Consider the following 144,179-nt stretch of genomic DNA (forward strand, 5'->3'; position numbering starts at 1 on the left):
ACCCGGCTGTGTCCAAGAGAAGCGAATATACATAATGAAAAATACCTGGGGTATTGGTAATCATTTTGGCCAAAAGGACGCAAGCTCGCAATCCACGACAAGGATCCCCAGACTTGCGAGTCCCTAAATCCTAAACTGGAACAGAACGTTCCTGATGCACAAACAGAACCGATAAAAACACAGGGACATATACAGAAACACCGAAAAAGGCCATACTTGCAAATGGACACAGCCAGGCCAGAAATGCTGATGAAAGGGCGAGCAGGTGCTTTAAATAATAATAGCCACTCCCACTAGTCTTGAGGGGAGTGGTGTGTGGTGCATGGGATGTGTAGTAAGAAATAATAAATGAATAGTGTGTGTGCAAGTGTAATACTATAAGTGAAATATAGGGGGCAGTAATAAATGAAGTGCCTCAATAGAAATAAATGGATAATGGGGTGCAAGTGAGTGAAACATGGAGGGATAGTGTGTGTGTCATGAGGCACAACGTGTATAGCCAGGTAGAAGCCGGGTCTTTGATGCTGGGAGAGCATGGTGTGTTGTTGTTTGGCATAGCAAGCAGGGTAGCCCGCTCTATGAATTATCAAGGCGTCACAAATAGGCTTCTACCTGGCTATACACGTTGTGCCTCATGACATACACACTATCCCTCCATGTTTCACTCACTTGCACCCCATTATCCATTTATTTCTATTGAGGCACTTCATTTATTACTGCCCCCTATATTTCACTTATAGTATTACACTTGCACACACACTATTCATTTATTATTTCTTACTACACATCCCATGCACCACACACCACTCCCCTCAAGACTAGTGGGAGTGGCTATTATTATTTAAAGCACCTGCTCGCCCTTTCATCAGCATTTCTGGCCTGGCTGTGTCCATTTGCAAGTATGGCCTTTTTCGGTGTTTCTGTATATGTCCCTGTGTTTTTATCGGTTCTGTTTGTAACATGTAACTTGGCCTGTTACGTTTTTTTTTTATTGAAAGCGCTTTTGATTTCTGTAAATATGACCTCCTGATGCTGCAAATTCAACAAATTACCATTTTAGTTCTCTTTACAACCTTTAAAATGTTTTGATCTCTGTTGTGCATAATAATTTGAAACAGTGCATTTTGAGTTTTTTACTTCTAAAAAAAAATCTGTTATCATTAGATTTGTTCAATAAAATTTGCATTATACTCCAACGGTTGATGGCTTGAAGATTATACTGACTGTCATTTGCATCGACTATTTAGGAAAATCAGCGAAAAATAACATTTGCATAATAATTTGGAACGCGGTGTACACTGCCTAGAGAACGGCATAAATTTAAACCACAAAAAAACAATGCTGGAATAGCTGTTTTTTTTTAAATCCCCCCCCCCCCCCAGAAAAAAAGCTTAATAAAAGTTAATCAATATATATTATATGTACCCAAAAATGGTGCCATTGAAAAATCAGGTTCTGCAAAAAACAATCCCTTATACAGCTATGTCAACGGGAAAAGAAAAAACGTATGACTCTTGGAATGCGAAGATGAAAATAACGAAAAACAATGCTTAGCAAAATGGACCTGGTCGTCAAGGGGTTTAAAATCTATAGTATACATAAAATATGATAAAATATACATACATAGGGCAGACTTACTAAGGCCTTCTTCACACGGCAGTGATAAATGGCCGTTTTTAGAACTATGATGTTCTATAGGTGTACTCACCCGGCCGTTTTTTTAACGGCCTGACGGCCCCCATAAAAGTCAGTGGATCCGTTTTTAATGGCTGTCAATACATGTAACAACCGTTAAAAATGGATCTGTGAGATGAGGATTTGCGAGGGAACTACTAGTTCCCTTGCTGGCTATCGACGACACATACTCACCAATGCAGCGCCAACTTCTTCTGGTCTGGTCGCTAGTCTCACGGGTTCTGCGAAGGCGACGCGATGACGTCATTGCGCCGCCTTTGCAGATCCCGTGAGACTAGCGATCAGACCAGTAGACAGTGCTGCATCGGTGAGTATGTGTCATGGCGTTGCCGCCGATCCCGTAAAGACGAGGGACCTTACCTGAAGAAGACAGCGCTGCATCGGTGAGTATGTAGGGCATTCATGTCGGGCTGTGTGGCATCATATACAGGGAGGCTGTGTGCCATCATATACAGGGAGGCTGTGTGCCATCATACACAGGGAGGTGTGTGGCATTATATACAGGGAGGTATGTGGCGTCATATACAGGAGGTGTGTGGCATCATATACAGGTAGGTGTGCGGCATATACAGGGAGGTGTGTGGCATATACAGGGAGGTGTGTGGCATCATATACAGGAAGGGGTGTAGCATATACAGGGAGGTGTGTGGCATATACAGGGAGGTGTGTGGCATATACAGGGAGGTGTGTGGCATAAACAGGGAGGTGTGTGGCATCATATACAGGGAGGCTGTGTGGCATCATATACAGGAAGGTGTGTGGGATCATATACAGGGAGGTGCATGGCATCATATACAGGAGGGTGCGTGGCATCATATACAGGAGGTGTGCGGCATCATATACAGGAGGTGTGTGGCATATACAGAAGGTGTGTGGCATCATATACAGGGAGGAGTGTGGCATCATATACAGGGAGGTGTGTGGCATCATATACAGGGAGGCGTGTGGCATCATATACAGGGAGGTGTGTGGCATCATATACAGGGATGTGTGTGGCATTGTATACAGGGAGGTGTGTGGCATCATATACAGGAGGTGTGTGGCATCATATACAGGGAGGTGTGCAACATATACAGGAGGTGTGTGGCATATATAGGGGTGTGTGGCATATACAGGTAGGTGTGTGGCATATACAGGGAGGTGTGTGGCAACATATACAGGGAGGGGTGTAGCATATACAGGGGGTGTGTGGCATGTACAGGGAGGTGTGTGGCATCATATACAGGGAGGTGTGTGGCATCATATACAGGGAGGTGTGTGGCATCATATACAGGGAGGTGTGTGGCATCATATACAGGGAGGTGTGTGGCATCATATACAGGGACGTGCGTGGCATCATATACAGGAGGTGTGTGGCATATACAGGAGGTGTGTGGCATCATATACTGGGAGGAGTGTGGCATCATATACAGGGAGGTGTGTGGCATCATATACAGGGAGGTGTGTGGCATCATATACAGGGATGTGCGAGGCATTATATACAGGAGGGTGTGTGGCATCATATACAGGAGGTGTGCGGCATCATATACAGGGAGGTGTGCGGCATCATATACAGGGACGTGCGTGGCATCATATACAGGAGGTGTGTGGCATATACAGGAGGTGTGTGGCATCATATACAGGGAGGAGTGTGGCATCATATACAGGGAGGAGTGTGGCATCATATACAGGGAGGTGTGTGGCATCATATACAGGGAGGTGTGTGGCATCATATACAGGGACGTGCGAGGCATCATATACAGGACGTGTGTGGCATATACAGGGAGGTGTGTGGCATCATATACAGGGAGGTGTGTGGCATCATATACAGGGAGGTGTGTGGCATCATATACAGGGACATGCGAGGCATCATAAACAGGAGGTGTGCGGCATCATATACAGGAGGGTGTGTGGCATCATATATATGAGGGTGTGTGGCATCATATACAGGGGGTGTGTGGCACATACAGGGAGGTGTGTGGCATCATATACAGGGAGGTGTGGGGCATCATATACAGGAGGGTGTGTGGCATCATATACAGGAGGGTGTGTGGCATATACAGGTAGGTGTGTGGCATATACAGGGAGGTGTGTGGCATCATATACAGGGAGGTGTGTGGCATCATATACAGGGAGGCTGTGTGGCATCATATACAGGGAGGTGTGTGGCATCATATACAGGGAGGCTGTGTGGCATCATATACAGGGAGGTGTGTGGCATCATATACAGGGAGGTGTGTGGCATCATATACAGGGACGTGCGTGGCATCATATACAGGAGGTGTGTGGCATATACAGGAGGTGTGGCATCATATACAGGGAGGAGTGTGGCATCATATACAGGGAGGTGTGTGGCATCATATACAGGGAGGTGTGTGGCATCATATACAGGGAGGTGTGTGGCATCATATACAGGGAGGTGTGTGGCATCATATACAGGGAGGTGTGTGGCATCATATACAGGGACGTGCGAGGCATCATATACAGGAGGTGTGCGGCATTATATACAGGAGGTGTGCGGCATCATATACAGGGAGGCTGTGTGGCATATACAGGGGGTGTGCGGCATCATATACAGGAGGTGTGCGGCATCATATACAGGGAGGTGAGTAGCATCATATACAGGGAGGCTGTAAATAGTGTCTAAGTGAACATCTGACCTTCCTTTGGGTGTTTTCAGGGGGTTGGGACAAAAAAAGCCTGATGCAAAACGGATGTCAAACGGCCATTAAAAACGGACAGATGGACTGGAAATGGATGAAAATTTGGAGACACACTGCAGAGGCGTAGCTAGGTTCTCCAGCACCCGGGGCAAAGATTCAGTTTGGCGCCCCCCCCCCCCCCAACCTCTTTCCCGACATCTCCTTCCCCCTCACCGTGTTTGTTTTCTCTACCAATCGACGTGTCATTTCTTTTTATGTAACGCGAGCATAAAATTATTTGTACATTTCTCAAGCAATATGGTTCTATACACAATACCAGAACCAAGCTCAGTACATAAATACAGCCCCAGAACAAATACAGCTCAATTTAGTGCAACCCCTGCCGTATAGGTGTGTACGGCGTAAAACTACAGCTCCCAGCATGGGCCGAACAATGGTAAGGATATGCTGGGAGATGCCGTTTCACAAAAAATAAATCCTATCATAATCATATCACCCATCATCTCGCTGCAGATCATACAGTGACTACAGTGCTGATTAGAGGCAGAGTGAACATTTACATTAAGTGACTCACCGGTGACGTCTCAGATTCTGTATATAGAGCTCTACAGATAGCCCAACCATGTATGTAGCCCCCCTGTAGATATAGCCCACCCCTGTATATAGTGCTCCACATATAGTCCACCCCTGTATATAGTGCTCCACAGATAGCCCACCCCTGTATATACTATATACAAGGGTGGGCTATCTGTGGAGCACTATATACAGGGGTGGACTATATGTACAAGGGGGCTATATACAGGGGTGGGCTTTCTGTGGAGCACTATATGGGGAGCTATTTGTGGGATACTATATACAGGGGTGGGCTATATCTACAGGGGGACTATATACAGGGGTGGGCTATATCTACAGGGGGACTATATCTACAGGGGTGGGCTATCTACAGGGGGACCATATCTACAGGGGGACCATATCTACAGGGGGACCATATCTACAAGGCTGGGCTATATCTACAGGGCTGGGCTATATCTACAGGGCTGGGCTATATCTACAGGGGGACCATATCTACAGGGGGACCATATCTACAGGGCTGGGCTATATCTACAAGGCTGGGCTATATCTACAGGGCTGGGCTATATCTACAGGGCTGGGATATACACAGGGGGGCTATATCTACAGGGGTGGGCTATACAAAGGGGGGCTATATCTACAGAGGGGCTATACACAGGGGGGCTATATTTACAGGGATGGGCTATATACAGGGGTGGGCTATATACAGGGGGAATATATCTACAGGGGGCTATATCTACAGGGCTGGGCTATATCTACAGGGCTGGGCTATATACAGGGCGACTATATCTACAGGGGGGCTATATACTGGGGTGGGCTATCTATGGAGCACCATATACAGGGGTGGGCTATATCTACAGGGGGCTATATACTATATAGCCCACCCCTGTATATGGTGCTCTATAGACAGCCCACTCCAGTATATAGCCCCCTGTAGATATAGTCCCCCTGTATATAGCCCCCTTGTAGATATAGTCCCCCTGTAGATATAGCCCCCCTGTATATAGCCCAGCAGATATAGTCCCCCTGTATATAGCCCAGCCCTGTAGATATAGTCCCCCTGTATATAGCCCCCCTGTATATAGCCCTGTAGATATAGTCCCCCTGTAGATAGACACCCCCCATAGATAAAGTCCCCCGTGTAGACAAAGTCCCCCCCCCCCCCGCAGATACAGCCACACGTCTATTACAATTAAAAAAAAAAAAAAAATCAAACTCACCTTATTCCCGCTCCCACGCCGTCCGGCAGCCATGGAGACCTCCTCTCTTCTGCGCAGGTCTCCAGGGGGTTGAACACAGCGTCTATGAAAGGCGCTGATTGGCAGGGCAGGATGACTTTCCCTGTCAGTCAGTCAGCGCCTTTCATTGACGGAAGTGTCACTGGTACAAAAGGTACCAGTCGCTTAATTCGTGGAAAGTCGCTGAATGGCCGGGCACGGAACGTGCCCGGTCATTCATTGCTTCTAATTGTACCTGTGTCCTTGCGACACAGGTACAATTATAGTGCAGGAGGAGGTGGCGCTGGCGCCCCCCTCTGAACTGCGCCCGGGGCACATGCCCCGCTTGCCCCCCTAGCTACGCCCCTGCACACTGATGCAAAACGGCCATGAAAAACTGATAGTTGAGTATAGCCCATCTTTTGCTGTTTATTCGCCAGATTGTGGAATCTTCGCCAGCTACAGCACTTCCTGGCATAAATTATAGTGAATTCAATTGGTGGCCCCGCCATTTATGCTAAGCCCCACCCAGTTAAAAAAAGTGATGTGGATGGCATGAATCGGGAAAAAGTTGCAAATTATTGCACAAATATGACGTGCGCCATCATTTTCTGCTATTTAATGTCATAATACTGGCGTATAGCCGTTCTTAAATTCCTCCTATAGCGTTTTGGTGTGTGGCGTTTTTGTAGTATTTTTGGAGTGAGTGGAGTTATTTTTTTTCCAAAATGCAGCATGTCCTTGGTATGGCTTCTCTATAGAACTTCAAAAACATCATGAAAAATGCCTGTACAAAATGACACTAAACAAAAAACTCCATAAAAAATGCACGAAAAAAAAGCGTATGTGAAGGACGCCCTATAGTCCAGGGCATGAGCGTAACTTTAGCCGCTACGGCAGCTGCTATGTGGCCCAGAGGTTGGGGGAGGGTCACTCAGATGTAAAAACAGGTTGGTGCCTTTCAGCTATCTAGCACTACTATGTGGGTTCTCTGATATATGGCGATTTTATCCATACCTGCCATTATTGCTACTTATGCTTCTGTTTTAGTCTCATCTCACTAGGTGGTGCGGTCCATCTTGTTTTGCTCTGGGGCGCTATGAATTCAAGTTACGCCCCTGGTCCGGACCTGTAGTTTAAATTTTGCAGGCTTCAGAGCTGAAATCACCCAGTTCCCCAGTTCTGGGGTACAAAGAACTGCAACTGTAGCTGAAAAATGCACAATGCACCTTGTGAATGACATTTCATACTACAGCATAGTTATATATGTAATGTACAGTGTGGCATAATATGTTGGCGCCATATAAATGCTAACAACAACAATAATAATGTAATATCTATTTTTTTTTGGTATATAAGTTGTCAAACCCCAGTGTGCGTATCATTCGGTGTTTCTGGCTCTTAGTATACATATTACTGCTGTTTAATCCTATTATTGCATTGGCAGACGGTAGACTGTGGGCAAAGATTGTTCTAAACTACAGGACAGCGTTTTCAAACTATGCGCAAAGAAAGACGGGAAATGTAGTCGTTAACCTATTTGGCGCTACAGCGCGTGCGTACAAAGTAACTGCCGCTCGTAGCAGCTGGTCGCTGTTGCCTGGAAACCATTGGGGACTCTGAGGGGATCTGGGCGGGATTTTGGAGACTCCCTTAGCCAATCATCGTGAAATCCGGCAAGCGCCGCTTGACTTCCCTTTCTTTTAGCGCAGGCGCAGTTCTCCGCTTTTACAGCGTCCCAGGCTCAGTTTGCGGTGCTGTGTTCTGATTGGCTTTGGTGGAGGGGTTTTCTGTACCTTCTTCCCGTTAACGCGGAGGGTTATGGGGCAGGCCCCGGGAAGTACGGAGCGGTGTGAGGCGCTGGGCAGTGGTGTGTCCCAGGGGTGAGTGTGTTTCCGTTCAGTAAGTCCTTCCTGCACTCACCACTTCCCAGACAGGCCCTCACACCAGTACCCGATCCCTGCACCCACTACTCTGCAACAATGGCCAGCTGTGTCCCCTATACCCAGCACCTAGTGCCCAATACCTGCCATGCCCGTGTCTCTCAGCTGCCTTCTCGGACGTCCATCACTACAGGGTGGATATAGTGCTGTCATGTCTGCCTGTGCTGCTACACCTTTATAAATACTGTATCATCGCTGGGTCCATTGTATGTGCCCAACATCTGCAGACAATACCTCTGCTTTCTGCTCATATCGTCTCTACAACACACCATTATTATCTCTTGAATTCCTTTTCCTGCCAAATATCTGGGTTTCCCATCTCCTTGTCCATGAAAGGTGTGTAGTATTGTCAGCCTGGCACTTCTTACACACCAGGTTTCAGTGTTAGTACAAATGTCATTTCCTTTATTTCTATCATTTGAGCACCCCCTGTCCCTCACTGACGTAGGGGTGATCGCTGATATGTGTACCCCTGTCTTAGCTTTGTGTACATGTGGTGACGTATATTGAGTCTTATTTTTATACTGCATTTTCTTAAGTTGATCAATGGTTAATTAAATCACTCAGCTGTTTTAGGCCGGGTTCCCACAGTGCAGAATTGGATTCAGAAGAGCAGACCTATAAGGCATGTCTTTATATATTTCTTCTGTTTCGGTTCCATTCCCGGATTTGGCCTAAAAAAAATACATGCAAAATCTGCGCTGTGGGAACCCAGCCTAAAGGTCCTCTTAAACCGGCTCGTCACATGGAGCTATGGATGGGGACAAGCAGTTGTTACTCCGGTCGCTCGTCTTCATACATTATTATCATGTCGGCAGCGCGTCTCCCTGTTTACACATGTGCTGCCGACAACGTTAATATTTTACGTTTTTTAAAGCTATACGACCGGCGGATCAACGAGCGTTTGTTCGTTCATCTGATGATCGCTGCCCTGTCTACACAGGGCAATTATCGGCAACAAGCATTCTATGTATGATCGTTGGCCTGTGTAAAAGGGGCTTTAGGCTGGACTGTAGTTGAGACTGCTCCTAAGGCCCGGATTACACACATCGGTATGTGGCAGTTTTTTGCTCAGTTGCTTTTTAGCCAAAGCCAGAGCTGGATATAAAAGGAAGGACATGTATGAAGAAAAGACGGATGCATCTCCTTTCTTTTGAGTTCTCTCCTGTGTTTGGCTCAATAAACTGAGCCAAAAACGTAATCAAAGCTATGTGTGTGATCGTGGCCTTATAGTTAGATGGAAAGCCGTGCTACAGAAATAGGCCTTAACCAATGACTCTGATTTACGCTCCAGCTCTGCCAGCTGCAAGTTCTGCAGGAAGGATTTTGTGTGTTCCCATCTGCCTAGATGTTGGCGATGGTGCAATATAAGGCCTAATTTACACGAGCGTGTGCGTTTTCCGCACGCAAAAAACGCGGCGTTTTGCGTGCGCAAAATGCACTTAATAGCCCCGTGTGTCATCAGTGTATGATGCGCGGCTGCGAGATTTTCTCGCAGCCGCCATCATTTTGACACTCCGTTTGGATGTTTGTAAACAGAAAAGCACGTGGTGCTTTTCTGTTTACATTCAGAGTCTGACAGCTGATGCGCGAACCACGCAGTTCGCACGGAAGTGCTTCCGTGCGACCTGCGTGCTTTTCACGCACCCATTGACTTCAATGGGTGCGTGATGCGCGAAAAACGGGGAAATATAGAACATGTCATGAGTTTTACGCAGCGCACTCACGCTGCGCCAAACTCACGGACTGTCTGCGCGGCCCCATAGGGTAATATAGGTGCGTACGACACGCGTGAAAAGCACACGCGTATATTACGCATGTCTAAATGATGCCTAAAGCTGTGTATATCTATTAGTGGTATTCTGTACGGTAAGAAAATTGGTATAGGACATAGGTTGTCACTAGACTATATGCCATTCCTGTATAGGGTAGGGGTGCTATCAATATTAGTAAATGGAAACAGTATTTGGCCTTGTTTACTTGGCCATCCGTATCTGATGTTTGTATTCCCTTCCATGTATTTTTTTTCCTTTAAGAATAGGAATGGAGGCCAAAGGTAAACCTTTCTTTGGAGTTTTTCCTTTTTTCACCACGTGGTACTTAAAGAGAACCTTTCACCTCCCCATACATGTTCAGCATGTAATGGGCCGGGCTGCACAAACCCTGGGGCACTTTACTTTTTTTTTTCTAGCTCCCTCTGTTATTTAGATATCGTTGCCATTATATTTGGCGCCCGATATTTAAATAACCCCCTGAACTGTCAACGGGGCGTGTACTGGTAAGGGGGCGTGTTACTATTGCTGTGACACTGTCCAATCAGATATGGACAGTGTTACAGCAAGAGCGAGGATGAGAGAGGAGAGTGTGCGCGCGCTCTCACTCTTCAGCTTTCAAGATCAGTCTTTTCTCCCGAACTGGCAAGGGGGCCTGTCACTGCTGGAGACAGTGTAAGTGCTGGGGAATGGAGATTGCGCATGTGCGCTCTCCTCTCTTCAGCTCTTGCCAGAGATCCGTTTTGTACTGTCTGCCGAACTGGCAAGGGGGCGTCTCTGCTACGGACAGCGCAAGCCCTGAAGCGGCGAGCGCTCTCTCTCTCCAGCTCTTACACTGTCTGTAGCAGTGACAGGACCCCTTGCCAGTTCGGCAGAAGACTGATCTTGAAAGCTGAAGAGTGAGAGCGTACGCACACTCTCCTCTATCCTCGCTCTTGCTGTAACACTGTCCGTATCTGATTGGACAGTGTCACAGCCATAGTAACACGCCCCATTGACAGTTTAGGGGGTTATTTAAATATCGGGCGCCAAATATAACGCCACCGATATCTAAATAACAGAGGAGGGTAGGAAAAAAATGTAAAGTGCCCCAGAGTTTGTGCAGCCCTGACCATTACATGCTGCACTCAACTGTACATGTATGGGGAGGTGGAAGCTTCTCTTTAATGTTATGGGAATTACGGAGAAAAGCTGTGCAAGTGAATATGGACCTCAAATACAGCTACAGTATGTAAACGTGCCTGCTCGACAAGGATTACCATGTGTAATAACGAATCTATGTACTCCCTACAGGAGTGAGCAATACTTTGCTGAACTTGGGAGCCAGTGTGACCACTCCGGGAGTCAGTATGATTTTTTTTTTTTTGTGTGGCCATAAAACTCAGACATTAATAGAAAACATCCCAAAGAGGCACCATGAGCTGGTTTTCTAGGCACATGGCTACTGGGATTTTTACAACTTGCTCCACCAGCCTGCTTCTTAGTGCCCCTCTTTGGGCAGGGTTCCGACAGTGCAGATTTTTCATGTCGTTTTTAAGCAAAAACCAGGAACGGAAGCTAAGCACAAGAAATCTATAAAGGAAGGCCTTATAGGTCTGCTCTCCTTGATCCATTTCTGGTTTTGGCATACAAAATGCATGCAAAATCTGCACTGTGGGATCCCAGCTTTAGGGTATGTTTCCACACAGAGGATACGCTGCAGATTTTCTGCAACAGAGAATCGGCAGCGGAATCTAAAGAAAAACAAAACACTGCGTAAACGCAGTAAAAATCCTAAGAAAATAAATCTGTTGCGGAATTTCTGCTCCCCATTGAATTCTATGGGCCAAACACGCAGCATAAATTGACATGCGGAATTTAAAGTTTCACTGCAGAACACTTTCCGCACGTTTTTTCTGGGGGTTTTTTCCGCAGCGTAGGCATGAGGTTTTCTAACACAAACTTCTGTTGCGGAAATTCTGCAGCATTTACGCTACTTGGGAACCAGGGCCATAAAATGTATTATCAGCATTCTGAAACATTGGCACCTATTCCACATCTAACCATATACTGTGTATAAGGGATTTGATGCTATTAGTAGATAATTATCTTCAATTTGAGTGATGCCCACCCATACGTTCTCAGGCAAAAGAGTAGTAGTTAGAAGTCTTTCCTTTCTATTGAAGGTTTTAGGCTCTACTCTTGGCATTGGCTAAAGAAGAAAAACATACAAATATCTGCGGCTAACTGCTCTGAGTGAATCTGGCCTTTTGATGGTTTAGATCTTTGTTGTTGTGGTTGTATACCATATACTGTATTCAGCCATTTAATCTTCTATGGCTCTGTTCACGTGGTTGTCATGGGTTCCCTTTGTACAGGATCCATAATGGCTCCGTTTTGATCCATTTTTAAAACTGATCCTACTGGATCCCATTTCCTCATAATAGGGCTGTGAGGCTTCGGTTAATCAGTTTTTTTTTTTTTACTGGGCAGAATAGAGCTGCAGACTACACTATTCTACTGGTCAGGGGCAAAGTAACCATAACACCAGCTTAAACGCAAAGGGACACGTTTCTTCACATGTTATACCATCAAATAATGATGCTCTTATGTTCATGATGTTTTCTGCTTGTATTAAATGAGCTGGGTATATAGGTGTTTGGATGTATGTGTGTGTGTGTGTGTATATATATATATATTATACATAATTATACTTATATCTTACACTTTGGAAATTAGATGTTTTGATTTGGTTATTTAAAAGCTCCTTTATACTCATTATGTTCCTTATTTTTGCACTATATTATAGGTTTGCTGTTAGTGAGTTTGTGGAACTAAAAGGAAAGGACCAGAGGTAAGAAGATTTTTTACAACGTATTTTTTTAAAAAAATTTTGTTTATCATAAAAAGTTTACACCACGAAAATGATTTCCAAAATTTTCGGATCTTGTTGTACATTAAAGAGAACCTTTCACCTACCCATTAGTGTGCAGCATGTAATAGGCGGGGCTGTACAAACCCTGTCTCACTATAAAAATAAATTCCTATCTCTTGCCGTTATTTAGATATCAGTGCCATTGTATTTGGCGCCTGATATTTAAAGGGAATGTGTCGCTAGAAAATTTTTTTTTTTTAAGTTAAGCTGTTAGTATATAAATGATTACACATTGATCAAATTTTTTTCACAAGTCAGGAAATATTATAAATTAGATTCTAATTTATAACATATCCATGTGCTGGTCACTAGAGGGAGCAATTCCCAAAATTGCGGCATTGGCATGTGGTAAAGCAACCTCATTGCTTTATGCTGCAAAATTGGAGAAGACTCACTCGCTCTAGTGTGCTCAAACAATCCCCCGTCCTTTATCCTGTCTAGTGCCAGGAGAAAGCACGGGGTTGATTGTGCAAACCTCCTACACTGTGTGCCGCATGCGCCGTTCACACACAGACGGCGTACGCTATAGTGAATGGAACGGCTCCCGTTCGCATTCTCTATGGGGATGTATGTGCCGTATTCCATCTCTGTATGTGTCGTTAAAATGGCAGCCCCCATAGAGAAGTAAAAGAAAAAAGTACAACACAAAAACACAAATAAATAAAAATTCTTTTAATGACCTACTAAAAGCAATAACATATAAAAAATTTTTTTTACGTGACACCTTCCCTTTAGATAACTCTTTGAACTGTCAATGGGGCGTGTAATTTGCAAGGTGGTGTGTAACATCGCTGTGACACTGTCCAATCGGACTGTGTCACAGCAACAGCTGGAGAAGACAGCGTGTGCGTGCGCACGTGCAGTTCCGCCGCCACCACGGAACAGAAGAGTAGAAGAAGAAGAATGTGAATTCTTCTGTTCCATGGCGGTGGGAGTATCTTTGGCATTGGAACTGGGCGCATGCTCTCACTCACTCTTCAGCTCTCGGCAGACAAGGACAAGACTGTGTGATCTCTCGCGTGAGATCACACAGTCTTGTTTGGCTTGCCTGCCGAGAGCTAAAGAGTGAGAGCCTGCACGCGCATGCTCGCACAGCTCCGAGCTTCGCGTGCGCACACCCTCTCCTCCAGCTCCTGCTGTGACACTGTTCGTAGCTAATTGGACAGTGTCACAGCTATGTTACACGCCCCCTTGCCAATTACACGCCCCACTGACGGTTCAGGGGGTTATTTAAATCATATCTAAATGGAGGAAGATAGGAAAAAAATGTGAAGTGCCCCAGGGTTTGTACAGCCCTGCCCATTACATGCTGCACATTTATGGGCAGGTGAAAGGTATTCTTTAAAGAAGGACTACAGCAGGAAGCCACAAAGTCTCTTATCAACCCCCTCCATACACCCTTGTATTAAAGAAAATAAATTCCTAGTCCTCGTATAATCAATAATCCAGCTGCCCCCGTGCTCTCCTGGGCAGGGCTAGAGGTGCTAGTGGCACTTCTGACTATAGATACTAGCACCTGTACTCAGGGTGATCATGCTGAATCTGTGGTAATCCTTTGTCCTCCAGGGCCACATTTTCTGTTACTATGCAGCATACTTGAACATATTGTCCCGCTTAGCAAACCGCTAAGCTAGGAAATTATTCATTATGGATTCTGAAAAACTTCTTATGTATTTGGGTATTCTCATCTTAACAATCCCTTTTCAGTTTGAAGCCGACCTGGCAATCAGCTGATCGCCACAGGTCCGCCCTTCTGAATCCATTGTGTATCATCACTGTCCATATGTTTATGTTCTAGGTGCCAAGTAAATGAATGGCTGACTATTTTCTACATGGGCGGGCCGCTTTCTGTTAGGGCTTGTCCACACGTAACAGAATTGCTGCAGAAAATTTCGATAGCATTTCTGTTGAAAGTAGTAGATTTTCCAATGCAGAAAATGGTGCGTATTTTGTTGCGTTTTTCTCAATGCAGGGAGATGGTGACATCCCTGAAAAACGCAGCAATTCAGTCTACTTTCCGAAGCAGGAATTGACATGCTGCGGTCCAAATAATACACACCTCAGGTCATTTTCCGCTCTGAATATATACGCAGCATATGGATGAGATTTGTTAAATCTCACCTACTTTGCTGGTACTATATTCTGCTGCGTATTATATCGCTATGTGCAGCTACATACACACACTATAACATCACTGTAGTGTCCTGATAATAAATATACATCACTACCAGCCTGGACGTGATGTTTATTCAGAATCCTGAGACGTCTGTGAGATTTACAGCAAGGCAAACGTAATCTCGCGAGATTACGATGTAACCTGTCATTTCAAACGAGATTACGTTTGCCTTGCTGGAAATCTCACAGAAAAGATTCAGAAGTGTCAGGATTCTGAATAAACATCACGTCCTGGCTGGAGGTAATGTATATTCATTTTCAGGACACTGCAGTAATGTTAGTGTTTGTGTATGTAGCTGCACCTAGCGATATAACTATCGCTAGTGCCGTGTAAATGAATGGAGAGAAGTGTATGACGCTGATTGGTCAGAGTAATACACTCCTCTAGACCAAGTGGGCGTTGTACAAAGTAAAAACACGCCCACTTCGGCATTAAGAAACTCATTAGCATAAAGCTAAAAATCGCTCGTTTTTCTAAATAAAAAGCATTACTGTCACCTACATTATAGCGCAGATCTCCTTATATAGGAGACAGAGCACTTATAATGTGGTGACAGAGCCTCTTTAATAACTACAAAGAGAGACTCCTGTTATTACCCATTAACCCCTTCCCGACATTTGACGTACATGTACGTCATGGAAAGTACTGACTTCCCGCATCTTGCCGTACATGTACGTCAAACGTTTGGCACCGGCTCAGAAGCTGAGCCGGTCCCATCATCACCGGATCTCAGCTGTATCTTACAGCTGACATCCGACTGTAACGGCGGGGACCGAAATTAGCTTCGATCCCCGCCATTAACCCCTTAAGTGCAGCGCTCAAACGCGATCGCTGCACTTAAGGTGTTTGCAGCTCATCGGAACCCCAGTAATGAAATTGCCGGGGTTCCGGTGGCTGCAATGGCAACCGGAGGCCTAATACTGGCCTCCCGGTCTGCCTAGCACCGAAGCCGGTCAAGATCCGCCCGGCGGCGGAGCCTGATCGGCTTCCGTAGCTGCCGGCAAGATGGCGCCGGGTCAGGAGCTGATCCGGCGTCATCAGCGGTGGAAGTCAGCTGTACTGTACAGCTGACATCCACCTGTAACGGCAGGAACCGGAGCTAGCTCCGATCCCTGCCATTAACCCCTTCGATGCAGCAATCGAAAGCGATTGCTGCATCGTAGCGGTTACAAGCAGATCGCCAGCCCTGACAGGCAATCGGGACTGGCGACTGCTGTTATGGCAACAGGAGACACAATGGTCTCCTGCTCTGCCATTACGGAAGCCGATTTAGGCCCCGCCGGGAGGCGAAGCCTAAACGGCTTGCTGTCAGTGAATGACTGACAGATCTAATACATTGCACTACATAGGTAGTGCAATGTATTAGAAAAAAAAAAATCTGACCGTTGGACCTTCAAGTCCCCTAGTGGGACTTGAGAAAAAGTGTAAAAAAAGTATAAAAAAGTGTAAAAAAAGTGCAAAAAATAAAAGTTTGAAAACAATAAAAGTTTCAAGTAATCAAATAACACACAATCCCCCTTTTACTCTTATCAAGTCCTTTATTATTGAAAAAGAATAATAAACCATATGTATTTGGTATCGCCACGACCGTAACGACCGGAGGTATCAAAATATTATATTATTTATTGCACGCGGTGAACAGCGTAAAAAAAACCCGTAAAAAACGTTACCAGAGTTTCTGTTTTTTAGTCACTTTGCCCTACAAATATTACAATAAAAAGTGATCAAAAAGTCGCACGTATCCAAAAATGGTACCTATAAAAACTATAGCTCGTCCCGCAAAAAACAAGCCCTCATACAACTCCGTCGACAAAAAAATTAAAACGTTATGGTTCTCACAACTTGGCGACAGAAAAAATACATTCTTTTTACAAAAGTAATTTTATTGTGCAAAAAGTTGTAAAACATAAAAAAGTTCTATAAATTAGGTATCGCCGGAATCGTACTGACCCGCAGAATAAAGGTAACATGTAGTTTATAATGCGTGGTGAACTCTGTATAAAAAAAAACCAAAAAAAGCTGTGCCAGAATTGCGTTTTTTGGTTTACCTGGCATCCCAAAAAATAGGATAAAAGGTGATCAAAAAGTCACATGTACCCCAAAATGGTACCAATAATAACTACAGCTCGTCCCGCAACAAACCAGCCCTCATACCGCTACGTCTATGAAAAATAAAATTAGTTATGGCTCCAATAAGTCAGGAAATAAAAAAATATGCAGTTGTGCCCGAGGAGAACATTTCTTCTGTTTCAAGAGGCGATTTATCAAGGACCTAAAATTAGGGAACCAGGAAGGGAGGGCCCAATCATATCCGATGGAAGCGACGGTGCCCGTATTATACCAGGATAATACTTTCCCAGCAAAATTCCCCAAACTACAAAGGCGCGGAGTGTGGACCAAAAGGGGGATAAGAAATGACACCATTTATCAGTGCGACACCGGCCTGTGCAGAAAGGATTGCTTCACAGCGTAACACACATCTATGGATTATTTTTATTTTTTTATACCACCTGACTATGCCCCTTATATACTCCGCCCCGCTTACATGTACCCCCACATTATAAAACACCAGCAATACTCAAACAAATATAGTACCAAGCAAAATCCGCTCTCCAAAAGCCAAATGGTGCTCCCTCGGCCCTGAACCCTACAGCGTGCCCAAACAGCAGTTTCCTTCAACATATATGGCACCGTCATACCCGTGAGAACCCTTTTAACAATTTTTGTGGTGTGTGTCTCCAGCGTCATAAGCTGGGCATGACATATTTGCCACTGAATGGCATATCTAGGGAAAAATATAAATTTTTAATTTGCACCATCCGCAGCGCATTCATTTATGGAAAAGACCTGTGGGGTGAAAATGCTCACTACACCCCTTAATAAATGCCTTGAGGGGTGCAGTTCCATAATGGGGTCACTTATCAGGGGTTTCTTTTTATTATTTCACATCTGAGCCTCTGCAGTTGTGAACCAATACTTTGTAAATCGCCAAATTAGGCCTCCACTCCGCATGGTACTCTTCACTTCTGAGCCCTGTCATATGTCCAGACAAAAGATTAGGGCCACATGTAGGGTGTTTCTAAAACCGGGAAACACCGCATAATAATTAGAGAGCTGTCTTGTTATGGTGGCACAAGCCGGGCACCACATATTGGCATATCTATGGAAAAAAATCCCATTTTCACTCTGCAACATTGAGCGCACACTAATTTCTACAAAACACCTGCAGGGTTAAAATGCTTACTACACCCCTTGGTAAATGCATTGAGGGGTGTAGTTTACAAAATGGGGTCACTTCTGGGGGGTTTCCACTGTTTTGGGCCCACAGGTGCCCAGAAACCAATCCAGCAACATCTGCACTCCAAATGGCGGTCCTTCCCTTCTGAGCCCTGCCGTTTGCCCAAACAGCAGTTTATGACCACATATGGGGTATTGCCGTACTCGGGAGAAATAGCTTTACAAATGTTGGGTTCTTTTTTTCCTTTATTTGTTGAGAAAATGAAAAAATTTGCGCTAAAGCTACGTCTTATTGAAGAAAAAGGACTGTTTTTATTTTCACTGCCTAATTCTAATAAATTCTATGAAACATCTGTGGGGTCAAAATGCTCACTACACCCCTAGATGCATTCTTCAAGAGGTGTAGTTTCCTAAATGGAGTCCCTTTTTGGGCGTTTTCATTGTTTTGTCCCCTCAGGGGCTTTGCAAATGTGACCTGGCCTCCGCAAATCATTCCTGCTAAATGTGATCTCAAAAAGTCAAATAGTGCTCTTTCCCTTCTAAGCCCTGCCGTGTGTCCAAACAGCCGTTTATTACCACATGTGGGGTATTGTTTTACTCGGGAGAAATTGCTTTACAAATTTTGTGGTGCTTTTTCTCCTTTAGTCCTTCTGGAAATGAGAAAAAATTAGCTAAACCTACATTTTCTTTGAAAAAATGTAGATTATTATTTTCAGGGCCTACTTCCAATAATTTCTGCAAAAAAACTGTGGTGTCAAATCGCTCACTATACCCCTAGATAATTTCCTCAATGGGTGTTGTTTCCAAAATGGGGTCACTTGTGGGGGGTTTCCACTGTTTTGTCCCCTCAGGGGCTTTGTAAATGTAACATGGCCTCCGCAAACCATTCCTGCTAAATTTGAGTTCCAAAAGCCAAATGGCGCTCTTTCCCTTCTCAGCCTCGCCGTGTGTCCAAACAGCCGTTTATTACCACATGTGGGGTACTGTTTTACTCGGGAGAAATTTCTTTACAAATTTTATGGTGATTTTTCTCCTTTAGTCCTTGTGGAAATGAAAAAAAATTAGCTAAACCTACATTTTATTTGAAAAAATGTAGATTTTCATTTTCACAGCCTACTTGCAAAAATTTCTGCAAAAAACCTGTGGGGTCAAAATGCTCACTATACCCCTAGATAATTTCCTCAAGGGGTATAGTTTCCAAAATGGGGTCACTTGTTTGGGGTTTTCACTGTTTTGTCCCCTCAGGGGCTTTGTAAATGTGACATGGCCTCCGCAAACCATTCCTGCTAAATGTGAACTCCAAAAGCCAAATGGCGCTCTTTCCCTTCTCAGCCACGCCGTGTCTCCAAACAACCGTTTATTACCACATGTGAGGTATTGTTTTACTCGGGAGAAATTGCTTTACAAATTTTGCGGTGCTTTTTCTCCTTTAGTCCTTGTGGAAATGAGAAAAAAAATCGCTAAACCTACATTTTCTTTGAAGAAATGTTGATTTTAATTTTCACGGCCTACTTCCAATAATTTCTGTAAAAAACCTGTGCGGTGAAAATGCTCACTACACCCCTAGATAATTTCCTTGAGGTGTCTAGTTTCCCAGATGGGGTCACTTTTGGGGGATTTTGACTGTTTTGGCACCGCAAGAGCCCTTCAAACCTGACATGGTGCCTAAAATATATTCTAACAAAAATAAGGCCCCAAAATCCACTAGGTGCTCCTTTGCTTCTGAGGCCGGTGTTTCAGTCCAGTAGCACGCTACGGCCACATGTGGGATATTTCCTAAAACTGCAAAAACTGGGCAACAAATATTGAGTTGCATTTCTCTGGTAAAACCTTCTGTGTTATAAAAAAAATTGTATTAAAAATGTATTTCTGCAGAAAAATATGAAATTTGTAAATTTCACCTCTACTTTGCTTTAATTCCTGTGAAATGTTTAAAGGGTTAAGACATTTTCTAAATGCTGTTTTGAATACTTTGAGGGGTGAAGTTTTTAAAATGGGGTGACTTTTTTGGGGTTTCTAATATATAAGGCCCTCAAAACCACTTCACAACTGAACTGGCCCCTGTAAAAATAGCCTTTTGAAATTTTCTTGAAAATGTGAGAAATTGCTGCTAAAGTTCTAAGCCTTGTGAGGTCATAGAAAAATAAAAGGATGTTCAAAAAACGATGCCAATCTAAAGTAGACATATGGGGGATGTTAATTAGCAACAATTTTGTGTATTATAACTGCCTGTCTTACAAGCAGATACATTTAAATTGAGAAAAATGCTAATTTTTGCAATTTTTCGCTAAATTTTGGTGTTTTTCACAATTAAATACTGAACATATCGAGCAAATTTTGCCAGTAACATAAAGTCCAATGTGTCACGAGAAAACAATCTCAGAATCGCTTGGATAGGTGAAAGCATTCCGGAGTTATTACCACATAAAGTGACACATGTCAGATTTGAAAAATGAGGCTCTGTCAGGAAGGTCAAAAGTGGCTAAAGAGGGAAGGGGTTAAAGAGAACATCAGCTTGTTTGTTTTTTTTTTGTTTGTTTTTTTAAACAAATTTTTTCATTGATATTTCAACAAAATCTATTATAATATAAGTGTTTACATATTGAACAAGTCCTGAACAGCATGACATCCAAAAAATATACATCTGTTCAAATGACAAATAAAAGTACAGAACTACATGCAAGAAGGCAAAAAGGCTAAGGAAAGAAAGGAAAATTAAGCTGTTGTAGGTACTTGATCTCTACAGTCAACAAAACGATGTATCCATGGGTTCCAAATATTAGAAAAGAAAACCTATCTATTACTCCTGAGGTGAAATAGACGTTCATAACCACAATGGTTAGATACTCTCCCTATCACCTCATTACAAGATGGAGACGTGGAGGATTTCCAAGCTTTGGCAATCAGAAGTTTAGTGGTAAGAAACACATGGCTCACCAGACATCTAAAGTTAGTGGGGAGATCTTCTATTCCCAAAGATAGCAGAGCCAAAGCTAGATCTTTAGTTACAGCAATACCCAAAAGTGATGAGAGGAGTTCAAACACATCATCCCACATTGTCAATATAAGAGGGCATTTTCAAAAAATATGGTAAAGCTGACGTGTGGGGATAAATTCTAGCTAACTAGGGAAGGTGTATAGTACAATCTCATCAGCAATTTATGGTACACTTCCAATAGATTCATGCATAAAGAGGACTTCATAGTCCACTTAATTGCCGCAGTCCATTTCTCAATGGTAAAAATCCTGTCTAGATCTCGCTCCCAACTTAGAAAATGGGCCCGCTTAACAATCTCCACGTCTCGGTTGAGGCAGTCATATACACACTTAGTAAAGTTTAAAGAGGCTCTGTCACCAGATTATAAATGCCCTATCCCCTACATAATCTGATCGGTGCTGTAATCTAGATAAGTGTTTTTTATTTTAAAAAACAATAATTTTTGAGCAATTTTAGATTTATGCTAATTCGTTTCTTAATAGACAACTGGGCGTGTTTTTACTTTTTACCAACTGGGCGTTGTATAGAGGAGTGTATGACGCTGATCAGCAAAGCGTAATCCTGTGAGATTACGCAGTAAATGACAGGTTACAGCGAGATTACGCTTTGCTCTGCTGTAACTACCATACAAACAGTAACGAAGTGCAGAGATTGTGAATAGACATCCCATGGAATGTCTATTCACTGTCTAAACACTTCAGTATCGTTAATGTGTAAGTATAAGATAGCACATAAGGATCTAAAAGGATCCCTATGCGCTGCCTAAATGAATGGAGAGGAGTGCAGGACGCTGATTGGTCAGCGCCATACACTCCTCTGTACAACGCCCACTTGGTCTAAAGTAAAAACACGCCCACTTGGGCATTAAGTAACTCATTAGCATAAATCTAAAATCGCTCATAACGTGGTGAAAACAGATCGTTTTATTAAATAAAAAGCACTGCTGTCACCTACATTATAGCGCCAATCTACTTCTATAGGAGATACGGCACTTATAATGTGGTGAGAGAGCCTATTTAAGTTTACGCCGTAAAGACATGAGATCTTCGTGAATGGATGAGGATTTAGTCTGTTGCAATTGTACTTCTAGAGTTCGGATCTGAGCCATCAGGGAGGTGAAGGTAGCTAATTTCAGTTTTTTGTAGGGAGCTCCCTGCTGGATTAGAATACCTCTTAGGCCCCATGCACGCGACAGCAAAAAACCTCCGTTTTTGCGGACCGCAATTGCGGTCCGCAAAAATGGAGCCATTCACTTTCATTGAACACTGACACCTTTCCGTAGCACTACGGAAGGGTGTCAGTGCCGTGGAAATGTTCCGGGAATTATGGAACATGTCCGTTCTTTCGCATTTTTCGGGCCGTGCTCCCATACTTTGTATGGGAGCACGGCCCGAAAATGCGGCTGTCAGTCAGCGGTCGGCCGTGCCCGCAATCGCGGGCCGTGATTGCGGGCACGGTCGTGTGCATGGGGCCTTAACTGCCTTGTGAGCATTCCATAATGAGTAAGGATTAATATCAGATGAATTATTAAGGTGGAAATATTCCTGAAGTTGAGACGTAAAGTTATCTCTGTAACTAGGGAGTTTGAGAAGAAAGTTCTTAATTCGCCAGGAAGTAATAGGACGGGAAGAGTGCAACAAGGCTATTTGTAAGAAAATGGGAGCGTGGTCGGACCAGGTTGTATCACCAATCTCTGACGACCTAACATTTTGTACGGTATTCCTATCCACCAAGAACAGATCTATTCTGGAAAAGGTCTGATGTCTCGGTGAATAGAAGGTATACTCCCTAGAGGAGGAGTTTAAACATCTGAATGTATCATACAATTCTGCATTGTGTAGCCAATGCGATAGTGTAGAAGAAGATGTCCTGTCTCTGTATGTAGTGTCCCACTGAACATCAGGAATAACGTTCAAGTCCCCATATAGTATAAGCTGCCCTTTAGCTATCTTACAAATCCTTCTTAAAAAAAAAAGAATCTGAGAAGAATTAGGGGCATAAATGTTAGACAAAAAAACATGAGATCATGTGAGAGCCGTGAATCAGGACAATAAACTCTGTACATGGATTTATGAATCTAGTCACTTCTGTTATAGCATGTTGTCGAATAGGAAAAAAAGGAAGGGTTAGTCAGAAACTAAATCATAAAAAACAATAATAACATTATGTGAACCAACATAACTTCACCAATAGAATTGGCTAATTATTACCAAAGAAGCGGGGGTTAGAAAGTCTACCTGAAGACCCCTGTGACCTCAACTGAAGAGGTATGTACTGAGCGTCAACGGTGGGTAGGACTTGACTGCCAATCCAGCAAGATCGTGTCGGAGAAGACTTGCTATTCCTAGAAGAGGAGACCAATGGTGAAATGTTCCAGCCCGCAATCAAAGCCTCTCCTTCGTCCACTGTAGCAACGACATGTAGGGATCTGTTCCTGTGGATAAGCAATGTGGTCGGAAAGCCCCATTTGTAGGCTATACTATTTATCCGCAGAACCGTGGTAAGAGGTATAAACCTCCTTCTTTCTTGAAGTGTCATTTGGGACAAGTCCGCATAAAGATAAATTTTTTCATATGGAGCAGGTAAGGTATGAGACCGTGTAGACTCCGACATGAGAGACTCCTTTAGTTTGAAAAAAATGGATGCATGCAATTATATCCTGAGGAATTTCAGGTGGAAGCGGTTTAGGGAGCCTGTGGGCTCTGTCAATTGTTGAGAAGATGGTAAAACGGTCTTAATAAGGTGTTGGAGATAGGAAGTCAAAGCAGCTGCTTGAACTGATTCAGGAATGCCTCTGAATTTCGCATTATTCCTCCTATTTCGATCCTCCAGGTCTGCGAGTTTCGACTTAAGAGTTTCAACCTCCCCATCCAGGGTGTGATGTGCGTCCACCATATAATTGTGAGCTGTTGTGGCTAGGGATGTCACGATACCAGAATTTGGACTTCGATACCGATACTTCGTTTAGTATTGCGATTTCGATACCAAAACGATATTTTGCCAACAGTAATAAATTAAAAAAAAATTCTTCCATTTTGTGATGAGGCACGTGGTGTGATGATGAATTTAATCTCCACGTGCCTGACATTAATAGTAATTAACCCCATCATGTTTCTCAGTCACAATGGGTTAATGTGTGAGGTACATAATGGGGTTAATTACTATTAATGTGAGACACATGGAGGTTAATATATGGTATGGCCCTCGAATTTCCTGTGGCGCGATCCAGGGGCATCCCCCCCCCCCCCCTTCTCATTTTCTTCTGAATGCTGCAGGCAGCTATGATCGCAGCATTCAGGGGAATAGCGACGGAGATGAGAGGTTTCTCTGATCTTCACAGTTATAGAGCGGGGCTGCGGCTGTGTAATAGTCATTGCCCCGCTCCTGACAATAAGGGTATGTTCACACGGCCTGTTTTCGTCCGTTTTTCAGGCCGTAAACGGACGAAAAATCTGAAGCAGAACGCCTCCAAACATCTGCCCATTGATTTCAATAAGAAAACGGCGTTCTGATCCAACGTAGTGTTTTTCGCAGCATTTTTTTACGCGTAAAAAAACGGCCACGAAAAAGAAGTACAAGACACTTCTTGGGACGTTTTTGGAGCCGTTTTCCATAGATTCTATTGCGAAAAAGCTCCAAAAAACGGCCATAAAAAACGCGAGTGGCACAAAAAAACGTCTGAAAATCAAGAGCTGTTTTCTCTTGAAAACAGCTCTGTATTTTGAGACGTTTTTGACTCTGCGTGTGAACATACCCTTAGTGCTCGCGCAGTCAGCCTGAGGTGATGTGGCCGGCGCTGCACTAATGAGCACAGGCTCTGAAGACAGAACATGGGGGTGTTTCGCAGTGCGCCCGCCGTGTTCTGTCTTCAGTGCCGCCGCTCATTAGTGCAGCGCTGGCCGCATCGCATCATCCTGAAGGCGTGCACTTGTCAGGACTCCGGAGCAGGGCAATGGCTGTATTACACACCCGCAGCCCCGCTCTCATACATTCATGTATTACGATACTGAGCTGTGAGGCCGCACAGCTTAGTATAGAAATACATGAAATAATGGTATCGAACCGTTTGGGGGTGCACAGTATCGAAACAGTATCGAAGTTTCAATGCATCGTGCATTCCTAGTTGGGAGTTCTCCCATCTTATTTTCCAGGTGATCAACTCTATTACCCAAGTCCATTCACCGTGACAGCCATTTTTGTAGAGAATCTCGCCAAATCTCTCTGAAATGAGCCTCTCTGAGTTAACATCATAGATTTAATAAAATGTTCTGAAGCCACTTCATCAGTGGAGGGAATCGCCTCTATGGGATCCGGTATTGTAGAAGAATGTGAACAATCCTCAGCAGGGGATATTATCTCCAGATCTAAACTGGGTGTCTGCCTCCTCCGGGCTTGCAGGAGGAGATGAGCTAGTGAGCGCATCCAGGTCAGGCGCCGTTATGTCAGAGCGGGAAATACAGTGCAGATGATCCGATAATGGGATCTTTCCCATCGGTTCCAAAGGGCAGGGACACTCCATTGCATTGCTCAGAAGAGCGGACTCCCCCCGCACCGGCTGTCGTAGAAGGCTCTAACACCATCCCCCCTCGGAGAGGAAGCAGGAAAGGTACTGCCCGAGGACGACGAGCCTGCGCCATGTTTGTTGCCTCGTGAGGAAAAGAAGTCGGTAAGGCATTTAGGACCCGTCGTAAGAGCCTTCTTCCGAGTCCTCATTATATGGTGTTCTGAGGATGGGTACAGGTCGGTAAGAAGACACAGGTAAGTGCAATTAGTCGCTTAAATTAGTTGCTGAGAGGTCAAAGTATGAAACTCGCAGAAATGCGACCGCAACGTTTGGCATCCAGGCCACGCCCCCCTTTGTTGTTTTTTTGTTTTTGTTTTTTTTAATGAAATCAATGTTTAGGTGCTTATGAACATTTTTTTAAATTGACTTTTACTAATAATTTTGCAAGGTTTTTCTGATACAGCTTTTATGTATTTATGTATAGAGCATACATAGAAGTTGTATCGTTCACTATGAGCTGATTCTGTCAGTTTGGCTGAGTGCAGGTCTTGTGTGTGTCTAGCACACAGGACAACCATAATAGCGATCTTAAGTTTGAGGGACAGTTTAGAGAAGTAGTTGAAGGCTGCTAGTTAGGTAAAATTCAGTCATTCGCTAATACAGTGAAGGAAATAAGTATTTGATCCCTTGCTGATTTTGTAAGTTTGCCCACTGTCAAAGACATGAACAGTCTAGAATTTTTAGGCTAGGTTAATTTTACCAGTGAGAGATAGATTATATATAAAAAAAACAAACCAGAAAATCACATAGTCAAAATTATATATATTTATTTGCATTGTGCACAGAGAAATAAGTATTTGATCCCCTACCAACCATTAAGAGTTCAGCCTCCTCCAGACCAGTTACACGCTCCAAATCAACTTGGTGCCTGCATTAAAGACAGCTGTCTTACATGGTCACCTGTATAAAAGACTCCTGTCCACAGACTCAATTAATCAGTCTGACTCTAACCTCTACAACATGGGCAAGACCAAAGAGCTTTCTAAGGATGTCAGGGACAAGATCATAGACCTGCACAAGGCTGGAATGGGCTACAAAATCATAAGTAAGACGCTGGGTGAGAACGAGACAACTGTTGGTGCAATAGTAAGAAAATGGAAGACATACAAAATTACTGTCAATCGACATCGATCTGGGGCTCCATGCAAAATCTCACCTCGTGGGGTATCCTTGATCCTGAGGAAGGTGAGAGCTCAGCCGAAAACTACACGGGGGGAACTTGTTAATGATCTTAAGGCAGCTGGGACCACAGTCCCCAAGAAAACCATTGGTAACACATTACGCCGTAATCGATTAAAATCCTGCAGTGCCCGCAAGGTCCCCCTGCTCAAGAAGGCACATGTACAGGCCCGTCTGAAGTTTGCAAATGAACATCTGGATGATTCTGGGAGTGATTGGGAGTAGGTGCTGTGGTCAGATGAGACTAAAATTGAGCTCTTTGGCATTAACTCAACTCGCCGTGTTTGGAGGAAGAGAAATGCTGCATATGACCCAAAGAACACCGTCCCCACTGTCAAGCATGGAGGTGGAAACCTTATGGTTTGGGGGTATTTCTCTGCTAAGGGCACAGGACTACTTCACCGCATCAATGGGAGAATGGATGGAGCCATGTACCGTCAAATCCTGAGTGACAACCTCCTTCCCTCCACCAGGAGATTAAAAATGGCTCGTGACTGGGTCTTCCAGCACGACAATGACCCGAAACATACAGCCAAGGCAACAAAGGAGTGGCTCAAAAAGAAGCACATTAAGGTCATGGAGTGGCCTAGCCGGTCTCCAGACCTTAATCCCATCGAAAACTTATGGAGGGAGCTGAAGATCCGAGTTGCCAAGCGACAGCCTCGAAATCTTAATGATTTACAGATGATCTGCCAAGAGGAGTGGGCCAAAATTCCATCTAACATGTGTGCAAACCTCATCATCAACTACAAAAAACGTCTGACTGCTGTGCTTGCCAACAAGGGTTTTGCCACCAAGTATTAAGTCTTGTTTGCCAACGGGATCAAACACTTATTTCTCTGTGCACAATGCAAATAAATATATATAATTTTGACAATGTGATTTTCAGTTTTTTTTATTTTTTTATATAATCTATCTCTCACTGGTAAAATTAACCTAGCCTAAAAATTCTAGACTGTTCATGTCTTTGACAGTGGGCAAACTTACAAAATCAGCAAGGGATCAAATACTTATTTCCTTCACTGTATATTGTTATTGGAAGAATTGCTCCCAGCCAGGGCAAGCTTAGCAACCTGGGGGAGTGAGGGTTTACGCAGATGGACGGACTGTTCCCCCTCCCACCCACATATCCTGCCAATAGACCACAGGCTATTAAGTCCTAAAACAACTTGTAGTCTGTTGACAGCTGCCAGAGAACCTGCAAGGAATTAGAAATCTCCCTAGTTGCTAGGGCTGGACAATTATGTCCTAAAGCAAAAAAATCTATAGCTGCTCCATATAATGCCCTCAATAGTGCCGGATAAAAAGAATAATATACATACTCCCCCCAACCCCATTTCAATGACGAGTGGAGGAGATCCCTCTGTTCTGTGCGGCACGGCACAGACAGGCGCGATGACGTCACTGCCTCGCGTCCAATGGTACATAGTGAATGGTAGAGCAGGGACCCTGCTCTACGACTGGTTTCAACTGTATATGCGTCCAGAAGATGCAGATACAGTTTAAAAAATAATTGATAAAACCAAACTTCGCGAGATGACGTCTATTAATTGCGCTGAATTTTGATTATTTTTCGATTTCATTGCCCAGCCCTACTAGTTGCCCAACTTTACTTTATTGTTCTGTAACTATTTTCTAATGAAATTGCAAATAATTCACGTCTCTGCATATCACTTTTATGTAAACTCCATGCTGTAGGTTTACCTGTTAGTATTGTTTATTTATTACTTACGCTTTTCTTTAGAAGGGCCTGTCCACACCTGCGTCTGTGTTTCCGTTGTTGTTTTCCATCAAAGGAGCAGAACTAAAATACCATAAGGGTATGTTCACACGGCTTATTTTCGGCCGTCTTTCAGGCCAAAAATGGTAGAAAAATCTGAAGCAGAACGCCTCCAAACATCTGCCAATTTATTTCAATGGGGAAAACGGCGTTCTTTTCTGCCGGGCCTTTTTTTTACGTGGCCATTTTTCAAAACGGCCAGGTAAAAAAAACGACCCCGAAAAAGTGCATGTCACTTCTTGAGCCGTTTTTCATTGACTATAGAAAACCAGCTCCAAAAACGCAGCGAAAAACGCATGTTGATTAAAAAATGGCTGAAAATCAGGAGCGGTTTTCCCTTGAAAACCGCTCTGTATTTTCAGTAGTTTTTATTAAGCGTGTTAACATCGCCTTAGCGTCGGTTCCTTTGCATGACGGACACCATCGGCGCCCGACAAAACCCGTTGACTTTAATGTGGTCCGTCGGGTTTCCGTCATGGTGTTTTTTTTATTTTCTAGATAACTTATTTTTTTTATTAGGTTGTATAAAGCGCATCAACATGAATAGTGTTAAGTATGTATACACTTCTCCAAAAACAGTAAATGTCCATTAATTCGAGTGACAAATTATAATTATTTATTGTGGTCACGTTTTTCCTTGCAATACACATTTTTGATGGAGTGTGAGCTTCAGCTCAGTCGCTTATTGAATTACATAGCTACTTAGTTGAGGTGTGTACTACATTGCCTGCCATACAGTTCCAGCCCCGCTAAATACAATAAATATTTTGTCCCACGTGTCCGCTGGTGCTGTTCTCTTTACCTGTACTAGTTACATATGAGCGGCACATCTGCAGGTGCTCATGTGTCTCTTCCACAAAAGAGATCTGTAAGACGTGGTGCGTATCTTCCGTTGTGGATTTTGCTCCAAATTTTAATAGGTTCAATCTGCAATGAAAATGCACGACATTTCCGCACTATATTGGTCACACAGATGTTTTCCACTTCATGTGGATGGGGTTTTTAAAATATATTCTGTAAATTGCTATGGATTTTCAGTGTGTGATTTGTACTGTAAATTTGCGTCAATTCCACCAGGTTTTAGCTGAACCTCACAATTTTGTTTATGCCAAGGCTGAAGAGTGGCAATGCCTACGCGTCCGAGTTTTTTGTTCTTTCTTTTGTTATATTCCCTATAGTCCTGTGCTTCGGAGTACTGATCAGTTCTGCTAAAAAATTTCTGGCGGTCCAGTTCATGTACAGTCGTGTGTGGGCCCCTGTGGTCAAAAGATGCCATGTACAACTGTAAAAAGATAAGCGCATTTAGGGCTACTAAGAATTTAGTAAGATTTGTGCGCTCTAAGGTAAAGGTACACCGCATATCCACCCCAGTGGCCGCGGGGAATGTCCGCTGCGGAAAACTGCAGCATTAGCTGGCCTGCTAGCATGACGTTTCATCCCAGGAGACCACTGCAGCTTGTGATTGGCTATTTGCTATAACGGTGGTCACATGGGAAGAAATGTCTTCCCAGGAGGCAGTCCCGTCTGACGTCATCCAGGCCGGCCTCCTGGGATGACGTTTTAATCCCATGTGACCGCTACAGAGGGTTATTGGCAGCAGCGGTCACATGGGATGACACGTCATTCAAGGAGGCAGACCTGTAGAACGTCTGAGGTAAGTATATGTTTTTTTTTTTAAGTTTTGATTTTTGCGGCGAAATCACTGTGATTCCGCCGCAAAAATTGCAACACTTGACTATTGCGGGTTTTAGATGAATTCAATGGGGAAAAGCTGCAACAAACGGCCGGCGATTTCCACAACCACAATTTACATGCTGCGGCTTAAAAAACGGCACTGTTTGTGTGCGCAGTCTCCACATATCACGTACATAGCGTGTGTCTGAGATTTCTTGAAATCTCATCCACTCCTCTGATACTGTATTATGCTGTGGATTTTCCGCAATGAAATATGTTGCGGAAACTTCGGAGTATTTATGCCACGTGTGGACTAGCCCTAAAGACTTGTTTGTGCTGTCACTTTGTCAGGATTCTCTAATTTCTGAGCTTTCATAATTGGATAGTGTGACTGCAAAAATAGATGTAAAGAAATCCATTTTATTTATTTTTGCTTTTCTTGCTGTTGTAAGAGCTTATTCACACGGACAAGCGAAAAAAAGGCAGAGTTGCACCCGTGCGGGACCCGTTTTCACGGATCCCTCATGGACTTGAGAGATCTGTGAAAACTGAAGAAAATAGGACATGTTCTATTCTTCCACGGACCCTTCACATGGTCCGTTATAACAAGACGTGTGAGCGGCCCCATTGAAATACATGAATTTTTCTAGGCGATGCGATTGGTAAGTGCTGCTCATATCAACGTTTACACAGGGCATTGCTGCTTGGCACACGGATCTCATGGGAGGTTCATCCTTTTGGAAATGTCCATCAGATCAGTTTTGCCCGGAGAGTTCCTATAACATCAGTATTCATTATAATTTTTTTTCCCCTGTCTTTCTTTCCTGCATCAGGTGAAAACATTTACTCCTCGGACATGAAGTGGTTCAGTACCTCCGGCCAGGAGAGACGCCACCACTGCTCAAAGAAGAAATAGTCACGGTGCTCTGAGAGAGGTATTTCCATTCCCAGTAATGGTTACTTGTCTTTCTCCAGACAGGCTTCATAGCCCTTATTATTGTCAAAGATGATTTGATTGTTACTTACACTTTACATGTCACCAAAATGATCATTCTATCTAATTTTTTTTGTCGAATATAAAGACTTTTCATCTTGATCTGTGCGGTAAGATGTCCTATGGGGCAAGGTAGAAATGTGCTGCCCTTTTAATCAGTTGTTTAGGTAACACTTGTACATTGAATTCAGACTACATTCTAGACATTTAAAGGGTACCTTCACTTTGCAGTAACTTTTATTACGGTCAGGACTTATGCACATTGTAGAGTTGTTGTGTCTTCTGCTTGGTCAAAATGGAATCGTTTGCTGCTGATGAACATCAGAAAACTTCTGTTGCTGAATGCGCATGTCTCTCACGGCCTCCAAGTTCATTCTCTGTATGCAGTAGTATATAGCCTATAGTAGGACCTATAGTAGTGCATATAAATGACTGGGAAAACCTTCTCTCTTTTCCCCATTGCGTTGTGTTTAGGATTACACTTTCAGGCATACTGTTTCTGCACCTTGTGAGTAGCAGTCTTCTATAAGTCTCCCATTCATAGCATAAAAAACTTTAGGAAAGAAGGGGGGAGGAAACCACCAGCTCGGCGTCCTCCACTCAGATCTCGCCCGGATCTCCGCGACGGCACACGGCAGACAACATAGAAGAAGTAAAGGTAAGATCCAGCAAAGTGAGGTCGGTTAAAGGAAATCCCGTTTGGCGGATATCCGCCATGATTAAGAATACTGTTTGTATTCGAAACGCGTAGGCTTCTATATTTTGCCTTTTGAGACCATCTACACTGCGTTCTCCCTCCCGTGTTGTATATTTTATATCCGATTGTTCAATAAAGTGGAAACCGGGATTTCCTTTTACCGACCTCACTTCGCTGGATCTTACCTTTTTACTTCTCCCATTCATAGTCTTCATCTTATAAATTGCTGGAAGTAACCCATTAATTTACCTTCCGCATTTTGCAAGCATCCATAGTAATCAGTAGATTGTAAAGAAAATGGAGAGTAAATGTCACGTGTAGCTTTTTGAATACATAGGAGCCGAATTTCAGGCCCACTCAATATTTTAGTTTGGCCCGACTGTCAAAAGCGAACCACAGAACTGGTTGTGATTAAATCCGTCATACCCTCTGCAGACGTAAATGTTATTTTTGTGATTTCAGGTGACTTGACTTGAATCTATGTGGAGGAAGAGCAGAGCGTGGAGGATGTTACATCATCACTGCCGCAGGAATCCTGAACTACAGGAGGAACTGCGGATTCAGGGGGCAGTAGCTGTAGGCGATGTCCACACTGTCCGCACAATGCTGGAACAGGGTTACTCACCTAATGGCCGTGACACCAATGGATGGACACTCCTGCACTTCTCAGCAGCCAGAGGAAAAGAAAGATGTGTGAGAGTATTCCTGGAACATGGAGGTGAGACGCATTTTGTTTCATGTGGAGCATGCCACAGTTCCTCTATAGAGGCTCTGACAGAAGTCATATTTTACATGCAAAACCATTTCTGTTAAAATATTGACTGCTTCGGACAACCCTTCTCCATCTGAATTCTCATCCAACAATGTGCTGATCCTGTGGGATCTTTGAAGGAAGTGGCTAGCTAGTCTTCTTTATCAATTGATAGCCCATGTAATGCACGTAAGCATGACCATTTAGAGGCAGAGAACTGATCGTTAATAAAATAAATTATGATTTACAAACAGGACTTTGAAGAGAACCTTTCACTATGACCGATCTATTCAAATAAGGACACCATTATGGTAACTTAACAGAGTTAGGGCTCCTTCACACTTGCGTGTGAAAATATGTAATACGGATGAGCAATATATTTTTGTTTCCATATTTGGGCTCATCCACAGGCTCCAGAATTGCCGTGTTTTTCCGGGCCGGAGTTTCGGCCGGAAAAAATGCAGCAGAATACAGTAGCAGAGTAGTGGATGAGATTTAACAAATCTCATCCACACGCTGCGTAAAATTTCCGAGCCGAAACTGACCTGCAGTGCGTAATTTTTGGACAGGAGCGTGTCTATTCCTGCTATGGAAAGTGCAGAATTGCTTCCTTTTTAACCCCTCAATGACCGGGCCATTTTGCACGTTAATGACCAAGGATTATTTTTAGTTTTTTCACGGTCGCATTCCAAGAGTCGTAACTCTTTTTTTATTCCGTCGACATAGCCGTATAAGGGCTTGTTTTTTGCGGGACGAGTTGTATTTTGTAACTGTACCATTTTTAGATGCTTATAATATATTGATTAACTTTTATTAACTTTATTTTAGGAGAGAATTGAAAATAAGCAGCTATTCCAGCATTAATTTTCACGTTATAAATTTACGCCGTTTACTAAGCAGCATAAATAACATGTTAACTTTATTCTATGGGTCGGCACGATTACGGGGATACCAAATATGTAGAGGTTTTATGTTTTTTCTATGTTTGCACAATAAAAACCCTTTTAGAAAAAAATTACTTGTTTTTGCATCGCCGCATTCCAAGAGGCGTAACGTTTTTATTTTTCCGTCGACGTGGCCGTATGTGGGCTTGATTTTTGCGGGACAATGTGTAGTTTTCATTAGTACTATTTTGGGGTACATAAGACTTATAGATTAACTTTTATTTTATTTTTTATGGGGGGAATGGGAGAAAAGAGAATTTTGACGTTGTTTTTTGCGTTTTCTTTGGACGCCGTTCATCCGGCGGTTTAATTAACATGTTCATTTTATTGGTCAAGTTGTTACGATCGCGGGGATACCATATATGTGTATGTGTGATTTGTTTTGACCGTTTTACTAAATAAAACCACTTTTTGGGCCAAAAAAGTAGTTTTATTTGACTTTGACTGTCATTATTATTATTTTTTTTTTCACAAACTTTATTTAACTGTTTTACATTTTTTTTTTTAGTCCCACCAGGGGACTTCACTATGCGATGTGCCGATCGCATATATAATGCTTTGGTATACTTCGTATACCAAAGCATTATTGCCTGTCAGTGTAAAACTGACAGGCAACCTGTTAGGTCATGCCTCCGGCATCGCCTAACAGGCAGATGCTGAAGGCAGACCTGGGGGTCTTTGTTAGACCCCCGGCTGTCATGGAAACCCGACGGCGACCCGCGATTTGTTTGCGAGCGCGCCGATCGGGTGACAGAGGGAGCTCCCCCCTCTGTCAAACACATTAAATGCCGCTGTCACTATTGACAGCGGCATTTAATGGGTTAAACTGCCGGAATCGGCGCGCGCTTCGATTCCGGCAGTTGCAGCAGGAGCCAGGCTGTGTATAACCGCCGTGCTCCTGCCGCTGATCGCGTGGGTACAGTCTCAGTACCCGCGCCATCACAGGACGGATATACCCGTCCTCCTGCGCGAACTAGCAGCTGCTGAGGACGGATATATCCGTCCTTCGGCGTTAAGGAGTTAATAGATGTCTCCATCTCCTAACATTGGGAAAAACGCAGCAATTTACGCACCATTTTCTGCCGCAAAAATGCAGGAAATGGTGCGTTTTTGCAGCAGCGGAAAGCCTTTGACTCAATGGAATTGCTGCAGCTATTCCGTTGCGTGTGGACAAGCCCTTATATCCGTTTCTGCTCAGTATTTTGTTGTGAGTTGTCAGTTTTTCGTATGTATCTGGTCTGGTTTTTTTTGTTAAAGGATTAACTGCCTTTATACTGTTATTGTAATGTTGCTGAAATACGGATGTACAAACCAGAGCAATTTGAACTATGCAAAAATGTAAGTTGCATTTTTAAATTCAAACAATTGCCTTCTATGATTGGGCTACATGCACACGTTGCGTAATTTGGTGCAGAAAATCCTCATCAAAACGGCAGGTAAAATCCGCACCCAATCGTGCATTTGTTAGGTGCGTTTTTTACATTTTGATGCGGACATAGGTGCGGTTTTATTCTGCGGATTTTGCTGCGTTTTTTTTAAAATAAGTCAGATACAACTCGCAAGGGGAAACGCAAGATTAATTGACATGCTGTGGATTTTAAAATATGAACCGCAGATCAATTTATGTGCAAAAAAAATCTGCAACATGTAGATGAGATTACTTGAAATCTCATTGACTTTTCTGGTACTGTATTGGGCCTTATTCACACGAACGTGTTTCATGTCCGTGATACGTGCGTGAAAATCACGCGCGTCGCGCGGACCTATGTAACTCAATGGGGCCGTTCAGACAGTCCGTGATTTTCACGCAGCGTAAAACTCACGACATGTCCTATACTTCGCCGGTTTTTGTGCATCCATTGAAGTCAATGGGTACATGAAAATCACGCGCAGCACACGGAAGCATTTCCGTGTGTCGCGCGTGATTAGCGTAACAGTAGATCAAGAAATGAAGGGAAAAATAAAAACACTTCCTTCATTTATTTTTCTAAACATCAAAACCGCGTGTCATAAGGATGGCATATGCGTGAATATCACTCAGCCACGCAGCAAACACTTATGACATACGGAACTGCAACGCGCAAAACGCACACGTTCGTGTGAATAAGGCCTTGCCCTGTAGATTTACCGCAAGAAAATGCACCCGGCAAATCCGGACATGATACGCATCGTGTGCGTTTGGCCTAAGGGTACGTTCACACATTGTGGTGTGCTTCAGAACCGCATTCAAACTGCGTTCAAAACCATATGCGGTAATTGGCCGTGCAGTCAAGGTGAAACATGTAAGAAAAAAAAAATTTCATTTGAAAAACCATGCATTTTAAACCTGCAGTAAAATACATGCGGCTTTCGCTGTGTGACACACTATTGCAATGTGTGAGTGGACCCAGGGCCGGCCCTAGGATAGATGGCGCCCTGTGCAAAATGATCTTTCGGCGCCCCACCCATCATTAAAAAAAAAAAAGCCCCATAAAAAAATTTAAATGCCCCGTAAGTGCCCCCATACAATATAATAATAATATTTAATAATAGATTACAACCCCTTCAAGGACACAGTATTTTGTCCTCTAATTGTGCCCACAGTATTATGCCCCTGTAGTACCCCTACACAGTATAAAGTCCGCTTAGTGGCCCCCACACAGTATAGTGCCCCCCTGTAGATTTTGCCATACAGCCTCCCTGTAGACCGTGCCATAATCCCCCACCTCCCACTTGTAGACAGTGCCATACAGTACCCCTCCTCCCCCTTGTACACAGTGCCATACAGTCTCCCACCTCCCCCTTGTAGACAGTGCCCCCAAACAAAAACCAAAATTGTACTCACCTAGGCCCCGTTCCCATGACGAACTGAGCTGCTCCATGACGGGATCCTGTAGCCTAGTACAGAGTTTCCCAACCTTTTCAGACTCGAGGAAGCACTGGAAAAATAAAATTTGCTCAGGGAACCCCTACCAAAAATTGTTTAGAGAAAGACAGAAAACGGCTAACTTTTTTAGCCGCAGGTATTTACTGCCCCCTATTAATTTCAATTGGAGGTCAGAGGCGGAAACCACTTGAAGACTAAATGACCATCAGCCCACCACTCAAATTCCCCCTGGTGGGTAGCGCCCCCACAGCCCCCTGGTGGGTAGCGCCCCCACAGCCCCCTGGTGGGTAGCGCGAACTACGAAATGACCCTGATAGCTGGCGGGCAATAGACTGGCAGATTCCCCCTTGTGGGTAGCGCCCCGCAGCCCCCTGGTGGGGCGGACGGCCCCGCAGCCCCCTGGTGGGGCGGACGGCCCCGCAGCCCCCTGGTGGGGCGGACGGCCCCCGCAGCCCCCTGGTGGGGCGGACGGCCCCCGCAGCCCCCTGGTGGGGCGGACGGCCCCCGCAGCCCCCTGGTGGGGCGGACGGCCCCCGCAGCCCCCTGGTGGGGCGGACGGCCCCCGCAGCCCCCTGGTGGGGCGGACGGCCCCCGCAGCCCCCTGGTGGGGCGGACGGCCCCCGCAGCCCCCTGGTGGGGCGGACGGCCCCCGCAGCCCCCTGGTGGGGCGGACGGCCCCCGCAGCCCCCTGGTGGGGCGGACGGCCCCCGCAGCCCCCTGGTGGGGCGGACGGCCCCCGCAGCCCCCTGGTGGGGCGGACGGCCCCCGCAGCCCCCTGGTGGGGCGGACGGCCCCCGCAGCCCCCTGGTGGGGCGGACGGCCCCCGCAGCCCCCTGGTGGGGCGGACGGCCCCCGCAGCCCCCTGGTGGGGCGGACGGCCCCCGCAGCCCCCTGGTGGGGCGGACGGCCCCCGCAGCCCCCTGGTGGGGCGGACGGCCCCCGCAGCCCCCTGGTGGGGCGGACGGCCCCCGCAGCCCCCTGGTGGGGCGGACGGCCCCCGCAGCCCCCTGGTGGGGCGGACGGCCCCCGCAGCCCCCTGGTGGGGCGGACGGCCCCCGCAGCCCCCTGGTGGGGCGGACGGCCCCCGCAGCCCCCTGGTGGGGCGGACGGCCCCCGCAGCCCCCTGGTGGGGCGGACGGCCCCCGCAGCCCCCTGGTGGGGCGGACGGCCCCCGCAGCCCCCTGGTGGGGCGGACGGCCCCCGCAGCCCCCTGGTGGGGCGGACGGCCCCCGCAGCCCCCTGGTGGGGCGGACGGCCCCCGCAGCCCCCTGGTGGGGCGGACGGCCCCCGCAGCCCCCTGGTGGGGCGGACGGCCCCCGCAGCCCCCTGGTGGGGCGGACGGCCCCCGCAGCCCCCTGGTGGGGCGGACGGCCCCCGCAGCCCCCTGGTGGGGCGGACGGCCCCCGCAGCCCCCTGGTGGGGCGGACGGCCCCCGCAGCCCCCTGGTGGGGCGGACGGCCCCCGCAGCCCCCTGGTGGGGCGGACGGCCCCCGCAGCCCCCTGGTGGGGCGGACGGCCCCCGCAGCCCCCTGGTGGGGCGGACGGCCCCCGCAGCCCCCTGGTGGGGCGGACGGCCCCCGCAGCCCCCTGGTGGGGCGGACGGCCCCCGCAGCCCCCTGGTGGGGCGGACGGCCCCCGCAGCCCCCTGGTGGGGCGGACGGCCCCCGCAGCCCCCTGGTGGGGCGGACGGCCCCGCAGCCCCCTTGTAGTGCAAGGACTACGAAATAACCCTGATAGATGGCGGGCAATAGACATTCAAAAAAGGACAACTGTGCAGGAGCACACAAAATAGCCAGCTTTCCCAGCTATCAAATAAATGTGTGGAAATAAACTAAGATATAACTTTTATTTAGTCTAGCTAAAGGATTAATCCTTTTAGCTAGATTCAATAAAAGTTATATCTTAGTTTATTTCCGCACATTTATTTGATAGCTGGGAAAGCTGGCTATTTTGTGTGCTCCTGCACAGTTGTCCTTTTTTGTAGGTAGTGCCACACAGCCCACAACTCCCTTGTAAATAGAACCTCCCCCAACCCCTTCCAGTATAGATAGCGCCACTGTAGCTCCCTGAAGGAGCGGAATTCCCATGGGGCCGCTGCTTGAAGTTTCTGTCCATAAATGGACCGTGACATCAGGGGAAACTCCTGAAGCGGAATCCCCGTCCACAGCGTTGCTGACGCTATGACCGTCGATTCCACTCCAGGAGAAGCTCCTGTCGACTGTGTCCATGACGTCATTGGCTTCTCCTGGGGTAGAATCCCCCGGTCATAGCATCTGAAACGCTGCGATCGGGGATTCCGCTTCAGGAGTTTCCCCATATGTCACTGTCTATATATGGACAGAGACATCAAGCAGCGCTCCAGGAGCGGAATCCCCGGCCACATGGGGATTCCGCTCCTTCAGGGTGCTGCAGTGGCGCTAGTAGATAGCAGAGCAGGGAGATACCTCCCTGCTCTGCTATAGTGCCGTCGCTACCGCTCTAGCAGCCGCTATGGCTTCTACAGCGGTAGCGATGGCCACTAAGTTAAGACGCGCCGGGGTGGAAAGGCGACTGCAGTTAGTGTGTGTATCCCCGCTGGCAGTTGCAACAGTGCGAGGATAGACACACCCGCTGGCGCCCCCTCTTGCAGTGTGGCGGCTGGCGCCCTGTGCGACCGCACTGGTCGAACGTATCCAAGGCCGACCATGAGTGTACCCTTACTTTAGCAGTTTTTTACTACTAGATTCTGCGACACAGCACAAAACAATATAAGGGTCTGTTCACGAGTTGCAATCGTATCCAGGTTGTTTACGTAGTTTTCGCTAAACCGCTGCGTTTTGCCATTGATTTCATGAGCATCGTGGCAAAATAATCGCTATGTCCGCAATGTGTGACTAGATCCTAAGCCTTTTCATGGGGCTTACCACTACTTGTCTGCTTTAGGCCCTGTTTGCGCACACTTTTTTTAGCACTGATTTTGACGCTTAAACCGCGTCCGAATCGGCATCAAAAACCGCCTTAAACCGCCTCCCATTGGAAAGCGTCATGCTCTTTCTTCCCGTGGTTCCATCTCTGACCTTCCATTGAAATCAATGGGTGGCAGAGAAAGTGTGTTTCGCTGCGGTTTTTTGCCCGAGGCGCTCAATGGTCGTGCATGAAAAACGCAGTGAAAACCGAGGCAAGAATGTCAGGCAGGTCAAAATCTGCCTCAAAAATCCTGAAAGAATTTTACAGCAGATTTTTTCTACCTGCAAAATACTGTGTGAACAGGGCCTTAGACCGCTTGCTATTCAGACTATAAGTTCCTATGTTAAAGAGGTAACTTTTCGCCTGCTCAATAATCTGGGGGATGGAATGGGGGTTAGGGACACATCCAGCTCTTCCACAACCCAGGCCCCAGCTCCCTCTCCAGCTTTTAATGTTTTACGGTAATTAAGTGGGATTTGACTGAACGTCTCAATATAACCTTAGGCTATGTTCACACAGAGTTTTTTGACGCGGAAACCGCGCCGCAAAACTCGTCAAAAACGGGCCAAAAATTGAGGCGTCTTTGGAGGGACATGCCCTATCTTCGGGCGTTTACGCCTCTGACCTCCCATTGACATCAATGGGAGGCAGAGAAAGCGTATTTCGCTGCGTTTACATGTCCTATCTTTCCTCAGATCGGAGACTCTGACCATTTTTCACGGACCCGATTCACCCGCTAAAGTGAATGGGTCCGTGAAGACTATCGGGTGCCACTCAGATGCCGTCAAAAGCGGCCCGAGTGGCACAACGGTTGTGTGCAAGAGACCTTAGGCTGGGTTCACATAGTGCATTTTGGTTATGTTTTTAGCATGCGTTTTCTTTGTGGATAAGCTCACATATATCTCCATGGTCGTTTATCAACCAAAACAAAAAAACGTGTGTCAAAAATGCAAGGTCTGAACTAACGCAACCTTAGGCAAGCACACGGCTTTCCTGGACTTAGCATTTCTTGGAGCCTTGACAAATAAATTGTTCTGGGGAAACCCCCCTCCAATCACCCCACTAGTCACTATCTCCCTGTACACTTTAACCCCTTCACTGGCCTAAAATACTACAGATAATACCACGATCCCTTTCACCATTTTAAACCACCAGGAATATTGGATGTTAAACTATGATCTACTCTAGAATTCTTCACCACCCCAGACAATTAAAGATAATTGGTATTTACGCCTAACCCCCCCCCCCCCCACAAATGAAAAAAAAATTATGTAGAAAGCTGACGAATATAATGTGCCCCTCCATCTTCCTGTCCCATGGGCACCAATGCATTTGGAATCTCCCTTTGCAGAGAGCGAGGAGAAGAGGTTTTACTTTGACCTTTTTACAGTGTGCGGAAGATTATTTATTTGGTAGTCTTGCTACTTTCAAAACTTAAGACAAAGTGGACAAAATAATTACGAAAATAAAAGTTTTTTCCTTTATTTCCATTCAAGTAAATTCCCCCAAAATAAAGCCCCTTAAAGTCATGTGCATAAAAGTGGCCACCGCTCCTGGTTCTTTCCAGAGTTCTGGAGTGTCGCGTGTGCTGAGGGCTTTATGAATGCCTATAGAGAACTGTGCTGTCAATAGCCGGGATCATACATTACATGTGCATATTATACCGTCACATCTACAATTTATCCATTAATAAATCTCATCAACTTACCTATTTATTGTTGGTATTAGGAGTCTGCTTTTCTCCAATGCTAAAGAATGATTCAGGCTAGGGCTACACGACCACTTTGACTGCGACACCGCTCGCTGTGTTCCCCTGTATGCATCACAGGTAATTAAAGGGAATGTGACTGCGTTGCGACACGCAAGTTTCTGCGACCTGACGGTCATAAGAAATCCAAACATGCTCTGGTTGCGATTTGTGTGCAATTTTGATGCAGTTTGCCATTTTGTTTGTTGCCAGGAGATGGCAGCACGTCACATAAAATGTATTTGAAGGGAACTTTAGAGACCTCTGTAAATTACAGCGTCCTTCGGCTGTTATAATAAACTAAAGTGTGCAATGGCACCCACAAAATACCCACTGAACTCTGAGGGAGAATGTCACCTGACTGGCTCCATGCCAACTTTTTTCTACTGGAGCCATATTTGGTTTTCTCTATCCCTCTCCATGGGGACCCACGCTCTTACATACAGTATGTCTCTTAAGAGCATTACAGGTGCCGCATTTGAGGTTGGAATTGGAGTTCTATAGACCGATATAAATGGACATTGTTACATTGAAGACATTAGTGACATATAGCTAGGATGATCACCAACGTCTGATCCGCCAGGGGTCCAACAGCTGTGAAAAGGAGACATGTGGCATGGCACTTTCCTAGCGATAACTTTCCTGTTCAAATAACTATACACATAGCTGTACACTTGTATCTGCTCGACTTTAATGGGAACCTGTCAGCAGGCTTGAGTGCAGTGCTCTGCGCAGCGTTAGCATACCTATGTTGTCGGTAAGGTAAGTTGCATGATTGAGAAATATCTATTTTGATGTCCCCGACACTGCAAGTGCCACATAGGTGGCCTTTTCATGTTCCGTCCTACGGCTCTCTGGACTAAATGTTTTCATCCCTGCCCCTCTGCTCTGAATCACGGAGATCAGGAGAACACTAGAGGTGGCACCTGAAACAGAGGCGTCTGCTAATTCAAAACGGAGACTTCTCAGTCATGCAACATGCGTGACCGACAAAACTGCTGACAGGTTGACTTTAAAGGGGTTCCAATCTTTGAACAATTTGCACCACTTTGTCTTGTATGTATTTTGCACAAGAATGTGCATATAGCGCGCTCTATTAACCTGATGCTTAAAGGGGTTTTCCCATAATGAATATATTTCTCCTATCTACAGAATAGGTGATAAATATTTGATCAGTGGGGGTAAGACCGCTGGGACCCCCACTGATCCCGAGAACTGGTTTACCTGGCCGTTCCTGTGGGCCCCATATAAATTAGAGTGGTACTGTGCATGCTCCGGTACTTCTCCATTCACTTTCTATGGGGCTGCCGGATATGGGGAAATTTATGGGAAAATCCCTTTTAACGCTTTTTCCGCATTTGGATGTAAGATTACGTCCTAATTACGATGTTCTGACCGCAATGGGCCATAGAAGTATGTCAGTGGGTGGAGCTGTGGTTGTGCCATTAGCAGCGTATGCCGGCAGTAATATGTAGTTATCTCATCCTGGCTGTATAACCGCTTAGATGCTGCGGTCAATAGCAACATAATCATTTATTACTGACCGGTATTAATTCTTTGGGAAACGGAGTATACCAAAGTGTTATAGAAGCAATAGATCATATTGTGAAGTCCCCTGGTGGGACTAAAAAGAAATACATTATTTTCAGAAAGTTTTTTTTGGTTTTTGTTTTGCTTTTTAAAAAATACTACTTAAAAATAATACTAAAAAAAACATACCACATACAGCTATGTCGATGAAAAAAATCGAAAATATATGGATCATTTCAATGCAGCAACGCATAAGTAAAATAATTCCTGCTGTGCTTAGCACCAATATTGGCTCAGTCATTAAGGGGTTAAGCTGGGCCACGCACATGAAATTTGGCGATTTCATCCAACTTTTATCGAATGTCTATGATGAGTCTATTGCAGAGTTCTTCCTGTTGCTTATTTAACACCTAAATATTGAGCTCATTCCCCGTCCCCAGAGGGGCTCACAATCTATAGTTATAAAATGTTAGTACCCCTTTTATCATGCACGATTTGTAACCACCCTATTAATACATTCCATATCATTTGTTTAAAATTACCAGAAAGATTACAGTGAGCAAATCCATATGTTGAGCAAGTCTAACGTCACCGTGATGTCAATACGTCGATGTCTCCCCTTCTCTGATTTAGTTGCCAAAGCTCTTGTTTTTCCAATTTGTGGTTTCTAGTGTGAAAGTGATGTTCTCTTGTATTTTAATTTCATCTGTAATTGGAAACATTCAAAGGGCTATGGACATAAACCTGGAAGATTTATCTTAATAATGCTTTGTAAAATTCCATACCAAGACTCTAGGACTGTCCAACGCAGAAAATCCTCTTGACGTTTTATGACCTCGCAATGAAACCTGCCATAAAACTGTGATGATTGGGAGTCTGACTTCAAGTCCCCCACCAATTCCGAGTGTATATACAGGCTTAGGTCCCCATTGTTGGCTGAGAGTACTGGACAGGTGAAATCTTCTGAAAGTGCCGCATTGAAAGACCCAGAGCTCAGTATTACACCGTTTACTGCTTTGTTTGTCTATGAGGAATGCATGGCTTTATGCTTATTTGTGTGAATCTGCTAGCATAGTGTCAGGAGAATGGTCCACCTCATTCATTTAAAGTATACTTGTACTTTCAGAACTTTTGACGTGACATATTAGAAGTTTTAATTGGTGGAGATCTGATCACTGGGACCCCCCACCGATCACTAAAACAAAGTGGCTCAGAGAAGCGGCTTCATAGAAGCGATCAGATGTGCACTGTGCCGCTTAGTTTCTGATGGGTTTGCTCGGCTTTCCTCATAGACTTTCTATTGCGCCTGGACACTGTTCGTTCAGCTTTACGATGAAAGCTAAGCAGATCCGAAACGAAGCGGCACAGCGCTTACCTGAGTGTCGCTTCGTTTTAGTAATTGGTGGAGGTCTCCGTGCTCGGCTATCAAAACTTCTAACCTATCACTATAACGTAAAAAGTTTTATGGAAGTATAGGTACCCTTTAAGGGGTGTCCATTTTGCCCATGTAGAGTATATGTTCCATTTCTAAAGAGTGAATTGTAACATTTCATTCGGTCAACATTTTTTATACATTTTCTTAAAAACAGGCATATAATGGCCCAATTTTATTATGCGGTTTACGCCAAAAGTCGCAAATGGTGACGTGTGACTATTTACCATAAAACATTTGACTACTTCCTCCTTGCCAAATTCGGAGAGTGATGTGAAAAGCAGACGTGGTCTCCAAGGAGACTAGTTTAGGCCACATTTCTTAAAAATAATAGAAAATTGCGCAAATTTTGGCACAAATTTACGCCTACTCATAGCAAACGTTAATTTTACTTTATGGCTGGCAACTCAAAATGTGTCAAATTTCTTAAGGTGTATGTGCCTTTTTTTAAACATTTGGCACAAATTGCTCCAACTATCTCCTTTACTTAGAATTGCGTAAGATATGTCAGTCTTCGGAAATGGGATCCATTGACTCATCCAGTAGGGAAGAATGGGGTCCTGCCTTTTTATAATACAGTTTACATGAATGCAGCATGTCTTGGTTGCTATTGGTTTCCACACTTCTCACTGAGGGGCAGTTTAATAAATTGTTTGGGGAGACCCCCTGGTCCTTGGTTTCACATTGTGCCAGGTGGAATCGACATCCTATTTCTGCGCTCCCTGGTTTGTCTTATGTGCCCCCATTCTGTTTTGTGTCACTACTGCTTTGATTTTGTGACATTTGCCTTAGTAAACAGGTAGGTGATGAATGTGTTCCAGAAATATGGTCTCTTCAAACAGCCCAATATTCCAACTAAAGTCAGAGGAAGAGAGATTTCCATTACACTCTTCCTGTCCCTTCACTTTCATTTAAATAAACTACAGGGGCAAGTTCTCTGCACACTGAACGTAGTGTACCAGAAGAGCCTTAAATAATGTATGTTGTATTGCTTGGAAAGGCGACAAGCCACAGAGGGAGCATGTTACCTAAGTTCCTTACGCCACTCATGCCAGACCACAGGAAATCCACAGATCGGCAGATGTTCTGACACATGCTTTCTCTTAACAAAGACTATGAACGCAGAAGACGGGATGTAGAGGCAACAGAGGACACAGCAGGGTTGGAAGTCCTCGTATGGGAATTTGTGTAATTGGACGTTTCATACTGCTACTAGCAGCCTGAAGGATATTTCCTCTCTCAGTGGTACCCCAGTATACAATCGACAGGAAAAAAATGACTCTTAGACCATGTTCACACCACAGTTTGTCACTACGTCATACATATAGATGAATATAGCAAAAAACTTCTACAAATGTAACATATCCAAATGCTTCTGTTGTGCAGACATATAGGCATATGTGTTAAAAAAACAAAAAAAAAAAAACGTAATTTCTCCTTAAAAAAAATAAATATGGATCTGTCTAACGGATAGCAAATGTATGCAAAAATTATACAATTAATTTTGTGTTTTTTTGCACTCTACATACACTTTCATATGTCTGTAGGGCAAAAGCATTACGTGAACTTGGGTATATAGTTCATGCGCTCTTGTTAAAGATGCAGGGTTTTTACAGACTTTCTTTCTGGCAAAGTGGATACGTTTTTAAGGGTTAACTAAACTTTAAAAAAAAAACAACTTTTTTCATGTCATAGGGACATGTCAGAAGTTTTGATCAGAGGGGGTCCGAGCACTGAGACCCCCACTGATCCATAAAAAAAGCAGCAGAAGGGTGCAGGTTTCCTGTTTCTGCAATCCTGTATAAGTCAGAAGATCTGTTACAAAATTAACAAAAAAAACAAACAATCGGTTTTGGTTTGTAATGGGGTTGAAGGTAGCAGTATTATAATGGGGTTATTCTAATGCTGCGTTTCGGTACAAGGCAGCAGCAAGACCTGTCACTTTTTACAGTAGGCATGGCAAACTGATTTCAGCCTGTTCAAAGATGCTTGACACAACCTCTAAATCAACACTTTTCATCTAGATTATTGTCCAAGGCAATAATTCTAGATTGCTTTAGCTTCCCCTACACAAAGCTTATTTGAGGGAGGTTTGGGAGTAGGATTCCCTGGGAGTATTCAGGGATTTTATATTGGCGTCCTTAGAATGGCCCCTCTCCTGGACCTCCAATGGTTCTACTGAATCACTGAGCTTGGGTGTGCTGGTAAGATTTCATTGTACTATACAGTTTTTAGATGTTTAGGTGACCGCTACCTATGTAATTGTTCTTCTTAATTAGGAATTTTATTTTAGGCTGTGACATGATCTTAACATTTAATGTCTGTGGTTTCACAATATAATTACTGTTGTGTAAAAATTCACTGGTTGACATATTGGGTATATTCTGTAACTTTTTTTTTTATTGTTTTCTTCAACAGCGGACCCTACAGTGAAAGATCTGATTGGTGGTTTCACAGCATTGCACTATGCAGCCATGCACGGGCGCGCTAGGATTGCACGCCTTCTGCTGGAGTCCGAGCACCGCAGTGACATCATTAACGCCAAGAGCAATGATGGCTGGACGCCCCTGCATGTGGCTGCCCACTATGGCAGAGACTCCTTTGTCACACTGCTTTTGGAATTTAAGGCTGAGGTTGACCCTTTAAGTGACAAGGGCACAACTCCCTTGCAGCTTGCTATTATTCGGGAAAGATCCAGTTGTGTGAAGATTCTACTGGACCACAATGCCAATATTGATATTCAAAACGGGTTCTTACTACGCTATGCCGTTCTCAAAAGTAACCATTCTTACTGTCGCATGTTTCTCCAAAGAGGTGCTGATACGAACTTAGGGCGACTTGAGGATGGACAGACCCCTCTTCACATTTCAGCACTCCGGGATGACGTCCTGTGTGCCCGGATGTTGTACAATTATGGTGCAGACACGAACACTAGGAACTATGAGGGTCAGACCCCATTAGATGTATCACTCAGCATCTCTGAAACTAGCCGGCCCTGTCTGGATTTCCTACAGGAAGTACGAAGTAAGTCATCCTATTTTCTAGATTCTGCAAGTGTAACTTTTTTTTTTTTCTTTTTCTTTTCTTTGACGTTTTACAAATGTTATTTTCAGAAAATAATTCCAAAACACAACCTCCTTCAAAACATTCTGCCATCACCCATCCGCCTTTCCTAACAAAAATGATTGATTCACAGAGAATAATCCTAAGTTCTTCGAGCTTCATATGGGAGATGCAGGAAAGTCCACGTTGTCATCGGGACTAGTACCCAATCTCATTGCAGCTCCATATGAGAGATAGTGAATTAATGTCCTGTGAAATGTTTTCAGAAAAAAAAATCAGATAAATTTCGAATGTAGTGAAAACCGGGCTCTGTCACCAGAGTACAAGTGCCCTATCCCCTACATAATGTGATCGGCGCTGTAATGTAGATAACAGTGGTTTTTATTTTGAAAAACGATAATTTTTGAGCAAGTTATGAGCAATTTTAGATTTATTCTAATTAGTTCCTTAATAGACAATTGGGCGTGTTTTACCTTTTTACCAACTGGGTGTTGTACAGAGGAGTGTATGACGCTGACCAATCAGTGACCAATCAGCGTCCTACACTTCTCATTGTTCCAGCCCATTGTTACAGTGTGATTGTGCAGTGAAGCTGGTCGGGAACAATGAGAAGTGTAGGACGCTGATTGGTCACTGATTGGTCAGCGTCATACACTCCTCTGTACAACACCCAGTTGGTAAAAAGTAAAAACACGCCCAATTGTCTATTAAGGAACTAATTAGAATAAATCTAAACTAGCTCATAACTTGCTCAAAAATTATCGTTTTTTCAAAATAAAAACCACTGCTGTTCTCACATTACAGCGCCGATCCGATTATGTAGGAGATAGGGCACTTATAATCTGGTGACAGAGCCTTTTTAACCATATCCGTAGAATGTGAGATATGCAAGTGTAACTTTACATGATGTAACTTTACATCAATTATAGTTTCATTGAAGACATGGTCTCTCACTTTTCAATCAGTGCTGGCAGTGTCAGAGTGGGTAGGGATACAACCTATTGACAAAATTAAATAGTTACGCTCGTTGGCAATTTATTCGTGCATTTCCAGGAGGAATAACGGAGGAATGGCATAACGCAGAGTTACAAGAAAAGATGCTCCAGAACAGGTTTTTCTTTTCTTTTTAGGTAATACAAATATTTACCAAAACATAGATATCAGGAGAGCTTACTGGTCTAGCTTCTCTACTCCCTGCGCCAAGGGACATTAAAGGGAACCTGTCACCAGCATTTCACCTATTAAACCAGAACTACCTGCTGGTAGTGGGTAAATAATCATTTCTATATAACCTATAATTGTCTTCTTAGTCGGCTGTATAGCTTTAGTATTCAGCTTTTTAGTGTTCCCACACCGTATGCTAATGACCATAAAAGAGTCAGATCTTCGTTTGAAAGAGTCAGATCTTCATTCCTCAAGTCTTTCTGAGTTTCTCCTGCCTCCTTACTCTTGATTGACAGCTCCACGCCTTCCCCCAGCACACACAATCCTGCGCTTGTGCATTGATGTCCTTTTCTGGTGTGTGCGCACAAAGGGACACCGGATTATTACGATAAAAGGCGCAAAATGTTTGCAGACCGTTATTTACAGTCGGAGGAGGAGTTTAGTAGAGGGGAGAACGGCAATAAACTATTTATAGCAGCGGCCAGTGAGGGATAAGTTCAATAGGTGAAATGCTGGTGACGGGTTCCCCTTAAAAGCTTGTGCAATTTATTTGAATTTTTTTTTTTTTTTTTTTACATATAGATTTTTTTTTAAATAAAAATGTCTATCAGTGTGTTTGGTTCAACTTTCTAAATAGTTTTTAGTAATAATCCGCCTGTTATCGATCACATCTAAGTTATGAACATAGACTTTAAAGAGGCTCTGTCACCACATTATAAGTGCCCTATTTTCTACATAATGAGATCGGTGCAGTAATGTAGATTACAGCATTGGTTTTTATTTAGAAAAACAGTTATGACCTATTTTAGATTTATGCTAATGACTTTCTTAATGCCCAACTGGGCGTGTTTTTAGCTTTTGACAAAGTGGGCGTTGTGGAGGGAAGTGTATGACGCTGACCAATCAGTGTCATACACTTCTCTCCATTCATGTACTCGGCACATAGTGATCTTGCGAGATCACCATGTGCTGTCACATACACCCACATTAACTTTACTGAGAGTGAATAGACATTCCTTCCAGCCAGTACGCAATGTCTATTCATAATCCCGACACTTCGGTAACGTTTGTGTGGGACTTAATGATAGCACAACGTGATCTCGATGTGCTGTAATTCCCACACAAACGTTTTGTTTTTCCATGCCAAAACTACAGTAAAACAGTTTGAAATAACCCTCATTTGACGTCTGTGTAATACATGGATGCACCATGTTGTACCAGAGCAGAGCTGCTGTCCATTCTGGCACATAGAGAGGGTCATATGCACAAGGGTTGTCATGGTAAGAAAGCTTTAATGCCAGTGTGAACAGAGCCTTAAACCTGTGACGGAAACCGGAGAAGCAGTTCTAGGAACAAGTCATAAAACTGTTAAAAGAAACTTTTAAAATCCATGTAGTCCCATCCATGATGCATTTATATGGGGCACTTCTCTTAAGTCTACTTGGTGCAGGGAAATAAGTACATTTCCTTTTAGGAATATATATGTCCACCAGATGTCCTTGTATTCACCGTATCTATATATACAAATGTCACATATTATATTGTGTTTACCATTTAATCTATTGTATTAGGCAGTTGTAGGACACCTGTATCTCTCCAGCAATGTGTAAGATAGCGTATCTTCTATAGATGTACTTATATGTCTATGATCTGCTTTACATGGTCCGTTCTGTTTTACGTGTCCGCTGACCGGCACAGGGAACGTGTTCTCCGTAGCTACCAGCGATCAGTATTCAGACCTGTTCTTATGGGCTGCATTTGATTTGCAGGGCACTAACCACAGATCTGTGTATTACTAGGAGACCAAACGTGCATGTCGAACTGCTAAGAGGAAAGGGATTAAGAGCTTATACTTGTGAGGTTCTCTGGTTGTGCAAGCCATTAAATGAGGCACGTCACTTAGCTTGCAGCATGCCAGGACCGTTCAAAGGAGCGGGCCTTTTTAGCATTAAATCTTCATAAGTTTCTTTAATGGTGGAATATAAATCTTCCCGAAAGAGACTGACCGCTCCAATGAGAATAGAGCGCTGACCGTCTGAATTAAATTTCTTTGAAGAACAGAGGAGCAAAACAAGAAGAAAAAAAGGGACTTCTAAAGAAGCCTCAAGATGATGAACATCTTGGATAAGATCAGAGAGTGTTGGGAATAGCATAGGATATGGAGCCTGAGGTAATTTACTCTACAAAAAGATACGATTATTAGTGTATTTCTACACACTCAGCAGCTTTCTATAGCGGGAGTACCAAGGATTTAACCCTGTCCTACAGCATATCTCAGGACGATATAAATCACTAAGAAATATAGTACTAATCCATTCATCTAGGTGGAATTATTTAATATTCTTGATTATTGGACATTTATAGACATGTAAGGTTAGAGGCTTTCCAGGAGAACAGCCAAAAAATTGCTGACACAAACTATACTATTACTGTGCTCCCTCACGTTACAATATTTGTTCCGGCACAACCATTGTAGCCTTAAAAAATTGTAACTTCAGATCATTAAAACTAGTAATTTGGTCTGAAGCCCCCCAAATATCAATACCAAATAAGAAAAATGAAGGCACGTGACATTTAGAGGACTGCTGCAATTTTATTTTTTTTGTATACGTTTCAGATGCCCCAGTGCAATTTTCTTACTTTTGCATTGAAGCCAACAAGAGAACATGGCTTTTAGGCCTAATTGTCTACTGGTCCTCACAGATCTACTGGAAGATTGAATGTGGACACCGCTGCGGGTACAATAAGAGTGGAGCCACCTGCATCTGGTGTTTAACAGAGCAGTTCATCTTTGCATAAGTAGAGAGCAGTACAGTACATAAAGTACTGAAGTGTAGAGAGGCGCTACTTTACAGCCAATCAGCACTGCAGTAATACCTGTTATCTGGGGTTTTACTACCAAGCGCCAAAACTACCGTTAGGCATCGTGAGCATGACCATATGAAAAATTAGTTAATGCACAAATAGCACTACTGGCATTTGTGTGGCACCATAATTTTTTTTTTATAAAGGTATTTTTCCTATTGATGCATCTGTAGTTTAGGGATGACAAGATTGTAGTCCTATAATACGGTATGTAGGTTTCTTTAGGATCCATGAACATGAATCAGATTAAGTTTCGAATGACTTCTAATGGAGGAAAAACAGCGTCCATTCTTCACTAAATTAAAGGGATTGGCCAGGAAAAAAATATTTCCTAAAAAGTGTCCCCCAGCCTTGGTTTGCCTTCCCTAATACCCCCTACATACTTTCTAACCAGTTTCTGTTTGATCTCCATCTCACTGCTGCTCTTTCTGTTTGTTTACATCCCTTGCTTCTGGTCCTGGCTGTTTCCTGTCTTGTAGACCGCTTACATCCCCCCCCCCTCCCTCTTCCTCCACAGCATCTCTGCTATTTGCATGCTGCCACCCCCTCTATGTTCACCGGGTCATTCCCTGCTCTAATTAGGCACCCTGTACACTGTCACACACACTAATAATCACACAGGGGGATGGGGGTTATACACAGGGATGTTGGGGGTAATACACAGAGATCACAAGGTATCTGCATCGATGATGGAGTTATATCATCCCTGCGTATAACCCCCATCATCCCTGCGTATAACCCCCATCATCCCATAACGGGATGATGGCAGTTATAGACAGGAATGATGGGGTAATAGACAGGGATGATGGGGTTCACATACAGGGATGATGGGGGCAGGGCCGGTTCCAGGTTTATGTGGGCCCTTGGGCAACATAGACTTAGTAGGCCCCTTTGCGGGGGAACTCAACGGTGGCAGTAAAATGGCAGAAAACTTCATCTATCTCCTATCTATCTCTAGCCCCCATATAGAAGTTAGTCCGTTGTTTGTGCTCCCATATAAAAGTCATGCCCCCAGTTTATGCCCCCATGTAAAAGTTTTAGATCACACGTTTGTGCCCCCAGTTTGGTGCCTTTGCTCCAACAAAAATAATTTAAAAAAAACTCACCTAACACGTTCCCTCGATTGAGCTAAACGGTCCCGTCACTGTCTTCTTACTGGTACTTGGCGCTGCTCGCATCCACAATAACCTAGCGGTGTGGCGCAGTCGCACAGATGACTTAATCGCGTCAACGTGACCTGAATATGCCTGGATGGTGGGTCATGTAACCCAATCAGCCCTGTCTTTATGTAACCATCATGGTGTGTGGAGATTGAGGAATAACAATGCCGCCCCCTCCTCCTAGATCAGAAAGTAGAAGGAGCAGGGGGCGTGTACTGGGAGAGACGACGCTCTGTGTCTTTGATCAGCCAGCACTTCTGGCTGAACAGACCCACGGCGTGTCATCAACTACCCTTACAGGCAGTGCGGGAGCTCCAAGAGTGAAGGAGGAGGAGGTGTGGACGTCTAGACAGGAGGAGCAGGGGGCATGTACTATGATGACGTTCCGTGTCTTTGCCCAGCCTGCACTTCCGGCTGAGCAGAAGCACGGCGCGTCGACAACTATGTTTACAGGCGGCAGGACCAGAGGAGGCGGAGCTCCGAAAATCTCGTAAAACATCCGCCCGGCCCACTGCCTGTAAATGTATTTGATGACGCGCCGTGTCTTCAGCCGGAAATGCTGGCTAAGCAGACACGGAACGTCACAGGAAATTTACCCTGGGTGCGGTTACGTGACCGAAATTCAGAACCAAGTAACGAAGCCAGAGGTAAATAGACATTATATTATAATGTTACTTATGTATAGCTGTATGGTGCTTATTTACAGCGCCATATTCTCCTGGAGCAATGCTTCAAGTACTCCTCTGGTAGCTTATAGTATCAATGACATAGAGGCTAATTTATTAATTAACTACGCCAGTCTTGATACGAAACAAGCTAGAGAAAGATGCAACAAATTTATTAAGAGGCGCGCGTCTTCAGCTGCCCGTGCACCACTGAATGAATTCTACGCCAAGCCGGAGCTTGGGTAGATTTCTGCTATAAATGAAGTTGTTAAAAAATAAATAAAAAAAAATAAAAAAGCGTCGAGCTGCCCCACCCTTCTATTAAGTCCTGCCCGGTTTTGGTCCTTTTTGTGTTTCGAAAATACCCAAAAATCACGACTTCTGAGAGGTTTGACTGTTCTAGGTCAGAAAACTGACATAGAAAAGTTGTTAAATTCCCCCCAAGGTCTGTAAATAGCGTATACCCACTAGTGAATGTTTATGTATACACTGTATAGTAATATGGTCTATACATTATATTTACAGACTGCCGCAATATTACTATTATACAGAGACAGTCCAGAAGTGTGTACGTACAGCCCACGACATAGATACTATAAATTACATGGCCAGAAACTTATGTACCCAACTAGGCAGATTTATTATTATTCTGAAATTTAGAGCGCTTAAAGAGAACCTTTCACTACCCCAGACCTGTGCAGCTGAGTGCACCATCTTATAGGTGCTGCTGCACAGACCTTGGGGCACTTTGAATTGGATGTGTAGCCTCTGCCGTTCCGGAGATATCGGTGGTCTTATTATTGGCACCCGATATGTAAAGTAGCCCCCTGTACGGTCAGGTGAAGAGCGCGTACACACACGCAGCAGAGAAATCACACAGTAGAAGCTGCTCTGAAGCTGATTGGACAGCGCCAGAGCACTGACTATCATGCCCCCCTGCCTTTCCATGTACAGAAACTCTCCTCTGATTTACATATCGGGTGCCAATAATAACAGCAGCGGTGTCTCCAGAACGGCTTACTACAGGGCTAATTCAAAGTGTCCCAAGGTCTGTGCAGCAGCACCTATAAGATGGTGCACTCATCTGTACGTGTATGGGGTATTGAAAGGTTCTCTTTAAAACTAGACCCGGCAGGCAGAAGACGTGCCTATTTTATCTCCGTGTTGCACGCTGCATGATAGATTTGGCTCATCCTAATAGACGTGTTAGACACGACACATCTTGGCTAGTGTCATTTACTCCATTATTTTGTGGCATATGCAATTTAGTGCATTTTACTACACACCCTTTTATAGATCGGTTAATTCTCTGAGGCGCAAAAAGTGTCTGAAACACACATTAAATCTGGCGCATGTCATATGCCCTGAATTTTGCATTTGATTTAGTAAATCCGCCCCATAATGCACACTGCTGCTATAATACTGCATAGTAAACAGTCTCTTAAGGATTACAGCGAAATGCGCGTCGAGGTGGCCGGGGACACGCTGGGTTCTTAGTTTTGCTGGTGAGTCCATTCATGTATGAACTTTGTCGTTCACCCGATCTAGATTCACCAACGTTTTATGCAAAACCTTGGACATTTATCCTGAATATTAAAAACTTTTTTGTAAAGCTATTAATTTCTCCTCATAGTTGACACATCTCTAATAAGTATTTGATCCCTTGCTGATTTTGTAAGTTTGCCCACTGTCAAAGACATGAACAGTCTAGAATTTTTAGGCTAGGTTAATTTTACCAGTGAGAGAGAGATTATATTTATAAAAAAAAATCAGAATCACATTGTGATTGGGAGAAGGTGCTGTGGTCAGATGAGACTAAAATTTAGCTCTTTGGCATTAACTCAACTCACCGTGTTTGGAGGAAGAGAAATGCTGCCTATGACCCAAAGAACACCGTCTCCACTGTCAAGCATGGAGGTGGAAACATTATGGTTTGGGGGTGTTTCTCTGCTAAGGGCACAGGACTACTTCACCGCATCAATGGGAGAATGGATGGAGCCATGTACCGTCAAATCCTGAGTGACAACCTCCTTCCCTCCACCAGGACATTAAAAATGGCTCGTGGCTGGGTCTTCCAGCACGACAATGACCGGAAACATACAGCCAAGGCAACAAAGGAGTGGCTCAAAAAGAAGCACATTAAGGTCATGGAGTGGCCTAGCCAGTCTCCAGACCTTAATCCCATCAAAAACTTATGGAGGGAGCTGAAGATCCGAGTTGCCAAGCGACAGCCTCGAAATCTTAATGATTTACAGATGATCTGCAAAGAGGAGTGGGCCAAAATTCCATCTAACATGTGTGCAAACCTCATCATCAACTACAAAAAACGGCTGACTGCTGTGCTTGCCAACAAGGGTTTTGCCACCAATTATTAAGTCTTGTTTGCCAAAGGGATCAAATACTTATTTCTCTGTGCAAAATGCAAATAAATATATATAATTTTGACTGATTTCCTGTTTTTTTTAAAAATATAATCGATCTCTCACTGGTAAAATTAACCTAGCCTAAAAATTCTAGACTGTTCATGTCTTTGACAGTGGGCAAACTTACAAAATCAGCAAGGGATCAAATACTTATTTCCTTCACTGTGTGTGTATGTGTGTATATATATATATATATATATATATATATATACACACCTACTGCTGCCATGAATAAGTAGTGGGGCTGGACACCGCAAACACTCATCCAAATGTCCCCCCTTGTCACGTTGGTAGAAACTCCATAATTTAACCACAAACAAAGAAAGCAAGAGTTACTACGGTCAAAAAAAGACACATGTCCATCAAGTTCAACCAAAGGATGACTACCCAAGTAAAGATAAAAAAAACACACCGTTTATTTATACCATTAAAATTAACAAACCACATGATGTTAATAAAGCCTCACTCCAAACAAATGGCATGTGTAAAAGGGAAGGAAGAGAATTAGGCCCTGTTCACAGGTTTTTGCCGGCAGAAAAATCTGCCTTAAAATCCCTTGGTTACCACGTCAAAAACATTGCCAAAACCTAGGCCTTAGAGCTAACGATAAATGTGATTAACCCCTTAATGACCAGGCTATTTTTTTACGTTTTTCCATTGTCGCATTCCAAGAGCTATAACTTTTTTTTTTTTTTTGCGTCGACATAGCTGTATAAGGTCTTGTTTTTTGCGGGACAAGTTGTATTTTTTAGTAGCACCATTTTGAGGTACGTATTATTTATTGATTAACTTTTTTGGGGGGGGGGGGGGATAGAAACAAATCTGAAATTTCGCCACACTTATTTGCGTCCTAAATCGACGCCGTTAACCGTGTGGTATAAATAACACTAACTTTATTCAGCGGGTTGTTACGATTGCAACGATACCAAATTTGTATCGTTTTTGTATGTTTTACTACTTTTACACAGTAAAAACACTTTTTTTTTCAAAATTATTTGTTTGTGTCTCCATATTTGAAGAGCCGTAACGTTTTTATTTTTTCGACGATGCAGTTGTATGAGGGCTTTTTTTTTGCAGGAAGACTTGTAGTTTTTATTGGTACCATTTTGGAGTAGATGCGACTTTTTGATCACTTTTTAATCACATTTTTTTAAAGTCAGGATTCACAGAAAACAGCAATTTTTCCGTAGTTTTTTTATTACATTTTTTACAGCGTTCACCGTGCGGGTTAAGTAATGTAATAGCTTTATAGTCTGGGTCGTTACGGACGCGGCGATACCAAATATGTGTAACTTTTTAACTTTATTTTGGTTTTTTAATAGTAAAGCAGTTTGTAAGGGGGGAAAAGTGGGTTTTTCATTTTTTTTTTTCACAGATTTTTTTTTTTTATTAACTTTATTAAACTTTTTTTTTTGCTTTTTTTTTTTTACTAGGGGACTTCACTATGCGATCCTCCGATCGCTATTATAATACACTGCAATACTTCTGTTTTGCAGTGTATTACTGCCTGTCCGTTTAAAACGGACAGGCATCTGCTAGGTCATGCCTCCGGCATGATCTAGCAGCCATTCGCTTCAGGCAGACCTGGGGGCCTTTATTAGGCCCCCGGCTGCCGTTGGAGTCACAGACACTCGGCGATCGTATCACCGGGTGTTGGTGGGATGAGAGGGAGCTCCCTCCCTCTCTCCAAAACCACTCAGATACGGTACTCGCTATTGAGCACCGCATCTGAGGGGTTAAACATGTAAGATCGATACGAATATTAATTTCACCCGCCAGAGCAGGGACGCCCCCAGCCCTCAGCTTCCTCTGGCAGCTGAGAGCAGGGAGATTTGACAGCTCCCTGCTCTGGTAACTTATTCCGATGCCACGACGTAAAAAAGACTATGGGCTGGTCACTAATGGGTTAATCTAACAAAGCTCAAAAAGCTAGGGCCCGTAAAGATGACCTATCTACCTTCCATTAAATACAGCATAGTACTACTGAATGTAAATAGTACCACAAATGATCAATGAAGTACATAATCCTAGATCTTTCTAATTGCACCATGCCGTGCCTCAGCGCATGCTTCGCGACACCCCTTCCTCAGGGGATGATAAATTAGATGGACATGGATACATTTTCCCAGAAAACAATTGATTTTATTAGATTTTTTTTCAGTGTTCGTCATATCTACATCCGTACATGTGTATTTATCTATGCTGTAAATGTTTTTTTTACTTGTAATTTTGAGGGGGAAAAAATTATAGTATTTGCTTAACTTCTCCAATGGTATGTATGTTTAGCCATGGCGGACGTAGCCATGGCAACCAGAATGAAACCATTCACTGCTTACATTGCTAGCTGCATTCATAGAACAATGAACAATAGGAATAAGGTTTTTATTATTTCTTGACTAACCAGTTTATCCCCTAAACTAGAAATTCTTTCAAGATAATCTGTTTTTTTTGCCCGTTTTCCACCTGTGTAATTGTCATATGCAGCCCGCAAGCTGGACAGGACACCATTACCGCCAGCGCTATTAAATCATCAATGTGTGCATTCCTTTCTAAGCACTCCTCTTTGATATGAGGCGATCTTGGATATGGCAACCAGGGGTGGAGGCCTCAGATGTTCATTCAAAGAATGAGTATTGTGCTCAATTAACTTTTGGCAGGACATGCTGCTTTCTGTTAAACCCAAATGTTTTAAGATAGGAAGAGTAAAGGTAAAATGCAGCATTTAACGTTTCCTTTGCAGGTCTGCATTTCCATGTAAAAAAAATTAATAAAAAAAAGTTACACTATACAGTAAATGATGGTGCACTTGCTGAGAACGCGGAAAGATTAGCAGTCCGTAGTGAAATTTTTTTGAATTTATAGGAAAAAAACCTGACAGTCTATCCTTAGTGGGCTTGTGCGTACATGTGACTGTACCTGGTACTGCAGTTAAGCTCATTTTGAAGTAAATGGCGCAGAGCTGCATTACTTGGCACAGCCTCACGTACAGTCGAGCCACTATGTCTGATTAAACCATGAAGGAGCAGCAGCGTTTCAGAGAACTACTAGAGATCAATTGATCGGTGTAGGTCCCAGGGGAGTCTGACCCCCACCGATCACACATTTGTTAATTTACACTGTTCAATCTACACCATGAGTCTAAAAGCGAAGGTTTAGGCCCACTGCCCGCAGTGCGTATTATGTGCAGATTTGCCTGTGGAAAATCTGCACATAATACTGTACCAGCAAAGTAAATGAGATTTCAAGTAATCTCATCTACACATTTCAGAATGTTTCCACGTGGAAATTGACCTGCGGTGCACATCTCAAATTCCGCAGCTTGCATTTCCGCCTCAGAATTGTATCTGACAAGTTTAGAAAAGAAACGCACCAAAATCTGCACTATAAAATCACATCTATTGCCGCATCAAAATGTAAAAACCGCACCTAAATGCATAAACAAAAACGCACCAAGGGCCAGTTCACACACTAAGTAAATACTGCAGGTTTTCCAGAACGGAACTCGTTGCGGAAAATCCACAGCAAATGCAGTGGCAGCAAAGTGGATGAGATTGAACAAATCTCATCCGCACTCCGTGGAAATACCGCTCAAAGTGACCTGTGGTGCGGAAATTCATTCACCAGCATGTCAATTGTCTTTACATAAACGCTGCTTATATGTTGCGGGATTTCCCCATTGAATTCAATGGGGATGTAAATCCCGCATGAAATAGCCGTTCCGGTTTTTTGTGGCGGATTCGCAGCGATCCAACCGCAAAAAAATGAATTTAGAAAAAAATATATATTTAAACTTACCTAGGAGTCTGTGTTTCATCCTCCTGGGATGACTCTTCATCCCGTGTGACCGCCGCTGCAGCCAATCACAGGCTGCAGCGGTTTCCTGGGATGAGACGTCCTCCCAGGAGGCCGGTCTGCTAGCTTGGCGGCTAAGTGCTGCAGTTTTTCACTGGATTTTCAGGGCGAAAAACTGCACCACAGTATAATGTGCTTTATTGCCCGGAATTCCCTGCGGTGCACAGGGCGGATGCGCTGCGTGCTATTACACAGTGTATCTGCCACATGTGAACTCAGCCTAAGGCTATGTTCACATGCTTAACAAAAATCAGCTGAAAATACGGAGTAGCTTTCAAGGGAAACCGGCCTCTGATTTTCAGCCGTTTTTTAAGCAACTTGCGTTTTTTTGTGGCGTTTTTTGGAGCTGTTTTTCTATTGAGTCAATGAAAAGCGGCTCAAGAAGTGACATGCACTTCTTTTTACGAGGTGTTTTTTTACACGGCCATTTTTAAATACTGCCGCGCAAAAAACGTCCCGTGGGAACAGAATGCAGCTTTTCCCATTGAAATCAATGGGCAGATGTTTGGAGGCATTCAGCCTCGGCATTTTTAGCTATTTTTCGGAGCGTTTACGGCCCGAAAAACGGCTGAAAATAGATTGTGTGATCATACCCTTAGTGTGGATTTTACCTGCGGAAATACCTGCGTTTATCAGCGGTTTTGTACAGATTTTCTGCATCAAATTATGCAACGTGTTCATGTAGCCTTCTACTTGCTATAACATGTTTCTGATTAAAATTAAAGACTGCAGCGACTATCTGCCACTATTCACATCCCCCCCCCCCCATATCCCAGCACTGAGTGCTCTAAACGGGATTCGTTGATTAATTCCCAGGGCTCCAGGCTTAAAAAAAAAACCGTTTGGGTGCCTTTTGGCTCCTAAGTCTAAAAATACAGGAGCCAAATTATATATTTTTCGGTCGCATTTGCAACCATATTAGTCGCCATCTGGAATCCTGTCTCTGTGACACGTCTTTGATTTGAGTGGGGGAGCGAGATAAGCAGCACCAGAGGTGCCTATTAGCTACTTATCTCATAGGTCAAAATTCAGCCGGTATGCTTTGCTTTGTTTCCCCTGATAAGAGATGTTGAGGGACAGTTGAATTCTCGGTGCATCCGGATAAAATCTGCTAATAAACAACCTCTATAACCAGCTTTAGTTTATTTATCCTCCATTTATATGACCACCTGGCGACTGTTACGTCATAAGCAAAATACAATGGTGGGGCAGTTGACTTCTCCCCAAGACATGACCTGAGCGCTGCTTATCTCGCTTGCCTTGTGAAGGAATGGATTCTGATCATAGACCTTTATTAAGGAATTGATGCCGTTTTCTGTTAAGTATAAGGTCATTGGAGGGGAAACTTCATTTTAAGCTTGGCTGTGCCATGGACCTTACAGAGAAATGATCTTGAGGAACCCTGGTATAGAAGCATAGCTGCTGTATACTATAGTCGCTCATCCAGCCCAGATGTCATGTTCTCCAGTATATAGATACATGAATGCGGGTCCTGGAGTTAATCTGTCACAGATTACATTACATACTCCATGACAATAGAGTAACGTGAACAGAGATCCCACATCTGTGTACAGACGGAATGCAACCATGTGATCAGGATTGAGCGAACCCACATGGTTCACAAACACTGCCAGATGTCCAGCAGTATTCTGCCTGCTAGTTAATGGGGTTGCCCCATTCATGGGCACGGGGGGGCTCTCAAAGTGGAAGGTGTTTTACGTGTTCATTTTCATGGAGGCTCTGTGCCTCCGCAGGAAATCCCAGCCACACAGCTTTCCTGAAAGGTTTGGTGCCAGCCAAGGAATGGTCATCCATGGGAAGTGTTCCAGTGGCACCTGCTATGTTGTACAAGATCCTATTCTGCTGATCAGTCTGCATATTTCTGAGAACTGACCTCATACTTGTTGCTGAAAACAAGTAATAAATTCTTGTAATGTTCATGGTTGAGTTGTGATGGAAAGTTATGCCAATCTACCCAAAAGTTAGCTAGTTGCCGCTTTGCATGGTGTTCGTCCCGTACACAGAGGGATGGGATTCTACTCCCTTCTGAATCTTGTTAGCATGGTGCTTCTTTGGCGGGGGCAGACCGCAGTAATTCACTAAAAGCATTGGTTGACTATTATGCATACTTTATTCATGTCATGTCTTTGGAACCGTACAAGATTTTGTTGAGCCTGAAAACACAATCATTTACAAAAACTGCTGCTGAGAAATTGTTGGGCTAAAAAATTTTTTTTCTTTTTTGTTTTCTTGCCATAACTGAATGGAAACCGCATTTCATCTCTAATCGTCACTTCACAAAGTTTTTTGGTGCTGACTGACGCAGAGATAGAATTGGAATCCATGCCAAAAATCGGACTAAATGCTGCCACTTTAATATCTACCTATGAATTCCTGAAAGAGTTTTGAGGAAGATTTTTCTGCCTACAAAAAAACTGTGTGAACTAGGCCTTAAGTCAGACAAGGCAAGTTCACCTAAGTAAATACAAAGTTGTGCAGCTGCAGTGACATCACAGAATTCGAGTGCACCCATGAAAACTAATGGGTATCTCCTAGGCTCGCTAAGTTCACACTACCGTTAATATATGTTTACCTCTCTACCATCTTTGATTTCAGTGGTAATTCTTTTGTTTCAGTTGCTTTCCGTTTGCGAGGTTTCCATTTTTTTGGACGGAAGCAACGGTGCAGTCTGCAGAACTTTTTGTTTCCGTGAAAAAAAAACAGCAGCCTAGCAAACGGAGACAAACGGAAAGTAACTGAAACCGAAGAATTACCATTGCAATCAATGGTAATTCTAACGGAACTGTTGCTTTCTGTTTAATCTCTCGATCCTCTCTTCGGCTGAGTTCACATGGGGCGGATATGCTGCGTAAAAGCACGCCTGTGGTGCAGTTTTTAGCCTGGAATGTCCGCTGTGAAAAACTGCAGCACTTAGCCGGGCTGCTAGCAGACCGGACTCCTGGGATGACAGTTCATCCCAGGAGACCGCTGCAGCCTGTGATTGGCTGCAGCGGCATCCAGGCCGGCATCTTGGGATGAAGTTTCATCCCATGTGACCGCCGCTATAGCCTGTGATTGGCTGCAGCGGTCACATGGGATGAAACATCAGCCCAGGAGGCTGCGCTGGAGAGAGGAACACAGACTTCTGGGTAAGTATGAGATTTTTTTCTTCTGAGTTACGTTTTTTGCAGCGGAATCGCTGCGAACCCGCCGCAAAAAAAAAAATTCTAAATCTATTTGTTGCGGCTTATACTTCCCATTTGAATTAAATGAAATAAAGCTGCAACTAATAAGCAGCGTTTACGCAAATACAATTGACATGCTGCGGAATAAAATTCCACACCGCAGGTCAATTTCTGAGCGTTTTTTTCGCTCTTTATTTACGCAGCGTGTGGATGAAATTTGTTTTCTCTCATCCACTTTGCGGCTACTGTATTTGCTGCGGATTTTCCGCAACTAATTCCGTTGTGGAAAATCCGCAATATTTACGCAACGTGTGAACGGACTCTTCCTCTGACGGAAGAGAGGTAAATGTATACTAACGGTAGTGTGAAAGAAGCCTTACTTGCACTAAACCCCTGTGGCCTTCCGGTGTGCGTCAACACTCTTTTAGCCCACTATGTAAGCTTGGACAATATTAGCAGACTACTCTTCGATTGTTTGTGGTGTCCGGTCAGGAACTATTTACAGAACTATCAATTCTAGGGAACACCAAGCGATTTTGTAATCCATTTAATGCAGAATATAAATTGTTACTCCTGTACGCCTCATTCTGTCATTTCCTAGGAACTGTATATATGCACTTCCAATGTCTATTTCCTTGTGTGAATCAGACAAAGATTCCTCAGTACTGGGAGTTACCAGTGACCTTTTCTCCTGTTACTGGCTTTCCTCTTTAACCAGGAATGACTAAGTGCTCCTGACACTATAAGGGGCTCACACTACTCGGGACTGTGGATTTTGGAAGTTACTGGATGCAATAACAAAGGCATAAGTCTGGAAGAAGAGATTTGTTCCTGGAAAATACTCAAGTGTTCACTAAGTTTGCATGTGAGTCATACGGTCTGATCAGAGCGAGATTGCACAACCGTCTGGTAATAATATTAGGAACCCTAGGGTCTTCTAGATGATGAATTATACCAACTCCACAGTAAAATCTTCTACAGCGGAAATTGAGAATAATGTTATACTTATTATGTGGTGTAAATAATTCTTCATCCTGTATAGATGAAAAGTTCTACAACTTCCTAATGCACTTTGCGTTTCACTTCCTCACCATTTCACGGTGTCTGATTGCTGTCAGTGAATGAGAATCCGAGGCTGCAAACCCAGTACATACCTAAACCTGCTCTGAGCCAAGAAGTGGATACAATTGTGTCCAGTCTAGGAAATGCTCTCTGAGTTCGGGCTCATTCAGACCAGCGTAAATCTCGTTTGTGTCAAAACCACGCAAACTGACCCATTGATTTCAATGGGGCCATTTACACAAGCGTGAGTTTTGTTGCATGAAACTCATTGCATGTCCTATATTGTGTTTTTCACGCTCCTACACGTCCATTAAAGTCAACCGGTGCGTAAAAATCACGCACAGCACACGGATGCACGTCTGTGTGATTTGCTCATCAATTCCATTGGAAAAAAAAATGTGCTTTGCGAGTGCGTGAAAAACACATGCCACTCACAAAGCACAGATGCAATAACACAACACACACGGACCAGGTTTACGCGCGTAAATCTGTCACGCAGAGAGGTGTGTGTGTAGGAGCCAGGTAGCCAATGCATCTAGATATTTGCTGATGTCGCCAAGTTTTTGGTCGTCTTTTGATGTTCTTTGAGTGTTCTTGAATTGTATATTAAAGTATACATTAGTTTATCCACCTTGTCTTTGCAATATCTCTGCTACTGTTTTGCTGTTATTACTTTTTTTGATTTATGTCTGTTGAGAAAACAAAATCCAATTTGCAACCTAGAAACCGTCAGCAAACTACATGGGACTTTTTTAAGGTCTTTTTGCACGGCCTGATATGTGCCGTGAAAACAAGCGACGATCGAAGGGACAGCTGGTCTATCCGCGCTAATTTGCTCCTTTCAGAAGAATCAATGAACGGTTATTTATGGGGACGAGCGCTCATTACTCTGATCGTTCATCCCCCTACGTTTCCATCATGTTGGCAGCAAATCTCCCGGTTTACACAAGGAGATGTGCTACCGACTAGCGACCTTTTTTTATTGGCCCTTTAAACGAGCAGATCAGCGATGAATGAGCGTTTGCGCGATCATTGGTCCATATAAAAGGGCGTTTACTGCTGACTTTGCTCATTGTGAACCAGATTCCCTTTTGCTGGTTCCTTTTATGTAAATCTGCCGGTTATAATTTGAACAGAACCAATTTACTTCTGTTTTAAGCACAGCATAGATTAAAGGCTATGTAAACCTTTGAAAGTGATTGACACGCAGTACCCACTGACACTGAACGCGCCAGCACCTGACAGATACAGGGTGCAGGTCTTCGCGAATGCACAGGACTTCTCGCCATTCGGCGCTTTAGCAATGATGCAGTCGGCGCGATGACGTAATCACGTCGCTGCGTCGTTCAGCAGAACGAAGCCTGGAGGACGGTGCAGGAACGAGGACCGGTAAGCATGTTTTTGTTTTTTGTGGGCAGCATTGGGGCACTAAATCTATGCGGGGCCCTACCTACAGCCTGTAGACTACAGGGGGCCCCATCTGTAGGGGGTGACTCTAGGGGAGCACGATCTACAGGGGACCAACAAACAGCAATTCTGGCATTGTGACTTATTTTTGATACGCCGTTCACCGTGTGGGCTAAATAACATAACTTCATTAGTACGTGTTTTTATATATATATATATATATATATATATATATATATATATATATATATATATATAGTACTAGTCCTTCTCAATGAATTAGAATATCATCAAAAAGTTTATTTATTTCAGTAATTGAATACAAAAAGGGGAACTCCTATATTATATAGATTAATTACACACCGTGATATATTTCCAGCATTTTTTTCTTTTAATGTTGAGGATTATGGTAACCGTTCGTGAAAACCCAAAATGTAATGTCTCAGAAAATTAGAATATTATATTATAAATCCAATTTCAAAAATTATTTTTGATACAAAAATGTTGTCCTACTGAAAAGTCTGTACAGTATATGCCCTCAATACTTTTCGGGGCTCCTTTTGCATGAATTACTGCATCAATGCGGCGTGGCATGGAGGCGATCAGCCTGTGCCACTGCTGAGGTGTTATCAATGCGGCGTGGCATGGAGGCGATCAGCCTGTGGCACTGCTGACTTGTTATGGAAGCCCAGATTGCTTTGATAGTGGCCTTCAGCTCGTCTGCATTGTTGGGTCTGGTGTCTCTCATCTTCCTCTTGACAATACCCCATAGATTCTCTACAGGGTTTAGGTCAGGCGAGTTTGCTGGCCAATCAAGCGCAGTGATACTGCAGTTATTACACCAGGTATTGGTACTTTTGGCAGTGTGGGCAGGTGCCAAGTCCTACTGGAAAATGAAATCAGCATCTCCATAAAGCTTGTCAGCAGAGGGAAGCATGAAGTGCTCGAAAATTTCCTGGTAGACGCTGCGTTGCCGCTGGACTTGATATAACACAGTGGACCAACACTGTTGCTCAGTGGTCCAAAGTCCTGTTTCCAGATGAAGGTAAATTTTGCATTTCATTTGGAAATCTCGGTCCCAGAGTCTGGAGGAAGAGTGGAGAGGCATCAATCCAAGTTGCTTGTGGTCCAGTGTGAATTTTCCACAGTCAGTGATGGTTTGGGGGCTGTGTCATCTGCTTGTGTTGGTCCACTGTGTTATATTAAGTCCAGAGTCAGCGCAGCGTCTAGCAGGAAATTATAGAGCATTTCATGCTTCCCTCTGCTGACAAGCTTTATGGAGATGCTGATTTCTTTTTCCAGCAGGACTTGGCACCTGCCCACACTGCCAAAAGTGCCAATACCTGGTGTAATAACCACAGTATCACTGTGCTTGATTGGCCAGCAAACTCGCCTGACCTAAACCCCATAGAGAATCTATATGGGGTATTGTCAAGAGGAAGATGAGACACCAGACCCAACAATGCAGACGAGCTGAAGGCCGCTATCAAAGCAACCAGGTCTTCCATAGCACGTCGGCAGTGCCCCAGGCTGATCGCCTCCATGCCACGCCGCATTGATAACACCTCAGCAGTGCCCCAGGCTGATCGCCTCCATGCCACGTCGCATTGATGCCGTAATTCATGCAAAAGGAGCCCTGACCAAGTATTGAGGGCATATACTGTGCATTTCAGTAGGCCTACATTTCTGTATTAAAAATAATTTTTGAAATTGGACTTATATAATATTCTAGTTTTCTGAGACACTAAATTTTGGGTTTTCATTTACTGTTACCATAATCATCAACATTAAAAGAAAAAAATGCTGGAAATAGATCACTCTGTGTGTAATTAATCTATAGAATGAGTTTCAATTTTTGAATTGAATTACTGAAATTAACTTTTTGATCTAATTAATTGAGAAGGACTAGTATATGGCTTAATAATATTGCATATGACTCAATAATTAAAAACACAGGAGGCAGACCTGGAGACCTTCACTAGGCCTTAGGCTGCTATGGCAACAGCTTGGCACCCTGCCATATCGTTGCTGGGAAGGGGGTGATCAGGGGACAGAGAAGCCCCCCTACTTTTTATCCCACGTGAAAAAAAAATCTTCATTCGTAACTTACCATCTTTATCATCCATAATTGCAACTAAATAATTATAATATGATATCTGCCTTGTACAAATACCAGGCGCCTGACAGACCCTATGGACTTAAAATGGGGTCTTTTGGGTTCTGCAAAATAAGTCTGTTGTCTTGACCGCAAAAATAGGGCTGCATGCAGCTTTCTTTTTTTCTCGTCAAATATGGTAGCATTTTCAACACACTCTAAACGGAGCCTCCAACGCAGATGTGAACACAGCCTTACTGTTGTATGCTGCATTTGCTCTACATCAGACAAAAGGGGACCTGTGTTGTCCAGAGTCCTGCTCTTGACTTATCTGCTTGAGGATCCAAGTATTTTCTTGCAAACATCAGACCAGCACTGCTGTTACTCTTGGGCTGTAGCGGTTTCTTTCTTGCTACTCTCCCATGAATTCTACTTTGCCCAGTCTTTATTATGGAGTCCTGAACGCTGATCTTAGCTGAGGCCGGAGAGACCTGCAGTTCTAAGGACGTTGCTGCATCGTGTCCGTTATATTGGCAGGCCAGCCACCCATGAGGAGATTTATATCTATTCCAAGTTTTCTCCATTCAACGATGATTATGGGTTTCAGTGGTTCTTTGAAGCCCCAGAACCTTAGTTAAAAGTTTAGTCTGCAAAAGGTTAGCCTTCCTTTTTTTTTTTTTGGGTTTGGATCAGGACTGCTGTTGGGAATTACTGCTGTTGAGGGCTTTGCAACCAGTTGAAGGAGTGTAGATTTTTTTTTAAAAACAATTTATCGTATGGGTGTCAATAGCATTTGTTGTTTTCCTTTGTCTGATATTACAAGACAAGAATCCATTTTGGGTGAGATCTCTCATATCTCAGCTAAAGGGCATAATTCACCTGCTGAGTATTTTACCACTGCAGACTGATGCTGGAGGTAAGTGAAGAACATGGCTCTTTGCCAGGAGGTTTTGGTTATTAATAATGACTTAGATAGCCTAAAGCTAGAGGTGTAAGGGTATGTTCACACGGGCTATTTTCAGCCGTTTTTCGGGACGTAAAAAAAAGATCGGGTAGCAGAACGCCTACAAACATCTGCCCATTGATTTCAATGGGAAATACAGTGTTCGGTTCCGACGGGGTGTTATTTTACGCCTCATTTTTCATAAGACGACACCCCGTAAAAAGAAGTGCATGTCTCGTCTTTATACGTTTTTGCAGCAGTTTTTCATTGACGCAATCGAAAAACCGCTCCAAAAAATGCTGCAAAAAAACGCAAGTTGCTTAAAAATGGCTGAAAATCGGGAGCAGTCTTCAGTGTTTCAGTAATGCGCACGCTGTTTTTATAGGTTTGGCGCAGGTTAGACTCCTTTCCCTTCTTTACACTACCTATCGGGGGATATACTATACTTTAGACCAGCACATTTCAGGACAAATCCACGGCTATATTCAAAGTATCCGACCCAATGTGGCTTGACGCAAATAAAGGTTCTTTCTGGCGCACGCATTAATAAATTTGGCAAACAATATATGTGCCAGGAAAATAGGCTCGAAACACCGGAACCGAGGCACAAGGACGATAAATCTTCCACATCGTGTTTTTTTTTCACCAATGACTTGGTGATGGTTTTTGCTTTCGGTTTCCAGGGAAAATAAATGCTTTTGACCATCATGTTAAAGGCTATGTATGCAATTTTTTTTTTACTTAAATCAATATTTTTGGTGATTTTAATCTCCTCAAACATTGATTTAATAAAAAAAATAAAAGCTTGCAAAAGTGTGCATAGACTTTAAACACTGCATGCACTCAACTTTACAACAGTTTTTGATATTATTATTATTATTATTAGTGACTTTCTAACACACTGCTACTTTCCCCCATTTGCAGGGCAACCCCGATATCTGCAAGATTTATGCCGGATTAAAATTCGCTACTGTATTGGACTGCAGAACCTCAAGCTACTGGATGAGCTCCCCATTGCCAGGGTCATGAAGGACTACCTAAAACACAAATTTGATGATATCTAAGTCTGGACACACAGTAGAAGAGACTTGCTGAGGAATGCTGAGTGTCAATATTCCAAATGTGGGTTAGGCTTTTTTCTTGCACAAGTATATCCTATGCAATTTCTGATGTGGGACGGAGTCAGAAGGCAGGTATACACACTTGTTTTATCATTTCCCTAAATAAAAATTGACCCGAAAAAGTCTTAACATTTTGGGGTCCAGGTTTTGCGGTCCATTCTCTGTTTCACCTGAATGATTCCTTTATACACTTTTTATAAACTCCTCTTTAATTTATTTCTTCCCTTTCTTACTTGACACAGAGCAAATTTTGATCACTATCTGGGTACATTGGGTCCCCCTAATTTCAGAATGAACCTACTATTCACATACATCTAAATGGAGCAATTTTCTTTTAGCTGAATTGGGGTTTGGGTTGTCATTGCACTAGAAACTAATCGCATCACTGAGGCTATAATGATGGCACTAGCTCCTAGTGGACTGTTGCTGGTTCGCTGCCCGTCTTGTGTGGTAACGATGGGTACAGGCCCCCACATGCTACTTTTCACCTCTCTCTCTCCTCCATAGATATAACATTCAGGTTATAGGTGGGATCAGATGTGATAACTGCTGGGTAAAATCTATTCGGCAGGCAATTATCTAATATATATGGGTAGCTTAAAGGAAATCTTCACTTTTGAGCACATTTTTACAACACCCTACAGTTTATCTATATAAAGTGTTGTTACTACAATTAACCTGTACTGGTTTTAATTACTATATGGTTTCTTTCTCCATTAATGCAGCAGCTGACTTCATATTTTGTCTGTCTTTTTTTACATCCATTGATTTATTTGACTATTGCAAAACTTGGTTTTCGACCCAAAAACGTATGCAACGGATCTGATGATGGATCCCAATGTTTTAGTGGTATGCTTTTTGGCACCATTTTGTCATACAATTCAGCCATCATCATCATCATCATGTGTTTCTCCGCATGCTGGGTCGTTGGTTACGTTTATAAAAAATTATATATGTTTTTGCATCTTATTTTTTTACATTGAAATCAATGAAATGACCGATTGAGAAGATAATGCAATGGATTTGGTCACGCGTTTTTACATCCGGGTTTTCTTTCTTGACACATTGTAGTAACCAGAGATCAATGCATTGTGGGAGTAGAGCTGCGTGTGAAAGACTGTACGGCGTCACACGGACTCTCCTGTGGTGCCAGGCAATGCTCTGTCATGTACCGCATCACAGAAATGTTCTCCCCTAGAAACACTTATTCTAGGGGAGAACAGCTCAATAATATGGCATGCAATAGAACATGGCACCATTTTTATTTATTTTTTTGTCGGATTTGTACGGAGCCATAATAATGGCTGTGCGCATGAGGCCTTGTAGGTAAACTTACAGTAGGTCACGTGTGACAACACACTGGAGATAAGCCACTGTCTGTTTCCAAGGGTAACCAACAGAATTTTGAAAGCAGTGATGTATATGAATGGAGAGGATGACTTGTAATGAGTTCAAATCAATACAGCTCGACAAGGATTGGTTTAGTTTTAAAGTGAAATGTTGTTAAAAGCAGAATATAACACTTCAGTCCTAATAACTCCTCCTATATTCTGATGTAGCCAAAGGTTTAGACCCTGCAGAATCCTCCGGTTTCCTAATATCCAGGACTGTCTTTTCACGAGATCTTTTATTTCCATTAAGAAAACCATTCTTTATATAATGTTTTCTATCTGAATGATGCAGCAGAACAAAGCAACTTGGTTACGTCTCACACTTGTTCCTTTATTCCTATGCTGTGAAATATATATATAAATATGAATATATATTTTTTGTTTAACCCTTTTTAGCCAGCATTATGTTTGCAGTTAAACATACCCCCCCGCCCCGCTCTGTGACTTTTTCTTTCATGTGTATGGTGCTATGGTGTCTTATTTATATACATAATTAATAAAAGTCACATTTTGAAAAAGTTTGGATTTTGTGTGTTTTTTGTTTTTTTCTTCCCTATTAATGTTGTACGAAGTTGTCAATGATTCATTTATAATGGGCTTTATTGGTTTATAGTGGTAAGCAGATCGCGTCAATGTTGAAGAACCCAAGAATGACTTGAAAATGATCAGCTATTCTTTGCTGTATTGGGCTCTGTTCACATCACGTTTTGCATCCTGTTGAAAGGTACTGTACCTATGAAGGGGATGTAAAAACATGGTGTGAACCTAACCTTACTAATTCGCAATCCTGTAGCCAGCCAAAATCCGTTTGTTTATGAACTTTTCCAGCCCTTGGATATGTACCATATGGGGTATAAGTGTTGACGGAAGCGGTTTGGTTTTTGAATCGGGGGTTCTCACAGTGCACATAAGTCCAATGACAAATTCTACTCGGGTACGTCTGGTATGCAAAATTTGCTGATGTCACTTAAATTTTTCTATGCCATACAGACTTTTTGACATGGTGTATTGTCCTTCTAGAAGTATCATTGTGAAGGAGATATATAAAAAATGGTGCAGAGAAAACTTGGTTTAGTTACCCATGGCAACCAATCAGATTACACCTAATTTTTCAGAGGCCTTTTGGGAACAAAGCAGCAACCTCTGATAGGCTGCCATGGGCAACTGCTCTACTTTTCTTTTGCACCAGATTTGCTATATCTCCCCCAGTAACCACATGATGAAACATTCAGATCTTGAGTGATTGGTTTACACCACCACCACCATATTTTGGGGACTCCAGGCACGATTAAACCATAATTCCTTATTATTTTGGCCAGACCTGTATTATGTAACAATAAGCAAAAGATATCTCTGTGTCACAGTCATATAGCCCAAATATCACCTTCAAAAACAGGTGTTGTGAAGCATGAGCCACGACATCGTATTTGTTAATTCACCTTTTGATTATTTTATTAAAATAGCCGCAACAATGTAACCCAGTTCTAATAATTGCAACAGAGTCAAGGAGCGTGTAGTTAGGCTGGGTTCACACTGAGTTTTTTGCAGGAGGAATATCTGCCTCAAAATTCCGTTTGGAATTTTGAGGCAGATTTTCCTCTGCCTGCCAGGCGATTTTCACTGCGTTTTTCGCCTGTGGCCATTGAGCCCCGCGGGCATATAACGAAATACGCTTTCTCTGCCTCACATGGATGTCAATGGGAGGTCAGAGGCTTAAACGCCCGAAGATAGGGCATGTCCCATCTTTTTCCCGCGAGCTGGTTTTTCCGCTCGCGGGGGAAAAAACGCCTCCACCTCCCATTGATATCAATGGGAGATGTTTTTGGCACGTTTTGCAGCGTGGTTTCCGCAGAAAAAAAACTCTTCAAACTCGGTGTGAACTCCCCCTTAGAATGCATTATCCCTTCACCACAAGGGTTGTTTGAGATTAGGAAAACATGGCTGCTTTCTTTGAGAAACTGTCACTGGTGTTCATGGGTTGTGGCTGGTTTTGCAGCTCAGTCTCATTCAAGGGAATAGGGATGGGTTACAATACTGGACCCCCCATGGATTAGAGTGGCACTTTTTCTGGGAGAAAGCAGCCATGGTTTTTTAATCCTTATACAACCTTTTTGATATCGAGATACTGATACTAATCTTGTACTATAATAGAGGTCAATAGCTCTGTGGCACAACACAGGACCAAATGTATGTCACTTGTCAGGTACTTGCATACTCAGTAGTTAGTATATGTGCTTGCTCAGAATGGCAACAATTACCCTTCCAGCTGGATAGCAACAAAGGGCCTTCTCGAAGAGCCTTTTTTCTTGGACACCTTGTGACTCTTTCATAACCAGAGAGACACTTTCCTTTCCCCTAAACCAGTGAGATCCAACCTGTGACTCTTCAGCTGTTGCAAAACTGCCAGTGCATGCGGGAAGTTGTAGTTTTGCAACAATTGGAGAGCCACAGGTCGAAGATCACTGCCCTACACAATGCAATATAAAGTTCTAATCTCAAGCGCACTCGCAAATAGGACAGCTAGAAGTCTAGTTCGCCAATTCAAGTGTTCACAACATCCTAACGGAACACTACGGTTACTACAGAAGTCCCCATGGAGTTTCTAAGGCCGGGTTCCCACGTAGCATAAACGCTGCAGAATTTCCACAACGGGTTTCTGTGCGGAATTTCTGCAGCATTTACAGTAGCGGCAAAGTGAATGAGAAGAGTAGCTGCGGGTTTAGCACCTGGACTTCAATGGGGAGCATAAATTCCGCAGCAGATTTGTTTTGTTGCGGTTTTTACAGAGTTTACGCAGCAGAAACACATTAAAAACCTCCTGAATCTGCAGGTACACATATATTTTGCTGTAATTAATGATTAAGACTAAATCCGCAGGATATAACGAAGCATTTCCACAGAAACATAGTGCATTTTTACTGCATTTTTGTGACCGATTTACCAACTTTTTGGTTTATTTTGAGATTCTGCTGCAGATTATTCATCTAAAGGAAAATATTTAAAATGCAATAATGCACACAACAATAATGCAAGTTCTCTAAGTTGGACAGACATCTGTGTTTTCAAATAAATAGCAACCCTGTTAAATATTTTTTGAGAATAAAGTGATAGTTAAAAGTTTTATTTATGTATGGAGATCCTGTGGAAGTTTTTCCAGTTTTAGATTTTGCAGTGCATTATTTATATTTTAACTTTATACTCATCCTTTTTTGTTTATAGACCAGTAGAAATACATTCTAGAAATACATTTACAGTTGATAGTAAAAGTAAGTGAACCCATTGAAAGGACCTGGATTTCTGCATTAATTACTAATAAAATGTGATCTTACTATTATCAAAGTCACAATTATAGATCAACACAATCCAACTAAACAAACACACAAACCGTTGTACTGTTTGTCTTTTATTGAGCACGTTGGGTAAACCTCCACAGTCCAGGGAGAAAAAGTAAGTGAACCCTTATAGTTAAGTTTTGAATTTATTGTTCACAAGGCGTTCAGGCCCTGAGGCAACGAAGCCGCCCCAAACCATGATGCTCCTTCCACCATGCTACGCAGTTGGGATGAGGGTTAGGTGTTGGTGTGCAGTTTTAATTTTCCTCCAAACATAGCGTTGTGCATTTGTGCTAAAAAGTTCAACTTTTCTCATCTGTTCATAGAACATTCTCCCAGATACATTGTGAAACATCCAGGTGGTTTCGGGCAAACGAGATCACGCTGTGACGTCACTCACTTCCTGCCCCAGGTCCTGCATCGTGTCGGCACCAGAGGCTACAGTTGATTCTGCAGCAGCATCAGCGTTTGCAGGTAAGTCGATGTAGCTACTTGCCTGCAAACGCTGATGCTGCTGCAGAATCAACTGTAGCCTCTGGTGCCGATGTGTCCTCGCTCGTCCGACACGATGCAGGACCTGGGGCAGGAAGTGAGTGACGTCACAGCGTGATCTCTCGAGAACACGGCTGTGTCTGCACTGCCAGAAGCTGGGCGTTCTGAAGAGAAGTGGATGATACTTCTCGTCAGAACGCCCAGCTAGTAAAAGTAGTAAAAACGCCCCGATGTACGCACATAATACACGCCCACTTGGACTTTTATTTTAAACACGCCCACTTGGACTTTTGCAAGCCTCATTTGCATAAATACAAAAATGGTCATAACTTGGCCAAAAATGCTCGTTTTTTAAAAATAAAAACGTTACTGTAATCTACATTGCAGCGCCTATCTGCTGCAATAGCAGATAGGGGTTGCAAAATCTGGTGACAGAGCCTCTTTAACCTTGGGCTCTTTGTAACCTTTGTGCTCTTGTAGTGATCTTAACAGGATGTGCACTCCAAGGGACGGTAGCAACAGTCCTGCATTTTCTAAAATTTGTAAACAATGGGGGAAATTTATTAAGGACTCTATGCCACTTTTCTGTTGTAGAAAAGTCGCAATTTGCACTAAAAATATTTTTTTGCACAAAAATTTCTGTGACTCTTGCATTTTTACGCCGCCTCTGACAGTTTCAAATTAGGCGCATTTTACTCCAGTGCTCTTTATATTCAAACTGGTGTATGAAACGCCAATCTTGATAAATTCCCCCCATTTTTTTTCTAATAGTGAATTGATGTACACCCAGGTCTTTAGCAAGGCTTTTGTTTTCAAGCTAAATGCATCTCTATCACGTTCTCTCCTGTCTTCTGAAAGTTGTTTGCCTCGAGACCATGGGTGTAGCTTTAGGCTCATCGGCACTGGTGCAAGAATTCAGCTTGGGCCCCCCTACCCCTCCCCAACACCACCAGACCCCTGCGCGCTCCTATGCCTAGCCGCCTTCCCCAACAGCCCCATGGATGCCTCCACAGTATAATGCCCCCCATAGCTGACCACCACAGTATAATGCCACCACACCGTATAATGCTCCCCATAGCTGACCCCATACAGTATAATGCTCTCATAGCTGCACCCGCACAGTATAATGCTCCCCATAGCTGCCCATACAGTATATTGCCCGCATAGCTGCCCTCACAGTATAATGCCTCCTTAGCTGCCCCATACAGTATAATGCCTCCTTAGCTGCCCCATACAGTATAATTCCCCCCATACAGTATAATGCCCCTCGATATCCGCCCCCATACAGTATAATGCCCCCATGTGAGCTCCCTAAACAGTGATGCCCCCGCCATATCCGCCCCATACAGTATAATGCCCTCCACATCAGCTCCCCATACAGTATAATGCCCCTGCCATATCAGCCACCGTACAGTATAATGCCCTGCCATATCAGCCGCCGTACAGTATAATACGCCCGCCATATCAGCCCCCATACAGTATGATGCCCCCATATCGGCTCCCCATACAGTATAATGCCCTGCCATATCAGCCCCATACAGGATAATGCCCCCATATCAGCTCCCCATACAGTATAATGCCCCCCCCAGCATATCCGCTCCACATACAGTATAATGCCCCCATATGTGCACAATAGAAAAATATTAAAATTATTTACCAATCCCGGTTCCCATGCCGGATGGAGGATCCTTCTCCTCCTTTGGTCTGTGCTATGAGTGACTCGGCTCAGTCTGGCACGATAACGTCACTACATCGCGCCTGTCTACGTCGAGCTGCTCGGCACAGTGAATGCTGGAGCAAGGAGTCGTCCGCTCCATGCTCCAGCATTGAATGGAACCGGGACCTCGGTGAGTGACTCACGACTCCCTGGAGGTCATCACATGACCCCCAGTTTGTAATGTATTGTATTGTGCAGTTTGCTGTGGAGGAGGAGGGGGTGCTATAATTTAACGGCCCCCTTCGCCTCTCTCCACCGCAAACACAGACCGCACAATACAATACATTAGGGCCTCCTCTGCAGCTCACCCGGAGTCTTGCAGGATCTTCCGCCCTAGGTCTTCCACACTGGCTGGAACGACCCCTCATGTGATGTCAGTCACATGGTACACTGAGTGTACCATGTGTCCGTGACGTCTAAGGAGCCCGGGCCATAACCAGAAGGTGCCGTTGCCACGGCACAGAAAATTTAAATCATTAGAGCACTGTGTGGCGACAGGTGCCCTGTGGGCCCCCCAGGCTTAGGGGCCCGGCAGCAACTGCGACCGCTGCGACCCCTATAGCTACGCCACTGCTCGAGACGTGGTTCCCAACTACCAACCTTCCTTAAGATCAGATTTGTCAGTAACCAGGCTTTGTGTGCCTTTTATTTAATGAGCAAAACACCAGTGAAAGCCACACTTCCAGGCTCATCTCCTTAATTGATAAACATTTTGCCAATTAGCTCTTGAAGAAGTAATTGACACGTAGGTTCACTTGCTTTTTCTCCCTGCACTGTGAATGTTTACTCAATGTGCTAAAGACATGAACAGTACAACTGTTTGTGTTATTAGTTTAGTTATATTGTATTTGTCTATTATTGCGACTTAAAATATAATCTGATTTGTTTTCTATTAGTAATCAATAAAGAAATCCAGGTGATTCCAAAGAGTTCACCTTTTCTTGCAACTGTACACTATATGGCCAAAAGTACGCTGGAACCCCTCCTAATTATTGAGTTTAGGTGTCACTTCCAAAATCAAGCACACTGTAGAAGTATGGACTGTGCTGAAGAGTTGTTGTGATAATGTCATAGTATCCATGACACGGTCATAGGATGCCACCTTTACCACACGTCTATTTGTGAAATTTCTGAGCTGCTAGATCTGCCCCAGTCAACTGTAAGTGCTATTATTGTGAAGTAGGAGCAACTATCTTCTGTTGCACTATCGAGATACAAACTATTGTGCATCTGGAAGTGACATCAGCACAAGAAATGCACATCAGGACCTTAATGAAATTGGTTTCCATGGTTGAGCAGCTGCACACAAGCCTAAGACCACCTTGTGCAAGGCCGAGCATCAACTGGAGTGTGAAGCATCCCACCACTGGACTCTGGAGCACTAGAAAGTGTTTTCTGGAGTGATGAATCGTGTTTCGCAATCTGGCAATCTGAGGGACAAAACTGGGTTTGTCAAACTGTACCTACCAGAATGCATAGTGCCTACTGTAAAATTTGGTGGAGGAGGGCTAATGGCCTGGGGCTGGTTTTCAGGGTTTGAGCTAGGCTTCTGCGTTGTAGTGAAGGATAACGGTAATGCTACAGCTAACAGACATTTTAGACCATTGTATGCTTCCGACTTTGTGGCAACAATTTGGGGGAAGACCCTTTCCTGTTCCAGCATTACTGTGCTCCTATATATATATATAAAGCAAGCATCATAAAGACCTGGTTTGACAAGTTTGGTGTGGAGGAACTCAAGTGGCCTTAACAGAGCTCTGACCTCCACTCCACCGAGAACCTTTGAGATGAGTTAAAATGCTGATTTACCCCTAACCCATGACCGCACCCCTGAGGAGGACTTCCTATTCGCTGGACAGGAAACCTGAGAACATAAAAGTGGACCCACCTCTCCACACACCCAGTTTGTTTCCTGTGCTCCGGATGGGATAGCCTGGGAAAAGCTAAAGGAGTTCCAGTAACTAAGGACACACTTAGGAGTGCAAACCCCCATGAAGTGTTTACCTTATATTGGGGCTTCTCTGCATGCATAAGTCTCTTTTGAGGGCAGCAGATAGTACGGGGCTGGCCTCCCTCCTCTCCCAGGCGGCACTTCTCTCATCTGAGATGGCAGGTTGGGCCATGTTCTGACCTCTGTTGGTGGGTTTTCTTCCCCTAGTGCTATGGCCATTGCACCTGCTGGCAGGTTGCTTGGCCGGAACATTTTGTGCGGTGTATGGGACCAGAGGAAGCGATTTCAGGTCACTTCTGGTTTTTGTCACTTCCGGTAACTGCACATCCAGGAAGAGTCTAACTCGGTGACCCTAGCGGGAGATGGGGCTTAGGAGTGACTGTGGCCTATCCTGGCCAGTCCTCAGCCTATTATGCTGGAAATCAACATGGGTCCTGGTATTGCAATAACAAGATGTCAGATCCGGCAGCGGATGCAAAAGGGCGCATGGACCGTTCAGAGGCCATCAGATCCTCCAGTCCGGTATATCTTTCAGGAGGCATTTCTCCTCTGCAAATGGTAGGACAAAATTCTTATTTATCTATTTGTTATATGTGTTTCAGGGTGTTTGAGAAGAGACTAGAAAGGCGGTGGCTAAAACTCGTAACCGAGTGTCACGATCTGTGAGTTTGTGGATCCAATGGGCCGTACCGCTGTAGCTGGATAGCTGGCCGAACAGGGTACCACGACAAAGTCTATAGTCCTAGCACATGGGTACATGGTAGCACAGTTCACTGAAGTGACAACTGAGTAAAAAATACCTTTTATTAGTAACTCATTTAAAAACAGGGGTAACACACCACTGTGAAATAGCCTCACCGTGAATTAAAAAATGTATTAAACAAAAAACACTGAGTCATTATGATAAATATATCTCAGTGTTTATAACAATATTTCACTGAAACCAGCATATATCCTGGGCACAACAATAGTACAATCCCCAAGTAGAACACAAGTGTCCGAAAAAAATCGGATCTCCTAGTGCTGGGTGTAACACAATGTTACTGTCCCCTATGCAAACATTCCATATACAATAAACGACCCTACGCGTTTCAGATACTCCTCCTCAGGGGTCCGTATCTTGGTAACTCTGGCCTCATCACCAGCGATAATAGTATTCAACAGCAGATATTCTGCTGTGCGTCACGGGAAGATGCACGTATCGATATCAACGGCATACTCCATTACAGCCACTGGGTTACTATAAACACCTAAACTCCACCCCTCGTATTAGGCGGCGAACATGAACTGACCAACCACAACACCCTCTCGATTCGTGACACCTGCCCATGTGACCCCCCGCCGTCAGCTGACAGCCAGGGGTCATCATCGGCCGCATCATGCCGAACGCGCAGGCGCAGTAGAAGCCAAGGACGTGTCGCCCGGACTGCCATGCACGAGGAAGGTAAGCGCAAAACGATAATATATTTTATTGAGTATGTCTTGCGGGACAGTTACCCACCGCAAGCGGACTACCTCATAAAGCAACTCTAAAGTAAATGAACACATATAAGGTTGACAAGATTACTGAGTCCCTCACATTAAGAAAAACTGACAATTGATCTCTTTATATGTCGACTGGCCAATATGGCCATCTCAAAAAATGGTACATTATGCAAATAGACAACCCAAGGTAAAGGTTGGACACCTAAAGAGGGAAGGTTTTGCATATTAAATAAAACATGTATAATTAGTCTGCTCGTTTAAACCCGCTGGTTGTATACATGCCAGTCTATGGATCCATTGGGCTTCTTTACGTAAAATAAGGTTATCCCAGTCACCTCCTCTTTTAGGGGGTCTAATGAGTTCAATTGCTTGAAACTTTAAACATGCTGCCTGGCCTTGATGTTTAGCATGCACATGCTTGGATAATGGGGTGTCCCTAACATGGATAATATCTCCAACATGCTCCCTAATCCGGCGTCGAAATTGTCGTGATGTTTTGCCCACATAATTCAGGGGGCATGGGCATGTAATTAGGTAAACCACTCCCGCTGTCTTGCAATTGACAAAATCCCGAATGTTGTATTTTTTCTGTGTTGCAACACTGGTGAAACTATTCCCTTTGAAAATGAAATCACAAGCTTTGCAGCTACCACATCTAAAAGTGCCTGGTATTTGTCTATCCAGCCACGTACCCCTGGGTGTAATGGGGTCAAAACAACTGTGCATGACTCTGTCCCTGATGTTTTTCCCTCTCCGATACGTGACAGAAGGCCACTGTGTGATCTGATCTACCAAATCTGTATCAGAACTGAGAATACGCCAATACCTTTTCAGGATCTGCATAATATCATTTTGTTTGGAATCATAGGTGCCTATGAGTCTCGTAACTTGTTCTTCTTTTCGTTTTTTAGGGACCAGGAGACATTGTCTGTCTGCATCCCTTGCTCCCTCATAGGCCTTCCTAATGACACTCTTGGGGAAACCTCTATCCTTCAATCTTGTTTTGAGTTCCTGGGCCTGGCACTCAAAATCACCCATAGAGCTACAATTCCTGCGTACTCTCATAAATTGGCCTTTTGGAATGCCACGTTTGAGGGGATAAGGATGACAACTATTCCATTGCAAGAAACTATTGGTTGCTGTTTCTTTCCGATATACCTTTGTACGAATTGTACCTTCTTCTGTTTTTATAATTTTCAAATCCAGAAAAGACAATTCTTTTTCACTGATCTCGCATGTGAATTTTAGCCCTACATCATTTTTGTTGAGGGCTGCTACAAAACTATGGAACTCATCCGCTGTGGAGTTCCAGAGAATCAGCACGTCATCAATATATCTAATCCATAATCCAACGGATGAAGTCCATTTAGCCAGTTTGTCCCCAAAGACAATTGTCTCCTCCCACCAGCCAAGAAATAGATTTGCATAGGTGGGAGCAGCAGGACTCCCCATTGCAGTACCACATTGCTGATGAAAGATCTTGTCTTCAAAGATAAATATATTTTTTTCAAGAACAAACTGTAGTAACTGCAAAACAAACTGGTTATGGGCTGCAAACTGAGTACCTCTTGATCCCAGATAGTACTCGATCGCTTTATAACCCAATTTGTGAGGTATGGATGAATACAACGCCTCAACATCCAGGCTAGCCAAGAGTGTGTCTTTCTCCAAAGAAATACCGTCAATCTGTTTCAAAACATCCATAGTGTCACGTACATATGATGTGAGACTCAAAACAAAGGGGCGCAACACCTGATCAACATATGTACTCACATTTTGGGTTAAATTATTAATGCCTGAAACAATAGGTCTGCCACGTAAGGGGGGATACCCTTTGTGGATTTTGGGCAGGCTATAAAAACACGCCATGATGGGAAATTGTGGGAACAGGAACCCAAACTCACTCGCACTAATCAAAGATCTGCTTTTTGCATCACTCAGAATGCCCAGCAACTCTTTCTTGAATAGTGCTGTTGGGTTATCCTTTAAAATGGTGTAACAGTCAGGGTTAAGTAAAATGTCCTCGCACATTTTTTTATAATCATCCCTACTCATGACCACGATGTTCCCACCTTTATCAGATGCCTTTAGAACAATATTTTGTTTTTTCTCTAACGTGGTCAGAGCTAATCGTTCGGACCAAGACAAGTTATTATCTATGCCCCTACTTTCCTGACTGAGATTATTGATCTCATCTCCTACCATCTCCACAAATAAATCCACATTGGTAAAGTCTCCTATAGGTGGCAGCTTCCTACTCTTCATTTTAAGATTGGTAAAAGGACCTAAACCTGGGGCTCTACCAGATTCCTCTAAAAGCCCCTCCAAGGCCACAAGGCCTTCCATATCAGACTCTTCCAACCCTAGTTCCATGCATTTTTTCCTATTATGGTGTTTAAAGAATTTGATCCATTTAAGTTTGCGAGCAAATAAATTAAGATCCTTTATCCAAGAAAAAGAGTCAAATTTAACTGTGGGGACAAAGGAAAGTCCCTTTTCTAATAGTGTACTCTCTGATGCACTCAAAATATATTCAGACAGGTTAACGATTTGTAGCCTATCCATGTTGTTTCCCTTCACTAATCCTTTTGTCCCCTCAGCATATAGCGGGAAATGGGGGGATTGTTGGCTAAAAAATTATTGCCACTGTTAGAAGAGGCTCTAGCACGACCTCTATTTCTACCTCTAGGTCCTCCCCTGAATTTTTGTTTCCCACCACTACCACCAAAGAAAGGGCCCACTCTTTCAGAGTCTGTTGTTTCACTCTCTGATGTGGAAGGGTCAGATTCCCTCAGCCCCCTATTGGTCTGTTGATATTGCTGTTGTTGTGTGTTAACAAAATCGTAAGCTTTTTTCTCCCTAAATTCCTGTAGGTCTCTCTGGAATTGGAAGTGTTTACGTTCCTTTAAATGATTAGTAAACCTTTCTAAAGTTTGTTGAAGGATTTTATCTTTTTTATCAAAACCAGGGGTATCTACCAAAGACTTAGCTGCCTCGATCTCTTTTTTAAGCTCAGCACTAATAGAGTCAAACTGGACTTTCTCTTCCTCTACTAAAATCTGCATAAGCCTAAGTGAACTCCCTGTGATCTCCTGTTCCCACCTTTCTTTTATATTAGCGGTTTTTAATCTTGATGCTGGAACAATGGGGACCCTAAGGCCTCTGGGAACTATGTTATTTTTTAAATAGTTTTCCAGACTCTGAATCTCCCACCAGCTTCTAGTGTAATCCTTATGCAATCTATTAAGGTTTTTAAAGGTAGATTTAAGAGATGCACCCTGTGCTGTATACACCAGTTCACATTCAGAAAAGACACTTTTTGCCTCACTCATCCACCCTTCTGTGTTTAAATCAGAGAGTGCAAAGGCTGCCATACCCAGATATAATGAAATAATTAACTGTATGGACTAAATATGAATTCACTGTATAACTTGATATAAATCTAATTGTGCTCCCACAATATGAAAAAATTATATGGTTCACTGAAGTGACAACTGAGTAAAAAATACCTTTTATTAGTAACTCATTTAAAAACAGGGGTAACACACCACTGTGAAATAGCCTCACCGTGAATTAAAAAATGTATTAAACAAAAAACACTGAGTCATTATGATAAATATATCTCAGTGTTTATAACAATATTTCACTGGAACCAGCATATATCCTGGGCACAACAATAGTACAATCCCCAAGTAGAACACAAGTGTCCGAAAAAAATCGGATCTCCTAGTGCTGGGTGTAACACAATGTTACTGTCCCCTATGCAAACATTCCATATACAATAAACGACCCTACGCGTTTCAGATACTCATCCTCAGGGGTCCGTATCTTGGTAACTCTGGCCTCATCACCAGCGATAATAGTATTCAACAGCAGATATTCTGCTGTGCGTCACGGGAAGATGCACGTATCGATATCAACGGCATACTCCATTACAGCCACTGGGTTACTATAAACACCTAAACTCCACCCCTCGTATTAGGCGGCGAACATGAACTGACCAACCACAACACCCTCTCGATTCGTGACACCTGCCCATGTGACCCCCCGCCGTCAGCTGACAGCCAGGGGTCATCATCGGCCGCATCATGCCGAACGCGCAGGCGCAGTAGAAGCCAAGGACGTGTCGCCCGGACTGCCATGCACGAGGAAGGTAAGCGCAAAACGATAATATATTTTATTGAGTATGTCTTGCGGGACAGTTACCCACCGCAAGCGGACTACCTCATAAAGCAACTCTAAAGTAAATGAACACATATAAGGTTGACAAGATTACTGAGTCCCTCACATTAAGAAAAACTGACAATTGATCTCTTTATATGTCGACTGGCCAATATGGCCATCTCAAAAAATGGTACATTATGCAAATAGACAACCCAAGGTAAAGGTTGGACACCTAAAGAGGGAAGGTTTTGCATATTAAATAAAACATGTATAATTAGTCTGCTCGTTTAAACCCGCTGGTTGTATACATGCCAGTCTATGGATCCATTGGGCTTCTTTACGTAAAATAAGGTTATCCCAGTCACCTCCTCTTTTAGGGGGTCTAATGAGTTCAATTGCTTGAAACTTTAAACATGCTGCCTGGCCTTGATGTTTAGCATGCACATGCTTGGATAATGGGGTGTCCCTAACATGGATAATATCTCCAACATGCTCCCTAATCCGGCGTCGAAATTGTCGTGATGTTTTGCCCACATAATTCAGGGGGCATGGGCATGTAATTAGGTAAACCACTCCCGCTGTCTTGCAATTGACAAAATCCCGAATGTTGTATTTTTTCTGTGTTGCAACACTGGTGAAACTATTCCCTTTGAAAATGAAATCACAAGCTTTGCAGCTACCACATCTAAAAGTGCCTGGTATTTGTCTATCCAGCCACGTACCCCTGGGTGTAATGGGGTCAAAACAACTGTGCATGACTCTGTCCCTGATGTTTTTCCCTCTCCGATACGTGACAGAAGGCCACTGTGTGATCTGATCTACCAAATCTGTATCAGAACTGAGAATACGCCAATACCTTTTCAGGATCTGCATAATATCATTTTGTTTGGAATCATAGGTGCCTATGAGTCTCGTAACTTGTTCTTCTTTTCGTTTTTTAGGGACCAGGAGACATTGTCTGTCTGCATCCCTTGCTCCCTCATAGGCCTTCCTAATGACACTCTTGGGGAAACCTCTATCCTTCAATCTTGTTTTGAGTTCCTGGGCCTGGCACTCAAAATCACCCATAGAGCTACAATTCCTGCGTACTCTCATAAATTGGCCTTTTGGAATGCCACGTTTGAGGGGATAAGGATGACAACTATTCCATTGCAAGAAACTATTGGTTGCTGTTTCTTTCCGATATACCTTTGTACGAATTGTACCTTCTTCTGTTTTTATAATTTTCAAATCCAGAAAAGACAATTCTTTTTCACTGATCTCGCATGTGAATTTTAGCCCTACATCATTTTTGTTGAGGGCTGCTACAAAACTATGGAACTCATCCGCTGTGGAGTTCCAGAGAATCAGCACGTCATCAATATATCTAATCCATAATCCAACGGATGAAGTCCATTTAGCCAGTTTGTCCCCAAAGACAATTGTCTCCTCCCACCAGCCAAGAAATAGATTTGCATAGGTGGGAGCAGCAGGACTCCCCATTGCAGTACCACATTGCTGATGAAAGATCTTGTCTTCAAAGATAAATATATTTTTTTCAAGAACAAACTGTAGTAACTGCAAAACAAACTGGTTATGGGCTGCAAACTGAGTACCTCTTGATCCCAGATAGTACTCGATCGCTTTATAACCCAATTTGTGAGGTATGGATGAATACAACGCCTCAACATCCAGGCTAGCCAAGAGTGTGTCTTTCTCCAAAGAAATACCGTCAATCTGTTTCAAAACATCCATAGTGTCACGTACATATGATGTGAGACTCAAAACAAAGGGGCGCAACACCTGATCAACATATGTACTCACATTTTGGGTTAAATTATTAATGCCTGAAACAATAGGTCTGCCACGTAAGGGGGGATACCCTTTGTGGATTTTGGGCAGGCTATAAAAACACGCCATGATGGGAAATTGTGGGAACAGGAACCCAAACTCACTCGCACTAATCAAAGATCTGCTTTTTGCATCACTCAGAATGCCCAGCAACTCTTTCTTGAATAGTGCTGTTGGGTTATCCTTTAAAATGGTGTAACAGTCAGGGTTAAGTAAAATGTCCTCGCACATTTTTTTATAATCATCCCTACTCATGACCACGATGTTCCCACCTTTATCAGATGCCTTTAGAACAATATTTTGTTTTTTCTCTAACGTGGTCAGAGCTAATCGTTCGGACCAAGACAAGTTATTATCTATGCCCCTACTTTCCTGACTGAGATTATTGATCTCATCTCCTACCATCTCCACAAATAAATCCACATTGGTAAAGTCTCCTATAGGTGGCAGCTTCCTACTCTTCATTTTAAGATTGGTAAAAGGACCTAAACCTGGGGCTCTACCAGATTCCTCTAAAAGCCCCTCCAAGGCCACAAGGCCTTCCATATCAGACTCTTCCAACCCTAGTTCCATGCATTTTTTCCTATTATGGTGTTTAAAGAATTTGATCCATTTAAGTTTGCGAGCAAATAAATCCTTTATCCAAGAAAAAGAGTCAAATTTAACTGTGGGGACAAAGGAAAGTCCCTTTTCTAATAGTGTACTCTCTGATGCACTCAAAATATATTCAGACAGGTTAACGATTTGTAGCCTATCCATGTTGTTTCCCTTCACTAATCCTTTTGTCCCCTCAGCATATAGCGGGAAATGGGGGGATTGTTGGCTAAAAAATTATTGCCACTGTTAGAAGAGGCTCTAGCACGACCTCTATTTCTACCTCTAGGTCCTCCCCTGAATTTTTGTTTCCCACCACTACCACCAAAGAAAGGGCCCACTCTTTCAGAGTCTGTTGTTTCACTCTCTGATGTGGAAGGGTCAGATTCCCTCAGCCCCCTATTGGTCTGTTGATATTGCTGTTGTTGTGTGTTAACAAAATCGTAAGCTTTTTTCTCCCTAAATTCCTGTAGGTCTCTCTGGAATTGGAAGTGTTTACGTTCCTTTAAATGATTAGTAAACCTTTCTAAAGTTTGTTGAAGGATTTTATCTTTTTTATCAAAACCAGGGGTATCTACCAAAGACTTAGCTGCCTCGATCTCTTTTTTAAGCTCAGCACTAATAGAGTCAAACTGGACTTTCTCTTCCTCTACTAAAATCTGCATAAGCCTAAGTGAACTCCCTGTGATCTCCTGTTCCCACCTTTCTTTTATATTAGCGGTTTTTAATCTTGATGCTGGAACAATGGGGACCCTAAGGCCTCTGGGAACTATGTTATTTTTTAAATAGTTTTCCAGACTCTGAATCTCCCACCAGCTTCTAGTGTAATCCTTATGCAATCTATTAAGGTTTTTAAAGGTAGATTTAAGAGATGCACCCTGTGCTGTATACACCAGTTCACATTCAGAAAAGACACTTTTTGCCTCACTCATCCACCCTTCTGTGTTTAAATCAGAGAGTGCAAAGGCTGCCATACCCAGATATAATGAAATAATTAACTGTATGGACTAAATATGAATTCACTGTATAACTTGATATAAATCTAATTGTGCTCCCACAATATGAAAAAATTATATGGTTCACTGAAGTGACAACTGAGTAAAAAATACCTTTTATTAGTAACTCATTTAAAAACAGGGGTAACACACCACTGTGAAATAGCCTCACCGTGAATTAAAAAATGTATTAAACAAAAAACACTGAGTCATTATGATAAATATATCTCAGTGTTTATAACAATATTTCACTGGAACCAGCATATATCCTGGGCACAACAATAGTACAATCCCCAAGTAGAACACAAGTGTCCGAAAAAAATCGGATCTCCTAGTGCTGGGTGTAACACAATGTTACTGTCCCCTATGCAAACATTCCATATACAATAAACGACCCTACGCGTTTCAGATACTCATCCTCAGGGGTCCGTATCTTGGTAACTCTGGCCTCATCACCAGCGATAATAGTATTCAACAGCAGATATTCTGCTGTGCGTCACGGGAAGATGCACGTATCGATATCAACGGCATACTCCATTACAGCCACTGGGTTACTATAAACACCTAAACTCCACCCCTCGTATTAGGCGGCGAACATGAACTGACCAACCACAACACCCTCTCGATTCGTGACACCTGCCCATGTGACCCCCCGCCGTCAGCTGACAGCCAGGGGTCATCATCGGCCGCATCATGCCGAACGCGCAGGCGCAGTAGAAGCCAAGGACGTGTCGCCCGGACTGCCATGCACGAGGAAGGTAAGCGCAAAACGATAATATATTTTATTGAGTATGTCTTGCGGGACAGTTACCCACCGCAAGCGGACTACCTCATAAAGCAACTCTAAAGTAAATGAACACATATAAGGTTTTTTTGATAAAAAAGATAAAATCCTTCAACAAACTTTAGAAAGGTTTACTAATCATTTAAAGGAACGTAAACACTTCCAATTCCAGAGAGACCTACAGGAATTTAGGGAGAAAAAAGCTTACGATTTTGTTAACACACAACAACAGCAATATCAACAGACCAATAGGGGGCTGAGGGAATCTGACCCTTCCACATCAGAGAGTGAAACAACAGACTCTGAAAGAGTGGGCCCTTTCTTTGGTGGTAGTGGTGGGAAACAAAAATTCAGGGGAGGACCTAGAGGTAGAAATAGAGGTCGTGCTAGAGCCTCTTCTAACAGTGGCAATAATTTTTTAGCCAACAATCCCCCCATTTCCCGCTATATGCTGAGGGGACAAAAGGATTAGTGAAGGGAAACAACATGGATAGGCTACAAATCGTTAACCTGTCTGAATATATTTTGAGTGCATCAGAGAGTACACTATTAGAAAAGGGACTTTCCTTTGTCCCCACAGTTAAATTTGACTCTTTTTCTTGGATAAAGGATCTTAATTTATTTGCTCGCAAACTTAAATGGATCAAATTCTTTAAACACCATAATAGGAAAAAATGCATGGAACTAGGGTTGGAAGAGTCTGATATGGAAGGCCTTGTGGCCTTGGAGGGGCTTTTAGAGGAATCTGGTAGAGCCCCAGGTTTAGGTCCTTTTACCAATCTTAAAATGAAGAGTAGGAAGCTGCCACCTATAGGAGACTTTACCAATGTGGATTTATTTGTGGAGATGGTAGGAGATGAGATCAATAATCTCAGTCAGGAAAGTAGGGGCATAGATAATAACTTGTCTTGGTCCGAACGATTAGCTCTGACCACGTTAGAGAAAAAACAAAATATTGTTCTAAAGGCATCTGATAAAGGTGGGAACATCGTGGTCATGAGTAGGGATGATTATAAAAAAATGTGCGAGGACATTTTACTTAACCCTGACTGTTACACCATTTTAAAGGATAACCCAACAGCACTATTCAAGAAAGAGTTGCTGGGCATTCTGAGTGATGCAAAAAGCAGATCTTTGATTAGTGCGAGTGAGTTTGGGTTCCTGTTCCCACAATTTCCCATCATGGCGTGTTTTTATAGCCTGCCCAAAATCCACAAAGGGTATCCCCCCTTACGTGGCAGACCTATTGTTTCAGGCATTAATAATTTAACCCAAAATGTGAGTACATATGTTGATCAGGTGTTGCGCCCCTTTGTTTTGAGTCTCACATCATATGTACGTGACACTATGGATGTTTTGAAACAGATTGACGGTATTTCTTTGGAGAAAGACACACTCTTGGCTAGCCTGGATGTTGAGGCGTTGTATTCATCCATACCTCACAAATTGGGTTATAAAGCGATCGAGTACTATCTGGGATCAAGAGGTACTCAGTTTGCAGCCCATAACCAGTTTGTTTTGCAGTTACTACAGTTTGTTCTTGAAAAAAATATATTTATCTTTGAAGACAAGATCTTTCATCAGCAATGTGGTACTGCAATGGGGAGTCCTGCTGCTCCCACCTATGCAAATCTATTTCTTGGCTGGTGGGAGGAGACAATTGTCTTTGGGGACAAACTGGCTAAATGGACTTCATCCGTTGGATTATGGATTAGATATATTGATGACGTGCTGATTCTCTGGAACTCCACAGCGGATGAGTTCCATAGTTTTGTAGCAGCCCTCAACAAAAATGATGTAGGGCTAAAATTCACATGCGAGATCAGTGAAAAAGAATTGTCTTTTCTGGATTTGAAAATTATAAAAACAGAAGAAGGTACAATTCGTACAAAGGTATATCGGAAAGAAACAGCAACCAATAGTTTCTTGCAATGGAATAGTTGTCATCCTTATCCCCTCAAACGTGGCATTCCAAAAGGCCAATTTATGAGAGTACGCAGGAATTGTAGCTCTATGGGTGATTTTGAGTGCCAGGCCCAGGAACTCAAAACAAGATTAAAGGATAGAGGTTTCCCCAAGAGTGTCATTAGGAAGGCCTATGAGGGAGCAAGGGATGCAGACAGACAATGTCTCCTGGTCCCTAAAAAACGAAAAGAAGAACAAGTTACGAGACTCATAGGCACCTATGATTCCAAACAAAATGATATTATGCAGATCCTGAAAAGGTATTGGCGTATTCTCAGTTCTGATACAGATTTGGTAGATCAGATCACACAGTGGCCTTCTGTCACGTATCGGAGAGGGAAAAACATCAGGGACAGAGTCATGCACAGTTGTTTTGACCCCATTACACCCAGGGGTACGTGGCTGGATAGACAAATACCAGGCACTTTTAGATGTGGTAGCTGCAAAGCTTGTGATTTCATTTTCAAAGGGAATAGTTTCACCAGTGTTGCAACACAGAAAAAATACAACATTCGGGATTTTGTCAATTGCAAGACAGCGGGAGTGGTTTACCTAATTACATGCCCATGCCCCCTGAATTATGTGGGCAAAACATCACGACAATTTCGACGCCGGATTAGGGAGCATGTTGGAGATATTATCCATGTTAGGGACACCCCATTATCCAAGCATGTGCATGCTAAACATCAAGGCCAGGCAGCATGTTTAAAGTTTCAAGCAATTGAACTCATTAGACCCCCTAAAAGAGGAGGTGACTGGGATAACCTTATTTTACGTAAAGAAGCCCAATGGATCCATAGACTGGCATGTATACAACCAGCGGGTTTAAACGAGCAGACTAATTATACATGTTTTATTTAATATGCAAAACCTTCCCTCTTTAGGTGTCCAACCTTTACCTTGGGTTGTCTATTTGCATAATGTACCATTTTTTGAGATGGCCATATTGGCCAGTCGACATATAAAGAGATCAATTGTCAGTTTTTCTTAATGTGAGGGACTCAGTAATCTTGTCAACCTTATATGTGTTCATTTACTTTAGAGTTGCTTTATGAGGTAGTCCGCTTGCGGCGGGTAACTGTCCCGCAAGACATACTCAATAAAATATATTATCGTTTTGCGCTTACCTTCCTCGTGCATGGCAGTCCGGGCGACACGTCCTTGGCTTCTACTGCGCCTGCGCGTTCGGCATGATGCGGCCGATGATGACCCCTGGCTGTCAGCTGACGGCGGGGGGTCACATGGGCAGGTGTCACGAATCGAGAGGGTGTTGTGGTTGGTCAGTTCATGTTCGCCGCCTAATACGAGGGGTGGAGTTTAGGTGTTTATAGTAACCCAGTGGCTGTAATGGAGTATGCCGTTGATATCGATACGTGCATCTTCCCGTGACGCACAGCAGAATATCTGCTGTTGAATACTATTATCGCTGGTGATGAGGCCAGAGTTACCAAGATACGGACCCCTGAGGATGAGTATCTGAAACGCGTAGGGTCGTTTATTGTATATGGAATGTTTGCATAGGGGACAGTAACATTGTGTTACACCCAGCACTAGGAGATCCGATTTTTTTCGGACACTTGTGTTCTACTTGGGGATTGTACTATTGTTGTGCCCAGGATATATGCTGGTTCCAGTGAAATATTGTTATAAACACTGAGATATATTTATCATAATGACTCAGTGTTTTTTGTTTAATACATTTTTTAATTCACGGTGAGGCTATTTCACAGTGGTGTGTTACCCCTGTTTTTAAATGAGTTACTAATAAAAGGTATTTTTTACTCAGTTGTCACTTCAGTGAACCATATAATTTTTTCATATTGTGGGAGCACAATTAGATTTATATCAAGTTATACAGTGAATTCATATTTAGTCCATACAGTTAATTATTTCATTATATCTGGGTATGGCAGCCTTTGCACTCTCTGATTTAAACACAGAAGGGTGGATGAGTGAGGCAAAAAGTGTCTTTTCTGAATGTGAACTGGTGTATACAGCACAGGGTGCATCTCTTAAATCTACCTTTAAAAACCTTAATAGATTGCATAAGGATTACACTAGAAGCTGGTGGGAGATTCAGAGTCTGGAAAACTATTTAAAAAATAACATAGTTCCCAGAGGCCTTAGGGTCCCCATTGTTCCAGCATCAAGATTAAAAACCGCTAATATAAAAGAAAGGTGGGAACAGGAGATCACAGGGAGTTCACTTAGGCTTATGCAGATTTTAGTAGAGGAAGAGAAAGTCCAGTTTGACTCTATTAGTGCTGAGCTTAAAAAAGAGATCGAGGCAGCTAAGTCTTTGGTAGATACCCCTGGTTTTGATAAAAAAGATAAAATCCTTCAACAAACTTTAGAAAGGTTTACTAATCATTTAAAGGAACGTAAACACTTCCAATTCCAGAGAGACCTACAGGAATTTAGGGAGAAAAAAGCTTACGATTTTGTTAACACACAACAACAGCAATATCAACAGACCAATAGGGGGCTGAGGGAATCTGACCCTTCCACATCAGAGAGTGAAACAACAGACTCTGAAAGAGTGGGCCCTTTCTTTGGTGGTAGTGGTGGGAAACAAAAATTCAGGGGAGGACCTAGAGGTAGAAATAGAGGTCGTGCTAGAGCCTCTTCTAACAGTGGCAATAATTTTTTAGCCAACAATCCCCCCATTTCCCGCTATATGCTGAGGGGACAAAAGGATTAGTGAAGGGAAACAACATGGATAGGCTACAAATCGTTAACCTGTCTGAATATATTTTGAGTGCATCAGAGAGTACACTATTAGAAAAGGGACTTTCCTTTGTCCCCACAGTTAAATTTGACTCTTTTTCTTGGATAAAGGATCTTAATTTATTTGCTCGCAAACTTAAATGGATCAAATTCTTTAAACACCATAATAGGAAAAAATGCATGGAACTAGGGTTGGAAGAGTCTGATATGGAAGGCCTTGTGGCCTTGGAGGGGCTTTTAGAGGAATCTGGTAGAGCCCCAGGTTTAGGTCCTTTTACCAATCTTAAAATGAAGAGTAGGAAGCTGCCACCTATAGGAGACTTTACCAATGTGGATTTATTTGTGGAGATGGTAGGAGATGAGATCAATAATCTCAGTCAGGAAAGTAGGGGCATAGATAATAACTTGTCTTGGTCCGAACGATTAGCTCTGACCACGTTAGAGAAAAAACAAAATATTGTTCTAAAGGCATCTGATAAAGGTGGGAACATCGTGGTCATGAGTAGGGATGATTATAAAAAAATGTGCGAGGACATTTTACTTAACCCTGACTGTTACACCATTTTAAAGGATAACCCAACAGCACTATTCAAGAAAGAGTTGCTGGGCATTCTGAGTGATGCAAAAAGCAGATCTTTGATTAGTGCGAGTGAGTTTGGGTTCCTGTTCCCACAATTTCCCATCATGGCGTGTTTTTATAGCCTGCCCAAAATCCACAAAGGGTATCCCCCCTTACGTGGCAGACCTATTGTTTCAGGCATTAATAATTTAACCCAAAATGTGAGTACATATGTTGATCAGGTGTTGCGCCCCTTTGTTTTGAGTCTCACATCATATGTACGTGACACTATGGATGTTTTGAAACAGATTGACGGTATTTCTTTGGAGAAAGACACACTCTTGGCTAGCCTGGATGTTGAGGCGTTGTATTCATCCATACCTCACAAATTGGGTTATAAAGCGATCGAGTACTATCTGGGATCAAGAGGTACTCAGTTTGCAGCCCATAACCAGTTTGTTTTGCAGTTACTACAGTTTGTTCTTGAAAAAAATATATTTATCTTTGAAGACAAGATCTTTCATCAGCAATGTGGTACTGCAATGGGGAGTCCTGCTGCTCCCACCTATGCAAATCTATTTCTTGGCTGGTGGGAGGAGACAATTGTCTTTGGGGACAAACTGGCTAAATGGACTTCATCCGTTGGATTATGGATTAGATATATTGATGACGTGCTGATTCTCTGGAACTCCACAGCGGATGAGTTCCATAGTTTTGTAGCAGCCCTCAACAAAAATGATGTAGGGCTAAAATTCACATGCGAGATCAGTGAAAAAGAATTGTCTTTTCTGGATTTGAAAATTATAAAAACAGAAGAAGGTACAATTCGTACAAAGGTATATCGGAAAGAAACAGCAACCAATAGTTTCTTGCAATGGAATAGTTGTCATCCTTATCCCCTCAAACGTGGCATTCCAAAAGGCCAATTTATGAGAGTACGCAGGAATTGTAGCTCTATGGGTGATTTTGAGTGCCAGGCCCAGGAACTCAAAACAAGATTGAAGGATAGAGGTTTCCCCAAGAGTGTCATTAGGAAGGCCTATGAGGGAGCAAGGGATGCAGACAGACAATGTCTCCTGGTCACTAAAAAACGAAAAGAAGAACAAGTTACGAGACTCATAGGCACCTATGATTCCAAACAAAATGATATTATGCAGATCCTGAAAAGGTATTGGCGTATTCTCAGTTCTGATACAGATTTGGTAGATCAGATCACACAGTGGCCTTCTGTCACGTATCGGAGAGGGAAAAACATCAGGGACAGAGTCATGCACAGTTGTTTTGACCCCATTACACCCAGGGGTACGTGGCTGGATAGACAAATACCAGGCACTTTTAGATGTGGTAGCTGCAAAGCTTGTGATTTCATTTTCAAAGGGAATAGTTTCACCAGTGTTGCAACACAGAAAAAATACAACATTCGGGATTTTGTCAATTGCAAGACAGCGGGAGTGGTTTACCTAATTACATGCCCATGCCCCCTGAATTATGTGGGCAAAACATCACGACAATTTCGACGCCGGATTAGGGAGCATGTTGGAGATATTATCCATGTTAGGGACACCCCATTATCCAAGCATGTGCATGCTAAACATCAAGGCCAGGCAGCATGTTTAAAGTTTCAAGCAATTGAACTCATTAGACCCCCTAAAAGAGGAGGTGACTGGGATAACCTTATTTTACGTAAAGAAGCCCAATGGATCCATAGACTGGCATGTATACAACCAGCGGGTTTAAACGAGCAGACTAATTATACATGTTTTATTTAATATGCAAAACCTTCCCTCTTTAGGTGTCCAACCTTTACCTTGGGTTGTCTATTTGCATAATGTACCATTTTTTGAGATGGCCATATTGGCCAGTCGACATATAAAGAGATCAATTGTCAGTTTTTCTTAATGTGAGGGACTCAGTAATCTTGTCAACCTTATATGTGTTCATTTACTTTAGAGTTGCTTTATGAGGTAGTCCGCTTGCGGTGGGTAACTGTCCCGCAAGACATACTCAATAAAATATATTATCGTTTTGCGCTTACCTTCCTCGTGCATGGCAGTCCGGGCGACACGTCCTTGGCTTCTACTGCGCCTGCGCGTTCGGCATGATGCGGCCGATGATGACCCCTGGCTGTCAGCTGACGGCGGGGGGTCACATGGGCAGGTGTCACGAATCGAGAGGGTGTTGTGGTTGGTCAGTTCATGTTCGCCGCCTAATACGAGGGGTGGAGTTTAGGTGTTTATAGTAACCCAGTGGCTGTAATGGAGTATGCCGTTGATATCGATACGTGCATCTTCCCGTGACGCACAGCAGAATATCTGCTGTTGAATACTATTATCGCTGGTGATGAGGCCAGAGTTACCAAGATACGGACCCCTGAGGATGAGTATCTGAAACGCGTAGGGTCGTTTATTGTATATGGAATGTTTGCATAGGGGACAGTAACATTGTGTTACACCCAGCACTAGGAGATCCGATTTTTTTCGGACACTTGTGTTCTACTTGGGGATTGTACTATTGTTGTGCCCAGGATATATGCTGGTTCCAGTGAAATATTGTTATAAACACTGAGATATATTTATCATAATGACTCAGTGTTTTTTGTTTAATACATTTTTTAATTCACGGTGAGGCTATTTCACAGTGGTGTGTTACCCCTGTTTTTAAATGAGTTACTAATAAAAGGTATTTTTTACTCAGTTGTCACTTCAGTGAACCATATAATTTTTTCATATTGTGGGAGCACAATTAGATTTATATCAAGTTATACAGTGAATTCATATTTAGTCCATACAGTTAATTATTTCATTATATCTGGGTATGGCAGCCTTTGCACTCTCTGATTTAAACACAGAAGGGTGGATGAGTGAGGCAAAAAGTGTCTTTTCTGAATGTGAACTGGTGTATACAGCACAGGGTGCATCTCTTAAATCTACCTTTAAAAACCTTAATAGATTGCATAAGGATTACACTAGAAGCTGGTGGGAGATTCAGAGTCTGGAAAACTATTTAAAAAATAACATAGTTCCCAGAGGCCTTAGGGTCCCCATTGTTCCAGCATCAAGATTAAAAACCGCTAATATAAAAGAAAGGTGGGAACAGGAGATCACAGGGAGTTCACTTAGGCTTATGCAGATTTTAGTAGAGGAAGAGAAAGTCCAGTTTGACTCTATTAGTGCTGAGCTTAAAAAAGAGATCGAGGCAGCTAAGTCTTTGGTAGATACCCCTGGTTTTGATAAAAAAGATAAAATCCTTCAACAAACTTTAGAAAGGTTTACTAATCATTTAAAGGAACGTAAACACTTCCAATTCCAGAGAGACCTACAGGAATTTAGGGAGAAAAAAGCTTACGATTTTGTTAACACACAACAACAGCAATATCAACAGACCAATAGGGGGCTGAGGGAATCTGACCCTTCCACATCAGAGAGTGAAACAACAGACTCTGAAAGAGTGGGCCCTTTCTTTGGTGGTAGTGGTGGGAAACAAAAATTCAGGGGAGGACCTAGAGGTAGAAATAGAGGTCGTGCTAGAGCCTCTTCTAACAGTGGCAATAATTTTTTAGCCAACAATCCCCCCATTTCCCGCTATATGCTGAGGGGACAAAAGGATTAGTGAAGGGAAACAACATGGATAGGCTACAAATCGTTAACCTGTCTGAATATATTTTGAGTGCATCAGAGAGTACACTATTAGAAAAGGGACTTTCCTTTGTCCCCACAGTTAAATTTGACTCTTTTTCTTGGATAAAGGATCTTAATTTATTTGCTCGCAAACTTAAATGGATCAAATTCTTTAAACACCATAATAGGAAAAAATGCATGGAACTAGGGTTGGAAGAGTCTGATATGGAAGGCCTTGTGGCCTTGGAGGGGCTTTTAGAGGAATCTGGTAGAGCCCCAGGTTTAGGTCCTTTTACCAATCTTAAAATGAAGAGTAGGAAGCTGCCACCTATAGGAGACTTTACCAATGTGGATTTATTTGTGGAGATGGTAGGAGATGAGATCAATAATCTCAGTCAGGAAAGTAGGGGCATAGATAATAACTTGTCTTGGTCCGAACGATTAGCTCTGACCACGTTAGAGAAAAAACAAAATATTGTTCTAAAGGCATCTGATAAAGGTGGGAACATCGTGGTCATGAGTAGGGATGATTATAAAAAAATGTGCGAGGACATTTTACTTAACCCTGACTGTTACACCATTTTAAAGGATAACCCAACAGCACTATTCAAGAAAGAGTTGCTGGGCATTCTGAGTGATGCAAAAAGCAGATCTTTGATTAGTGCGAGTGAGTTTGGGTTCCTGTTCCCACAATTTCCCATCATGGCGTGTTTTTATAGCCTGCCCAAAATCCACAAAGGGTATCCCCCCTTACGTGGCAGACCTATTGTTTCAGGCATTAATAATTTAACCCAAAATGTGAGTACATATGTTGATCAGGTGTTGCGCCCCTTTGTTTTGAGTCTCACATCATATGTACGTGACACTATGGATGTTTTGAAACAGATTGACGGTATTTCTTTGGAGAAAGACACACTCTTGGCTAGCCTGGATGTTGAGGCGTTGTATTCATCCATACCTCACAAATTGGGTTATAAAGCGATCGAGTACTATCTGGGATCAAGAGGTACTCAGTTTGCAGCCCATAACCAGTTTGTTTTGCAGTTACTACAGTTTGTTCTTGAAAAAAATATATTTATCTTTGAAGACAAGATCTTTCATCAGCAATGTGGTACTGCAATGGGGAGTCCTGCTGCTCCCACCTATGCAAATCTATTTCTTGGCTGGTGGGAGGAGACAATTGTCTTTGGGGACAAACTGGCTAAATGGACTTCATCCGTTGGATTATGGATTAGATATATTGATGACGTGCTGATTCTCTGGAACTCCACAGCGGATGAGTTCCATAGTTTTGTAGCAGCCCTCAACAAAAATGATGTAGGGCTAAAATTCACATGCGAGATCAGTGAAAAAGAATTGTCTTTTCTGGATTTGAAAATTATAAAAACAGAAGAAGGTACAATTCGTACAAAGGTATATCGGAAAGAAACAGCAACCAATAGTTTCTTGCAATGGAATAGTTGTCATCCTTATCCCCTCAAACGTGGCATTCCAAAAGGCCAATTTATGAGAGTACGCAGGAATTGTAGCTCTATGGGTGATTTTGAGTGCCAGGCCCAGGAACTCAAAACAAGATTGAAGGATAGAGGTTTCCCCAAGAGTGTCATTAGGAAGGCCTATGAGGGAGCAAGGGATGCAGACAGACAATGTCTCCTGGTCCCTAAAAAACGAAAAGAAGAACAAGTTACGAGACTCATAGGCACCTATGATTCCAAACAAAATGATATTATGCAGATCCTGAAAAGGTATTGGCGTATTCTCAGTTCTGATACAGATTTAGTAGATCAGATCACACAGTGGCCTTCTGTCACGTATCGGAGAGGGAAAAACATCAGGGACAGAGTCATGCACAGTTGTTTTGACCCCATTACACCCAGGGGTACGTGGCTGGATAGACAAATACCAGGCACTTTTAGATGTGGTAGCTGCAAAGCTTGTGATTTCATTTTCAAAGGGAATAGTTTCACCAGTGTTGCAACACAGAAAAAATACAACATTCGGGATTTTGTCAATTGCAAGACAGCGGGAGTGGTTTACCTAATTACATGCCCATGCCCCCTGAATTATGTGGGCAAAACATCACGACAATTTCGACGCCGGATTAGGGAGCATGTTGGAGATATTATCCATGTTAGGGACACCCCATTATCCAAGCATGTGCATGCTAAACATCAAGGCCAGGCAGCATGTTTAAAGTTTCAAGCAATTGAACTCATTAGACCCCCTAAAAGAGGAGGTGACTGGGATAACCTTATTTTACGTAAAGAAGCCCAATGGATCCATAGACTGGCATGTATACAACCAGCGGGTTTAAACGAGCAGACTAATTATACATGTTTTATTTAATATGCAAAACCTTCCCTCTTTAGGTGTCCAACCTTTACCTTGGGTTGTCTATTTGCATAATGTACCATTTTTTGAGATGGCCATATTGGCCAGTCGACATATAAAGAGATCAATTGTCAGTTTTTCTTAATGTGAGGGACTCAGTAATCTTGTCAACCTTATATGTGTTCATTTACTTTAGAGTTGCTTTATGAGGTAGTCCGCTTGCGGCGGGTAACTGTCCCGCAAGACATACTCAATAAAATATATTATCGTTTTGCGCTTACCTTCCTCGTGCATGGCAGTCCGGGCGACACGTCCTTGGCTTCTACTGCGCCTGCGCGTTCGGCATGATGCGGCCGATGATGACCCCTGGCTGTCAGCTGACGGCGGGGGGTCACATGGGCAGGTGTCACGAATCGAGAGGGTGTTGTGGTTGGTCAGTTCATGTTCGCCGCCTAATACGAGGGGTGGAGTTTAGGTGTTTATAGTAACCCAGTGGCTGTAATGGAGTATGCCGTTGATATCGATACGTGCATCTTCCCGTGACGCACAGCAGAATATCTGCTGTTGAATACTATTATCGCTGGTGATGAGGCCAGAGTTACCAAGATACGGACCCCTGAGGATGAGTATCTGAAACGCGTAGGGTCGTTTATTGTATATGGAATGTTTGCATAGGGGACAGTAACATTGTGTTACACCCAGCACTAGGAGATCCGATTTTTTTCGGACACTTGTGTTCTACTTGGGGATTGTACTATTGTTGTGCCCAGGATATATGCTGGTTCCAGTGAAATATTGTTATAAACACTGAGATATATTTATCATAATGACTCAGTGTTTTTTGTTTAATACATTTTTTAATTCACGGTGAGGCTATTTCACAGTGGTGTGTTACCCCTGTTTTTAAATGAGTTACTAATAAAAGGTATTTTTTACTCAGTTGTCACTTCAGTGAACCATATAATTTTTTCATATTGTGGGAGCACAATTAGATTTATATCAAGTTATACAGTGAATTCATATTTAGTCCATACAGTTAATTATTTCATTATATCTGGGTATGGCAGCCTTTGCACTCTCTGATTTAAACACAGAAGGGTGGATGAGTGAGGCAAAAAGTGTATTTTCTGAATGTGAACTGGTGTATACAGCACAGGGTGCATCTCTTAAATCTACCTTTAAAAACCTTAATAGATTGCATAAGGATTACACTAGAAGCTGGTGGGAGATTCAGAGTCTGGAAAACTATTTAAAAAATAACATAGTTCCCAGAGGCCTTAGGGTCCCCATTGTTCCAGCATCAAGATTAAAAACCGCTAATATAAAAGAAAGGTGGGAACAGGAGATCACAGGGAGTTCACTTAGGCTTATGCAGATTTTAGTAGAGGAAGAGAAAGTCCAGTTTGACTCTATTAGTGCTGAGCTTAAAAAAGAGATCGAGGCAGCTAAGTCTTTGGTAGATACCCCTGGTTTTGATAAAAAAGATAAAATCCTTCAACAAACTTTAGAAAGGTTTACTAATCATTTAAAGGAACGTAAACACTTCCAATTCCAGAGAGACCTACAGGAATTTAGGGAGAAAAAAGCTTACGATTTTGTTAACACACAACAACAGCAATATCAACAGACCAATAGGGGGCTGAGGGAATCTGACCCTTCCACATCAGAGAGTGAAACAACAGACTCTGAAAGAGTGGGCCCTTTCTTTGGTGGTAGTGGTGGGAAACAAAAATTCAGGGGAGGACCTAGAGGTAGAAATAGAGGTCGTGCTAGAGCCTCTTCTAACAGTGGCAATAATTTTTTAGCCAACAATCCCCCCATTTCCCGCTATATGCTGAGGGGACAAAAGGATTAGTGAAGGGAAACAACATGGATAGGCTACAAATCGTTAACCTGTCTGAATATATTTTGAGTGCATCAGAGAGTACACTATTAGAAAAGGGACTTTCCTTTGTCCCCACAGTTAAATTTGACTCTTTTTCTTGGATAAAGGATCTTAATTTATTTGCTCGCAAACTTAAATGGATCAAATTCTTTAAACACCATAATAGGAAAAAATGCATGGAACTAGGGTTGGAAGAGTCTGATATGGAAGGCCTTGTGGCCTTGGAGGGGCTTTTAGAGGAATCTGGTAGAGCCCCAGGTTTAGGTCCTTTTACCAATCTTAAAATGAAGAGTAGGAAGCTGCCACCTATAGGAGACTTTACCAATGTGGATTTATTTGTGGAGATGGTAGGAGATGAGATCAATAATCTCAGTCAGGAAAGTAGGGGCATAGATAATAACTTGTCTTGGTCCGAACGATTAGCTCTGACCACGTTAGAGAAAAAACAAAATATTGTTCTAAAGGCATCTGATAAAGGTGGGAACATCGTGGTCATGAGTAGGGATGATTATAAAAAAATGTGCGAGGACATTTTACTTAACCCTGACTGTTACACCATTTTAAAGGATAACCCAACAGCACTATTCAAGAAAGAGTTGCTGGGCATTCTGAGTGATGCAAAAAGCAGATCTTTGATTAGTGCGAGTGAGTTTGGGTTCCTGTTCCCACAATTTCCCATCATGGCGTGTTTTTATAGCCTGCCCAAAATCCACAAAGGGTATCCCCCCTTACGTGGCAGACCTATTGTTTCAGGCATTAATAATTTAACCCAAAATGTGAGTACATATGTTGATCAGGTGTTGCGCCCCTTTGTTTTGAGTCTCACATCATATGTACGTGACACTATGGATGTTTTGAAACAGATTGACGGTATTTCTTTGGAGAAAGACACACTCTTGGCTAGCCTGGATGTTGAGGCGTTGTATTCATCCATACCTCACAAATTGGGTTATAAAGCGATCGAGTACTATCTGGGATCAAGAGGTACTCAGTTTGCAGCCCATAACCAGTTTGTTTTGCAGTTACTACAGTTTGTTCTTGAAAAAAATATATTTATCTTTGAAGACAAGATCTTTCATCAGCAATGTGGTACTGCAATGGGGAGTCCTGCTGCTCCCACCTATGCAAATCTATTTCTTGGCTGGTGGGAGGAGACAATTGTCTTTGGGGACAAACTGGCTAAATGGACTTCATCCGTTGGATTATGGATTAGATATATTGATGACGTGCTGATTCTCTGGAACTCCACAGCGGATGAGTTCCATAGTTTTGTAGCAGCCCTCAACAAAAATGATGTAGGGCTAAAATTCACATGCGAGATCAGTGAAAAAGAATTGTCTTTTCTGGATTTGAAAATTATAAAAACAGAAGAAGGTACAATTCGTACAAAGGTATATCGGAAAGAAACAGCAACCAATAGTTTCTTGCAATGGAATAGTTGTCATCCTTATCCCCTCAAACGTGGCATTCCAAAAGGCCAATTTATGAGAGTACGCAGGAATTGTAGCTCTATGGGTGATTTTGAGTGCCAGGCCCAGGAACTCAAAACAAGATTGAAGGATAGAGGTTTCCCCAAGAGTGTCATTAGGAAGGCCTATGAGGGAGCAAGGGATGCAGACAGACAATGTCTCCTGGTCCCTAAAAAACGAAAAGAAGAACAAGTTACGAGACTCATAGGCACCTATGATTCCAAACAAAATGATATTATGCAGATCCTGAAAAGGTATTGGCGTATTCTCAGTTCTGATACAGATTTGGTAGATCAGATCACACAGTGGCCTTCTGTCACGTATCGGAGAGGGAAAAACATCAGGGACAGAGTCATGCACAGTTGTTTTGACCCCATTACACCCAGGGGTACGTGGCTGGATAGACAAATACCAGGCACTTTTAGATGTGGTAGCTGCAAAGCTTGTGATTTCATTTTCAAAGGGAATAGTTTCACCAGTGTTGCAACACAGAAAAAATACAACATTCGGGATTTTGTCAATTGCAAGACAGCGGGAGTGGTTTACCTAATTACATGCCCATGCCCCCTGAATTATGTGGGCAAAACATCACGACAATTTCGACGCCGGATTAGGGAGCATGTTGGAGATATTATCCATGTTAGGGACACCCCATTATCCAAGCATGTGCATGCTAAACATCAAGGCCAGGCAGCATGTTTAAAGTTTCAAGCAATTGAACTCATTAGACCCCCTAAAAGAGGAGGTGACTGGGATAACCTTATTTTACGTAAAGAAGCCCAATGGATCCATAGACTGGCATGTATACAACCAGCGGGTTTAAACGAGCAGACTAATTATACATGTTTTATTTAATATGCAAAACCTTCCCTCTTTAGGTGTCCAACCTTTACCTTGGGTTGTCTATTTGCATAATGTACCATTTTTTGAGATGGCCATATTGGCCAGTCGACATATAAAGAGATCAATTGTCAGTTTTTCTTAATGTGAGGGACTCAGTAATCTTGTCAACCTTATATGTGTTCATTTACTTTAGAGTTGCTTTATGAGGTAGTCCGCTTGCGGCGGGTAACTGTCCCGCAAGACATACTCAATAAAATATATTATCGTTTTGCGCTTACCTTCCTCGTGCATGGCAGTCCGGGCGACACGTCCTTGGCTTCTACTGCGCCTGCGCGTTCGGCATGATGCGGCCGATGATGACCCCTGGCTGTCAGCTGACGGCGGGGGGTCACATGGGCAGGTGTCACGAATCGAGAGGGTGTTGTGGTTGGTCAGTTCATGTTCGCCGCCTAATACGAGGGGTGGAGTTTAGGTGTTTATAGTAACCCAGTGGCTGTAATGGAGTATGCCGTTGATATCGATACGTGCATCTTCCCGTGACGCACAGCAGAATATCTGCTGTTGAATACTATTATCGCTGGTGATGAGGCCAGAGTTACCAAGATACGGACCCCTGAGGATGAGTATCTGAAACGCGTAGGGTCGTTTATTGTATATGGAATGTTTGCATAGGGGACAGTAACATTGTGTTACACCCAGCACTAGGAGATCCGATTTTTTTCGGACACTTGTGTTCTACTTGGGGATTGTACTATTGTTGTGCCCAGGATATATGCTGGTTCCAGTGAAATATTGTTATAAACACTGAGATATATTTATCATAATGACTCAGTGTTTTTTGTTTAATACATTTTTTAATTCACGGTGAGGCTATTTCACAGTGGTGTGTTACCCCTGTTTTTAAATGAGTTACTAATAAAAGGTATTTTTTACTCAGTTGTCACTTCAGTGAACCATATAATTTTTTCATATTGTGGGAGCACAATTAGATTTATATCAAGTTATACAGTGAATTCATATTTAGTCCATACAGTTAATTATTTCATTATATCTGGGTATGGCAGCCTTTGCACTCTCTGATTTAAACACAGAAGGGTGGATGAGTGAGGCAAAAAGTGTATTTTCTGAATGTGAACTGGTGTATACAGCACAGGGTGCATCTCTTAAATCTACCTTTAAAAACCTTAATAGATTGCATAAGGATTACACTAGAAGCTGGTGGGAGATTCAGAGTCTGGAAAACTATTTAAAAAATAACATAGTTCCCAGAGGCCTTAGGGTCCCCATTGTTCCAGCATCAAGATTAAAAACCGCTAATATAAAAGAAAGGTGGGAACAGGAGATCACAGGGAGTTCACTTAGGCTTATGCAGATTTTAGTAGAGGAAGAGAAAGTCCAGTTTGACTCTATTAGTGCTGAGCTTAAAAAAGAGATCGAGGCAGCTAAGTCTTTGGTAGATACCCCTGGTTTTGATAAAAAAGATAAAATCCTTCAACAAACTTTAGAAAGGTTTACTAATCATTTAAAGGAACGTAAACACTTCCAATTCCAGAGAGACCTACAGGAATTTAGGGAGAAAAAAGCTTACGATTTTGTTAACACACAACAACAGCAATATCAACAGACCAATAGGGGGCTGAGGGAATCTGACCCTTCCACATCAGAGAGTGAAACAACAGACTCTGAAAGAGTGGGCCCTTTCTTTGGTGGTAGTGGTGGGAAACAAAAATTCAGGGGAGGACCTAGAGGTAGAAATAGAGGTCGTGCTAGAGCCTCTTCTAACAGTGGCAATAATTTTTTAGCCAACAATCCCCCCATTTCCCGCTATATGCTGAGGGGACAAAAGGATTAGTGAAGGGAAACAACATGGATAGGCTACAAATCGTTAACCTGTCTGAATATATTTTGAGTGCATCAGAGAGTACACTATTAGAAAAGGGACTTTCCTTTGTCCCCACAGTTAAATTTGACTCTTTTTCTTGGATAAAGGATCTTAATTTATTTGCTCGCAAACTTAAATGGATCAAATTCTTTAAACACCATAATAGGAAAAAATGCATGGAACTAGGGTTGGAAGAGTCTGATATGGAAGGCCTTGTGGCCTTGGAGGGGCTTTTAGAGGAATCTGGTAGAGCCCCAGGTTTAGGTCCTTTTACCAATCTTAAAATGAAGAGTAGGAAGCTGCCACCTATAGGAGACTTTACCAATGTGGATTTATTTGTGGAGATGGTAGGAGATGAGATCAATAATCTCAGTCAGGAAAGTAGGGGCATAGATAATAACTTGTCTTGGTCCGAACGATTAGCTCTGACCACGTTAGAGAAAAAACAAAATATTGTTCTAAAGGCATCTGATAAAGGTGGGAACATCGTGGTCATGAGTAGGGATGATTATAAAAAAATGTGCGAGGACATTTTACTTAACCCTGACTGTTACACCATTTTAAAGGATAACCCAACAGCACTATTCAAGAAAGAGTTGCTGGGCATTCTGAGTGATGCAAAAAGCAGATCTTTGATTAGTGCGAGTGAGTTTGGGTTCCTGTTCCCACAATTTCCCATCATGGCGTGTTTTTATAGCCTGCCCAAAATCCACAAAGGGTATCCCCCCTTACGTGGCAGACCTATTGTTTCAGGCATTAATAATTTAACCCAAAATGTGAGTACATATGTTGATCAGGTGTTGCGCCCCTTTGTTTTGAGTCTCACATCATATGTACGTGACACTATGGATGTTTTGAAACAGATTGACGGTATTTCTTTGGAGAAAGACACACTCTTGGCTAGCCTGGATGTTGAGGCGTTGTATTCATCCATACCTCACAAATTGGGTTATAAAGCGATCGAGTACTATCTGGGATCAAGAGGTACTCAGTTTGCAGCCCATAACCAGTTTGTTTTGCAGTTACTACAGTTTGTTCTTGAAAAAAATATATTTATCTTTGAAGACAAGATCTTTCATCAGCAATGTGGTACTGCAATGGGGAGTCCTGCTGCTCCCACCTATGCAAATCTATTTCTTGGCTGGTGGGAGGAGACAATTGTCTTTGGGGACAAACTGGCTAAATGGACTTCATCCGTTGGATTATGGATTAGATATATTGATGACGTGCTGATTCTCTGGAACTCCACAGCGGATGAGTTCCATAGTTTTGTAGCAGCCCTCAACAAAAATGATGTAGGGCTAAAATTCACATGCGAGATCAGTGAAAAAGAATTGTCTTTTCTGGATTTGAAAATTATAAAAACAGAAGAAGGTACAATTCGTACAAAGGTATATCGGAAAGAAACAGCAACCAATAGTTTCTTGCAATGGAATAGTTGTCATCCTTATCCCCTCAAACGTGGCATTCCAAAAGGCCAATTTATGAGAGTACGCAGGAATTGTAGCTCTATGGGTGATTTTGAGTGCCAGGCCCAGGAACTCAAAACAAGATTGAAGGATAGAGGTTTCCCCAAGAGTGTCATTAGGAAGGCCTATGAGGGAGCAAGGGATGCAGACAGACAATGTCTCCTGGTCCCTAAAAAACGAAAAGAAGAACAAGTTACGAGACTCATAGGCACCTATGATTCCAAACAAAATGATATTATGCAGATCCTGAAAAGGTATTGGCGTATTCTCAGTTCTGATACAGATTTGGTAGATCAGATCACACAGTGGCCTTCTGTCACGTATCGGAGAGGGAAAAACATCAGGGACAGAGTCATGCACAGTTGTTTTGACCCCATTACACCCAGGGGTACGTGGCTGGATAGACAAATACCAGGCACTTTTAGATGTGGTAGCTGCAAAGCTTGTGATTTCATTTTCAAAGGGAATAGTTTCACCAGTGTTGCAACACAGAAAAAATACAACATTCGGGATTTTGTCAATTGCAAGACAGCGGGAGTGGTTTACCTAATTACATGCCCATGCCCCCTGAATTATGTGGGCAAAACATCACGACAATTTCGACGCCGGATTAGGGAGCATGTTGGAGATATTATCCATGTTAGGGACACCCCATTATCCAAGCATGTGCATGCTAAACATCAAGGCCAGGCAGCATGTTTAAAGTTTCAAGCAATTGAACTCATTAGACCCCCTAAAAGAGGAGGTGACTGGGATAACCTTATTTTACGTAAAGAAGCCCAATGGATCCATAGACTGGCATGTATACAACCAGCGGGTTTAAACGAGCAGACTAATTATACATGTTTTATTTAATATGCAAAACCTTCCCTCTTTAGGTGTCCAACCTTTACCTTGGGTTGTCTATTTGCATAATGTACCATTTTTTGAGATGGCCATATTGGCCAGTCGACATATAAAGAGATCAATTGTCAGTTTTTCTTAATGTGAGGGACTCAGTAATCTTGTCAACCTTATATGTGTTCATTTACTTTAGAGTTGCTTTATGAGGTAGTCCGCTTGCGGCGGGTAACTGTCCCGCAAGACATACTCAATAAAATATATTATCGTTTTGCGCTTACCTTCCTCGTGCATGGCAGTCCGGGCGACACGTCCTTGGCTTCTACTGCGCCTGCGCGTTCGGCATGATGCGGCCGATGATGACCCCTGGCTGTCAGCTGACGGCGGGGGGTCACATGGGCAGGTGTCACGAATCGAGAGGGTGTTGTGGTTGGTCAGTTCATGTTCGCCGCCTAATACGAGGGGTGGAGTTTAGGTGTTTATAGTAACCCAGTGGCTGTAATGGAGTATGCCGTTGATATCGATACGTGCATCTTCCCGTGACGCACAGCAGAATATCTGCTGTTGAATACTATTATCGCTGGTGATGAGGCCAGAGTTACCAAGATACGGACCCCTGAGGATGAGTATCTGAAACGCGTAGGGTCGTTTATTGTATATGGAATGTTTGCATAGGGGACAGTAACATTGTGTTACACCCAGCACTAGGAGATCCGATTTTTTTCGGACACTTGTGTTCTACTTGGGGATTGTACTATTGTTGTGCCCAGGATATATGCTGGTTCCAGTGAAATATTGTTATAAACACTGAGATATATTTATCATAATGACTCAGTGTTTTTTGTTTAATACATTTTTTAATTCACGGTGAGGCTATTTCACAGTGGTGTGTTACCCCTGTTTTTAAATGAGTTACTAATAAAAGGTATTTTTTACTCAGTTGTCACTTCAGTGAACCATATAATTTTTTCATATTGTGGGAGCACAATTAGATTTATATCAAGTTATACAGTGAATTCATACATGGTAGCACAGGATACAGGTAGCAGGGCACAGGAACACTGGGAACAGGAAAACACAAAGGGACTATTTGCAAGACTAACACGGGTAAACACAACAACGCTCAGGCAATGAGTGAAAGGGTAGAGCTCTTTTTATAGTCCAGGGGAATTCTGGGTTAATTACAGATTTATGACGTGTCTACTTGCCCTTTATGGCCAAGCGCGAGCGTTCACGTGCACCCTACTTGAGCCAGTACCGTGATGCAGAAGGGAGTGCCGGCGTCTCTCAGGAGGGAGATGCCGCCCGCACTCACTCGTCCATGGCCACGGCCGTCGGTGGGTAAGTTAGAACGACGGTCCGCGGCTGTGGACGTTACACCGAGAATGTGCAACGTGTAAAAAGAAGTTAGCTACGTCTTATCCTAAGTCCCTATGCTAGACGTGTTTGAATACTGTCATGGCAGAAGAATCTTCTAGCCTAGCCTCTAGCATTAAAAAGATTGTGCGGGCTGAAGTTAAGAGTTCAATAGAACACCTTAAAAAGAAGGATTTTCCAAGTACCTACTCTACTGATGACACGGACCAACTATTAAAGGCAGTAAGGGTAACCATGAATATCGAAGACCCTATAGAATCTAGGTCCATTCAGGATGTCATGTTTGAGGGCCTTAGCCCTAGGAAACAAAGATTTTTTTCCTATTCACAAAAACTTGGCTAGTTTAATCAAAAGAGAATGGAAAAACCCTGACAGACATTTTTTTGTACCATTAATCTTTAAACGGAAATATCTGTTTGAAGAGGGAGTCTCCAAAGACTGGGATAAAGCCCCCAGAATAGATGCTCCACTGGCAAAGATATCTAGAAGAAGTTCCCTTCCCTTTTGAAGACCTTGGCTCATTATCTGACCCTATGGACAGAAAGGCTGACTATTATCTTAAAAGAACCTGGGAGGCCTCTGCGGCAACCTTTAAACCAGGCATAGCTGCCCTGTGTTGCAGTTCCCTCAGGATATGAATTTCACAGTTGGAAATACATATCAGAGATAAGACCTCAAGGGAACAAATTTTATCCTCTTTGTCCTAGCTAAGGCGGGTGGATTTCCTGGCAGGCGCTTTAGTAGATTCAGTCAAGTTATCTGCAGAGGCTTCTGCCCAGTCTAATTCGGCCAGAAGAGCTGAAGTCATGGGAAGGAGACGCTGGGTCTAAAGGCAGGCTCTGCTCACTTTCATGCTCAGGAGACTATGTTTTTGGTCATCCCCTGGATGATCTTGAAAAGGCCTCTGATATAAGGAAGGGCTTTCCCATACCAGCAAAGCAGTTCAATTCCTTTTTTGTCCTCGTAAGTTTTCAAGGAAGCAAAATAAAAAAGCACACAGAACCAGGATTATAAAAAAAATCCTAGATTTCCCAAAAAAGGTAAGGGCTTTCTGTTTACTCCCTAAAATTATTCCAGAAACAGGGAACAATAATGATGCCAGAGGAAAAGTGGGAGGTCGTTTAGCTTTTTTTTTTCTCCACCTATGACAGCGAATCACTTCAAAAGACTGGATTTTAAATATAATAGCTTCAGGGTATCGCATATAATTCAGCAGCTTTCCCCCAAGCAGATTTGTCCCCACAAAAGTTCAGGGACACCCTATAAAGCAGAGAATTATAGAATCAGAGGTTCTTCCTCTTTTAGAGAAGGAGGTTCTGGTTCATGTCCCTTTGGAAGAGCAACGCATGGGATTTTATTCCCCCCCCCCTCCACCCGATTTCTCGAAAAAAAAGAATGGTAACTTTTCAGGTTATTATAAATTTAATAGAGCTAAACTAGTGTCACTCCTATGAAAAAATCTTTATGGAGTCTCTCTCTCTTCCACAGTGAATCTCATCTTTCCAGGTTGTGTAATGACTTCGGTCGATTTAAAAGATGCCTACTACCATGTCCCGATTTTTTTAACCCCATCAGAGGTTCCTGAGGGTAGCCGTAGTAATAAACAAGATTTTGACTCCCCTTCAGTTCAGAGAGCTTCCTTTTGGAATTTCCCAAGCGCCAAGGGTATTTACAAAACTGATAGCAGAGATGACATCGTTCATCAGAACACAAAATATTTTACTAATTCCATACGTGGACGATTTTTGATAGTGGGGAATTCAGTGAATTCATTGCACAATCACATGCAAACAGTTTCTTTAATCTTATCAAGCCTGGGTTGGTAAACCTAAAAAAAAAAATCAAACCTAATCCCGTCCAGGATGTGTATTTTTCTGAGAATGCTTCTCTATTCTACAAATGAGATGCCTTTCTTCCACAGGAAAAGGTCCTTCTGGTGAGGAAGAGAGTGTCGGAGTTGTTCCTTTCCCATTTGACATCTTTCAGGCATGCAATGTCGGTTCTGGCACTTTTAACATGCATTCCAGCAGCAAAATGGGCTCAATTCAAGTCTCGTCCTTTACAGTTGGATGTCCTCAGAAATTGGGACAGACGCAAGATTTCTCTGGACTGCCTCTTTTTTCTCTCGTCAGATGTCCACCTGTCACTCATTTGGTGGCTACAGATCTGCAACCTACAGAAAGGAGGTCCCCTGGGTAACATCCAAGGGAGTGAATATAACAAGAAATGCAAGTCCCTGGGGCTGGGAAGCCCACTTAAACTCCTTCCATCAAGGACGCTGGAGCCCAAATTACATCAAGCCTCCTTAAATTTCAAGGAGCTTCATGCAATACTACAGGCCATTCAGGTAGCTCTTTCCAACACATCGGGTCACAATGTAAAGATGTATGCAGACAATACTACAGAAGTAACTTATGTAAACAAACAAGGGGGAACCAGATCAAGCTTGCTTATGGGCCTGACGAACTGGATTTTTTTCAATAGCAGAGAAACACCTCCTATCACCCTCAGCGGTACACCTCAGAGACAGGGACAACCAGGTAGCAGACTACTTGAGCCAAGTAGAAATAAGTCAATCAGAAGGGACACTAAATCCAGGGGTGTTCAAGATAGTAGCAAAACGGGGACTCCCCTCAATAGACCTTTTTGCAACCAAAAAGAACCGAAAAGTCAGGAGGTTCTTCTCTCTCAATCCTCAGGACAGTCCGGTAGCTATAGATGCATTGAGCCAGTGTTGGTCTCAGGAGAGATGCTACGCTTTTCCTCCACTGTGTCTGCTTCTACGAATAATAAGACAAATCAGGGAAGACAAGGCCTCTATTATTCTGAGTACCCCATTCTGGCCAAGATGCCCCTTGTTCACTTGGCTGAGAAAAATGGCAATAGACCAACCAGGCCGTATCTCCTATCCCAGGGCCCAGTCATGTACACTCAGATACAGTCTACATCTAACAGCATGGAGATTGAGCGGGCTATTCTGAGAAAAGGGGGGCCTATCTGACCCAGTAATTACTACCTTCTTGGCCAGCAAGAAGAAAGTAACACCTGACATTTATCTTAGGGTATGGAAGGCCTTTGTTAGATTTTCCAGGGTGGATCAGAATCCTATTGATAAACCAGATATGTCCCTTATTCGGGATTTCTTACAGGCTGTGCTAGATAAAAATCGAATTCCTAATACCTTACAGGTACAGGTCTCAGCCCTTAGTTCGTTTTATGACGTCATAATTAGCAGACCATTCCTGGGTAAATAAATTTTTAGGAGCCTCTTTTAGACTTAGGCCTCCATCTAAATCTAGGGTTCCCCCATGGGATCTAAATGTAGTGCTTTCTGCCATGACAGCTTCGCCATTAGAGTCCATTTCTATTCACGTAAGATCAGTGAGCTGCAGGTACTTTCTGCCTTCCCCCCTTACACCATGGTCCTTGGGGATAGAGTTGTTCTGAAAGCTCTGACAATTTTTTTTTTACCTAAGGTAGTGTCTGTGTTCCAGAAAAATCAGGAGATTGTTCTTCCCTCTTTCTGTAGTAATCCTAAGAACCCCAGCGAAATGGAATGTAATTTTTTTTAGACGTGAGGCGATGCCTTATCCAATATGTAGAAGTCACTAGTGCCTGGAGATCCTCTGAAAACCTATTCCTAGAATTCCAAGGTCCCAATAGAGGAGGGGCTGCTAATCAGTTTTGGATCCCCATAGGTCCGTTATGTGCTGGAGCCCATTGCCGCCCAAAGACCACATCTTAGTTTTGTCACGTTTTTACTGCATATCGCGGCACCAAATGCAAAACAACGATAAAACTGATGGCCCCTGGAATAAATTGTATCCGCGGATACAAATGACATCACTGACAAAGCAAGGGAACCATCGGTTCCCTTGCCCGCCATTCGTCCTTTTATTTTTTTTATGCAGGTGGCACGATGACGTTGGCGTGAAGAAGTCATTGCGCCGCTTGCGTCATTCCGCAGAAGAGACCTGGCCTGCAGTATCGGAGAAGAGGATGGCTCTGGAACGGGGGGTAAATACAGGGAGGAGGCGCATCTACAGGGGGGCTGTGTGGTGATTTCTACAAGGGGGGGTGTGGCACTAGCAACCAGGAGGCAGTGTTGTGCTATTTACTAAGAGGGGTCGGTGTGAGGCACTTTCTTAGGGGGGTATGTGTGTGATGCTATCTACAGGGGGTCTGTGTGGTGCTATCTACAGGGGGTCTGTGTGGTGCTTTCTACAGGGGGTCTGTCTGGTGCTATCTACAGGGGGTGTGTGTGGCACTATCTACAGGGTGTGTGTGGCACTATATACAGGGGGGTCTGTGTGGTGCTATCTACAGGGGTTGTGTATGATGCGATCTACAGGGGGTTGTGATGCTATCTACGTGGGGTGTGATGCTATCTATGGGGGCAGTGTGTGACGCTATCTATAGGGGGTGTGGCACTATCTACAGGATGGGTGTGTGGTGTTATCTGTAGGGGGTGTGTGTGTTGCTATCTACAGAAGGCTGTGTGTGTCGCTATCTAAAGGGGGCACTGTGTGTGTGGTGCTTTACAGTGTTTGACACAATTATATTCAGAGGCACAGTGTTTGGTACTATTTTATTCAGGGGCGCAGTGTATGGTGCCACTATATTTAGGGGCACAGTGTGAGCACCATGAGAATTTTATCCTCATTTATGGGTGTGGAGATGTTGGAAAAGTGAGGAGCCAAAGACATCGAAGTGGCAAATTCCTCAGAAATGGGTCATGGCCGGGAGAAGTCATGAAGTCTGGCCTGGATGGAGAAAAATAGAGGAAAAAAAACTACTATAATCTGAGAAGTCGTCACCTGTGAGTCACTGGATTTATAGAGAATCTGTCACCTTTCCTGACATGTTTATTATAGGAAATCCTTGTATTTCACAAAAAGTCTTTGTGCAGTCCAGGACTCATAGACAAATGTGTGTTACCATTCCCCTTGTCAGGAGGACGTGTCCATGCACACTGTGATACTGTCAACAATGGTTGGAGACTGTCAGTATGTAGGGACACAGCCCTTTGACGAGGGGAATCATAACAACCATTTGTTAATGCTTGCACAAAAAGGTAGTGTTAACAATAGTTGCGGCGCGGAAGGGCGGCGGTGGAGATGGGGGGCCGAAGTTAGGGTAACAGCCCAGGGCCTATGGTCTACTTAATCCACCACTGCTGCTAATAAATCCACCATTGGCAGGGGGATTAGACAGGCTATCTTCCTAGCTTACTCCAGTCAGGGTCTAGCATCCCCTGAGTTCTTTTGGGTCACACCCCACTAGGGCAGTATCCACCTCCTGGGCTGAGAGGGCCAGTGCATCATTGGACCAGATTTGTAAAGCAGCTACTTGCTCCTCCCCCAGTCCCCCCCTCTTTTCATATGTTTTTCTCTGTTAGAGTATATTGTTAATTACACATTTAAATTCATGGTATAGTAGATATATTGTGTACTTCTAAAAAGTTCTTTACACCTTTTTTGACTTTCATCTAACCTGGGTGATAGATTTATATGATTTAAAAAATATATATATATATATATATTATTTAACTTGTTGTTAATCTGATCATCCTGAGTTATTGCAAAGCACTGGGTGTGTGGAGAAGTGTCCACTTTTATCTTCTTAGGTTTCCTGTCCAGGAAGTCCTCTCCAGGGGTGCTGTCATGGGTTCGTGAAAAACCGATTAGCGGTAAGAGTAATCAGCCTTTTCGAACCAGACCCATTGTTATTGAATGAGATGTCCAACAAGCTCATATAAGTGTGATGGTTATTTGGTCATATTTTTTATATTTATTTGTGTCCTTGTACCCACAGCAACATTTTTCTGAGCTCTTTCTGAGCTTGGTGGTTTAAGTGGCTTGTGAACTAAGTGGAGTTCTAAAACCGGATTGTGTTGCTGTACTTCTGTATTGTGTTGCTGTATTTCTGTGTTTGTGAATCTGTTTTGATTGCTAGCAAATAGAAGATAGCAAAAACTCACACAATTTAAAAAAAAAATTGTAAATTTTTTTTTTTTTTTTCCCTTGCAGATTCGTTCCAGCTGAGCAGTTGACGAGGGGGAAGGGGTTAACTGGACACAGGTGGTATAAATTAGTCATCAGACCTCATTTTGAGCTTGCTCTTTCTGAGCTTGGTGGTTTAAGTGGCTTGTGAACTAAGTGGAGTTCTAAAACCGGAGTTGAAGCCCCAGTAAGTACTCTTCTTTTTCTTTGACAATTGTTCGCTGTTTTGGTGTAACTTGGATAATGGATAGCAAGATTGGAGGTTTTCTTCAGTGCACAGTTTGTCATATGTATACACGACTGGAGCCGGAGTTCCAGGGTGAATATCTCTGTGGCAGATGTGAGCATGTTGTTCACCTGGAAGCTCGTATTAGAGATCTGGAGGAGCAGAATGCAACACTGAGGAGGATAGACAATTTTGAGCGGAGCTTGCTGCTCACAGAGCATGCAGTTAGTGGGTTAGAACTGGAGGGTGAAGACATGGGTGAGCAGGATCAGGTAAGTAGCTGGGTTAATGTAGTTAGGGGCAGTAGAAAGGGGTCAAAGACAAGGAAGGCCGATCCGGTTTCTGGCATTCCAAGCAAAATTGCCAGGTTGGGTGATGATGCGAGGGTGTCAGTCTCAGAAAAGGCAGCCCTAGTGGATACTGATCTCCCTAACAGCCGGGAGAACAGCCCAGCTAGTAGTCGGCGGGATGGTAATGCAGGCAAGCCAAGACAATTGATAGTTGTAGGGGATTCTATAATCAGGAAGACGGATAGAATAATTTGTCGCCAAGACCGCCTCAACCGAATGGTTTGCTGTCTCCCTGGTGCCAGGGTTCGGCATGTGGTGGAACGGGTGGACAAATTGCTGGGAGGGGCTGGTGATGATCCAGCTGTCGTGGTCCATGTCGGTACCAACGACAGAATAAATGGTAGGTGGAGGAGCCTTAAGAATAATTTTAAAGAACTAGGCTACAAGCTGAAGGGAAGGACCTCCAAGGTTGTATTCTCAGGAATACTGCCTGTGCCATGCGCATCACAGGAAAGACAGCGGGAGCTTAGGGAGTTAAATGCATGGCTGAAGTCTTGGTGTAGAGGAGAAGGATTTGGGTTCCTAGAGCACTGGGCTGACTTTTCATTGGGGTACAAACTGTATTCTGCAGATGATTTGCACCTAAATGGAAGGGGGTCCGCTGTGCTGGGGGAGAGAATTCTAGCTGGGGTGGCGGAGTATTTAAACTAGGGCTGAGGAGGGAGGTCAATGTAGAAAAAAAAGGGGTAGCCAGGTTAGAGAGGGGTCAGACTATATTGGTGGGGGGAGAAACAGAATGTGGGGAGAGGGCTAGACAACAAGATAAGGAGATCCTTTCGTTACAAAACATCAGTGTAAATAAAAAGGACCGATTAATGTCAAATCACATTTCTGATAATAAAAGTGAAAAACTGACAGGCAAGTTAAAGTGTATGTTCACAAATGCCAGAAGTCTAGCAAGCAAAATGGGGGAGCTGGAGGCCTTGATACTGGAAGAAAATATAGATATAGTTGGTGTTGCTGAAACATGGCTGGACTCTTCACATGACTGGGCTGTAAATCTACAGGGTTTTACACTTTTTCGTAAAGACAGGACAAATAGGAAAGGTGGTGGTGTATGTCTGTATGTGAGAAGTGATATGAAGGCGAGTGTGAAAGAGACAATAGTGGGTCAAGACTGTGAGGAGGTTGAAACCTTGTGGGTGGAAATAGAAAGGGAGGTAAACACTGAAAAAATTACTTTTGGTGTAATCTATAGACCCCCCAATATAACTGAGGAGATGGAAGGTCAGATATATAAACAGATGGAGCGGGCTGCACAGGCGGGTACTGTAGTGATAATGGGAGATTTTAATTTCCGGGATATTAATTGGTGTCATGGTTCGGCTTCAACTGCAAAGGGGAGACATTTCCTCAACCTGTTGCAGGAAAATTTTATGGGCCAGTTTGTGGAAGACCCGACTAGAGGTGAAGCTCTGTTGGATCTGGTCATTTCTAATAATGCAGATCTTGTTGGGAATGTCAATGTTCGTGAAAACCTCGGTAACAGTGATCATAATATAGTTACATTTTACCTATACTGTAAAAAACAAACGCAGGCTGGGAGGGCAAAAACATTTAATTTTAAGAAAGCCAATTTCCCCAGGATGAGGGCTGCAATTCAGGATATAGACTGGGAAGAACTAATGTCAAATAATGGAACAAATGATAAATGGGAGATTTTCAAATCTACTTTGAGTTATTATAGTGCAAAATTTATTCCTACAGGTAATAAGTATAAACGACTCAAATTAAACCCCACATGGCTTACACCTTCTGTGAAAGGGGCAATACATGACAAAAAAAGGGCATTTAAAAAATACAAATCTGAGGGTACAGCTGTAGCCTTTGTAAAATATAAAGAGCTTAATAAAATCTGTAAAAATGTAATAAAATTAGCAAAAATACAAAATGAAAGGCAGGTGGCCAAGGATAGTAAAACAAATCCTAAAAAATTCTTCAAGCATATAAATGCAAAAAAGCCAAGGTCTGAACATGTAGGACCCCTAGATAATGGTAATGGGGAGTTGATCACAGGGGATCAAGAGAAGGCAGAGTTACTAAATGGGTTCTTTAGCTCTGTATATACAACAGAAGAAAGAGCAGCTGATGTAGCCGGTGCCAGTGCTGTTAATATATCAGTTGATATACTGAATTGGATGAATGCAGAGATGGTCCAAGCTAAATTAAATAAAATAAATGTGCACAAGGCTCCGGGACCAGATGGGTTACACCCTAGAATTCTTAAAGAGCTTAGTTCAGTTATTTCTGTCCCCCTTTTCATAATATTCAGAGAATCTCTAGTGACTGGTATAGTGCCAAGGGACTGGCGCAGGGCAAATGTGGTGCCTATTTTCAAAAAGGGCTCTAGGTCTTCCCCGGGTAATTATAGACCAGTAAGCTTAACATCCATCGTGGGGAAAATGTTTGAGGGGCTATTGAGGGACTATATACAGGATTATGTGACAATAAATAGCATTATAAGTGACAGCCAGCACGGTTTTACTAAGGACAGAAGTTGTCAAACTAACCTAATCTGTTTTTATGAAGAGGTGAGCAGAAGTCTAGACAGAGGGGCCGCTGTGGATTTAGTGTTTTTGGACTTTGCAAAGGCATTTGACACTGTCCCCCATAGACGCCTAATGGGTAAATTAAGGACTATAGGTTTAGAAAATATAGTTTGTAATTGGATTGAGAATTGGCTCAAGGACCGTATCCAGAGGGTTGTGGTCAATGATTCCTTCTCTGAATGGTCCCCGGTTATAAGTGGTGTACCCCAGGGTTCAGTGCTGGGACCACTATTATTCAACTTATTTATTAATGATATAGAGGAAGGGATTAATAGCACTATTTCTATTTTTGCAGATGACACCAAGCTATGTAATATAGTTCAGACTATGGAAGATGTTCATGAATTACAGGCAGATTTAAACAAACTAAGTGTTTGGGCGTCCACTTGGCAAATGAAGTTTAATGTAGATAAATGTAAAGTTATGCATCTTGGTACCAACAACCTGCATGCATCATATGTCCTAGGGGGCGCTACACTGGCGGATTCACTTGTTGAGAAGGATCTGGGTGTACTTGTAAATCATAAACTCAATAACAGCATGCAGTGTCAATCAGCTGCTTCAAAGGCCAGCAGGATATTGTCGTGTATTAAAAGAGGCATGGACTCGCGGGACAGGGATGTAATAATGCCACTTTACAAAGCATTAGTGAGGCCTCATCTAGAATATGCAGTTCAGTTCTGGGCTCCAGTTCATAGAAAGGATGCCCTGGAGTTGGAAAAAATACAAAGAAGAGCAACGAAGCTAATAAGGGGCATGGAGAATTTAAGTTATGAGGAAAGATTGAAAGAATTAAACCTATTTAGCCTTGAAAAAAGACGACTAAGGGGGGACATGATTAACTTATATAAATATATTAATGGCACATACAAAAAATATGGTGAAATCCTGTTCCTTGTAAAACCCCCTCAAAAAACAAGGGGGCACTCCCTCCGTCTGGAGAAAAAAAGGTTCAAGCTGCAGAGGCGACAAGGCTTCTTTACAGTGAGAACTGTGAATTTATGGAATAGCCTACCGCAGGAGCTGGTCACAGCAGGGACAGTAGATGGCTTTAAAAAAGGGTTAGATAATTTCCTAGAACAAAAAAATATTAGCTCCTATGTGTAGAAATTTTTCCTTCCCTTATCCCTTCCCTTGGTTGAACTTGATGGACATGTGTCTTTTTTCAGCCGTACTAACTATGTAACTATGTAACTATGTAACTATGTAACATTCCCTGCTCTAATGGTTGAGTATTATCAGTAGGACATTTTTGGATCCAAATCATCATCCACATCTTAGCACCACACACAGACCACATCACCAGAGGTAACCATGGCTCTCCGCAATATTGCAGTCACCTGTAAAGGGATATATATATATATATATATACACTACCGTTCAAAAGTTTAGGGTCACTTAGAAATTTCCTTATTTTTTAAAGAAAAGCACAGTTTTTTTCAATGAAGATAACATTAAATTAATCAGAAATACACTCTATACATTGTTAATGTGCTAAATGACTATTCTAGCTGCAAACGTCTGGTTTTTAATGCAATATCTACATAGGTGTATAGAGTCCCATTTCCAGCAACCATCACTCCAGTGTTCTAATGGTACATTGTGTTTGCTAACTGTGTTAGAAGGCTAATGGATGATTAGAAAACACTTGAAAACCCTTGTGCAATTATGTTAGCACCGCTATAAACAGTTTTGCTGTTTAGAGGAGCTATAAAACTGACCTTCCTTTGAGCTAGTTGAGAATCTGGAGCATTACATTTGTGGGTTCGATTAAACTCTCAAAATGGCTAGAAAAAGAGAGCTTTCATGTGAAACTCGACAGTCTATTCTTGTTCTTAGAAATGAAGGCTATTCCATGTGAGAAATTGCCAAAAAACTGAAGATTTCCTACAACGGTGTGTACTACTCCCTTCAGAGGACAGCACAAACAGGCTCTAACCAGAGTAGAAAGAGAAGTGGGAGGCCCCGCTGCACAACTGAGCAACAAGACAAGTACATAAGAGTCTTTAATTTGAGAAATAGACGCCTCACAGGTCCTCAACTGGCAGCTTCATTAAATAGTACCCGCAAAACGCCAGTGTCATCGTCTACAGTGAAGAGGCGACTCCGGGATGCTGGCCTTCAGGGCAGAGTGGCAAAGAAAAAGCCATATCTGAGACTGGCTAATAAAAGGAAAAGATTAATATGGGAAAAAGCACACAGACATTGGACAGAGGAAGATTGGAAAAAAGTGTTATGGACAGACGAATCGAAGTTTGAGGTGTTTGGATCACACAGAAGAACATTTGTGAGACGCAGAACAACTGAAAAGATGCTGGAAGAGTGCCTGACGCCATCTGTCAAGCATGGTGGAGGTAATGTGATGGTCTGGTGTTGCTTTGGTGCTGGTAAAGTGGGAGATTTGTACAAGGTAAAAGGGATTTTGAATAAGGAAGGCTATCACTCCATTTTGCAACGCCATGCCATACCCTGTGGACAGCGCTTGATTGGAGCCAATTTCATCCTACAACAGGACAATGACCCAAAGCACACCTCCAAATTATGCAAGAACTATTTAGGGAAGAAGCAGGCAGCTGGTATTCTATCTGTAATGGAGCGGCCAGCGCAGTTACCAGATCTCAACCCCATAGAGCTGTTGTGGGAGCAGCTTGACCGTATGGTACGCAAGAAGTGCCCATCAAGCCAATCCAACTTGTGGGAGGGACTTCTGGAAGCATGGGGTGAAATTTTTCCCGATTACCTCAGCAAATTAACAGCTAGAATGCCAAAGGTCTGCAATGCTGTAATTGCTGCAAATGGAGCATACTTTGATGAAAGCAAAGTTTGAAGGAGAAAATTATTATTTCAAATAAAAATCATTATTTCTAACCTTGTCAATGTCTTGACTATATTTTCTAGTCATTATGCAACTCATTTGATAAATATAAGTGTGAGTTTTCATGGAAAACACAAAATTGTCTGGGTGACCCCAAACTTTTGAATGGTAGTGTATATATATGTATATGTGTGTGTGTATGTGTGTGTATAACAGCCCTGCTCATGGGAATTGCTCCAGGCGAAACCGGACAGGACAATTAGACATTGTCTTGTCTGGAATACCCAGGGAGACAGGTGAGTCTGCCTTTGACTCTCCCGCCTTCCTACTCAGCAGAGGGCTGGAGACAGGCTGTGTCCCCCCCCACGCGCTCATGAGTCGTCTGGAGACTTCATATCACCACGCCGACCTGATGTGCCTGCACCTGGCTCAGGAGCGAGCACACCGGCTTAAATAGCCCTGTGTCTCTGCACGCTGTCTCTCGGTTCCCGCTCCCACCACCAACAGAGGAGCTCTCCACCAACGTCACCGCTCACCACCACCAACGACACCAAGTATTTTCCCCCCTCTTCTCCACGTGCAGCAGCTGCACTTAACTCTCATCCTCCTCTCCCCCTATACAACAAGCTTCCTCTCCCCCTATACAATGAGCTATCCCCTTACCTACCTCCCCTATAAGCATATTTTCCCTCTGGTTAACCCTTCACCACCCTTGGACACACATTTCCCTCTGGTTAACCCTTCACCTCCCCTGGAAACACACTTCCCTCTGATTAACCCTCATCTCCCATATACATTTAGCATACATTAACCCCTTGCATTCCCCTGGTCCTGTCCCTGATTAACCCTTTCCTGCACTACCTGCACATTAACCTCCTATACACACAAATACAGCAGAAGCTGTATTAACCCTACACTACACTACCAAAACCTCCCTACTGCAACCTTTTACATTAGCAGCTAAGAAAGTTAACCCTTTCACTGCAATACTGCAACTCTCTTTGCCTACAGCCCCTTATTAACCCCTTAGTTACAGTGACAGAGTCAGATGGGGGTGGGACATAGAAGATAGCGTGTGTGTACTATATTTTATATGTATGTTTAGGTACGTGAATGGGTATTAGGACAGTATTGTAATATATTTTACTAAAACTGCCGCGTGTAGTATACTTTACTTAATACATATTAAGTTATTATGTGTATTGAGATCTACTGATACTATACCGTGAATATTTACTGTGTTGTGTATTTTGTGTTTTATATCTGAGTGTGATTTCTGTTAGTTAATAAATATAGCTTTTATTTACTATACTATTGTGTCGTGAATCACTGAATACACACACGCACACACACACACACACACACACACACACACACACACACACACACACACACACACACACACACACACACACACAAACACACACACACACACTTAGTAGCAAGTCAAATAGATAGCGTTATACAAGGAAAAAGGTAGGGGAGCTAGGCATAACCCTAGTGACCCTAATAAAAGGAGGAGGTAGTAATAGTGGGTGACACTAGCCCAGTGAACCCCACTAAATACGACCCATTTTACATCACCTATACTACTGTGGCACATACTGAAGGTGGGCCATCTGCGCCCTGTAGTTTACTTGGGAGGATGGATGTATGGTTGCTATCCTTAAAGTATAAGGTAAGTTCAAGTTTTCTATTTATATGGGTGGTGTTCATGAGAATGGTGGTGGCCAACAGTAGAGACATTTTAATGTACTCAATATGCTTGTGATGTGTTTCTCATAGACATGCTCTATTGACTGTTGAGATGACTATACCTTGGAGGCAACAAAGTGATTTCCAACAATGTGCTGATGACACCCTGAAAACAGGCCTATTCTGCAACCAAACGTCCACATTCCCAAAATATCAGCAGGCATTAGCAGCTCTTTAGGACTTATTAAATCAAATGCAAGTCTGGGTCACTGTAGTGTGTCTGCCACCCCCCTGGCTGATAGTAAGCCGTAAGTGTTGCATCCGTGTTACAGCCTTGTGTCCTCCTTTGGCTTGTCATGTTCAGGTCATGCTCCACTCTGTGGTCATAGTATTCATTTTGTTCGTGTTCACATAGTGTAGCTAATGAGCTTAAGAAACTTGTCACTTTAACACCTTCTCTGATTGTTGCCTCTGCTCTGTGATGAGGAACTAAAACCACAAACTTTTCCATAAGCCTCTTGATCCCCTCCTAATTAACATTCATACTACAGGGCGTCTCATCTTTTATGGACCATGACCACATTCTGCAGCCAGTGCACCCTTCATTGCTCAAAGAAGCGGTCATAATTGCCGATAGCGTGAGCATGTACTTGTTTGGTTCCAGGTACTTGTTGTCTTTCTGCCTTTTAGCTGAGTGGCATGAAATTGTTACAATGACAGATTTAACTATGCCAGGAATGTTTGGTGGCCCTGATATCTCAGACATAATTTTAGACCTATTGTTCCCTAACAGATTTAAAAATGGCAATTGGTAATGCATCGTGGTACCCAAATTAAATAAACACATAAAAGTAAGGTATTTATGATCATCATTTAACATCATTCCCATTCTTTAAAGGCATTGTCCACTTTCAACAAAGTAATGTTATTTTTTGTATAATTAAGTTATACAATTTTCCAATATACTTTCTGTATTAATTCCTCATGGTTTTCAAGATCTCTGCTTGTTGCTATTGTTTACATTGTAAACACGAGAGATCACACAGTCTTGTCTTTCTTGTCTACCGAGAGCTGAAGAGTGAGTGAAAGCGTGCGCGCACAGCTCTGAGCTGCGCGTGCACACGCTCTCCTCTCCCCAGCTCTTGCTGTGGCACTGTCCGTAGCTGATTGGACAGTGTCACAGCGATGTTACATGCCCCCTTGTCAATTACACACGCCATTGACCGTTCAGGGGGTTATTTAAATATCGGGTGCCAAACATAACGTCGCCGATATCGAAATAACGAAGAAATATAGGAAAAAAAATTAAAGTGCTCCAGTGTATGTGCAGCCCTGCCTATTACATGCTGCACTCAGCTGCAAATGTATGGGCAGGTGAAAGGTTCTCTTTAAGTGAAAAGCAACGTTATTTTGTTTAAAGAAAAGAAACAAAAAGAGAAACGGCGCTCCTCTAGGGTGATATTGTCTGCACTGGTGGTATATTGATGTACAGATGAGTTATGATAGACTCACTTGATTAGATTGTGCAGGATCGTCAGCACAACTTGACTTTGTTGCTCGTCTGGTGTAGTTTCCGATACACTGTACGAGGTTAAAACGCGTTGCAGCAGTCCCCTTTTTATAGTTTTTAAAACAAATTGTCCAATAAATTGTTTTATCATCTATCCAATGGGTTCGTGATAACCACCGTCCCAGCTACACAGAAGCGCCCGACAAAAGGTGCATTTTTTTCCCAGCTATCAACGTTATTTTGTTACAATGGCACCTGGCAATGTGGCCACGAAGGTGCGTGAGGGCTGAACGACATGCTACAGTGGAGCAGCTCACCGTGAAAATCAACCAAGGGGCTACCAGATGGTCGTGCTTCTAAAACAACAGTTCAGCGAACCCTGCTGCGTATGGGGCTTCAAAGCAGACTGATGGTCACTGCTCCTATTCTAACAAAGATGCATCAGGAAAAAAAGGCTTCAATTTGCATGGCAGTATCGGAATTGGACCACCGATGATTGTAAAGGTTTGCCTTCTCCGATGAGTCACGTTTTCTGCTTCATCATACGGATGGACTTTGGCGTGTCAGGTGAGAAACATCAGAGAACAAACACCCTGCAATCATTGCTGAAAGAACACAAGCTGGTGGGGCAGCGTTATGGTCTGGGGAATTTTTCATGACATTCTCTGGACCCACTCATCCATGTGGAAGGCACTCAGAACCAATTTTGGGTATGAATCCATCGTTGCAGATCACGTCCACCCATACACGCTGTTTGTCTTCCCTGGGGAAGATGGAATCTTAAGCAAGACAATGCTACATGTCACACGGCTAGAAATGTCCAACAGTGGTTGGAAGAGCATGACCATGACGTTCAAGTACTTCCCTGGCCCCCTAATTTGCCAGACTTGAACCCAATTGAGCATCTGTGGGACCACCTCGATCACCTTGTTCGCTCTATGGATCTTCCCTGACGCATCCTCCAGCAAATGTGGGATGCACTTGCATTCAGCATGGCTCCAGATTCCTGAGACAACCTAACAGCAGTGAGTCACTCCCAGCCTGTCTTGCTGCTGTCTGACACGGCGGTAACTCTGGATATTAGCTAGTGGTCATAATAATGTGACTCAACTGTGTATTAGGCAGCATGCAAACTTTCAGTCTTCGAAGTTGATGTGTTAGTATCAGGAAAAATGGGAAAGTGTACAGATCTAAGCGACTTTGACAAGGGCCAAATTGTGATGGCTAGCAGTTATTTGACAACAGAGTCATGGGCGCCCAAGGCTCACTGATGCACGTGGGGAGTGAAGGCTACTGGGTTTGGTCCAATCCCACAGAAGAGAGTAGAAGAAATTGCTGAAAAGTTATTGCTGGCAGGTAACAGAAAGGTGCCCGAATACACAGTGCATTGCAACTTGCTGTGTTTGGGGCTCCGTAGCTGCAGACCAGTCAAAGCGCTCATGCTCATCCACTGTCAAAAGTTTTCGTGTGCATGTAAACATCAGATATGGAGCAATGGAAGTAGGTTGCCTGGTCTGATGATACACATTTTCTCTTACGTGAATGGCTGGGGGTGTGTGCGTCACCTAGGGAATAGATGGCACCAGGATGTACTATGAGCAGCAAGCAAACGTATTCTTCCTGGCAACATATTCCCTAATGGCTGTGGCCTCTTTCAGTAGGATAATGCACCCTTCCACACTGCAAAAATTGTTCAGAAATAGTTTGAGGAACATGACCAAGAGTTCAAGGTGTTGACTTGGCCTCCAAATTCCCCAGATCTCAATCTGATAAAGTATCTGTGGGATGTGCTGGAAAAAACAAGTTCGATCCATGTAGGCCCCACCTCACAATTTACAAGATTAAAAGGGTTTTCCCACCAATAATAATTGCATAGAATCCACTGTTACCACATTCAGGAAATTTAAAAAAGTCAATAAAAATTACTTTTTACTAGTCTCATTGTCCCAATGGAATCTGTAAAATGTGGGTGGGCTGTCCTGGGCATTTGGGACACTGTGAGATTCGATGTGACATTGCAGCGCATGTGCAGGGCAATTAAGCAGAGGAAACCGAGGAGCAAGCGCAGAGATGGCAGTCACAGAGCAGTCTAGATAAAAAGAGAGAGACAGAACTGAGCATGCGTGACCACTTAAAGCAAGTGCTGCTAGTAATGTCCACCAACAGATCTTATGAACAAAACTGATGCATGGAGCACATTTAATAAAATAACTATGAAACCGCTCATTTTCTTTAAAAAAATTAAATGAGAGAGCAATATTTTTGGATGCTTTGATGAATTTGCTACATATTTTTTAGGAAAACTACTTAAAAAGATCTACTGCCAATGTCTTGGTGACAGATACCTCAGGACACCTTCAGTGGTCTTTTGGAATCCATGCCGTGACAGGTCTAAGCTGTTTTGACGGCATGAGGGGGACCTACACGTTATTAGGCAGGGGTTTTTTAATCTAAAGGCTGAACAGTGTATGTTGTACATGTATCAGTTGATCTGTGTCCAAATACATTTCAATGACAACAATCATTGACCTTTATAAATGCAGTAAATTTGTCTCTGAACTATTGAGCTGATGAAGTACCTTCCCCTTTATTGATGGCCCTCTTGTATGCTTTGCTTTTTTATGTATATATATTTAAACAGGTTTTTCCTACAATTAATAGTGTATATTTTAATACAAATCTTTTCTGATGTAGTACAATGAACAGTATGGTATATCTCAGTATGGTACAGTATGATATTTCTCCTGAATAATTTAGGGCAAAACTGTCAAATTAATTTTATGATCAAATTGACAGCTGGTCATAACTGGTACAAACAATTAAGATTTTTCTTCAACTAGGCATTTATTTGATGGCATCATTTGCATAGGATACACAACCATTGTGCACACTTATTTAAAGTGAAAATGAAACATCACCTAACTGATTCCGTGTTTTACTATATAGTCTATGGGGGAATATATCAAAAGTTGCAAAGGGCCTAAAAGTCACGATTTGCGTTGAAAAGTTCGATTTTTAGGCCTGTACCGGGTTCCATACCTTGCCCCCCCCCTTAATAGATTATCCCCCTTCCCCATCGGGCAATAAAAAAAAAGTATATTCACCTCTCCTCTTCGCTTCTCCTCTCCGGGTCTCCTCAGACTCTCACAGCAGACCACTACTCGTACAAGGTAGTCACGCCGGGAAGCATCAGGGCATTGTATGTGACACAGCACTCAGGACATTGACCTCTGTGTTGCATATAAGACCTTGACGCTGCTAGAGTGCCTGAGGCGACTCGGTGGGGGGAAGCGAATAGAAGTGGTGGATGAGCATACATTTTATTTATTTTATGTCCAAATGGCTGGTGGGATGGATGACGCACGATCGTTATCTTTAATCTTTACACCATAATTGTAGTGCATGGCCAGCCGAAAGATGCAACACATTTATTAAAGTCGTTCGCCTATTAGTAATTGTCTCGCATCTTACTCCAATAATTTGTTTATCGAGACTGGCGTATGAAACGCCAGTCTTAATACATCTCCCCCTACGTGCTTAAATTGAGAAATAAATAGCCACAGCAGATCTTGTGTATCTGCTCAGTATATCTGTATCCCAAGTCTTCTGCACATGTCCTTCTTGGACAAGAGATACATTCTAGGACACGATGTTAGAGTTCCAGACTGACTGCATGCCTTGTTTTTCACAATCTCCTGTTTTCCTTATACTTAACCCTAGGTTCAGCTCCCCTGTGACACTCGTAATAAGGCACCATATGTTGAGGGAGCCTCCATGTACCAGTAAATATCACAATACAACTTGTTATATTGTTTAGTACATGCCATTTCCACAATGTAATTGTCCTTATTAATTGCAGCTGCCCCATTCCTTATTTCTGTTATGTCTAATAATTGAACGCAAGGATCTGCTGGCACAAAAATATTTTTTTTTTAAATAGAACAATATGTGTCTAAACCAAATGCTCTTGAATGTGAAAGTGAATGGAACAAATTATATTGATCAAATAACACAAACACGTGTGAAGACATATATTCCTATCCATGATGATAATATCCGGAGGATTACCTGGGCTGAAAATGTAGCCCCTGTGTATACAAATTCATATTGCATCTGGGCACTACGTTTGTATTATATGCTGGACACTGCTTCTGCTATATAGGTCATAAGTGCCTTTAGACGTATGCCAATTAAAGCGTACTTTTGTCATTCATATGGCCGGTATACATGGGAGTACTTTTGTAAAACTGCATTGAAAAGTGTGATCAACAATGCTTTTCAAAGCAAGTAACACCACACAAAAACTTATATGTCAAAGAATACATTTTTGTTAGACTTGTAGTCAATGACCGGTATGACAAGCATTTAGTTGCCAACGTCTCGGGTATAATTGGGCAGCACTGTTCAAATGTGTACACTAAACTTATAACACGAACGCGGTGTGAACAGAGCCTAAAGCTGTCACATAATAATATATATATATTTTTTTAAAGGTCATTTTATTAAGACCTCATAACAAACAGCGGTACGAGTACAAAGGTAAAAAATCCTGAATATTACATACAATAAATAATACAATAGTACCAATTGTGTAAGGGAATTTATCAATTGAAACATTGATATATTTAGTCACATATCTATATGCATTTATATTAGAAAATAAAAACAGAACCTTAACAAACAGCCTTTCCTTATCATCAGAAAATATACAATAAAGCTTGGTGAGGACCTGTCAAAGGAGAAGTGCAGTGGAGGAATGGGGGATCAAAAGAAACGTCAGCAGATTCCAGGTCCAGACATCCTGGACAATATCAAGTTAAGAGCTAGTATGAGAGTTGGCTACCCAAGAGCTCCACACTTTCAGAAATTTGGCAAGACATCCACGTGCTTTTACGTGAGTTTAAAAAGTGGCAGGGTAGAATTAACCTACGCAATCCATTCTGATAACGTAGAAACCTTAGGATGTTTCCAGTGCAGGAGTATAGATTTTTTTTTTTAGCATAGAATAATAGGAGTGTCATGAGAAATATAACAGCCACAGTAGGTATAGTTTCTTCTACCAGTAATAGGAGACAAATTCTAGGGTCAAGAATATGAGGGAGTCCGAGTTTAAGCTCAAGAAATTGAAGTACTTCAGCCCAGAAATGGTTAATAATTGGATATTCCCAGAACATATGCAGGAAGGAGCCCTCCGCTCCCTGGCAACGTGGGCAGACAGGAGTAGGTATGAATAAGTCGTCTCTTGTAGAAATTAAAGGACCTGTTAGAGCAGAGAGCATTTCTTTATGATCATCCGTAGATACAGAGGGAAGAGCCTGAGGTCCAAGACTCTATTAAGTTTATTGGAAGATACATTTAATAACTGCCTATAAAGTATGGATAACTGTTTAGCAAAAGTCTCCCGTGTCACCCAATCCTTCACCGGGGACATACATAGTCTGACATTGTGTCCTGCAAACTGCAACCAAAGAGCATGTCTAAGGTGGAAATAACGGAGCCTAAGATGAGTCGGAATCTGGTGTTTGGAGATAAGTTGTGAGAAGGTAGCTACCCGATCCTCCTCCACCACCACCACATCTTCCAAGGTCAATATACCCAGGGCTGCCCAGTCACTATGGTTAGGTAATCTTCTTAGCTGTGGTAGAAGCGGGTTATACCAAAGTGGTGTCCCAGGTGACCAGGACTTCTCCTCTGACTTAAATAGCAGCATTGATCTCTGCCAAACCTTCAGAGTAGTGTGCATTGGGACTGTGTGTGTCCCAATGAAGGGGGAAGGGGGGGGGGGCATGTCTATAAATGGAATTTACTAAGGCTTTATAGGAACCAAGAAGTGAAGATTCCAGCTCAATACAAGGATTAAAATACCTATGAGTAAACAACCACCAAGCATATACCAATTGGCTAGCAAGGAAGTAGAGCTAAAGATTCGGGAGGGCCAGCCCCCCCCTGCTCAGTGGGTAATTGTAGTGTACCCAGAGCAGTTCTAGGAGTACCCCCTGCCCAAATAAAATATCTAAGATCTTTATTAATATTGTAGTACAGTGCTAATGGTAGCCATACTGGGCAGGGAATACATTTTAAATAGATTAATTCTGCCTGTAACTGTGAGTAGGAGGTGCTTCCATCTATTCAAGGTATATTTTACAATCACCTATTGGTACATTCAGGAAAGTTATGTCAACCTATATGTATAGTTATAGAATCGTAAACCATAATGTAATGACGGGGGTGGGGAGACAGACAAGTGAGCCCTAATCTACCCGCCACTCAGTCCCTGCCTACTTGCAACGACCCGCCCTAGGCGACGGGGTACAACTGGGCGACGGTCCCTACGCTCAATAAGTGCATGACAGACAAACAGACAAGGGTACACAGAGCTAGGGGGAGAAAGGGGCAGTTGCCCACGGCAACACCGTGAGCAACAAGAGAAGTAAACAAGCCGAGTCAAACCAGGAGAGTACGAGGTGCCAAACGCAGAGCAGGAGAGTAGTGAACAAGCCGAGTCAAACCAAGAGTGTACGAGGTACCAAACGCAGAGCAGGAGAGTAGTCAGCAAGCCGGGGTCAATATGAAGCAAGGACAATAGTACAAGAAGCTGCAGCAGGGCCAGGAAACCAAACGAGAAGAATCACAAGCAAAGGAGGAACAGGAAAGGCAGGTATAAATAGACAGAGGGTGGGAGCTAGCTCCGTCTGGCCAGGCTGTGATAGGTTCTCCCACTCCTAAGCCTGCCACCCTGAGTGGTGGAAGATGGAGTCAGTCTCACAGACATAGAAGCAGGTGCAGACTGATTATCTATGGGCGTTAACCTCGAAGCTGTGCCTGGCAGATCCTTTACACATAAAGGGACAAAAACATATATAAACCAAGTATATCTTGGTGTATTGACCCCGATATTTGAGCAAGAAAAACATACAAGGTATGGGGTACAATTAACACACAGTAGTCTCATATAGAAAAATACAATCTTTATTCAAAATACATAAACAATAAAAATGAGTCATGCAAAGCATGAACAGGACGTCCCTCTGTGCAGAGAGCAAAAATGTAAGCACTTGGTAACCGACATGGGTATTGAGAGATACAATCCACCACTCAAAGTACTGGATGTTAGGTGCACATGTCAAAATGATCAGCATGTGAACAGCAGTACAGTAATCACATATATGCAGGTGACTGAGTATAATGGTCAGTGCATAGTAACAGAACATAGACATAAACAAGCTAGATCAAGAGATGAGTAAACAAGTAACCTACCCATGTGGCTCACTCAGCACAATGAGAGACGTCACACCCGACGCGCGTTTCGGCGAAATGCCTTCGTCCGGGGGTGGCGTCTCTCCAGTGGGACCCTCCATTTACATGCACAGCATCCAATCAGGCATGATAGGAGCGTTACTCATCCAGGCAATGTGTTAGCTCGTACTGGCGTCATGCGCCAGGTCTAAAGATGGCCGACGGCACACTCCTGGCCACGCGTCATCCAGGTGCGCAGGAGATCGACGACGACTGACGTCACGAAACCCCGCCCACCGGGATACAGATGCACGAGCCACGAGATAGCCCAGTCACTCCCCCTGGCGTAAGCGCACAGCTGTACATGCCTGGATATATAGGTGGGTATGGATACAGATTAGCCTGACTGGACGATGTCGCAACAGAAGACATAGTATTAATTTATACATTGGATGAAGTACCGAACTGACAGTATGGCGATGGCGTTATGAACTATAATTCTATCATAGAACATGGTTATATATCAAGCACATAATTAAAAAATAAATGCATACAAATAAATAGATTAAAAATATTTATATTATGTATAATAGTGATATGAAATAAAGTGAACCGAAATTGATAAAACATTATATGTTGTATGTTTTTATGTGTGATAAAAAGTGAGTAGAACTTATGTATAAAATAAGTTATGTGAATTCATATAGTATAAGTGTACACAAAACTATGTATATACAAAAAAATATATAGAGATATATAATGAAAAAAAAATATATATATATATATATATATATTAAGTGACATGTATAAATATGCATATTTAGACATATAAATAAATAAATATGCAAGTGCAAAAACTGATAAAAATATAAATAGAAAAGAAATTACATTAGTGAAGAAAAAATAATAATAAAAAATATATATATACGTACATAGTACAGAAACATATTCAAAAAATGACCGTGTGTGTGAATGAAGCGTGAAAAGCGTGTAACCAATGTGGAAACAAAGAATAATATAAATATTTATTGTATATAAATATATACAACAGATGCATAAAATATACGTATGTATAAGCTATATATAATAAAAATGGTCATAAAATACATTTAGTGCATTTAATAAAATGAATGTATATTTCTGTGCAATCATATAACCAAAATGGAATAATATATAAACTATTGTTATATTACTCATTATTCGCTATATTAGCCAGATGTCTTCATATAAATATTCGTACTTCCGAAGTCACCCAATAAAGTAGCGACACAACTATCTGTAGAAAAACTGAAAAATGGAGGGCAAATTAATAACAATACAAATTAAAATAAAATATATACAACGTACATTTATGTCAAAAAGAGTGACCCACTGGAGGTCAATGGTCAGAGAAATGGAGCAAAATTCAAATTTTCATTTAGCCCAAATGGACGCAGAGTCCCTAGAGTCCAGATCCACTTAGATTCACACTGAGCCAGTTTTTTTTATATATCGCCTTTACGAATATTTGGTTCGATGCAATCAATGCCCCTAACTTTTAGTTTCGTCGGGTCACATGCATGGTGTGTCTTAAAGTGTCTGGCTACAGGTTTTAAAGTTTCTAATGTTTCGATGGCCCCCGCTCCCATGATGTCTCTTACATGTTCTCTAACCCGGATCTTAAATTCTCTGGAGGTGAGACCAATATAAATTTTGGGGCATGGGCATGTAGCATAGTAAACTACTGCTTTTGTTGAACACGAAATTGAATGAGTAATGGTAAAGGTTTTCTTACCCGCTGAGTCAGAAAAGGAGGTTGCCCTCTCAATATTGGGGCACGCAACACAACTTCCACATGCTCTACAACCCCATTTTGGGCCCCTAGTACCAAATGGGAACTTCAAGTCATTACGTTGATAGTAGCTTTTGACAAGATAGTCTTTGAGGTTTTGTGATCGTCTTGCAGAGATACTTGGGTACTTGGTGATATATATTTCTATTGTGGGGTCTGTGAGTAAAATGGGCCAAAATTGTTTAATTATTCCCTTCATTTGAAACCAGCGTGAGTGATAGTTTGTTGTAAATCTTACCTGTACTTCAGACTGGCTTTTCGGTTTAGGGAATAAAAGATTCTCTCTCGGAGTACTTTTGGCACGATAGTACGCTTTTTTGATCGATCTTTTGCTATATCCGCGGGCCAGAAAACTATTAGTGAGGGCATAGGCTTGTTTTTCAAAGACCTCGGTAGAGGAACAAATCCTTCTGATCCTCAAGATTTGGCCTGTTGGTACTGCCCGTATAGTCTGTTTGGGGTGAGAAGAAGAAGCATGAAGAAAAGAGTTTACCGCAGTCGTTTTACGGAATACATCAATTTGGAGGAAACCATTAGAATCCCGTAATAATTTAATGTCCAAAAATTCTGCTTGATGTTTATCAGAATGATAGGTTAACTTGATATTGAAGTCATTTTTGTTCAAGTCATTCATAAAAGTCGCAAATGATGCCGGCGTACCTTTCCAGATGAGCAGGATGTCATCAATGTACCGGGCCCAAAATATGAACCGGTCCATTGAGACACCCCGCCCACCCTGGAAGAGATCCCTCTCGCACAGCCCCAGGAACAAATTGGCATATGAGGGTGCACATTGCCGTTCCCTGGAACTGTAGGTAGAAAGATCCGTTAAAAATAAAAAAGTTGTGAGTAAGGGCGAATTCAAGTAAGGTAAGTAGTTTCCAAGTTTCCTGTATTGAGAAAAAATTCAGCTGCTTTGAGTCCGTCAGCATGACGTATACTGGTGTATAGCGACTCAACGTCGCAAGTAACTAACAACATATCATCCTCTATATTGATTCCGTCAACCCTTTGCAGAAGATCTTCTGTGTCTCGTATGTATGATGGTAAGCACTCGACAAATCCCTTTAAATTATAGTCAATAAATGTACAGTTTTTTTCTGTCATATTACCCCTACTTGATATGATGGGCCTTCCTGGAGGAATCTTAGAATCTTTATGGACTTTAGGTAGTAAGTAGAGGGTTGGGATTGTCGGTTCAACTGGTGTAAGTGCTTCGTAGAGCTCCTTTGTGATGGTGTTGTCAAATAGGGCTTTATTCAATATTTTTTGTAGATCTAATTTAAAAGCAGACAAAGGATTATAGGTTAGTTTCCTATAACAGTTCTTGTCATCTAGTTGTCTGCATGCCTCAGTTTCGCACATAGTACATGGCCAGACCACGACATTACTGCCTTTATCGGCTGCTTTGAACACAACATCATCCATCTTAGTCAACTTATTAAGGCTTTGTCGTTGAAGTTTTGATAAATTGTCACATGCGATGTTATTAGGTATTTTCACAAATTCGCGACTCACAGATTTCACAAATGAATCTACTGCTGGACACAGGGTCATCGCAGGGAAACGTTTAGACTTAGATCTTATTGAGACAGGGACTTTACCTGAGGGGTCAAATTCTTGTTCTCTCAGTAATTCCTCTAGATCACGTAGGGTTTGCTGTTCCATGGTGGTTGTGAACATCTCATTAAATTCAGGCCTGTGGAAGAATTTTTTGTAAATTAAAGATCTACCAAAAATATGGAGGTCTTTAATTGCCGAGAAGCTGTCAAATCGGGCACATGGAGAAAAAGTTAGCCCCTTTTCCAATACCTCCATATCTGAGGTAGAGAAATTATGTGAGGATAGGTTAATTACCTTAAGGTGGTTTGAAGTTTCTCCCATCTCAGGTTTCCTTTTATTAGATGTTTGTTTATGTACTATCTTTCTTTTTTGTCTGGTGCCATACGAGTGATATATCCGTTGACGAGACCCACTGTCTGACTCACTTTGTGAGGATAGTGAGGTTATTGATATAGAGCGATTAAATTTCGCCGGGAGATGATTTTTCCTCCATTTATACACTTTTTTCTGTGCGGAATCGTTAGTATCTCTTGCAAACTTTTTAGATTTTGTTTCCTTTATCTCTTTTTCCCATTCGATAAATTGCACTTCCAATGTCTGATTGAAAGAACATAAACCTTCTGATGTCATTTTCGTATTCAACAGAGATTGTGTAGTATAAATTTCTGTATCAATTTGGTCTAGCATGGTCTGGTTCAGACCTACTAGGAGTTCCATAAAACCCAAGGAGCTCTGACTACAGATATCCTCCCATTTGGTAATGAAAATATTATCTTCAATAGGGAACGATGGGAAGATCTGGAATCTGAGGCCCCTAGGAATAAGTTTTCTTTGGATGTAATTCTCCAAGAAGATTTTATTCCACCAGATTTTCATGCGACGGTGGAGTAGATTTCTATATTTGTTTTGCGTTTCATTCACATTTCCCTGACCATTAAAAACAAGCTGAGCTGACTCATCGTTAAAAACCTGGTCCATTTGAGAGCGCCAAATACGTTCTCTCGCTTTGTGATCCATGGAACCTGAAGTACGTGTATCTGTGGAAAACACACAGCAGAAAATTAACCAACAAGGTATATTTTAAGAGATTGTACCAAAGGATTGATATTATCGGGTATAAAGCTGCAGATGTTGGGGCTAATCACTATACCTAGATAAGTATTTTTATCTGCCCATTGTAGTGGGGAAGGCAGTACAACCTCCCCAGCTGCCTTATCTATTGCCATCACCAAAGACTTTGACCAATTCACACGAAGTCCAAAAAAGGAAGCAACTAAATCAAACAGAGATAACATTGCCCGCAGAGATGGACCTGAATCATTGAGGAATAGAAGCGTATCGTCCACATAAAGAGAGACACGCTCCTCCCTTCCACCCATCTGGAAGCCCTTTATATCAGGAAAGGCTCTTATAGCTAGCGCAAGAAGCTCAATAACCAATGCAAAGAGGGAAGGTGAGAGTGGGCAGCCCTGTCTAGTCCCTCGGGTTAGTGTGAATGAGGGGGGAGAGGTGACAGTTGGTTTTAATACTAGATATAAGTTGGGAGTACAATAGCTGTATCCATTGGATAAATCTGGATCCAAATCCAAATTTACCAAGTACAGACTACAAATAAGACTACTCTACTGAGTCAAACACCTTCTCAAGATCTAAAGAGCCAACAATTCTGGATCCTCCCAAACCCACAGCAGATGATATGTTAGTAACGAGCCTTCGAAGGTTAACATCGGTGGCTTTCCCGGGTATAAAACCAGATCAGATGGATAATATGAGAAATTATTTTTTGCAGACGCATGGCCAAAATTTTGGCCATTTTAATGTCACAATTAAGGAGTGAAATAGGCCGGTAGCAGCCACATTCTTTAGGATCTTTACGGGACTTGGGGATCAGTACTATAAGAGTCTCTCTCATAGAAGGGCGGAATGTATAGCCCCCCAATCAAAAAGGCTAAGCAAATGAGGGGCAATTAATTCAACATGTAATTTATAACAGCCCAATTAGCAAAAGGGGCACCAGAACTCAGGACTCACCCCAGTCTATCTAGTTCAGAGCACAGGAAGACATTGAAATCCCCCAGGAGCAGAAGAGAAGCAGGACCAAGCACCATTACCAGCATAATTATATCAGTGAGTAGTTGGGACAGTGCCGGCGGAGGATTATAGACGTTAACTATAATAAAAGGGTGTAAAATGGATTTGACAGAGCAGCACAATGAACCACTCCCTTGGATCTGTCCTACCACTTGAAACATCACATTGTATGGATTTGTGAACCAGCAAAAAGACCCCACAGGAGTAACTGGAGTAAGAGGCATGGTAACCATGCCTGACCCATGGTCGTGCAAGAGCTCGCAACTTGGAACCAAGTAAATGGGTCTCTTGTAAAATAATAATTTGCGGATTATACGTAGAGAAAATTAAAAACTAGGGCCGTTTTGAATTGGTCACTCTGTCCTCTCATGTTCAAGGAGAAAATTTTAAGATGGCGTAGCGTCTCCATGAGTTACATTAAGGTCAGTATAGCTCTGGAGAACCTCAACACACATGGGTTGAATATATAACTTGTGTCCCCTTTGGAAATTTCCAACTCCAGCCCTCCCAGAGATCAGATCACCAGTCCACATGGTCAGAGAAATTATATATAGACAAGCAGACAAATATGAAAGGCAAAAACAATTAAACTCAACCCAAACACACCCTATCCATCCCCCTGAACTTGAGACAGGTTTCATTCCCAATTGCAGCAAGTAGCAAAAAACAGAAACGAAACTATAAGGTATGTTGAAATGGTTAGCAAAAGGGGGCAACCCCCTTCCCCTTGAATGCAGCAAGAATTTTCACATAAGACTAATAGACTCGATAGAGCTATAGCTTGGAAGACGGGAGTATTACGGCAACATATTCAAGTCCTGGTAGATGTCCTGACAGCCAACTCCACTGAAGACATCAGTGAGGAAACTCCAAATCTTTACTGAAAGTTAAGAACATGAGAACATGTTCCATAGTGTAGAGCAATTTCCCTCTGTTATAGTTATTATAGTTCCCTGAGACCATCGGCAAGGAAACTCCAAAGCTTCACCGAGGAGCAAGGTTAGGAACATGCTCCATGTTGTAGAACAGTTTCCCCCTGTTATATGTCCTCCCCGCATAAGGAGATACGGAATCACAGGAAACTAGAGTCCATAACCTTCCAAACAGGCAAAGACCTCTTCCGGCTTGTCCAGGAATATTGCAGAGCCGTTGTACACCAATCTGAGTTTGGCGGGGTACACCATAGAATAGACATTTTGTTTCTCCCAAAGGCATTTCTTGGCCTCCGTAAATAGCTGCTCTGTTTTTGGAACTCGAACGAATAATATGGAAAGACTCTCACATCCTGATTGGTATGTTTCAAAGGCCCCTGTTTCCCTGCAAGCTCCAGCAATTTATGTCTGTCTTTGAAATTTAGAAACTTTGCAATGAAAGTGCATGGTGGCTCTCCAGGTGGAGGAGCTCTAGTCAGGATACAATGTGCACGCTCCACACATAGGGGAAAAGGCAGTATCCCCAAATATTAACTTGAGCCAATTTTTCAAGAATGCGGGAGGGTCTGCCTTTTCCACACCTTCAGGCAGGCCGATGAAGCAGATGTTACATGTCCGCAAACAGTTCACCATATCATCTAGTTTCGCCCACCATGTGAACTGTGGCGTTTCTAGAGTGTCGACCCTTGATCTCAGAGGAGGGGCGTGGAGGTCAGATGTAGGAACGGTGGACTTATCCATCTTATCTGTACTTTTAGACTGTTTAGAGGGGGCCAATCTAGGTGTACCCCGAGTAGCAGGATAGTGCTCGCCCAATTGCCGCGAATTGGCGCAGTTTTTTGTTGTCCGGAATTTGGGACGGAAAAAATGCAGCGGAATACAGTAGCAGCATAGTGGTTGAGATTTAACAAATCTCATCCACATGCTGTGTAAAAATTTAGAGCAGAAATTGACCGGTGGTGCGTACGTTTCGGACCGCAGCATATCAATTCCTGCTGTGGAATGTGGACAGAATTGCTGCGATTTTCAGAGGAGATGTCACCATCTCCTAACATTGGGGAAAATGCAGCAATTTACGCACCATTTTCTGCTGTAAAAAATGCAGGAAATTGTGCGTTTTTACTGCAGCGGGATGTTTGTGTTTTTCAATGGAATTGCTGCAGAAATTTTATGCAGCAAATCTGTTGTGTGTGGACAAGCCCTAAGGACGGTGAATCGCCTCAGATTGGTGCACAACCAAACATACGTTAAGGGATTATAGGCATAGGGAAGGGGAAAGATCCTCCATGCGTCTCTTTGTATCCAGATTACATCTGTGAAGTATAGGGAAGGAAAGCAGGGAGGTCAGAACACAGACAAAATATCAGTGGCAAAAAGCTGCTGAAGTCACTCAACCACTCCCACAATGGCGGCCGTGTCCACAGGAGCTTCCCTGCCTCAGAGTGTCTTCTCTGTCGCGGACCCAAGCTACAGCCTGGTGTCCGGGCAGATAATGATGGGCTATATACAGGGCCCAGACTGTGGGACAGCGGTCTTTCACAGTTCCAGTCCGGCTTCCTTCACAAAACTAGGCCGGGAATCTGGCCCTAGACTAGGCAAGAGACTCCGGGCCGCAGCATGCAGTGTTGAGAAGTGTTATTACCCTAGGAGATTGTTTCTCCTTAGAGCAGAGGGGAGCTATCCCTGTAGACGCAGGAGCATGCAGAAAGGGGATGTAGCAGTGGCCGCTCCGACTTCCAGCCGCAGCTTTAGTCCGCTGTTTCAAACCGGACAGTAGGCCGCAAGAGTAAAAATACTGCAAACGCCCCAGTACAGGGCTTAAAATGATCACAGGCCCCCGCTGACTACATATCTCCACACGGATGAGCACTGGGACCTCGTGTACAGGAGGATTATAGCGGATGAGAGGCCAGAGACGGGAGTCCCAGTAAAGCACATCCCCTCAGTGTTACATCCACGCCCCACCACATAATAATTATTAGCAGTAAATGATTAAGCCTTATATCAATAATGATGATAAATGATGAAGCCCTATATCTATGTGTTTTAGATGTCCGTGACAGTCTCTGAAAGGAAAAGTTCAAATGATAGCCTATTCTGAAGGAATCTTGTCCTGCTGAAAGATTGTCTTTTAAAGCGTAGCACTATAAAAAAAACACTTTCATTTCAGGGGCATATTAAATATAAATCTTTCCAGGGTCCTTCACTTAGGGTGCATCTTTCTTTTCTGAGTGATCAAGCATAGGCCCCCAAATATGTTGGGCACTCCTGCCGATCACAGGCAAAGAAGTAGCTGTCCTTTGAATGTGGCTAGCCTGTGCCTGTATCTAGCAGTTGTTTTTTTTTAGTAAATCTCTACTAAACAACTGGATAACCACACTGTATTGGCCTTACTCAACCAGTGATCTAAAGAAAAATCTTTTTTTCTTTCCCCTCTAGAAGATAGTGTTCGTACTAAAGATAAATGAAGAACATGTATGGTGACAAAAATGATGACAATGACAAGACAAATGGATGACGAGGAATGGCTACTGTGTCACGATCTGTGGGTATGTGGACACACTAGGCAGTACCACTGTAGCGGGATAGTAGCTAGCCACACAGTGTAAGTAAAGTCTATAGTCCGAGTAAGGGTACCTGTGGTAGTTCAGACCGTAGCGATGGTTAGGCTGGGATGCGACCTTGGCAGCAGACACCAGGCGTGGGGTAACATAGAAGACGTGATCGGTGACACAACACGACTCCAACTCTCTAAGGTACAGGAACAAGGTAGCATGGAATACAGGATACAGGTACCAGGAAGGGGAACACTGGGAACTGGAAAACACTAAGGGACCATTTGCAAAACTAACACAGGTAAACACAACAATGCTCAGGCAATGAGTGAAGGAGCAGGGCCCTTCTTATAGTCCAGGCTGATTAGACAATTCTAAACATGTAGAACCGATAAAAACACAGGGACATATACAAAAACACCGAAAAAGGCCATACTTACAAATGGACACAGCCAGGCCAGAAATGCTGATGAAAGGGCGAGTAGGTGCTTTAAATAATAATAGCCACTCCCACTAGTCTTGAGGGGAGTGGTGTGTGGTGCATGGGATGTGTAGTAAGAAATAATAAATGAATAGTGTGTGTGCAAGTGTAATACTATAAGTGAAATATAGGGGGCAGTAATAAATGAAGTGCCTCAATGGAAATACATGGATAATGGGGTGCAAGTGAGTGAAACATGGAGGGATAGTGTGTACGTCATGAGGCACAACGTGTATAGCCAGGTAGAAGCCTATTTGTGACGCCTTGATAATTCATAGAGCGGGCTAACCTGCTTGCTATGCCAAACAACAACACACCATGCTCTCCCAGCATCAAAGACCCGGCTGTGTCCAAGAGAAGCGAATATACATAATAATGAAAAATACCTGGGGTATTGGTAATCATTTTGGCCAAAAGGACGCAAGCTCGCAATCCACGACAAGGATCCCCAGACTTGCGAGTCCCTAAATCCTAAACTGGAACAGAACGTTCCTGATGCACAAACAGAACCGATAAAAACACAGGGACATATACAAAAACACCGAAAAAGGCCATACTTACAAATGGACACAGCCAGGCCAGAAATGCTAAACATGTGTATGCACTAGCCCTTTAAGACCGGGACTGAGCTAGCGGGCACACCCTAGTGGTCACTGCAGGCCAGGATAGCCGCGTGTGCTGGCATCTCCTGGAAGGAAGGCGTTGGCAGGATGAGAGAAGTCTGCGTCCGCGGAACGTTACAGTATTCCCCCCTCTTACGCACCCTCCACGAGGGTAGGAGCATTGAGGTTCTCTTCTGGCTCCCAGGACCTCTCTTCTGGACCAAACCCCTTCCAATCCACCTAATAATAAGTTCTTCCTCCCACTTTTTTGGTGTCCATGATCTCCTTAACCTCGAATGAATCTGATGAACCGCTAGGGGCAACTGCAAGACTAGGAGTCTTGGTGTAGCGGTTCAAGACCACAGGCTTCAGGAGAGAGACATGAAAGGAGTTGGGAATCTTGAGGGTGGGAGACAGGGTTGATGTGCTGTAGGAGCTCGAAGGGTCTGAGGAACCTAGGAGAAAACTTGTATGACGGCACCCACAGCCGAATATTCCTAGAGGACGGTCAGACCTTGGTACCCGGAAGAAACTGAGGAGGCTCTCTTCTCCTTGTGTCTGCCTTACGTTTCATGCGGTCGACCGCCCGCAGAATAGAGAATCCGGTTTGCTGCCAGATCTGCAGGAAGTCTCTGACTGCAGAGTCAGCTGTGGGAACCTGGGACGTAGCTGACACCGGGAGAGGAATTCATGGGTGTTGGCCGTAAACAATGAAGAACGGTGTGGCAGCAGCGGACTCGCTTGTGTGGTTGTTATAGGAGAACTCGGCCCAAGGAAAAAGCTGCACCCAGTCATCATGCTGCCTGGAGATGAAGTGTTGTAGATAGTTCTCCATGATTTGATTGATCCTCTCGACTTGACCATTAGACTGGGGATGGTAGGCTGAGGAAAAGTCTAATTTCAAATCAAGGAGTTTACAGAGGGCTCTCCAGAACTTTGAGGTAAACTGAACTCCCTGATCAGACACGATATGCAGGGGTAAGTCATGCAGGCGGAAGATGTGTTGGATGAAGAAGTTGGTCAGTCGAGAAGCAGAAGGTAGACTGGTCAGCAGAACAACATGAACCATTTTCGAGAACCGGCCACCACCACCACGACCGTACTGCATCCAGCAGAGGGAGGCAGATCCGTGACAAATTCCATTGCTATATGCTGCCAGGGAGCATTAGGCACCGGCAGCGGCTGGAGCTGGCCTGCGGGCTTAGAGTGAGCAAACTTGTTAGCCGCGCATACCGTGCAGGATGAGACAAAGTCCATGGTGTCTTTGGGCACCGTGGGCCACCAAAAATGATGGGCATTCAAGTCTCGTTACCTGCCAGTTTGGAGCTGTGTCCCCAGCAAAGAATTCTTCTTCTGTCTACTAGGTGTACAAAAGTCCTCCCCGGAGGAATGTCTCTAACTTGCAAGGGGTTGACAGAGACAATGCAGGACGGATCAAAGATGTTTTTCGAAGACTCCATGGCGTCTCGAATGACCTGGACAAGGCATCGGCCCTCACATTTTTGTCAACCGGACGGTAGTGGAGCTCAAACTGGAACTGGGCAAAGAACAGAGACCACCTAGCTTGACGGGGATTCAGCCGTTGGGTCGACTGGAGATAGGTGAGTTTCTTGTGGTCGGTAAATATCAGAATAGGGTGAGCTGCACCCTCCAGTAGATGTCTCCACTCCTCCAGAGCCAACTTGATGGCCAGTAACTCCCGATCCCCTGTCGAGTAGTTGCGCTCTGCAGACGAGAAAACTTTAGACTAATAGCCACATACCACTGCCTTGCCTTTGGGACCTCTCTGGAACAGAAGTGCGCTTGCACCAACCGAGGAGGCGTCCACCTCCAACGAAAACTGTCGTGACACATCAGGATGATGGAGGGTTGAGGCTGACGTGAAGGCACTCTTCAGGCTATTAAACACAGATTCTGCCTCTGGAGCCCACATCTTGGCATTCATGCCCTTTTTGGTGAGGGAAGAGATGGGTGCTGTCAGTGAAGAGAAGTTTGGGATGAACTGCCGGTAGAAGTTGGCGAATCCCAGAAAGCGCTGTATGGACCTTAAGCCTTGAGGGCGTGGCCATTCCAGGACGGACTTTACCTGCTCAGGATCCATCTTGAGACCTTGATCTGAGATGATGTAGCCCAGGAACGGCAGAGAATTTTTCTCAAACACGCACTTCTCCAGCTTGGCATATAAGCGATACTCCCTTAATCGCAGCAGAACTTGACGGACATGTCTCTGATGAGTCGTCAGGTCAGGAGAAAAGATCCAGATGTCATTGTGGGTGACCACTACACAGACATAGATCTCGAAAGATGTAATTGACGAACTCTTGGAAGGCCGCGGGAGCATTACACAGGCCGAAGGGCATTACCAGGTATTCATAGTGCCCATCTCGAGTGTTGAATGCCGTCTTCTATTTGTCACCCTGGCGGATCCGGATTAAGTTGTAAGCCCCTCGTAAGTCTAGCTTGGAAAAAATCTTGGCTCCTCGTATGTGGTCAAACAGTTCAGAGATTAGTGGCAACGGATATCTGTTCTTGACCGTGATCTGATTGAGACCCCGGTAGTCGATGCAAGGTCAAAGAGATATGTCTTTCTTTTTGACAAAGAAGAACCCGGCCCAGGCCGGGGAGGAGGACTTTCGTATAAAACCCCTCTCCAAATTCTCCTGGATATAAGCGGCCAAAGACTGGATCTCTGGCAAGGAGTGAGTGTATACCTGTCCACGAGGAGGGGATGCATCAGGAACGAGTTAAATGGGACACTCATACACCCAA

General features: G+C 43.1%; 1 protein-coding gene across 2 annotated transcripts; it reads left to right on the top strand.

Moving 5' to 3' along the window:
- Positions 1 to 7,673: 7,673 nt before the first annotated feature.
- ASB7 (ankyrin repeat and SOCS box containing 7) lies at positions 7,674 to 71,182 on the top strand. 2 transcript variants are annotated; one of them, XM_075858255.1, is made up of 6 exons: positions 7,674 to 8,403; positions 12,628 to 12,672; positions 31,195 to 31,296; positions 32,515 to 32,770; positions 46,687 to 47,292; positions 69,077 to 71,182. In XM_075858255.1, the coding sequence occupies exons 4-6, from the start codon at positions 32,533 to 32,535 to the stop codon at positions 69,214 to 69,216; spliced, it is 984 nt and encodes a 327-aa protein (XP_075714370.1). In that variant the 5' UTR covers positions 7,674 to 8,403; positions 12,628 to 12,672; positions 31,195 to 31,296; positions 32,515 to 32,532; the 3' UTR covers positions 69,217 to 71,182. The 2 variants fall into 2 exon arrangements, with proteins under 2 accessions (XP_075714370.1, XP_075714369.1); XM_075858254.1 differs by having other exon boundaries at positions 7,674 to 8,007.
- The last annotated feature ends 72,997 nt before the right edge of the window (positions 71,183 to 144,179 follow it).

Source organism: Rhinoderma darwinii, chromosome 3 (genome assembly GCF_050947455.1).
Source record: "Rhinoderma darwinii isolate aRhiDar2 chromosome 3, aRhiDar2.hap1, whole genome shotgun sequence".
Lineage (NCBI taxonomy): Eukaryota > Metazoa > Chordata > Amphibia > Anura > Rhinodermatidae > Rhinoderma > Rhinoderma darwinii.

Excerpts from the sequence above, each read along its gene's own strand:
- ASB7 (XM_075858255.1), top strand. The coding sequence starts at position 32,533 with ATGTGGAGGAAGAGCAGAGCGTGGAGGATGTTACATCATCACTGCCGC. Across the intron at positions 32,771-46,686 it reads AGTATTCCTGGAACATGGAG|CGGACCCTACAGTGAAAGAT; the intron begins GTGAGACGCATT and ends TTTCTTCAACAG. Across the intron at positions 47,293-69,076 it reads TTTCCTACAGGAAGTACGAA|GGCAACCCCGATATCTGCAA; the intron begins GTAAGTCATCCT and ends CCCCATTTGCAG.